This window comes from Aythya fuligula, chromosome 7 (assembly GCF_009819795.1).
Source record: "Aythya fuligula isolate bAytFul2 chromosome 7, bAytFul2.pri, whole genome shotgun sequence".
NCBI lineage: Eukaryota > Metazoa > Chordata > Aves > Anseriformes > Anatidae > Aythya > Aythya fuligula.
In genome coordinates, this window is record NC_045565.1 from 28,824,890 (window position 1) to 28,941,530 (window position 116,641).

The following is a 116,641-nucleotide window of genomic DNA, read 5'->3' on the forward strand; positions in this document are numbered from 1 at the left end:
AGTGTCTTTTGCTGTACTGATTCCTTACTGGGCTAAAATGTGTGGTATAGTCTCTTTGCACTCAGAAATTTTACAAAGATGTTTATGTCTTTGCTTAGAAAAAGCTGCCCTTGATTAGCAGCCAGGTATTCATTCACCAGTCATCCCTTCACTGGAAGAATGTGCCATGCAGGCTGCAGAGGAAAGTAATTAGGCTTAAGAGAAACTACCCCTAGCTTAAAGCCACCAGGGAAAATAATTCAACTGAACAGAGACCATGGCATCTATATGAAGATGCAAGGTATCTGTCCCTCAGGCAGTAATGAAGGACAGGGTAGATGGTTACACACTGTTAAGGAATGAGACTTTGCTCACAAGCCTGGCATAGAATACTAGAAACAAATTTTGTAGCAATTTTTCCCAATTTGAGGTAGAAGCAGAGAATTTTGCCCAGATGTGTCTTTCAGGAGCACTGCTACTCAGAGAGGTGTCACTGAAGGGTACCACTCGATATAGCTGGCTTCAGTTCAATGTGACACTGAGATCTAATTACAAAATAGGAGTATGAGCTCTGTATTTGTTCCTGACTGCCAATTTTGGGCATTCACTGAAGGGTAACCTCCCTTCCTCTTGCAGTTCCAGAAGCTGCTCAGCAGTTATTTTATCATACTTTTTCTCATTGTTCTGATGATAAATTTTCCTATAAATTTCCAGATAAAGGTGAAACCGTGACCATTGAGAATTACAGATTATAGAAAGGTCAGCCTGCAAGAACGCTCTCACCTGCATGCCCTGAATCCTATGCATAGTATTTCCTAAGCCTAAAGAGCCAGAAGGATGGTTGGTAAAGACTCACCGTAGTGGAAATTTTGGACATGTACTGAACCACCAGGTGTTAAGAAAGCTTTAGGTTATGGGACTGGGGAAAAACTTAATCTGTGGGGAAATTATTTTGTAGCTGGACAAATCCTTCCTGACCCTTGCTTTGCACCAAGGTGCTAGAAGGGGCAGTGCTGGGGAACTGCAGTGACTGTGCTGTGTGAGGCCCCTGAGAGATGGTTAGAGGAGTCTCTGGCCATGCTAGGGCAGGGCATGGATTGCTGAAGATGGTGTGAATTTGGTTCTTTGCTGGTTTCTGACGGCTTGTGTTTTGGGATGATTCACCTGCAAGAGAACATGGGCTGGGTAAACCTCTTTCTGCTCCCTACCGTTAAGTTCAAACTAGTTCTCCTGTCTTCCTTCCTGTGCTGCTAATTGGGATGGAGGTTAGATGACCTGGAATCCTTTATTAATGACAGAAGCCCTATAACATATGTGCGTTTGTTCCATGTTTGTGGGCTTAATTTAGCTTTGGCAAAATGTGTCAGAGAAGCAGCCCCAAAGACCAAAACCCTCCATTTACCTTCCCAGAAGTGGGCTGTGTTGCTCAAGCTGCAGATTCCCTGTCCTACAGACTTGCCTCCTGCCTCCCCTTCAGTGGCACTGGGTGTTTCAGCAGTTAGCTGGTGCTCTGTCCTTGCTGAGAACTGCACGAAGTGCTGGTCCTTTGACAGACACTACAGGCTCATTTACATCCTCCTAACTATAAATTTGGTTGGCAGAACCCAGTGCATCTCTGGGGAACCATAGGGAATTGTGCTTTGGTGGCTCACATCACCTCCCTTCTCGCTGCCCAGCTGTAGCTCATGGGCAGAGGGCTTGCTGCTGGCTTCAGTGCCAAATGAAAAGGTTGTATAAAAAGCAGTTAGCCATCCTGCTTGTAGTAGGAACTGTCCCCCTGTTTAATTGCGAAACTTAACTCCATCAGCCTATTCCTATTTATCCCACTTGAGCTATTATGCAACTTCTCAGAAAGAAACCACATTCATCACTGGGGAATAATAAGTCTTATTTATAGAGTAGCCCATGCATGAAATCCTCTGGGCAACTAACATAATACAGTCTGACTTTAAAAAAAAATAAAAGTCTGAAAAAACATCTCCATGTAGTCCAATAAATGCCAAGAGGGGTGAAATAATTTCTTATTGTTTTTAGACCAAACGTGGTCAGCAGTAAAAGACTGTCAAAGAGATTTTTAACAGACATTTTCTGGAGTTAGATTGCTGTCCTCCAAATGGTTGGTTGATGTGTGGGATGACCAGGAAAAAAAAGAGAGAATATTCTTGAGGAGGTGAATTGTTTTGACCCTCAGCTCACCAGATCATCCCTTCAGTCTCCTAGCAGCTTTCATTTAAAACTACTGAAAAAAAACTAATATGGAGATGACTTTGCTCAACGCCACGTGGCATTAATTTTACCCATTGGTGTGGCAATTTGGGAGAAAAGGCCTTCTCTTGAAAATATTTTTATTATGAAGCCCCGGTTCCCATCCTGAGGGAGGAAATTTGGCTTGTCCCAGGTGAGGGGACAGTGTTCCCACTCTGGAGGGGCTGAAGCCACGAGAGGACATGAGGGCTGTGTGTGGCTGTGCCACCCTTGGCGATGTGCGGGTCTCCCATCCCAGGGGGTGGATGTCACTGGGTGTTAACCAGACACAGCACCTTCCACGTGCCCCATGTCACATTGACCACATAAATTTTTGTCCCCCTCAGCATGCTCATCAACAGGGCAGGGCACTCTATGGGATCATAAGCAGGGTCAGTCTCGATGCCTAGACTGTCATCCATGGTTACTTTTTAAGGAGAATAAGAGCAAAATTAGGATGCTGTTGAAAACCAGAAGATAATTTATGCAGGTACAATATATCTCTTAATATCTTCCTTCCAACTACATTTCCTGTATGTTGCAGCTTTTATTTTAATTATTGCATTCCAAATGACTTGCCTTTCAGTCAGCAAGACTGAAAGATCTTGAAAGACCCCAGAAGTAATTTATGAGCAATTATCTGATTTTCATTTTTAGCAAGTCTGTACTGTTCCGATTTCTGTCACCTTGGAATATTCTTCGCCACAGTCTAGATAATTTAACTAATAGGAGGGACACCCGTTTTAAAAGGGGGCTTTCTAATGACAGGCCCTGCTGAGCCTACTGACACTGGCGCGGGTCGTTAGAATTATTATGGTGATTCTCAGCATTTTCATTAATCTCTTCTGCATTCTCTGGGGTTTCTGAGCTGAAACTTGCCAGGCAAGGTCTTAGCAAAGTAACATTTTTTTCTTCTCTTTCCTTAGGGTCTTTTTTTCCTAATGTAAGAGTGTGTTAAATAAGGTAAAAGTGTTTCACAAAACTACAAATGAAGAAGGTGATAACAGGCCTAAGGCCTGTTTAAGGAGCTTGATGGCTGTCTGCTGGAGTGGTGAATTCCATCTTTCCCATATCCCCTACCTGAAAATCAGGGTCCGGCCGGGAAAGACCAGGTCATTTTTGGGTGCTGAGCATCCTCCCTCAGGAGCATGAATTTACTGAGAGCTGCTCTGCTGCTTCCACAGGGAGGTGATGGCCACCAGCAGGTCCCTGCAAAGAGGCCCCATGGCCACATCTTGGTGTATGGCCTACGACAAGCTCCAACACCAGCTACACCTGCCTCAGAGTCAAGGGAAGGTGAGGCAACATGACAGAGACATGAGTGCGGGTTTCCACAGCCAGGTCAGCGACCATTTCCCCCCCTCTCTCTGTCAAGTGAAGGAAGACAAGAAAATGCCATGATTTGCTTGTACAGCATCTACTGTAAGAGGCCTCATTTTTGTGTGGAGCATTTGGGCACTACCACAAGCCGAATCACGAACGTCAGATTTGTGTTTATCTCCCTTTCCCTTTGATCTTTTCCACACTCTTGTTGCTGATAGATTCAGCAAGCTTAGAAACAAAGATTTATTACAGCTACACTCTTCCATAAATAGCAATTGTATAATTTTAATCAGAACTTCTTTTTTTTTTTTTTTTTAAATAAAAATGTATATTGGAAGCTAAACGGAAGGAGAGTAAAATCATTTAGAAAGGCACAGGATGTAGGCATGTGTATGTGTACCTGTCCTCTGTAGTACAGTGTGCAGAGCTGAACACAAAAATGACTGCTCTTCTTGGTAAACATCAGAGTCTTTAGACATTTAATCATTCAGCATGCAGGGGAAGAAAAGGCATGGCAGCTACCAGTTAGCTGGGAGGTTTTGCTTTATTTCTCTCTCTGCTCCTCATGTTTGCACTTAGAGGAGATGGCTCAGAGGATTCAAACTTCCTTGTGGTAAAAAAAAAAAAAAAAAAAAAAAATATCTAAAAAAAACAATCATCCTTGACTTAGGAACCCAACTTCTCTTCCGGCCAGGAAGTCACAGGTAGAGCAGATCAGTGGGTAAGAGAAACGCTTGCCTTGCCCCCACCCCGACACATCAGAAGTGAAACCTGGGTCAAGTCTTTTCATGTGTTCCTCATAGCTTCTTTAAAATAGTGTTTCCACTGATGCACACCAACGTGATGAACATTTTTCATGTATTATTAATGCGTTTCTTTGTACCATGTTCCAAAAAAGAAAGTTTTGATTTATTCCACACCTTAAACCCAATGTGACAAACTAGTGAGATGGCAGCGGGCTGTCTCTTTCTTTCTCCAAGATTTGAAAACTGAACTTAAAAGTCTGGAATTATACTCAGATGCATTCCACTCTTGTAATATTAACATTTTTTTTATTACCTGAACTATTTTCCCTGTCTCCCTTGACTCCCACAGCAGGGACTCTCACATTATTTCCTGCAGTGTTCCACCCCCACTTTCAGAGACCTGGATTTGAGGAGCTGCCCTACCGTTTATCAAAGCTTTTCCCTTGGTCATCAGAGAGAGTCTTGTCTGGTTTGGGCTCTATGAAATTGTCTGCTTCTACTTTTTTCCTTGCTTTTTCTTCCTCGTCTTTGTATCGAGTTATCTGTTCACAGCTGAGTAATCTCAGTAGAACTGCGGGGATGGAGATCTTCTTGCCTTGCGTCAAAGATACAGAACCTTTTTCAGCTGAGCCAGGGATTGGCGATATGGACAGGTATTTATAAGTGCACACACAAAGTAGGTATGAGGTGTCCGCTGTGGCAATTCCTGTGCAATATTGTATTGATCATATATACCTCTGACCTCTTTTTCTGCCCTCTAACCATAATGCTCGCCTCCACCAAGACTAACTACTTCCAGCCTTCTTTACTGCTCAGTGCCTCTCAAGCAGCAGCCTTCTTTCTGGGAAAACAAAATAAAACAAAGCAGAACCAACCAAAACCCCCACACCACTCAGATAAGGAAAGCCTTTGTTTCATTTCTCCAAGCTGTAGGATTTTCTCCCAAACCAGAGCTGTACAATTCATAATACCCTTTCTTAGATGAATTAACATGTTAAAAGCTAAATATATTGTAAAAGAAGTTAAATCATCACCATATTTATCCCATAGAATTTGGGGAAATATTTGTCTCAGAAAAGAGAAAAAACTTGATTTTAAACCCAAGCTAGACTATGAGATAATAGAATTTAAATTGTCAGTGTTATGCACAGAAAAAGTCACAGCTATTTCCCAGTGAAACCATTGATACCAAATTTGTAGACTGACTTCATCATCAGCAGGTATTTTAAGTATATAATGTTAATATAGGTGATCCAAACACAGAATGGGATGACACAACTCTAAACAGATGTTTTAATTAGACTTGCTTGGGGGTTAAATTTTTTGTGTTTGTTCATGCCTTTTCTCTCACAATGTAGAGCTTCTGTACTGCCTGCACTTTACTTCTTAAGCTCTTTAAAAATACTTCTCTGTGCAATCTTTTTTGTAGTGTAGTGACTTCACATACGTAGAAATTGTTGGTTGTTCATAATCATGTCCATTTGCATGATGGTGCTGTGAGCAGAAGCTTCTCAGAATAGAAATGAGTCTTGCCTTCCTGGGAGTTTGGAAATCATCTAGCCCAAATCAGCATCTATGATAAAGTTGCTGACACCAGTGATACAGATGGTTATTATTTATTTATGTTCCCATGACTGGGTAATAGAGTTCTCTCACCTGATGATAATAGAAATATTTTTTACAGCAACACTATATATATGAGTACAGATGATGGGAACATTTTAAACTTCACAAATCATTTCTATTAATATTTGTTTGAGAGATCTAAGTCTGCTTTCTCTGTATTTGTCTTTCTGTTATTTGCTTTTTTTTTCCAGCTTTTTTTTTATTTTTTTGTTTTTGCCAAACACTATTGTCACATAAAAAAAAAAAAAATCTGCTGCATTTTTATGTTGAGGCCTTTTCTGAGTGCATGCATTTGTGGGGAACCTAATCACTTTCTGTGGCTTCTTCCACTGATGACTGTAATCACAAAACCAATGATGTTTGCATGAAATCCTCAGCTTTTTACAAAAATAAAATAAAATAAAATAAAATAAAATAAAATAAAATAAAATAAAATAAAATAAAATCTTTGAATGCTAAAGTCAATGTAATGAAACAAAATCAAGAGAAAACTAGACAATCTGCTAATCAGGCAGAGAAAAGGAAAGCCATACAAGCTATACACCAAACCAAGATTTACCAACCCATCTCAAACCACCCTTACCAGCGGGTTGTTTTGAGACTGTTTTGATAATGGTTACAGAACACTAAAGCTGTAAGGTGTTAATGTACATTTTGTAAACAGAAAAAGTAGGCAAATCCATAGAATAAATTAAACATATTTTTTCCCCACTTCTTTTGCCTGCCAGCATAACTATGCCCATACTGTGCTGAAAAAAAGGTTTTTCACAGATTTGTGATCTTAACTGTTGAATCTATATTTATGAGTTTCCATGATGTTTCAGTAATAATAAGATTATTAATGTCTCTTTTTCTTAGTATGAGGCACTAAAGCAATCAATGCATAAAACTCAACCGCCTGTAACAGTAACTGGTTCATTAGCAGGGACTGCTGTACAGACTGTGGTGAGCATTAAGGAATATGCATTTATTTTTAGCTGGCCCTCAATATCGTGTGCAAATTCAGCATGGGAAAAGGGAATGGAACTTATAAACTCCTCATAAATAATCAACAATCCCAGAATGGTGTCATTTAAACATATCACACCTTTTTTTCTAGTCTTGCACCCTAAGGTGCTGATAAAAAAATAACAACATCAATACCACCAGTCCTAAGGCAGACCCAAAGGTGGACAGTATTTTGTCTAGTTCCCATTTCCACAGTTTTTTCATGAGAATATTATGTTGTGCTCCTTTGGAACAGTCATCTTCAGACACATCTTCTTCAAGTTGAATTCTGCTTTCTCTTGAGTGTCTCTTTTTCATTCAGGTGAGAGCAGGATAAATGAAGGCCCAAGTCTGGTGACACCCAGATCCTTTCAAGGGGACTTGGTGATCATTGGTGGCCTCACCAAGGTCAGGCAGGCTGAATTCATTGCTCCCATCAGACCTCATCACCATGAGGGACAGTGATGACATGGTGCTGAATGTGTCACTTTGACTAGGGCAGGGTGTGAACATATTCAGTTTTTTAACTTTATTTAATCAAACTGGAAAAGTCCTTGCTCAACTGAAGAGCTTGCAACAGCATGTGAAAGTGACAGCTAGGGAAAACGCCATCATTAGGAATGTTTCCGTAGTGTCTATGGGTCTCCATCAGCGGGCAGACTTGCTGAAGCAATGCACGTAGTATTTTCAGATTAATACAAAGTGTGTATGAGTGGCCTTTGTAAGTTTGCTGTGTGTTCAGGGAAAGCTCAAACTGAGGATCTGACCTGAATTTGGAATTGAGTGGTCCTCCCAGTTAAGTAAAAGCTCTTTTTCATGACATGAATCCATTTATTAGGCGAACCAAAAACCCCATAAGCAGACAGTTTTAGGATTTCAAAGTGCCTTCATACAGGTTCTGGGAAACAACTTGCAAAACATGCAGGAATTTATACAGAGATGTTTAATAAATCAAAGCGACACTTACAACAATGAACATCACTCAGTTTAGGTGATTAGTTCTTTACAGTCATTAGGATTGGAGACCAGAGTGTGTGGACTAGTCTCTTTTTATAGATGATTGATGGGATGAGAGAGATCAGAAACAATATTGTAGACAACAGATGAACAGAGAATATTAAAAAAGCAATGGGGGGAGGATTGAAGCCCTGCTGAAAGATTAAAGAATAGAAAGAAGTACAAATGAGCAAATCAATTATTGTGTGAAGATTTCTAGGATGTTGTTTAATTCATATTGGCCTGTTCTATATTTAGTTTCCTCACAGTTTCTTTTTTTATTGATGTTTCTTTTAGTTCCCTCTCTGGAATCTGATTCTAAGATGCATCATTGAATGATCCTTTGAGGGGAAATGTTACAAAATGAGACCCAATCTAGCAAACATCTTCTGACATGAGCCATCTTCCCTTAACTAAGCAAAATTCAATGATGCTGTTTCCGAGTATGGTAATCACTCAAAGAAGCAGAAAGTTTGCAAGTGTGGGCCACGGAGCATGCATCTGCCTAGGGAGGCAAGGGCCAGGGCAGACAGGGAAGAGCTAGCTTCAGACATACTTTTTCCTCTCACCAAAACTGATGTTCCCTGTGGGGTATTTTAGGACTGGGTTGAAGGATGGTCACAGAGACAGGCAGAGCAAAGTGGGCTGTGAGCCGAGTGTGAGGATTAAGCTGGGAATATGTCTGGGGATGGGTGTTGGTGTGGAGGAACCTTTGTGATTAGGGGAAGCACCATGGGAGAGGAAAGAAAAAAAAAAAAGAAAAAGGAAATAAATACCCCTTTAAAAATTAGTGCACTGTAAGCACAGACCACGAACTCTAAAATAATGTAACCATGCTCCTGCACTTACTTTGAGATGTCATTACAGATCCAAGTCCAGACTGCACAGGAATCCTACCTTGGAGCACATTTGAATTGACTTTAATGATAAAGTGTTCAGTTTTGCAACGCTTAGCTTAGGGATGGTTATAACGTCACTGTAACTACCTTTAAGGTAAACACTGATACATGCTGACACCTATACCTGCACCTCAACGTTCAACATTTGCAGTGAAAATTTAGGAGCCTGTCTAAAAATACTGTATGCAAAGTGCTGCTTCCCACATAAAATGTTAACTTCTTCACAAAAAAAGTTCTTTTTAACAACAAAAAGGATTCATGAATAGCCTGCTTGCGAGGTATCTCATAGATATGTGGTGGTGACTCCTAGTTCAGCTCTTCAGGAGACCACAAGACACCACAAGAGAAGTGCCAATCAGGAGCTCCATGTTACCACCAATGTAACATTAGGAGAGGAAGAACTTTGCTGCTGCCATGAACCACTGTGATGGCTGGCTCATACCAAAGCTTTCCAACCTTAAAAATGTTTAGTTTTGTTTAGACTCTGAAGCAGAAAAACCACATAGCCTTTCCAGCGACCAGAGCATCTCACTCCTGTAGCTTTCACTGGTCTGTCTCAGGGACAGGAAATCCCTTAGGACTTGCTTACAATTCCAGTGACTAATTTATAACCTATTTGTCCCACAGTTATCAGTCTGGAACTAACATTTAGCATTGCTTCTCAAGAGACAGCTTTCTTATCCTTGACAGTCTTATAAAAACCATGATCAATTTTATTTCCAGTTGCCATTGCTACACGGAGAAAAATGCAAACAGTGCTGTGCTGCTTCTTTTATAAGCTTGGGAGACTTAAAAAAAAAAAAAAAAAAAAAAAAAAAAAAAAAAAAAAAAAGAAAGCCTTGGTTAACTTCAACCATGTAAAAAATGATCTTGACTTGTGGATCGGTGTCCATAGAAAAATTGTTTCTCAGAAAGAAAATCCAGGGATAAAGTAGATCTGGGATGATGGATCAAAAAGAGAAATTGCAGCCTGGGGAATCTGGGATTGAAAAGAAATCAAGATCCAACCAAATTGGCCCTGCTCATCATGCTAGGCCAGCCAAGTTAAACATGAAGCCAAGATAAACATGACATAAGTATTAGAGCTGCTAGGTATTTCATCACCACCTACATGAGGTATGAGGACCAAGGAGGTAAGGCAGGGGCTCCAACTGTGCGCTGCTTCAGCTGTGCATCCGCTCAGATGGCTAACTCTTTCTTATGTGTAGTATTGAGCATTCGTAATTAAATTAAAACTAGGAGGGGAAAAAAAAAAAAAAAAAAAAAAAAAAAGATATTCTTATTCAGAGTTCTGCACAAGGAAATGTAAACACCTAAGAATAATAATGTAGATGGATGGCTCTTACTCAAGCAAGATTTGTTGATTCTCTCAGAACTGCAAAGCAGTGCTCATAACAGCTGTGCACAGTTGCACCTGAAATGATTTGTCTCTGTTATTTTATCTATCATTTAGACAATTAATAACATAGTATGCTAAATTATTCTGCCAAAGAGTTCCCAAATATTTAGGATGTATATTATTCCATGACCTCCTGTTGGATTCCCAACAGGAAACAGATGATATCCCACTGTCCCATTGAACATGCCTGACTCCTGTTTAAAGCAGCAGCACTGCAGTGAATAAAGAAGAAAAAAATATGTCAAAAAAGTTAAAGTAATTATTTTAAGGCATGTCTTTTGGAGGCTTTTTTATTTTATTTTATTTTTTTTTTACCAGGTGTTGCTTAGTTTGTGCTTGCCTCTAAATGCATGAAAAATAGTATGGAGGTCAGCTCTCATTAGGTTTTCGCTTCTTCAGCAAGAAAAAAGTATTTGCCATAACGTTCATTATATTTATCTTGTTGTTGTGGGATTGTAGAAATAAATTAGTACTGTGGCTGGTGTCATCATGAGATGACATGAGAGGAGAAAAGATGTGGTTGCTGGCTGAAGTGGCACCAAGATGTAAGCTTGCTGCTCCGCGGGGCCCGATGGCTTTACAACCTTGGGTGCCTGGGCAGATCAGTGCCTTTCTCAGTACAGACAGGACATGAAGAGTCCTTGGAGGTCCATGCACCTCTGCTTACTTTGTTTCTTGCCCTTTCCATGCAGGCTGTGGCCAAGGACCACCTCAGCTGTTGTGCCCTGCCCACAGCAGCTGGTGTGTGCCACAGGACCCCCGTGTGAGGAGGTGGCAGAGGTTCCTACCTTCGGTTGATTTGTTTGCTGGTATCTGAGGTGTTTTGGGGGCAGTTGGCTCAAAAACCCAAAGGCTTCACCTTTCAGAAAACCTCTCCTTCCCCCCCAGAACACCAGGGTGACGTTGTCGGCTCATGCCAGCTCTCCCCAGCTCCCACAGCATGGACCAGGCCTGACACTGCATCCATCTCCCTGTCAGAGATCCCCTTACTGGGGCATGGCTTGTCCAAATTCCCTCGGACTGGCGTCCCCTGAAGGACCCGTGGAGCCTGTGAAGGCAGCATTTGTAACCAGAGCACAGTAACTATATTAGCTCTACCTTTCCAGAGTGAAAATAATCTGTTTTAGGGTGGTTGAACAGAATTTGGCCCTTGGGATTCATAGCCTAGGCAGGTTAAAGTGAGAGCTGCGCACATTAAATGCAGACTTTGAGGTAGGCCATCGCATCTTTCCTAAAATGATGTTACCCTACGGTCACATTTTGTTTGTTTTTAATACTCCATAAATTTATGGCAGGAGCTTTGATGCATGTTTTTCAGCTTGAAAGCAAAACTGCCTTTCTTCGTCCACCGCTTTACAGTTTTAATGCTTTTAGCAGGCAGCTTCAAGACACAAAAATAGGCTCACAGAGCTGTGCAGCTAACAAGAATATCCGGAGCTGTTACAGGAAAGATTTAAAAGAACACCCAACAGGCAGAAAGGGACAGAAAACCTCACGGCCAGGGCATACCCAGTCTTAGGCTGGGGGCAGGAATAAAGTTCCTGTGTGGCAGGTTGTTCTTCAAGGTCTTAGTGCCACATCAGTGTCAGAGAAGTTGTGGGGCACGGTGTGCACCTCTGGAGCCAGATTGCCTCTCCTCCTAACTAGCCAAGCCCTGCCTTGCTCTGTGTTTGAGTTTGTGTAAAGCCTTTGAAGTATTACGGGTGGGTTATAGCAGCAGGGACAAGGGAAGTGTCTTCTTTCACGTCCAACAGAACTTTCTGCTGCCTGCACTTATTCTGGTTTTTGTTTGTTTGCTTGTCTTTAAATTTTTACTCTGCTTTTGATCTTAGCCCAAGAATTGAAACCATCACTGGGAATTTGCTGCTAGAGAGAATTATGAAACAAAATGCAACCGCAACACTTTAAATGTTGATTTAAGTGGTGTCTAGACCTCATGCTGGCTTTCTGCACCAAGATGAGTTTCACAAAGAGAATACCCCTCCTCCCCTTCCCAGAGTTGATATTAAAAGTCAGTTCCCGATACTCTTGCTCAGCTCTGGTTCTTCTGTATAAAGAGGAATAATAGGGCTCCTGCTTTCTTGTTTTCATTTGCAGTTTGAAAAAGGCTTTTGTTTAAGGGAAGTGGAGGGAACACTAAAAAGGTAGCATGAACATATATACAGATTTTTAGTTATTAGGTTAATTAAAGAAAGCCACAAAATGGTAGCAGTGGAAAAGGCCAAAGCCAAAGCATTGATCTTTGCATACTCCACAGCATTGCTGCTGGGTCTAAAGAAAGTCCTTCTTAGCTGACCCTCCTAGAGACTTGGTCATGCTCCTGTGGGCACTGTGTTGGTGCCTGATGCAGGCAAGTATTTCTAGAACCACTGTTTGTATTGAAGTTGATTATTAAATGTTTTTATTTTTCCTTTACCTTAGGAATTTTCACTCTCCAGTGACAACTGCAGTGATTTGTTCCTTCAAGTGTTAATAGCTGTATTTGCAGTAACCATACCTAATACCATAATAATCCGCACACACATGCATATCCAGCACAGCATGTTGTTCATTCATTCTCTTCTGCTTTATGTTGGAAGATGAAGAGCTATCAGCCAGGAAGGGTTGGAAATGCTTTCCAAAATCAGAATTTGATGGCTATGCATGGTGGCAAAAAAATGTCCAGGTAAATATCTCTACACTGGAAATTCTTATTTTAGTGAGGGGGGAAAAAAAAAAAAAAAAAAAGATTGACAAAGTCCTGTTTCTGGTATTTATTTTGGCAACAGAATTACCCAACCATTATAGAGCATACTACTCAGTAGTAATTCCAAATAAATCACTGAGAGTATAGTCCTCTAGGTTACTCTTTTCTTACTTTTATACTAGACACCACAGCCAAGAAAAGGCACCTCTTTGTGCCTGGAGCTGTTCATTAACATAGGAAAAAAATACTAAACCAGAAGAGTTTGTTGTCTAAACAGGTAACTCATAGGGAAAAGAGAAGGTGTTGCCACCCACACTCTTCAGGTGGGAAGCAAAGGAATACTGAGAGTAAATGATTTGTTTGAGGTAGTATAGAGGACTGCAGAAGCCCTCCAGTCCACCACAGTTCTCTTCCAGCATTTTAAGCAGTTTTCACCCATTCATTTTCAATTTTAAAGGATTGGTCAGTTCCTCTCTACATTTTTCTCCATATCTTTAGTTCGAAGCCACCTAAACTGTCACAGAGAAGCACTTCATGTCTGATGAGCAAGAGAGCATCACTCAAATGGGTTTGGGGATGTGGGAAAGGGTCTACTCCAAGACAAAGAACTGGACCCAAACCCTTCACTGCCTTTGAAGCCTCCTACTGTGCAGAGCAACATACTTTATGTACCTGCCATGCCCTGAAAAGATTGGCCATATCCTTGCGGACAAGGAAAGCAAGGGAGTATAAGCAGGTTAACAACTTTAAGAATCAAAATGTCTCCAAAGCTGCTTTTAAGTTTCTTAAAGCTTCCTAGTGAGAAGACATTACCACATGTAGGAAAAAGAAAGGAGTTTCACTCATTTAAACTTTAATCCATCTTCTGAAATTGGTAGATGTTATAAGCCTTTGCATGGGGTCTGGCATGAGGACCCTTTTTCCAACAGTGACAGAATGAAAAGGATAGGTAGGATTTCTGCACTGGGCAAAAATCTCCCAGGAACAAAGAGCCAGTGGCATCTCTGTCACTTGTGTCTTACTCTGGAGGTTTATGTGGCACAAAAGGATATAAGCAAGCATTGTGCTAACCCTCTGCACATGGACAGGTTTCACTCAGCAGCTTGAGAAGGTCAATTAAGTGTTAAAAAACACCCAGGATAACAGGTTTAGATTACTAGGTGCATGTAATGTTTTTTACATATCATGAGCTGTGCACTAGGGCATATCTAAATAAAATGCATAGGAAATAGCATCACGCAAATATGATCTACATTTTTTCTTGATCAAAGAGGCTGAGGGAAAAAATAATTAAAAAGTAAAAGCCTTATGCAATGAGATTTAAAAGAAAACTTTGGAGGCTGACAAGACGCATCTGGCACAACTTCAAAGTCCATCAAAGTACATATAATCAATGTTTGTCAATAGCAGTTTTGCATCCTTTAATTTATCTTTCATGGATATAAAGCATGATGTTATTAGGATCCAGTCCATACCTTAATTCTGTTTGAGATTTGATGAATCAGGGCTCTATTAAAATTCAGTGCAAATCAGCTTACTCAAGGACACATTACATAAAGTTGTGCATTATCTAACTCCTTTCATCTTGCTGTCTTTCTAACTAGTTAAAGAATCTGGAATCCCTCAAATCTGAATGTGTGGCCACCAACATATTAAATCTCAAACACGTTTTGCTTGTAGGCACCTGCTTAAATTATGCACGTGTGGCATAATTATCATACTTAAATTCTTTGTTTATTTCCTGATGTATGAAAACCACCTCATGATGCTCAGGCTCCAAAGTGAGCAAACATCAGAAAGAGGGTTCCCTGGCATCCAAATTTCAGCACTTGCCACAGAGTCTGTAATCGAGTGCTCACATCTTACCTTTTTTCACCAGGAAAAATATCGTTCAGGGTGGGAAAGATTGAGTCCCTTGTGATTTCACTGTTTTCTTCCTCATATTCAACGTGTGGATGCCCTCTCCTTGCTGGTTTTATTTATTGTACACTATTCAAGTTCTCCCAACAGGCAACCATATTCTTTTCCTCCTGGTGGTGTGGAATGTGCTCAGCTTTATAAACACGGAGAAAACAGGGACTGTGAATGTGGGCTGTGATCTTGAAGCACTCTATTTCTACTGGATTTCATCCTCATCCTTCTTCCTACTTGGCCTCTAAAGTATTTGGGAGAAGAGTCTAGCTTTTCACTTGCTCTCTTAGTACATAGCACAAACAAGATCCAATCAGTTAAAAAAAAAAAAAAGGTTGGCATTTCTGTAATAGGGGTTGTTTGTTCTTGTATTGTGATTTCCTCCGTTGCCATCATTGTAAATGTTTCAGCTTCTAGACACTGGGAGTTACTCAAGAATTTCAGTTTTTATCAAAAAATGGATCTCAAGTTCTCACATCTGTGGAAAAAAATGCTTGAGAGCATGAGCCTTGATGTTTGAAACCTAGAAAATAATAACAAGCATGTTTTCATGTTTCTAAAAATCTTATAATTTTAACTGGATCTCACTATTTTTTCAGGTGGAGGGGAGAGAAATAACTCTGACTCCTACCTATTTAAAATCACAGTAACAAAATAAAAATATTTCTAATACAAGCAAAATACTTTCTTTTGCCATTAGTTTATACTGTTTCCAGGTTTGATAGTTACTGGTTTGGAACATTTACCAGCAGCCAATGCGGTGATTATCTGGACAGGATGCACTTATTTGATCAGGGCAATCTGTTGAACATTAAACAATATTTGAAGCACAGTTAATTATTTGTGCTGAATTAGCTCATCCTCAAATGATTGTGCCTCATCTGAAAAAACATAGGCAACAAGAAAAAACTAATTCCAGGACAAATAGAGCAGCGCAAGGATGGTTAACGGCATTTTGTCCCTTCAGGTTCTCCCACTGATCCTTCTTCTAGGGAACACACATTTGTGCGTGAGTATGTTTTTATTTCTTGCTGCATGCCAGCCCTGTAGCTTGCTGAACCCTTTCTGGGCAGCTGGAGAGGGTAAGGAGCAGGGACTGCCCACCCACCTTGTCTCCAGGTAGGGCATGGGGATGGTTCTGGGCTGAGCACAGGTGCTCATGGTGCGGTGCCTCATGTGCTAATGCAGCCACCACGGCTGCCATGAGGATGGGCTCACAGGTTGAAAAGCTCAGGCTTAAACTGTGCTCAGGCTGGGAGGTTTTGCAAGCTCTTTGGTTGAAGGTAAAATTTATCCCAACCATACATTTCAGATGGCTGAGTGGTCATTGCTCTTAACTCTGGAGGTGTGTTAAAAACAAAACATCTGGCAAAGCAAGGCAGAGCCCTGCATGGGCAGAGCTGGAGGTATTACCCCCAGTCTCTTCAGCTTATTTTTAGAAGAGAACGAAAGGATGGATTGTACCAAAGAAAAGTTGCAAGCTACTTTAAAAAAAAAAAACAAAACACATTTCTTTTGTTTCTCCAAGCACTGCAATCAAGTAGATTTCCTCATGAAAGACTTCCAGGTACCCTCGAACTCCCACTTTATAATGCCAATTCCTATGTACAATGATTTCGTATTTACTAAAACTAATTTCAAAATTTTAGATGTTGACTTGTTTAAATTGAGTCCTTTGGGAAAAATATGTAGCGAGGAGCTTTAATAGGTGATGAATCCTTTTGAAGAGCTTGGTGAGTTTATAAGCCGTTATTTTTGCAACACGCTAGGGTTTTTATTAATTAGTGTATCATCAGGACTATCCATCCACTGGCAGCCGTGGATGTGGCATACTTGATCCACTAACACATGACAGCTTATGGGAGGATCACTTCTAGAGCAGCTCAGTGTCAGTCCTCAGGTATTGTGGGAACCCAGTCTGATATAAACTAGCCCACAATGAATTGGTTTGTTAATTCACACTCAGCAAGGCAGGTGTAGGTGCAGTCTTCGACAACGTGAAGCCTTGCATGGATTTTCCTGACTAGCTCTAAGTGTTAGATTAATTCATTTGCTTTGACAAGCCTTTTCTGACTCTGGTCTACATATTGCTGTGGAAAATGCAGTGCATGTCTCCCCCAGTCCTGAAAATTCATTAACATTGCTAAAATGCAAAAGCAATTCTGCTGTCACTGAAAAGCAGCACGACAGAATATTCAGCAGGCTAGTTTTTAATAAAACATGTTTTTTCTTCATAATTAATATAACAAGGTTTTCTGGCTTAGCACTTGGCATGAATCCCAGAAAAAAAAAAAAAAAAAGAAAAAAAAAAGAGGGGAATGAGTCTCTGTGACGTGACCATTGCATGACAAACATGTTTTGAGAGGACATTTTGCCTTAATGATTTGTTCCAAAGAAGAATTTACACTAAAATACTTTGAATGAAAAAGTAAAAGAGTTTGCACATTGATCGAATTGTGCACCCCCCTCCCATTCCTGTTTCTGTCCTTCTTTCCCATATTATCTCTTTTCACCATTCTCATTTTTATTCAAATATAGTTTTAGGAGTTTTTATAAGTAACACTCCTATTAATAAATGTTATTGGTGTAGTACAGAAGTCTAATACAGATTTAGACAGTAGCTCATATGAAGTTGGTTAAAATAGGACAGAAAAGAGCTGGGATATTTATGGATCCAGAGGGTTTGGAGGAGGGATGTAAGGCGACAATGTCCATTTGGTCTTTCATATTCTGAAGAGAAACTGATTTCATCTCCATGAATCCAAAGTATTTCCATGACGCATGAAAATGCATCACGAATGCAAGCAAAAGCAAAACTTGCTCCTTTACTTTAACATTTATGATGCAACTGTATAAAATATTGCCTTGAGATGTGACAGGTCTTCCCAGTTTTTGTTGGGAAGGGCAGGACTTGGAGCGACAGAAGTGGTCATTCACTGAATATTTTGGAACTTTGGAAAATTGATGCCTGCTTAGTAGTGATGGAGGTTTTGAAGTCACCAGCCATGTCCAGGTCAATAACTGAGTGCACATAGTAACAGAATGGGAAAGATTAAAGTTAAGATTAAGATTAATTCTAATATATTAATAACTGCAAAGAAAATTTTCATCACTGCCTATCTTTTAGCTGGCCCACAACTCATGTGAAGCTGTTATCAGCAGCACAGTTCTTTCTATGTCTCCAGTGCTTGGAAAACCATATTTTAGGGTGAAAAGACCCCAAGTGTCTCTCTGACATCTTCTTATGGTGCTGTTTCTACCCACTCATGGATCCATCCCTGTAGCAAACTCCCATTTCTACTCCCCTCACCCTCTCCCCATCGCTGCACCTCTCCTCTGAGGGCCTTATGCTCCCTTGCACCATGACCAAACCACTGCAGAGAGGAGTGAGAGCTGACAATCCCCTCTCCATTTGCACCTCATCAGGTGCAATGCCCTTCTGCAGCGCTCGCCTAAATTTTCCTTATGCAGCAAAAAGCGAGGAAGCCCTGGGAGCGCCCCCAGCTAATTGTGCACTGCACGCTCCGGGAGGGACGCACGCCTCCCTGGCCCCCCAAGGCAATCAGCTTATGCCCTGAAGCATGCAGGTTGATATCCCCTGGAACTAAAGGGACTTAATGACTTTGCATAAGCTTTAAGTCTAGCAGCATAACCTGCGATCCTGGCACCGGCTGCCAAAGCGTTTGATAACACGACGCATGCGTCAGTGCGACATTTCTGGCTCATGCAGCCCCCTTGGAACAGCTCTTGGAGCTTCCCCTTGCTCTGGCATCCGATGCTGGCTCTGTTTTCCACCGGGGAGCCCACGCACACCTCGTCCACGAATGAGCAACTTTAAAACCAGCCAGCTGCTAGCAAGCCCTCTCCCTCAGTGCAAAGATTAACTTGGAAACTTTGATCTCTTGGAAAGCAGGAGCAGGTCGCGCCTGTGCGGAGAAGTGGGCCGGTTGCTGCAGCACCTGCGAGGGCCATGCAGCTGCTCTTGTGCTGGGTCCCAATGGTTACTGTGTCAGGTGCTGCCCCAGGAAAGGTTCGCAACCGAATAATCAGGGAAATAAAGACATTGCATGTGAACTTCCCTGGGTGTCCCAGGACAGGTCAATAAGGAGCGTGACACCTACTCTGAGGCAAACGCTGCAGTTCAGCAGGAGGCAGGAGAAGGCTTGCTAGTAGAGAGGTGAAGAGCTCAGAGGTTTTGGTGGAATCCTTTAAGGGAACGGTTTCCCAGGCTAAAAATACAACATGTGCTGCATGTGTGCTCCAGATGATAATGTGTCCTGCTTTCATTATGCTTCAGCCATCGCCTTGGCTGAGAAATATAATGTCATTGCTGGAAAAGCCACTTTCCCTTGAAGTTCAAAGACTGTCACTATCCAAGATGGTTGCAGGCAAAAATCTGGCCGATTGTAAGAGCATCAGAACCGTTGATTCCCTCCTCCTTTGGCGAGCAGCCCAGACAAAGGTTCCCACTGAGAGCTGTCAGCAGGATCAAGGGGTTCACGTGGAAAAGGCAGTAGTTGTGCCTGCCCTCGTGGCTCCTTCGTGCCGGATGTCAGTTGTGGATGGAAGTTGATCAAATAGCCGTCCTTGTCCTCCTGTGCAGCCCCGTGCCACCGCCTCCTCGGCTGCAGAGCCGTGCCGGCACAGGGGAGAGGGGCAACGTTTGTGCTGCTGCTGTGGAGGCCGCTCCGTGGCAAGTTGCAGGAGAATTGCCACGAAGCGGTGCAATTAAGCATGCAGGCCAATTCATAGCAAGGTAGCTGAATTTTCGAACTCCTGTAGAGCTTTTGTTGGGAATTATGTGCATGTACACGGGCAGGTTTTGTCCCTCTGCTAGTCTGCCACACCAGCTCAAATAAGTACATTATTTGCTCTGGAATTACTTCTGGTTTGCACACATGCAAATCCACAGCCTAACCCTGGGTTGTCGCCTTTGTGCTGCCTGTTTCTCCACCTGCATTTGTGTTTTAATTATTCATTTTGATTGTAATAAGGGGTAGCAAATGTACCCGAGACACAATCAACAGTTCACTGCAGAATGCCCTTGGCAGCTGTAAATAATTTCCCTTGAATTTAGGGTCAAATCTTCCCAGCTTTATTCGGAAAGAATTGCCAGAGATTAACTGGACATTTTTGTCAGAGTTGGAGCTGCAGGATTCTGTCCTCAGACCAAGAAAGCTCCTGGTTCTGGCACTGCTGTTTGAAATCTATTATATTTCAATAGTCTTCCTTTCTTGAGGGATTGAAATAGAAAAATGGAGAGTATCCTATGTCTGCAGTGTTTAACCTTTGCGCAAAGCCTAATTAGCAAAGTTTGGTGGTTCTGTGGAGAAATGAAGCTTTAGTGAAGTCCTAACTATGACAATGATAATGACAACAAAAGTCAGGTGAAATTAAATTTTGAATTTCAGCCATTTTTCCACCTTTTTTTTTTGTTTTTTTAGGAGCCCTATAAATGTAATCGGCTCCACACTCAGCAACGAGCCAGTACCCACATAAAATGTCTCTCCTGGATTTTGTTTTTGCAGGGTTTCTTTTTTTTTTTTTTCTTTTTTTTTTACGAGCCTAAAGTCATAAAATTTAAAATTGCTCTCCGCCAGTTCTTCCAGCTTCGTCCCCCGTCCCTGCGGACCCGCCGCGAGCAGGATCCAGCGATTTTATTCCCTCTTGAGAGAACGCACAAAGTATCAGTGTCGGGCTGCAGAAAGGAGACTGTTTGGTGAAACAAGCCCCACAGTCTCGTTTCTTTTCTCTCCCCCCCCCCCCTCCTTCTCCTCCTTTTGTTTGCATCCTGCTCCCGGCTGGGCGCAGTATTGCACCTCGTCGGAAGGACAAGATCCTCCTCTGCTGGCCGTGAGCAATACGGCACAGCGGGCGAAGGGCCCGGCCACATCGCCGTGCTGCCCTGCCTGCCTGCAGCCCCTCCTGGGCCCCCTTCCTGCAGCATCCCACATCCCACATCCCCTTATCACACCCCACATCCCCTATCGCATCTCCCACATCCCATCTCCCGCACCCCACCTCCCTCATCCCACGTCCCCCATCCCACGTCCCACATGCCAGTGGGACAAGTTTCCATGCCCAGGAAGGGGCAAGCCCACACAGGAGGGATGGAGATGGGTGCTTCTCCAGCTTCTGCCATGTAACGCCATGGAAAGCTTCATGCAGGGAGCCAAAAGATTGAATTTGGCCCTGTGCTGGCTAGCGGAGGTGGAAATGAGTCTGAAGCAGTATTGTCTGGTGGACCTCGGAAGGCCAGGTCTGCCTGGGGCTATGTCCCCTGCAAATCTATATCAGGCACATGAAGGGCAAAGAGATAATATGGCACACCAGGTTTGTGATAAAGATCAGGTTGATGTCCTAGACTTGTAAGGTGGCACGCTCTGTGTTGGGTGCTCCAGGAACATTTGTTCTGAACAGCATTTGTGTTGTGGCAGCGGACAGTGGCCTTCATCCAAAGCTGGGAACCCAAATCTAGGGCTCAGCCACCCTAGAGCACAGGGCACTGTCTGCACTGAGGGAAACCTGGACATTTTCCAGGGCACCAGGTCATTGCAAGAGGTTTAGGGAGCCTGCTCTCTTACGAGTAGCTCTGCCCATGGGGGAAGGGTTGGAAGGGTAGCCAGGACAACTGGTATAGTGACATGCTCAGGATCCCTTATTTCTTCTGTTCTTGCTATTTGAGTCTTTCCCTTGTACACTGGGAGACTCCCAACTGTGCTCTGCAGCTGGGGGAAACTGAGGCACAGAAGAGCACAATGCCATCACCTCCACACCTCACACAGCTCGGGCTGGCACTCTTTGCCCTTCCCATGCAGGGCAAATGGCTGCCCTGCGTGCACGGAAATTTTAGCAACCTCCTTGAAGACAAAAGCTGCTGCCCTGAAACTCTCTCCAAGACCATTAAGCTCAGGGCAGGAAGGGGCAGTGCTGAGGAGGGCACTGAGGTGCAGGCACCCAGGGAGCAGCTCCCTGCCTCCAGCTGTAGGGGGACACTCAGGTGTGAGCTCCAGGTGGCAGCCACAGGTGGGGGCTGTTCTGGGTTATTGGGGGCAGGTTCTTATTCACGGCTGCTTATTCATTCCTAGCCACAGTCTGGTGTTAGCTGAGAGTGCCTCTCTTCTGTACAGAATACTTAATATAATGCCCAAGTAAGAAGTGTGTTTTTATAATTGATTACATCTGTAGCAATACATAGGTGTGTGTAATAACTGTGTGTCTATACAGTCTTCAGTATACATGTTAAATTGTCTGGAAATGTGTTTTCTTCTGACAAATCACGTGCGGGATGAAGCAGTGCAGCTCCAGATCTCCTCCTTCACACCCGCTGTTAGTATGTGCTCTCGTCGCAGCCAGGTAGCCCGTCTGCAGCTGTGACTTACAGCAAGAGGGGACGAGTCCTGATGTGGCAGCAGTACATTTCCTTTCTGCCTCACTCAGTCTTCAAAGGCTGAGTGTTGTTTTCCTCCTCCTTCTGCTCCCTTTTGTTGTTTGCCCTTGATCACAAGCCAAATAGGAAAGGCTGGAGCCCTATGTCAGAGGGTGAACGCATGGTATTTCCTTGCAGGAAGCACCAGAAATGTTCTCCTCTGTCCAAAGGCTGCTGATCACCTTCCAGCTTGGAGGGCTGGCTCCCCACATCTGGGTTGCTCTCTGCTCTATCCTGCCCAGCATCTCACAGCCCTTTACTCTGGCACCTGGCTGTGGTGCCATTAGGTAAATGCTCAGTGTGTGGCCACTTAATAAATAAAGGCAATTAACTTGTTTGGGACAAGTTTTTCATAAGCATGCTGCAAATTGTGCTAGATGGTCAGAAAAGCTGGAGCTCCCCCCAGGTTGTTGGGAGAAGCATAGGTTTTTGGGCCATTTTGATGATCTGTGAAAAGAGACCTTAAAAATGCAGCCTGGGTGACCCTGAAGTGGGTAATGAGCTTATCTGGATGTCCAGAACTGGGGCAAAGAGAAATCTGCCACAAGTTGTGCTGTAACTGTGCTCCAAACTGGTTTTGGTTTTCAGAAACTGACTCTGTTCTTCTTTATACCCTGCAGACCTCTTGGTTCTTCCTGGCTGACTTTCTGAATGGTAAGTGGATTTGATTTCTTCCACTGAAGCTCTGCATGCAGGCCTCACTGTTGGCAACCTGGTCTATCAAGATCCTTGGCTGGTGCCTAGCACTGAGTTTTGTTAACTTCACGCGTGGCTTTGTAATGGTTAAAATAAGGCTGGAGATCCTGAGAAGGTCTGTTGGGCTCTGGACAAGTAACACAGTCAGCACTTCCAGGCCTTCCCACGTGCTCTGTTGGTGCAGAAAACATCTCTGCAGTGGGTCCTGGTACAATGGGGCACAAAGCGTGGCTGCAGCAATGGTAATGGGGGATACCAAGAGGGCACCAGCAGCTTGCTGTGCTGTTCAAAGCCAGGAGTTCTCTGCTGCTCCATGGGCCTCATGTGCTTGATGCAGGTTTGGGGACCTGCTGATGAGCTGGGTCTAGCACGTGGGCCACAGAGCAGAGGTTGTGGTGCTGGGCTGCAGAGCACACAGGAGGGTAAGGGAAGAATCTGGTGCAGCTCAGTGCCAGCTGTGCATGAAAACTGAAGGTCAGATAAAGGATGGATAGCTTTCCCTTGCTGCACGCAACTAACTGTGGGACTTATTCTGGAACTTATGCAAGCAGGTTCAGAAAGTATTCAATAGCTCCTGTGAGTAAAAAAATCATTGAAAGTGATGTAATGTTATGATATGGGTAAGAGAAATGCTGTGATGAATCTTAGAGGGGTGGGGGCTGTAGATAACTTGTGAGGACTTGTACCTGCTTTTGCAGCCTGTTTAATCTATGAGAGGATTGTGGTTTTATTGCTAAGTTTAGTAATCTTGTGGGCAAGTCCCATTCATTTTTTTTCTTGAATTTAGTGGCTCTTGTATCTGATCTTATAAATTATTAAACTAATTATGAGTAAATTAATTTACTAGTAAACTATTAAATTATTTTTCCCACCAAAAAAAAAAAAAAAAAAAAAAAAAAGTGTGCCTCTCGCTATGCACTCCTTGTGCAACTACATGCCTCTTCATTCTGCTGGCATTTTGGTCCAGTCTGCAAGTCCAGCTGCCCTGTACCCATGCAGCACTGGTTCCTTCCCCAGACCAGTGTTGCTCTCCTCATAGGAGACGTGTGGCAAACACCTTCCCAGATCAGTGCTTAGCTTCTGCAAGTACTCGTACTCCTTCAGCAGCCATCAGCAGACAATGCCCTCCAAAGGGTAAGTGCTGCAAAACTGCTCTTGTGTAACAGCCCCAAATTGTTTGGAAGGAGTGAGGGCTTGGCTGTTAGCTGCTCCTATCCCTTCTGCAATTTCTTTCTGAAGCTGCAGATGCTCCCAGCCAAAACCCATGTGGAAGGGAGGAAATACCAAGAGGTCTGTGCAGGAGTAAATGGGAGACTTATTGTTTTTTGAAATACCATCAGGATTTCAGCCTCATAAAAATAACTTTACATTATTCACAGACCTGCAGACAAAAAGTATTTAGAGATGTGGCAGGAAAACTCATCCTCCTTAAATTAGGGCAGATTTCAGTCTATCCCTGGAGGTTCAGAGAGCTTGAATAAATGCCGGGCGCTTTCTGTGTTGGCAATAGGCTTTAACTTTGCACATCACTCATCTCGACAACTGCAGTCCAACAAAGTTACCTTGCCATTCAGGTCACTCGATGGCATCCTAATGCATCACTTTCCGCTCGGAACATTAGTCATGACTTGATCCAGGCAAGGTTTTGAAAACAGTGTGACTGCCGGCATTGGGATATCTGTTCTCCCCGCAAGAGAGAGTCCGTGTAAGCTAATGAACAAGAGGATATTGATCAGAAATCCATTACTTGATTGACAGCTCTTGGCGACGTGAAAAAGTGCAGATGAAAGCTTGAGCAGTTTAAAAGATCACCCAGACCTCAAAGCTGATTTGAAGCTTTAAAAGTCAATCTCTGCCTATCAATTATGGGGGGATTTTTTTTGTACTACACAGAGGAAAGTTATTCTTTGAAAATTTGCATGCAGGATGTCTAATTTAATTTCATGTAATAGTCACATTTCAGTGACAAATGTCAGATCACTGCTTTTTTAAGCATGTTAAGGTTTTCCAGCACTTATAAAGAATGAGCACTCTGATTTAATAATATGTTTAAATCAACCAGAGTATCAGGCTGCATTAATTATGTGCTCAGATTTTAAAAAAATAATAATAATAGTGTTATTTTTGCTTTACTAAACCTATGGCTTGTTATGAATAATTTAAAAAATGGAATGGAAACACTTCTTAAGTAAGCGACATGGAAGCCAAATAGTTATTTAGTGTTGAAGCAATGATAAACAGGAAGACATCTTTCAGTTTGATGTACCCAAGTCAGGGGTTTCTGTTCTTTCTTTTCTGATGCTTAATAAATGATTGATCCACCACTAAGGACTGACACTAATGTAACAAAATGAAGTGACACTATCATCATTTCTTGACACCATCCTTACACTGAGTAGTCAGTAGATGTTTCTAAAATAGCTTCACTATTTGTGCTTGTCGGGAGCACTTGTTTTTTCAGCTACTAGCTCAGCAAAGTCCTCTCTCGCCCCTGTAAAGCATGCTGGGCATGTCTGCAGCATGCTCTGAGCAGCTGTAACTCCCCTGTTCATCCTTCACAACTTTTACCAGGTATGTCTTTTATAGAAAAAAGGCTACCCTGTCTCTCTGAATAGTTCCTTAAAGCACCTGTGGAACAAAAAGCCAACACTCCCTGCTAAGATTTTGAAAATAAACAGGGAAACAAAATCAGGCTCCTTCACAATATTCCCTCCAACTCAAGTCCGCCTGCAAAATCTCCCCTCAGACAAAGTGAGCTCGCAGGCTGCATTTCAGGCAAAACCCTCTTTTTGTTTTCCTTTCTTAACTACATCACATTAAATTTAATTTTGTTCACCGTAGACAATGTCCTTATCTTCCAGCGAGATCCTTCTGTTCCTCAGCACGGCACACACTTCTGCAACACTTGCACACTGTCGAGACTTAGCTCCTGTGGAAATAATGAGCTGAGGAAAAGGAGTCTTGACTTGACATAGCAATAAATGAGGTGAAACTTTCCTCTCTTTTTTTTTTTTTTTTTTTTTTTTGGTGAGAAATGAGAGTTGGCATGTAGGAAGGAAAAAAAAAAAAAGACAAAAAAAAGACGGTTCTATTTTAATATGAAATATAAAACACCCATTGTACAAAAGTGGATTTTTTTTTTTCAGAAGCAAAGAAAGAATAAAGATAAAGGCTGCAAGAGAATGAATGAGGAGAGAAAACTAAGATAATGTAGTCGATAATCAGTTCAAGGCAGAACATTATCCGTGGGGCCATCAGTCCGGCCCTAGGGGAGAGCTTTTTAAAATCTCTGCTCGCAGTTTAGCAGTGCTCATTACCATAGCTCGTCTCCGACACGCCAGCGGGGCTTCTGCATGCCCACGCAATTCAGCCACCCCGAACACGGGCTGGCGAAGCGCCGGGGGATGCTCTGTGCCACATGTCCCATGGCATCGCGGGGACATTGTATCCTCAGAGGGGCTCTGTGGGCTCAGAGACTCGCTGCTCTCCCCCTGCCAGCAGCTGAGGTGCTGGGGATCAAAGCAGTGAGACAAAGGAAACCTCTTCTGCTCGCACGGCCTCAACCACTGCGGGTGGCAGCCACCCGTGCCTCATATCTGTGCCTGCAGGGCCCCCCGCCACCAAAGGGCAAAGCTCCTGTGTCCCCACACCCTGAGCATCCTGGCAGGAGCCAGCACCTCCAGCAGCGGTGGCAAGGCCATGGCTGGGGATAGCCACACACAGAGGTGGCCTTGTAGCAGCTGTAACTCCTCCATGCGTCCATTCCCTTCTCCTCCCCACAGACGAGGCTGCTGATGACTACGAGTACTACGACGACAACACGCAGGCCGAGGAGGACCTCTTCCAGCAGACGCAGACCTCGGAGGACCCCGACTGGTTCGAGGAGTTCTTTGGCTACAGCGAACCCCAGCAAGGTGCTCCGGGGTGGGCAGGGGGGCAAGGATGGGTGAAATCCCAGTCCTGCGCTCACAGAGTGCAGCAGGCCTTGGCTGCCAGCCTGCTGGTGAAACGCTTGCATCAAAGGGATGAGTTAGGAGGATTGTTTGCTGTGTTCTCCTTTGTGTTTCTCTTGTAAGGAGCCTGTGTTTTATCTCTGGGTTTCACAGAATGGATTCTGATCAGGCAGAACATTTCTGATTGCTACTACAAAAAAACACAGGCTTATTTGTCTATAGACACTGCAAGACGTAATTGCTGTTTTCATGGGATATATGTTCTGTATTTATGCTGGGAACCAAATGTAGAGCAGGTTTCCTTTTATTATTTTTTTCCTATTTCTATTTTGCCAAACTTCAGGAGAGAAGGAAAGGGTCCTGTGGACTGCTCAGGGAACACAAGAGGGGAGGCAGAAGGCTGCCTGCAATGTCCCTTCTCATCCCCTGGTACAAGGGAAGCAGAGCTGGCACGAGGCTGGCCCTGCTCACCCCAACACTGGCTGCTCCAGCACAGTGGTATTTATACCCTGGGAGTATTACATAGCATAACAGCAATGGACAGCTTTTCCAGGGGAGTTCAAGTGCCATGCTGCAGCCAGGGCGATGCCAGATCCAGACACCACTGCACTAAGCACACAGAGGCAGATGCCCGGGGCCAGCTCTGGTCCTGAACACATCTACTGCTCTCACTGCTGCAGAGGCAAATCTGCTCCACCACAGGCTTGTAAAGGGAGCTTGGGAGCTCCAGACCCAAAGCCATGAGCTCTTAGAGCTTACAGTAAGCTCTGCAGCAATTTGTAGCTGCTTCTGTGGCTGCTGAACCCGATGCATAAGCGTGGTGTGTGTTACACTGGATGCTGTGCCCAGCCTGTCCATTTTAATGTGTTCATTAAAAAAGAGGGGGGCAGGGGGAGAACAAACAGGTGAGGAGGTAGAGAAGCTGAAAGGCAAACTAAAACCCCTGCGTTCTTACCCTAGCCGACCCGTGCTCCTCTGATCCCTGCAAGAACAACGGGCAATGTGAGAAGAGAGGAAGCAGCTTCAGCTGCATCTGCCCCAAGCCATACACTGGGACTACCTGCGAGAAAGGTAATCACTCTTTGCTGGCTGACGCTCCTTGTTCTCACAGCTGATGTTACTGCCATGGCTCTGCCAAGAGAAGCAAGCACCAGAGCTTTATAAACCCACTGTTCACTGAGGTGAGGGTTTTAGCAGCCCGCTGCAGTCACATCAATATGTCTTGCACTTAGCTCATGGTCCAAACCCAAGTCTGTCTAAAGCAGTTATCAGTAACAATCTTCTGGTGTGCAGAAAGTGCACCTCTGTCCCCTCCCACCCAACGTGGACACTGGTGAGCTGCTCATTGGTCTTGCAGCTTTTTTTGCTGTAGGTGCTTGAACAAGAAGGAAAATCCCAATCCACGCTGCTATGTAGTATGGTGTGACAGCCGGGTGACCAGCTCCTGGGGTGTCAGGAGAAAGCACGGCTTTCCACCACCCTGCAGGGCACAGCTCTTTGTGCACAAATGTGTTGAAGCAAAGTGTTTATCTGTTTCACGCAGTGAAGGACATGTGTGTGGAGAACAGCTGCGTCAGAGGAGACTGCCTTGTTACGCTAACCCCACCTTACTCTCAATGCAGCTGCAGTCATCCCTACAAGTTACCGGACTGCCACCGCGGTGAGCACAGCCCCAGCAGAAGGGGCTCCCACTTTGTGGGGTGCTGTGTGGATGGTGGTGGGACTGGGAGGCGTTTCAGAGCTGCCCAGGCTGAGATGGCTGCAGGGAGATGGGATGGTTCTCACCATGTATACAGCATGGTGGTTCAGTCACTAGCAAAATGCCCCATGGTGATAGGCATTTTGCAAGAGCTGATAAGAACTTCGATTTGAGGCTAAACAGGGGCTTTCCTGGATTTTCATGGGGGTGTGTGAGTGCCTGTGGAGCATCCGGAAGAGTCACAAGGCATTCTCTGTTTTCCACCTTGACAGCATCTTCACAATGCAGGCCAAACCCATGCAAGAATGGAGGGACCTGCATACGGCACAGAATCAGATCAAAGTTCACCTGCGAGTGCCCTGAGCCATTCAGAGGGAGGTTCTGTGAGATCGGTACGTCACGGTCCCTGGGGAGGCTGGGGCTAACCCTCCACGGGCCACCTTCACCCTGCAGCCAAGTTGACCAAGGCCTTCCTCACCAAGAGCCTGACCACCAGCCTCCTTGAGGAAGGTGTCAGGGGAACAGGCTGAGCTCTGCGGCCTCCATCAGCCAAGGGGATCAAAGCTATTCCCATACTGATGTTTTCTGAGCTGTGCTTCAGCAGGCTCTCACTGGTAGAGCATGAGTGAGCACGTGCTCTCCAAGGCTTCTATGTGACCCGTGGGGAAGGAACATCGGGTTTTCCTTAAACACCAGAAAGATGAGGTATGGAAGGTTCACAGTCGGTTGTCTGTGCCTCCCCAGGCTGAGGACAGCCACTGATACATGGTTGGGTGGTCCTTGCCATGCAACAAGGTTTCAGGTGTTTGAAGTCAGTCAAGCCTGGACAGATGCTGGGATATAACTCTTGTTTCTGGCCTGTCTAGGACAAGAGGTATCGCTATGTGACTCAGTGGGTCCTTCTAATCCCCCATCAAGTTAACGTAAAGCAAGGAAGGGAAGAAAGAAGAGCCACTTCAGGCAAGGAACAACTTTTTATAAAGACTTTTTCATATCAACGTTGTCTTCTTACAGGATTGGATGACTGTTATGAAGAGGACTCCCTTGGGTACAGAGGAAGAGTGAACCAAGCCGAGAATGGCAAGACCTGCCTGCACTGGAATTCCCATTTGCTCTTGGACTACCCTATTAATGCATTTATGGAGGATGCTGACTCTTACGGCATTGGAGAACATAACTTCTGCAGGTAATATTTTGAAGAAGCAGCTGTAGAGGCCAGTATCAAAGGGTTCCCTGAGTACAAACTGCTCCCAGGAATTTGGCAAACTGAGGATGTTAAAATCTCATATATTTCTAGACAGTGCCTGTTTATAAAACACGAGGATGTTAGGGCTGCCTTCCCTAAGTCACTGCACTGAAGTGAGGCTTCCAGAAGCAGCTCTCAATTTCCCTTGTTTTTTACAGGAATAAGATAGATAAGGGGACAGTAAAATGGCAGAAGCGGCACTCTCTTTTCTTAAGTATCTTCTTTGTCAAATCTTATGAAAGAGTAGCTCTCAAAGCCTGGCTCTCTTACGGGAGCATGAGGCCACTCCCTTAAGCATCCTTAGCTCCTTTGCACAGTTTTGTGGAGATTTCCCCACTCTGGCTGATGCTCAGCTGTTCCCTTCAGGAATCCTGATGAGGATCAAAAACCCTGGTGCTACATCACAAAAAATGGCAAAGTGGAGTGGGACTTCTGTGACATTTCACCCTGCTCAGGAACAGGTAGAGTAACGAATTAGAAGTGAGCTGTTTGGCAGTGTGTAGGTGTCTGGATGAGCAGGTCACCACCTGTTGCTTAACTCCCCTGTGTGATATTATCTCTGGATTACCCATCTTCTGCCTCTTCCAACACAGCTCAGGAGAGCCAATGGACCACAGACAGCCTAGAAGACCCAAGCGAAACAAATTCAGGATTCAAAACATGTGGACAACCAGAAGGTCAGAGGGCACTCAAGAGGATCTATGCTGGAGTTAAGACTACAGCTGGCAAACATCCCTGGATGGTGTCTCTGCAGAGAAAGACTACAAGAGGCAGCAGACATATCTGTGGTGGAGTGCTAATTAAATCATGCTGGGTTCTTACTGCTGGACACTGCCTTATGTAGGTGCTTGTCCTATGCCTAGGGTAGATAAACAAAAAGAAAAAAAAAATAGGATGGCAGTTATAGCTTGGAATTCTAATGATTTACAATCCAAATTATTTCTGGGAATCAAGCTGAAAGGAAAACATACAAAAAGAAAGAACATGCACATGAAATATATATAAATATATATGAAAAAATGGTGTTTACTGGAATTACAAATTAAACTTACACCTCACTCATCTAAAATGAGCCAAAATAAGTGTACGAGAGGAAAACAGGAGGATTATGAAAAGGTTTTACAATATTTGAAAGAAGGGATCCATGAAAACCTCAGGGAATATTGGGATACCATGATCAACATCACAAATGGCATCATAGTTAAGATCTCCAGAAGAACACAAACGTGCTTTGTCCTTCCAATTGTTTATGTGTCAGCTAGCTCAGAAAATGACATTTCCTTGAGCATTTTTTTTAAGAGGTTGGAAGCCACTAGCCTTGGAAACTGGTAAATTACACTCCAGAGATCATTCCAGCACAGATGATTTTAAGTATGCTTAGACAATGGCAAAGGATTGTAATCCTGTGGCTCTGAGGTACTACTCAACATCACAGCCATGGAAATAGACTATTTGTACACTGCTAGTCTGCCCCAAAATAGCAAGAAGAAAAATATTAAATTAAAAAACAATAATAAAAAATTAAAAAGTATGTTCATGCAGCTTTAGCTCATTTTATTTAATGACTGCAACAAGTTAAGAGCACACGTATTGTCCAACGCTAGAATTTTCTTGACGAAGTCCCATTATAACAATCTTAATCTTCTGGTCATGCTCTACGACAGGAAGCAATGTCTTGACTTCCAGATACTACAGCTTCAGGTTTTCACCACTGATATACAAGGTCTGTAACGTCTGCACCACCACAATAGCTAATGTTATTTACTTTACTCTTTTTTTGCAGAGAGCTAGCAGAAAAACACCAAGTGGTCCTTGGAAAGCAAGACCTCAGGAAGAGGGAACATCAAGAGCAAATATTTGATGTGGAGAAGATCATCGTACATCACAAATACAGAGAGAAGGGCGATGTCCCATACAACGATATTGGTAAGATCCTTTTATTAAATATGTCTCATCTCTAAAATCAGTTACCTGAAGTGCCTCTCTACAACTGAAGTCAGTATAAAATTCCACTCCTAGAATGTATTTTGTAAATTATTAGGTCAAATTATGGATTATACCCATGTGAAACTTTGGGATGTGAATTGTGTTGGGCAGGGAGAAATCCCTGTGTGTGGGGACTAAAAAAAATAAGGACAGATCCAGCATGTAGTGTGAACTGTATGTCAGCACAAGCCCCTGTGCCATGGGGTTGTGGCACAGACTGATAATGATAGCTAAGGATTAAAATCAAAATACAAGTTACAAATACTTTTATCTTGTCTCCAGCATTACTGAAGTTGAAGCCAGTTGATGGTCACTGTGCCGTGGAATCAAAGTATGTGAAAACAGTGTGTCTGCCTAACTTCTACTTTCCCGTTGGGACTGACTGCTTCATTTCAGGATGGGGCGCAACGGAGACAGGTACGTGAGCCCGTGAGGGCTGGCTGCGTTTTTTCAGAGAGTTCTGAAAAAAATCGCCCCCGCCCCTTTATTTTTGTTTGGCTTGGTTTGTTATTTTGCTTGCCACCTGAGACACCATAGCATGGTTTCATCTGGAGCCAGCTATAGAAGTACGAAGGTATTGAGAAAGACTATTGTATACTTTGTGAGTTTCAAGACAAGACTAAGACAGGCTGGAACTTTCACATGGTTTTCCAGCCCATTGGGTCAGATAAAGCTTTTTAGAAGCAGCATCTGGATCTTCAGATGTGCTGGAAAATAATATAAAAAAAAAAACACACTAAGGCTTTTCAAGTTGAACCAGCTCTATCCAAAACCTTTCTTGCCCATAGTAAATCCTGAGGGGAGAAATTACTATGCTTAAATAAAATATAATGCCAATTTTCTGAAAAATGCATTTTCTCATGTTCTGATTGATGTGTTGCTGTAAAGCAGCAGAAGGAAGATGTGTCACTGAGGCTGCAGTAGGTGTCCTAGTGCTTTGTGACTGATACAGCCTGATATGATACACAGGACCAAATTCTCCCTTCTGATGTAACTCTCATTGAAGTGCACAAGAGACAAGCATGTACATTTGATCAGAATGCACCAACAGAATTTAATGGACATTTTTTAAAAGTTCCAAATAAAAAGTCTCTCTTAAAAAGTGAAGGGGAAATTTTATTATTATTTTTTCCCTAAAAAGAATATCAAGTATCCTGTATGTGCTCAAACTAGATGGCTCCTTCTTTGAGCAGAGCTATTATTAGCATTTCAGGAAATCACTGCAGAAATAGAATATTTCCTGAATCTCAGGCAGAACCAAACTTATAAACCACCTTTAATTATCTACAGATGTAGTGCTTTGAAACTTTGGCTATTGCCTTTAGATGTCAAGTTATGTCTTTAGATTCCCTGTAATTAATCATTGCCTTTAAATATTGCATGACTTTCAGTTTTCATCTGTTTCATTAGCCTATGTGTTACAACATCTAATGGCACTAGTCTGAGAAGTGCTGAGCAGCTCTAAGTCCCGCTGGGACCAGTGGGAGCTGCAGACCACCAGCACCTTTGAAAAGCAGGATACCTCTGACAGGTGTAGAGCTGATCTGAGCCAAATGCTGAATACCTGACTTTGCTTTTGTTCAGGCAACAGCTCAGTGTCCTGAGTGAAGCCTCCAGGCTCAAACTCTAACCCTTATCAATGCAGACATGCTTCTTTTCTTCCCAGGCTAGACTATGCACCCTTCCCTGTTCTTACCCTTTCCCATAGAAATGGCAAGCAAGCTCGTATTTTGAACAAAGTCAACATGTAACAGGACTGGGAGGAAGGTGACTCTTTTTTTTTTGGTGTACATCCTGCAGATGATATATCCCATCAGCTGCTAGATGCCAATGTCAAGCTGATTTCACAGAAGCAATGCAATGCGCCTAGCGCATATGATCAGCTACTGGATGAAAGCATGTTTTGTGCAGGAAATCTTCGGAGACCCAGAGCTGATTCTTGTCAGGTCTGTTGCTTTTTCTGTATTTGAACACTAATTTTTCGTGTAAATAGTCAGGCTGTGCAGAGTAATAGCTTTGGCAGGGTACTGAATATGTATCTGTTTCTCCCATCAGTGTATTATTTCAACAGCCATCATCTTTCTTCAGTACAGTCTGAGACATATGCCCCTAGAGCTAATGTCTTCACTGTCAGCCACAGGCAGATCTATGGGATCTAGAGACTAGCCTGGGAAGTTTGGCTTCTGAGGCATTTTGTCTTAATAACTTGAAAATTTGCCTTTTTTTTCCTCTCAATTCTATTACAGCCACTACCATGAGGAACAGTTCTAATCTGATCTTCACTATCAGAGCTAATACTTACTGGGCAAGTCAGCTAGGGCAAACATGAAGTCAGTTCATATTTATACTGTTGTAAATCTGGGGAGGAGATTGAACAATGGTTCCTGAGGTGAAAACTAGCACCGCAAGGATACTTAGCCATAGAAATCACTGAAAACAAAAACTGAAAACTGCCAACCAGCTCAGAATAATTATTTTTGTTATTGTTATCTGAGGGGATCAGTGGTAAAGGGATGATGGTGTGGGGAAGATCGTGTGTTCAAGATCAAGTGTGTTCTTTTATGCTAAGTATCGCATCTTTGTCTTTCTGGGTTCAAATTCTGAATGCCCGGTACTTTCATGCCTGGGAAATTTCATTTGACTTTGTCAGATATATGTCACAGACTTAAACAGAAATTTACGTCCAAAAAAGTCTAGTGTTGTATTACCTGGATCCAGAACTGCAAGCCTACTCAGGAACTGAGCAGCACCTGCTGATACATCATTCCAGTTTCAAGGTCTTTTGATGAGAGAAGGGAATTCTTATATTGGTCAATGTTTTGCTTCACATTTTGAACTAATTTTGTATGCTTTTTCTTATTAGGGAGACTCTGGAGGCCCTCTAACTTGTGTAGAAAACGGCTCCTACTATGTGTATGGCATTGTGAGCTGGGGTGATCAGTGTGGATTAAAAAACAAGCCAGGAGTTTATACTCAAGTGCCAACATTTCTCAGTTGGATTAAATCCAAAATTCGGTCAGAGTCAAGATCATTTCAGTAGGAATGGCAAAAGGTATTAAATCCTGTTGAAAAAAATGTATCTAAAGCTATTGGATAATTATTGATTTTTTTGCAAGTTTTACAAGTAGAATTATACATTTTTTGTCCAATGATTCTGTAACCATATATAGAAATTTGGAAAATGGGATTGGTATTAAATCGGGATATAAAAAGTAGAGATCTGCAAGCAAAGATTCAATTCCTTTAAATGGTAATCTCTCTCATCTGAATTCCAGGGTTTACAACCTTCTCTAAGCAGCTACCTAATCTATCTATAGCAACCTCTCCTAGTTTCTAATGAGCTAATCTTGATATTTTGTTTTGAAAGATTTGAAATAGATTGAATAACTGAAGTGATCTGAATACATCCTGTTGCTCAAGAACAAATTCTCTGTTTGCTAAATGACAGGCCATTGGTTAGTCAATAACTTTGCTTCCACTGGCCCTTGTCTTGTTCATCTGTTAAGCCACCAAAATCATGCTTTTGTATTCTCTTAGGTCAATGGTGCCAATAATCCAGTAATGTGAAAAACTCCAAAGGTTAGAAGTATGAATAAGTCTGACAAATCTGGTTCCAATAAAAATGATTTTATATTCTACCAATCCGGTTCATTCATCTGTAGTACAAAGCTGAGCCTGCCAGTCATCTAGTATTAATTTCATTTACAGCTTTAAATAAATACCAGCCTCTGTAATTCATACAATGATAAATCACAAAGTATCCATGCAAAAATTAGAAAGATCAATTATAAATTGCAATGTCTAGCTTGCTTTTTAAAACAACAACAAAAAAATCTTAGATGCCATCTATTGTGCTTTCCAGAAAAAATGGAAAAGCTACAAGATTTGCAGGATAAGATGAAAATCTATTTGTATCGTGTCATGTTTCTGTTTACTTGTACAGTTGCATTTTCCTTCTCTTGACTTGCAGAATTTCTGAAGCATCAGGATTGACTGTGACCTGCTGAGATCCTTCTGCCCCCAGTTGGTCCTGTAATAAGATCAGACAACTAAATTGTGAGAACAGCCAATAGACAGGAGAAAGCTTTAACTATTATTCTGTAAATATATTTACAAATTAAAAATTACCAGAAACAACTGGACAAAATCTGAATTACTGCTCTGAACTGAGGACATCTCTGCCATGGAAAAGCGCATACCTGACCCATTCATGTAAGTTAAATGACACATATATCCAAGGACAGAATGTGCTCAAGGCCTAACTTCTAAATTGAGCCTTAAATAGCGAGCAATCTAGCAAGTTCCAAGTGAATTGCACACCTGTAGATTTCCCTGGGACCATCAGATCATTACCACTCATAGGGCTTAAGATGACACTGCCTGCAGTCCCCACTGCCTGCATTGCTCAACCATAGTTATAATTTATTTCCTGAGTAGCTTCTCAGATGGGGATGTAAGTCATGGGTATGTCCTGTTTCTTTTGTGTTGGCTTATTGTTTGACTTGTTGCCAAAGTTGAAACTTAAATGAAACAAGTATTTAAAGTGCAGAGCTTCTCTTTTACTGTAACCTAATGCTTCCTAACTGCAGGGGTTACAAGATCCCTGTATGGACTTTTGTTCTATTATGCTGGGAAATTGCAGGCTGGGAGCCATGCTATGGAGGTGAGGGAGAAGGAAAACCTGGGGAAGAAACAAGTTTGTAATTTCTTGCAGCTTGGGACGGACAGAGGTGGAGGAAGCTGGAGCAAAAAGCTTCCCACAGTACGCTTTATGTTCTTAGGAATCTACAATGAGCTTGTCAATACAGCTGTCAGTGGAGATTACAGGGTAACAAGGATGTGTCTTGCCAAAACTAGGAAAAGAGAAAGGGAGTTGCACAGGGAGTTCTTTCCAACTGCAATTTTGCTCTCTGTGGATATAGCAGGACACTTTGAGATCTGCCAACATCCAAAGTTAAGGGAAACGCATCCTGTAATGTAAGTAAAAATCCTGTCCTGTGGCATTTCCTGATCCCTAAAGGAATTACTCAACCCTGACATAGCTGAATTCCCTTGAGAGGTTGCTTCAAGCTGAGGTGTACACAAAGCTTGATGATGGAAGTATATATATTCTGTTTAAATAATTGGGAGAACTGCAATGTCCAGGGAGCAACCAAAAGCATTAAACAGGACGTGTGCCTGCCTGCCTTCTACAGAGCAGAGCTCTTGCAATTTGTGAGAATGATTTACTTACAGCTTGAGGTCGATACTGAGCAGAAGCAGCTTGCATTGCCATGTCCCGAAGGTATGCCAGCTCAGCAGCCCTTCTTGCCATTTCGACTTTGTAAGAACCTGGGGGAGTCCAGCCAATGCCTCTGAGCCAGTTCAAGTCAGACTTGTATTTTACCTAAGAGAATGAAACATACACTAGTGTGTATTTAATTTGGTTAACATTAATCAAACCACATGCCCTGGGTTTTCAAGAGAGAGCATAAAAAGAGCAACAGGGTCAATAATAAACAAAGTGTTTGCTCTCCACAAACAAACCATAGTTCTTTTAAGAATTATTTTCTTGATAGACAAGCTCTGTGAAGCACATTGCCACAGCAAGCACCTAGCACCTGACACGACAGTGCCACTCAGCTGTACTTACATCGCTCTGCAGCTTATAGGCCTGCTTTGCATGCTTCACGTTTAGCTGCTCAGGATCACAAGTATATTCATGCAAGGGCTGCTTGTAGTTAACATTGCTGGCGAGCTGCTGGCTTCTCTTAGCATGCAGGAACCCCGGCTGGTTAAGGTGGCTGTGGAACTGCGCCCTGTTTTGGGCATATCCACTCCTGTATTGGTTGTCACTCTGGAGTTTCCCCACTCTGAGGACATGTCTGATTTTGGGATCATCATTTGCACTGAGGAATCCAATCTGCTGGCCTCTGCCTCTCAAGAAGGTTTCTCTGTATTTGTACTGCAGGAGATGTAAAGGAAAATTCTCACTTTCGTATTTATATCACCTTCAAATTCTGTTATGAAGCAACTTATCCTCCCCAGCTATCCATAATGCTTCTTGTAGTGCACGGTGACCAAGGGTTTGTTTGATATCAAGCTGTAGCTGCTAATTTAACATGACACTCTAGGAGAATGACCTTTGTGCTAATTTTTTTAAGGGAGTGGAATGGCTTAGGGAGCCCAAAGTAATCCTCTCAAAAGCAACCAAAGGTCTTCTTATTGTGAACCCAATAAGCAATAAAGCTCTTCCATCTTCAGCTTTCTTGATGATGTCTTCTCTGCTCAAAGGTGACACACTTTATTCTAGCCCAGGGTTGGCTATCCCTAGCCTGATAACTAGCTTATTTACCTATAATATAATACACTTCCTCCCCAAGTACAGCTCCTTGAAATGAAGAGCAGCTTGGTATTGGACATTTTTATGGGAGCCTTTAGCTGGAAACCTTTGCACTTAACTGGCATTTATTTTTGCTGGTCACCCATTTTTGCAAAACAGAATAATGTTCTCTTATGTCAGAATTCACCATTTTTACAGGGTGGGGGTGGCATGGGAATAGGGTTGGGAAGCGTTTGAAACAGAACAAAACAGAACAATTCTTACATCACTCGCAATCTCTCTTGAAGCCTTCGCTGTCTGGAACGGAATGGCGTCAATCCTAAAATCATAGCCAGATGCCCTTGTCTGTTCCCAAGATGTTTTATACACTTTCTGTGTTGAGAAGAAAAGAACAAAACAGTCGTTTCCCCCCGCAGTGTCTTAAACGTAGTCCCATAACTGCAATAATAAATGTTTTATCCTACTGGGCTTATTTGTATCAAGAGTCATCAGTACCATCTCCAAGGTTTTGATCCAGTTCTATAGCACTTCAACTTCTTTTCTATTCCCCATAATGATAAAATGTCTCATCTGAAAAATGCCACCAGGGTTTCCTTTTGTACTTGAATGTGGTTGTTTTTGATTTGATTTAATTTCTATTAGAAACTGTGATGCATCAGTCACATCAATATTGCATTGATATTGCCCTTATTCTCTCTTTTGATGCATCCACTTGCAGTGTCTTGGGTTTCGTGGCATCATAATTTCAATGCCAGTTATTTCAAGCTTTTCTAATGATCCCTGTCTCTATTCCACAGCCACATGTGGCTTCATTAACTCATCTGGAATAACAGCCAGTTCTAACATATTTAATGTGACTTTGTGGATGTGAAATACATTTACATCCTGAAGAGAAAAATTTCTCTAGATTTGGTTCTTCCTCCCTTAGAAACATCCTTACACCAGCCTCCAGTCTGTGCATCCTGCTGCCCAGCTGCTGTACCTTAGCAGACACTTCTGGCTGTCCCTTTCTGATTTTATTGATTTTCTTTCTGTAAGACTTTGATTCATCTTTTCTGGGGTTTGTGACTATATGAAAACCAGCACAAAATCCACTTCATATTTCAAAAGATATTTTTATGTTTCACTGATGGATTTAGTGCTAGGTGGTGCTTAGTCCAAAGGTAAACTGAGATGCCAGCAGTCCTGCAAGAACCAGAAGGCAGCCTGGGTAGAACCGATACAAACTTTACTGTGTGCTTTGTTAATAGGTCTAGGGTTGACCTTTTGTTTGTGTGCAATCATCTCTTTGCCATGTTTATTTTTTTCTCTGTCACTTCAAAGAATGTAAATCCTATTTCTTTCTTTTACCTATAGAGGACCTACCACTAACCAAGGAACTCAAAGCCTTTTTCAAACTAAGGTGAATCTGACCCTGCAGCTAATGATGGCAACGGTTTAATTACAGACTGGTATATTAGGGATAAATTGAGTGCCTCTGCCTGGGGTAAGCTGTCCACAAGCTATGGCTTTTTGAGTTCGTGTCAGGCTCAAAGAACCCGGCTTCTACATATTCATGAAAGTTTTTCATTCCCAAGCAAATTTGTTTTCTTTAATGACCATTACCAAGTCAATTCCTCAAAGTAAAAGCCTCTATTACTTACATCACTGATGTGAAGTGCATTCTGGCGGGCTCGGATAAAGTCTGGATGATCAGGAGGCAGGGTATACTTGTGCATGGCTTCAGAGTCTCCAGCCTTGTACAGCCTCTGAAGAGTCAAAAGTCATTGAATTTAACTGATACTGGAATTGAGGTCAACTCTATAATACATTATAGCACAATGGAAGTTATGATCATTTATAGTAAAATGAAACTTACATCACTGCACTGGAGGTAGCTATTTTTAGCATGAATCAAATCTGGAGAGTCAACTACAGAAGTGAACTTCAGACTTTCTGGCTTCTGACGGTACTTTGTCTGGGGGAGGCAACAAAACCAAACAACAACAAAAAAAAACAACACAGGATGTTTCTGTTAGACACTGATATATCATGATTCTGGGTGTGTGATAACTAGGGCAAATATGATACAAATATCACCTTCCTGAAGCCATAGTAATAAAAACATATATCCATCTGCTTTAGTCTCAGTTGCTCTTTCAGCTTATTATAAAGGATGCCACTGTCTCATTGCTCTAATGTGCAGGCACCAAACTTTGTTGTTGTTGTTTTGTAAGAAGGACTTTGCACTGGATATTCACATGCAAAATCTTTTGAACACTACACTTTTGACAGCTCATAATTCTTCTCCATTAATACATAATACTGAGCAGGCTAGTGCCCCCTCAGCATGACTGTCAATGCTGTACCTTTCTATAACATTTCCATAAGCACCTGCTTAGAATTTCATAATAGAATTTACTGCATTTATTTATTGCTACATGTTTTGTTTATACTCTTGTGTTTCATTCAGAATGGAAAATATTCAGCAGGTGTCACACAGTGGACTTGCATCTCCCGTACTGCTTCTTGGTAACTTACACCTTGTATAAACAGGCTCCCACATCAAAAGGAAATGATAAGCTACATTCGTAAGTGTCATGTAACGAGGAGCCTTGATGGTAAACAATTCCTACAGACGTGCTATCCCATGAAAGATTTATCAGTTACCTCACTGATGAGCTCTCCAGCCTTCTTTACACTTTCTATCTGCGGAGATCTCAGAGCCATCCAACCAACTCCTTTCATGAAGTTCAAGTCTGATTTATAGCGATGCTGTTAAAAATGAAAATCGTTAGCTATCAGTTTTGTATCCACAGCTATTAAGGTTTTTTAAAAAGACTCCCTGATTCATATTAACATTTTGAGGTTTTTCATTTGCCAGGCACATATCAGATCGTAAAGCCAAACTGTTTGCATTTGTTCATTCCACCAGGAATTAAATAATGTATCATATGCAAGTTACAAGGGAAGGCCCCACAAGTGAATTAGTATGACTCAAAGCAGTAAGTAATAACCTGTTTGTACTGGGCGTAAAAGAAACCCTTTTGAAATAATTTTCTGAGGTGAGTTCAAGTCAGGAATACTAATTATTTTATCTGGTGCAGGCTTCCTCATTAACCCCATTTCTAAGAGGAGACTTAAGATTCTTTACTCACATTAAAGGCTTTCTCTACCTCCTGATCCAGAAAGGAAAATGAGACAGACCCAATAAAAAGTCAGAACCAGTAAAGTACTCTCAGTCCCAACAATTCTGACTTCTGCTTCAGTATGATAGTGGCCCCTTCAGTGGCATGATAGTCACTGCTTTACTCAAATCCAATCATCCATTTTTTCAGTATTTTTTTCTCCTATACACAAAAGGAGACTGCAACCAGCTAGCTCAAATGGGTGCTGTACATTATCTGTACTAGGCAGTGAGGGGACCGGACAAAAACACCTTGGTCATTTCTCTGAGGTGTCTATAGGCAAAGAGCTAAGTCCTGAGGTCCTTATTCATCTCCTGTCTTGACCCTTGTTAGGCAAGCTCTAAACTACATGCTGTTAGGACTAAGTCCTTGGAAATTACAGTTTCCTATAATATAAAGCACCATCACAGATCAGTAAACAGCAAAATATCCTGCCTACCAGGATCTAACTAACCTCAATGTCATCAGTTACCCTTTACAGCAGAAGGCAGGAATGGCATTTGGAAAGGCAAAGAATTCCATCTAGCAACAGCTTCCACACCATCCTGAGACTATCTATCTCCAAAAAGTTGCTTAGTGAATGTAGTTGCTTAGTCACTGCTCCCTGAGACAGCTAGCATACTTTGACAGCTAAGAGCTTTGTCTACTACCAGCAGTGTAGCTGTGAGGTCTAGTTATCAGCCAGGAGGCAGCAACTGGTGGGCTCTACTGAGTAGTAAACCAGGGTCTCTAGCGTCTGTTGTGCTGATATGAAGCTACAGCCAAAATTCTCTCACTCATTCCTAATCCTTATTTTTGCAGCCCTCCATTGGGATACCTCTGTTTCCCAGGGTAACACTTTATTTTTATCTAGACAAATGAAAAAAGACAATTGTATATCATAATAATAAAATCTAACCGGGATCCTTCAATTGGATCATTTGCTCCCATTTGAAGAGAGAAGTTAAGGAGGGTTCTTTGAAGATGTCTTTTTCTGGCAACAAAGTATATTTATATACTCTATACGTATAGTATTATATCTAGTATATCTGGAATACTAGATAGCAAGTACACTGAGTAAGAAAGAAGGTTACAAGCTCTACAATGCTTTGACTTTCATGGCTGGACTATCTGTAAATATCTGACCTTCATATCTGACATCCCATCACTTTGTCTCTCAATAAAATGCTGAGTTCAGTAAGTGATCAGCTCTCTGAAAACCTATAAAGAGTTAGAACAACTTCCTGAACAACCTTTTGCACTTCCTTGCTGGATCATTCAGTCTTTTCTAACACAACAAAAACGCACCCAAATACAGCTTTCTGGTACGAAGCACCTAAGGAAAGGTGACTCCAGAACCAAAATCATTAAAATACAGCTACCTGCATCCATGCAGCCTTATACATGAACTCAATATTTACTTGTGTTTGAAAGAAACCAATAGCCTGTCCCTGAACAAAGGTAAACATGCTATGACAAAGTGACATGGGATGTTGCCCACCCTGAGATTCCATCATTTCTGTCAAAGTTTGTCTGAACTTACAATTGTGAGAGCAATTTCTGCGAATGCATCTGGGGAACTGTTTGTTTGATATTCCCAGCCCTGTCTGCAAAGTGACCTTCTAACACCATATCTCAAAGCAACCTCTGAGCATTTAATTTCCTGCACAAAGAATTCTGCACGTAGGGCAATGGCTGTCGAACCTCTGTCTGGCTGTGATCCAAAATGTCAAGAGATCTGTTTTACATCCCTCAGGTAAGTGACCACAATGATTTTCTGTCAGGTTCAAAACATGAGAACCCCTGATTCACGTATAGTCCATATGTGCAGAGCAATCAGATATCTTGCTGCTACACGTACGCAAGCTTACAATCTGTCTAAAACCACTGCCCAATGTCAGCTTACAATTTGTTCCAGTCACTCAAAGCTTAGTTATTGTTAACTTCAGTTTACTATTAAGAGAAGGAAAGTCTTTACCTCACTCTGTAGCATGTGGGCTTTTTTGGCCCATTTCATCTTCATATCTTCTGGGAGCGCTGTGAATTCATGGAGTCTCTTTCTGTAGTCTTGATCACTTGCTAAGGCCTGGGCTTTCCTTGCGTGGACAAGATTCACCATGTCCATGGGCAGATGGTACTGAGACCACACTCCTTGGGATCCTTTCTTATATTCCTGTTCACTCTGTAATTTGGCAGCATGCAAGCAGTGCAGCAACCTGGTATCATCCAGAACACTTCTGGCACCAATGTGCTTTCCTCTCTCCATCACAAAGTTGTATTTATACTGGTACTAAAAATAAGAAAGGGTAAAAGTGAAAATGTGCCAAATTTAAGCTGCCTGCTCTGGCTAAATAACTCAGGATAAAACACAGAAATATCTATGCTGACTGTAAAAACACCCAGACTATGCAGCACTATGAAGTAATTTTTGCATCTCTTGTTGCTTTCAAATTTAAATATCACAGTAGTTGCAACATTTAAGTTAAGCACAATTCAGTACACGCTTTGAATATCCTCTAAGCATTTGTCATGTTTAACCTCAGATCGTGGACTTTCATTATCTCTCATAGTTATGATCCCATCATTAGGAATGAGAATGTAAGAGAAACAAACAAAAGAAGAAAAAAATCTATACAGAGAAACATATGCACTTTGTAGCCTTCAGATTTGCAAATGCCACCCAGCTATTTTAAAGAGTAAATTCAGTCTTCCTGGATCAATAACTATGTTGAGAAACCTAAGATGGTGGCCTGAACACAAGAATAAGCACCAGCAACCCCTCATTCTCATCTTAGCTGGGACTATAACTCTCCCTATGATCTTGCATTTATCCTCTCTGTGAAATAGTGATGATGATGATAATGATTATTTATACAGCATCAACAGGGTGCTTGGAACTTTAAAGGGAAGGCCTGGGCCCTGAAGAGTTCATAATGTAGTTGAAATGGGATAATAACACTTATCTACCACACAAGAGAGTTGTGGGGATTAAATTACAGTAGCTAATGTTTATAAAGTGCTTCAAAGATGAAGGGCCAAATTCAGATCTGTTGTAAGTGGATATAATTCTATTATGGATTTGTACCCTTTAGAGCAGATCTGAAGCTGTAACCAAAAGCACTCTGCAAAATATAGTTAAGTATACATTACAGCTAGATATAGTTGCTTCGTAAAACAAATGCACATGAAATAGATTCATATTTTATCATATTAGAGATAAAATATGCAAGTAAATACTACACAAACGAAATACTTTCTTTACTTAATTTTAGCTTAATTGTCAGTTTTTTCTTGTTAAATTTCCTGAGATGAACTTGGGCTTTCTGAGAAATGGATACCATCATGTCTGAGTGTTTTCCAAACAACAACCTAAATAAGAGTATATTTTTAGAGGTAAGAAAATTTTTTCCCCTATTTCAGAGGCTAAGAAAACACGTATACAGGAGAGTTCACTAATTTTCACTTCATAACCAGACAGTCAGCTCCTGATTTACAGAGATTCAAAGAATACTTCTGACTTCATTTCAATTCAGGAGCCCCAAGCACTTCCAAAAGTCAGTTCAAAGCAGGGTGGACAGAATTAGTGGGCACTTTATAATATGAGAAGCTAAAAGCCTGGAGAGGAGCAGAATCTCTCTGATTTATCTGTCTGCAAATACTTTAATTCACCAGCTATTTCCCACTGGAAGATGTTTAACTGAGCTTGGTTCTCGATTAGCAGTGATTCTTCCTCTTTTTTTTCTCTCCTTTTTTTTTTTTTTTTTTTTTTTTTTTAAATTCACACAAAGAATCTCATTCATAAGTAATATATTCTGTCTCACACTTGTCTCACATGGTTACGGAGTTGCTTTAATTCAGTAAAATCTGCTTTAGACATTGTTTTACATGAAGTTAACAGAAATTAGGCAAGATGGAAGGTTGAATCATTCAACTCACATCACTGGCAATTTCTCTGGAGGCCCTCGCAGTCTGGAAAGGGAGTGCTTCCGTTGTCAGCTTGTAGCCTTGAGCACGTAGATTATGCCAAGATTCCCTGTATTTTGCCTAAAGTAGGAAAGGCACATGTAGATTGCGCTTTCACTTTTAAATGCACAAAGGAACAAACAAAGGAACCCTCTTTCATTTGTTATTCTGAGTTACAGTCTCATTCCTCATAATCAAAGGATTTTTTTTTTTAATTATCTTGAGGAAATCCTACAAACTTAGACAAAACAAGTCTTATTCTTTATGTAGATTTAATTTACAACTGTATGTATGCTAATGGAGATAAATATAATCAAATCAGGGAATCATAAATAGAACAGATCTAAAGAGTCCTCTGTTTATCCATCTTTCTTGACATTGCACAACTCATCTGCCAACCCATATAAGAAATATAAAAACTTCTTACATCACTGAGATTGGCTGCATTTATTCTTGCCCGTGTAAACTCAGGCAGACCCAGCGTTGGTGTGTAGTGATGCTGACTGTCCTCTCCTGCTGCTTTATAAAGACGCTAGAAAAGAGATCAAAAAAGACGATTGCAATTATTTTTCCAAATGTTTCAATAATGTAATAGCAGTGCTTAAGTTGTTTATGATTATGACAATTGTAATCAGCCACTGCAAAAAAACACTGAGAATATAACAATGTTATTGCATGTTTTTGTGTTTGTTTTTTTTTTTCTGGGCATAAAAAAAAGCAACTTTAAAATCAATTTTTATGCATATATCATGAAGCCTACCCACTGTGCTGTTAGCTTTGCATTTGTATGTTCCCAGAAGGCCAAAAGTTGATCCGAGAACATTAAGGACACCTTAAAAGTGGGTTATTTAAAAGGCCTGGCATTTCTGTAAGACTAGTCGTATTTTTTTAGCTTGGATTTTTTTATTACAGACAATTTTGGTAATTTACCTGTGGGTTTTCTCTTGTTTTTTGAAAATTAGAAAAAGGATTCTTTTTCTGGAGGCCTCAAAAGTGAACCATGTTATGCAAATGAGCTCCCTCAAGAACACCCCCCAGAAATGATCTTTTGAGGCTTTGTTTCATGTAAAAACACCTGATAACAGGACATATGGATGTATGGGCACTATTCAAGCTTTTAAAAAAGAGACTGAATTGAAGAATGGGATTAAATGTTTGTCTGGAAATAATAAAAACTGTGTAAAAGCAGAATTCAGTGATGCTTGCTTTCTTTTTGATACATTTTCTTTCAGAACAGGGTTGTCTCTTTCCCACTCCTCCATCCCTCTCTCTCTGCATTTTGAAAAGCATATTTTCTGATTCACGTTAGGAGAGCCTACCTCATTAGCAATCATATTGCTGAATTTTGCATGAAGGAGACCAGGAGAGTCTGTCACCGATGTGTACTTGAAGGAATGTGGCTGCTGACGATATTTACTCTGAGTTCATACACAAAGAAAAATGAACAGAATAACTAAATTGTCTTGTCAGATAAGGTACATTTTCCAACACTTGTACTTAAAACACACTAGAAGTGTGTTTAAAACCCTACCTTGCAAAGGATATGTTATCTATTAACCATTACACTAATTTACCTTTGCTTCTCTGAATCTGATGAACTGAAGTCTCACAGGGGAAAAGTAAGGAATAAGGTGTAAAACAAAAAACAAGCAAACAAGGTGCTGCTATGTTGAATATAATAATGAGGTTGTTTCACCCCTTGGTGTCATTAACCCTGACTAGTGGAATTACAGTAAAAGTAAATCCAATCCTACGAAAAGGTGCTGCATAAGCCAAATGATCTGTTTTTTGGTGGGAAAGATAAGGTTCCATCCAACCTGTGGTGTTATGTCAGAATTGTGAACAAAATAACTGTAAGATCACTGCAAGAAGGGATCCACTCACTAGAATGCCACTATGAAAAAAAATATATATTTTTTTCTTAATTTCACATATATATGAATATGGGCAAAAAATCCACGATTTGAAACTAGTAGAGACTGTAAGAAGACAACAAAACAAAGGAGATAAAAATTCAGTCAAAGCAGTGTTTAAAAAATAGCACATGAAGGCAGCAAGTGAAAAAACAATCTAAGACTGCAAAGCAGAAGTCAAGCTGAGGACAGTGTAATGTACTGGGCACTCTGCAGTATAATTTTGGAGAAACAGTACAAGGTACTTAAGAGAGATAGTCACAACCTTATTTTTAGTTGAAAAACAGAAAGGAAAAAAACACAACATTTTAAAACTAAAGTAAATCACATAAACTAACAACCTCCTAGGTCTGAAACACGGGAGAAAAGACTTGCGAAAACAGTTAGCAAAGCCTGCAAAACCTTGAATTCCATCAGGTTCACCCATCTGCAGTTAGAACATGATTGGAGTGATCAAACACAAGGGGAGGGAGCCTAGCATTATCCAGTGAGTCACTTTGCCAGCCCAGTTTAATGGAAAGACATCTGGCAAACTCTTGTTTGTAGGGGAGAAATCAAAAACCTCTTTTGTTACCTCACTGATGAGTTCAGAAGCTTTCTTCTTTCCTTCAATCTCTAGGGCCCCTGGAGTAATACATCCAACTCCTCGCATAAAGTTCATGTCAGACCGGTATAAATTCTAAGGAAAACCAAGCAGAAGTAATTACAAGTTTTCATTTGAGATGCCCTATATTTATTCATCCAGAAATACACAATAAGGTTATTCAAATAAATCCACTAAAATTAGTACTTACTACAGAAAGTTAAAGTACTTTACCCTAGGCTCTTGTGTTTCTGTGCATACAGCACTGATAGATCTACTGTACAGATGCAAGATTCTAAAGAGTACTAAGTCCCATGAACACTGAATGGTATTTGGGCTCCTCACTTCCTTTTGAAACCTTGAAAATACTTTTGCCAGATATATAAATTTAATTTGCATATAATATATAAATCAAATCTACAGAGTATTTATTTATAAATTTACATAAAATAAAAGCAATTTAGAAAAATGCATGAAATATTAAAAAAGAAAAAAAAAAGGTAGTAACTTCTTAAAAACTAGGCTAGCAGACAAAATACGGTTACTTTCAAACAATTTTGCATGGTCATAACATAGAGAACACTACAGAAAAATACCACTGAGACAGCCTGCAGATTTTGTTAAAATATTTTCTAGACCACCAAACACAGCAGAGACTCATTGTAAACATTACTTTTTCAAATGTGACCACTAGATTACAAGTAGATACTTTACAATAAATCTTATTTCATCTGATGATGAGATGAGTGATGATGAGAAGGATGGTTGTCTTATTTTCTGCTTCAAAAGAATTAGGATGGACTTGTTTTTAAGATACAGTCCTTCCTGAGGACTCCTGAGGCAACCTAATTTCTTGAAAGCCCTTTACTTAGATCTTAGTGCTAACTGACTCTGCCTACCCTTGAATTTGTAAGGCGTTATCTAGGTAATGCTACTCAAGATCATGTAGTGAGATAAACTCATCCTTATGAGAATTGCAGAGGTTATATCTTGGGCCACAGTGTACAGCTCTCTTACAAATCAGATCTTTAACAACAGGCATTTTTCTTGTGGAAGTGCACATTACTCCCACCCAGGTGCAAATCAACTCAAAATACATATGGGTGAAGAGTTTTCATGGTTAGTAAGGCCTTAAAAAGAGTAATTCACCATCAGGGTACTCATCCCCACTTGCAAACACTTCTCTGCCCCATCATCAAAGACTACCTTACTTTATCTCTTACCATGGTGTGCTCACACACATTGTACAAATGCCCAACAAGATAAATGTCTCATTCCTGAATGTAATCAAGGGAAAACAGTAATTGTTTATCCTTCAGTTGCTGTGCAAATATATACCATCAGCTGCCATGATTTGGAACAGAACTATCTTGCACCAGACCCAACAGGGAAATATTGCAGGGATGTTTTGCAATTACCTCACTCTGTAGTTTATATGCATTCTTGGCGCACTGCAATCTCAGATCATCAGTCAAAGAAGTGTACTGGTGTAGCAGCTGTCTGTATTCTTGTTCACTGACCAGAGACTGGGCTTTCCTGGCATGTACCAAGTTTATCATGTCTAGTGGCAGATGGAAGTGAGCCTTTGTATCCTCAAAACCTTGCTTATACTTCACCTATCAAATTAAAAACAGAACACATTTATAATCACAGCATGGTAATCAGAATTCAAATTTTGATCAGAAGACACTTTATCCATATTTCTTCAATTTTCCAGCATAAATTATTATTTTTAAAAAATGTTTTTCTTAATCTGTTTAACTATACCATGAATAATCATTATGTGCAATTATAATATGTGGCAGTCTACTCTGCATCAAAATAGTAGCCATCTATATTATATTTAATTAAGCTGAGATATTATTTATTTTCATTTTTGTTAAAGAACTGGACACATTAAAGCTACAAATTATCAATCTGATAAAAGAATTCTTAATTTACTGCATTTCTAGAATGCACAACAGAAAGTTGAAGCTACTGCCTGGACATAAAACACAAATGGCCACATACGTATTAGAATTAGTAAAAATCCCTTCTCAAAATATTTGTAATTGTATACTGATTTGGCCAGCTTAATTTCAAAAGATTTAATATTACTTGGTGGGGAAAGAGGGGGAGGTGTTTCTGATTTTTTTTTTTTTCACTTCTTGTTCCAGGAAAAGAAAGCTGGAGAATTAGATTTAAAAGATTTAGAGAAAGAAAGAAAGATTTAAAGAATTTCCTAATCAGATTATGCAAAAATTGAGAAACATCCAGATCTATTGATGGTCATCAAATTGACATAAAATAACCTCACAAATGACTGATTTATTCAGACAGTTGTTTTACCTATCTCAATCTACACATATCATTACATAAGAAAAGAATCCTAGTGTAAGCCCACTGAAATCAAACAGTATGATAAGAAACTAGTCCAAAGCTAAATATGCTGTCCATGAGGAACTAGGCACTGTTAAGAAATCAATTCCAAAATGTCCACATCTTCTTTCTTGTACTTACATCACTTTGCAGCGATGATGCATGAACCGAGTGAGCAATGTGAATATCACCATCCAGTCCACATGAACCAACCATCTGTCCTTTCATTTTCTCAAATGCCTCCTTATACTTATGCTGAAAAAGAAATAGGAAAAAAACAAACATTTGAATAGGACTGAAGAGAAGTATTAGAACTGTTAAAATCTGAATAAAAGGGTTTTCTTATTACAGAAGAAGAGCTGCTATGGACAATAATTTCTGGCTATATTTAATACAATATCAAATTTGAATAAATCTTCTGTGGGTGCTTGGGAGACTTCATCTGCAGAAACATTTAAATATTTTATCCTATTTAGGGAAAGTCATACACACACAAAAATATATAAATAAGCCAAAAACAATGAACACTTAAAGTAGTTTGAGTCAGTTACCTGCTATTACACAGGTGGTGGAAGACAAGAACCTGGTGCAAGTGATCAGAATAAACCTGAGGAACCTTTCTCCATTAGCTCTCTAGCAAATTCAGAAAAACTAGTCTCCTATGCTTTAAATTAAACTATATATCTCTACAACCTGCAAAGGACACCCAAGACAAACACTGAAGGGTAGAACTTCCTGACTAAGGTCTCTTCTCCAAAGGTTGGCTAGCTGACAGGGGCTGATACCTCCTGAACAATCCCTGTCACTGTTAGTGACTGTAGCCAAGTCAATACATTAAGGAGGTTGGTCAGCTTTGCCTTAGGTAAGCTTCCTTTGATGGTTAACTTGATTGTGTCCACACCTCCAAAAGCACAATAACTAACTAGACTGAGGCCGGATGTCTCCCAGCTGCAGAGTTCACTGGACATGCTGTTTCCATCAAGAGTCACTCAGCAGAGCAGAAACACTCTGGAGTGACTGACATCTCCTACTGGACTGTATCAGCAGTAAGTTCACCTACGTCGCTTATGATTTCACCCGAAGCCTTTGCGGCCTGGAAAGGAATGGCATCTAGTTTCATTTGATATCCACCGTCTTTCATCTTTCCCCAGGACTCCTTATAGCGAATCTAGGAAATATGGAACAGGAGAGAAGCAGAGAGGCTGTTCAGAGGGTTGACACTGCAGCATTGCTGTTATCCTAGCAATGTTACCAAAGTTGTTTCATTCTATTCGAACACAAACTGCTAACGTAAATGAAAATATCAATACACAACATGAATAATCAGATCACGTGTTCGTTCTTATCTTTCTAACTTAAGAGAAGTTTGTTTAGAAGTTTGGTAAGAAATTTGATTTCTGATTTTACTTCAGAAACACCTAGACCATAGATCAAACACTGGTGAAAGGAACAATATTAGTATGATTTCTGGTGTGGGATAAACTGGAAAGCACTATCAACTTTTTCCATTTTCCTTTAAAGTATTAAAGGTAAGATTTGTACCTCACTGATATTCATGGAATTTAACTTGGCCAGAAGGAGTTCAGGAAAATCTGTTATTGGTGTATACTGATGCTTTACACTCTCTCCATGTTCCTTGTACAGTCTCTGCAAACAGAAATGAGTTTCAGTAGCAAGTATTGACTACCCATTCATCACCTAATTCAGACAAAAAGTATTTTCAAATAGGTTTATGGAATGCAAGGACTATGGAAAAATTACAACAGCATTAAACACAGGCAACTGTATCAGTCAAAAAGTACTCAAACTTAGTGTTTGACGCAACCATCAGCTAGAGTAAGTGAGAAGTTATGAGCATATAAATCAATTACTGTGAAAGTTCATTTATCTGAATATTAATTTGATAAGACTTCCAACATTGTTTCCAAACAAAAAACTCAGAAGGTGACTGATCCCATCTTAAATTGTCTACATGGGCTACTCGTATCAGTCTTTGGAGGAAGAATATAGGATTGGCTCAGGACTTTGGGATGTCTACAGATAGATAAGAGGTATTCTATGAGGTTAACCAGAACTTCACCTACCATGGCTAATCAGATCACCTCCTTGAAATTATTTTTCTTTCCTCTCTTAGTTTATTCTCAAATTAACACAGTAGTTTTCAGCCCAGTACAGATAGCCACTTTTTTGTGGCCTTTGGCCCATGTCTTGACAACCCAGCTTGCCTTTCCCAGGCATGATGGGTTTGAGACCCTCTAGATTAGAATGAACGTCTCACTGTTTCACCCTGCTGCCACTTTCTTTAGCAACTAGACCCACTTGTAATGCAGCTCCATGAGAGGAAAATTAATGAGAACTCCACGTGTGAAGAAGTAGAGCAGCAGACTGATTTTGACTGTGGCTCAGTGGAACAAAATGACTTTTATTTATCCTGCCTGAGATGTAAGCCTTTTGAATCTTATTAATTAAACCAAAGGCATAGACACTATAAGTATTACAATAGCATGTGTTTTACACAAAGTCTTTCATCTTCTTTTTCACTTTAAAAATATCTATTTTCACAATGAAACATCCTCTCATGTTTGAAACTTGTCTTTTTTGAGTGACTTTTGCTTATTATTTACTTCAGTATTATCCCAGTTAAGTCTACAATGGTTTTAAATCGCTCTTCTATTAAAAATAAACATGTTTAAACACTAAACAGCCTCAATTCTTCCCTTTAAGGTTTCCCCTTCTGGATTTCTCTCTCAGGAGGATGACAGCTTGAAATAATTTATTTTTTCTTCCTTGTCATGCTGCCTCACATTTTCTTTCCAAAGAATATGCAGAAATTGAAATTTGAAAGATCTGTTTGAAAAGGAGAAAGAACCCCATATGTGTTCTTCCTCAATGAATCTCAAAAGGCCAACAGCCTCTAAAGGTCAAAGGTCAGTGTTAGTCTTGAATTTTACTTCTGTAAAAAAAAAAAAAAAAAAAAAAACAAGAAAAAAAGAAAAAAAAAGGACTGAAAGCCCTTTTTACGCTAAATTCCCATTCACTTCAGTGGGATTGCTATGACTTCCCATTCCAAGTTAGAAACATGCTCTTTGTGAGATGCACCACACCAAAAAACAGAAGTTTCATGGTTCCCAAGGATAATCTCAGAGAAAGAAAGAGAGAGAAAGCCAGTGCTTCAATCAGGTCGTTCAAAGAGGATACCACTCTTATAATCATAATGTATATACATTATAACTTACATCCACAGCCTGGTTATAACTAATTCTAGCCTGGATCATCTCAGGAGTGTCTTTAATACTGGTAAACTTCAAAGCATATGGATGCTGACGGTATTTCTTCTGTTGAGCAGAAAAAAGATCAAAGCTGTGAATTTTGTGCTGCTCTTTCATGCTATTTGAAAGAGAAAAATCATAGGTTGCTGGAGATTAGAGTGAATTTGTGAACATAATTATTATTCCTCTTTCCTCATCTTTATGTCCTAGGTACTTTCAGATTAATATTTGTTTCGATTTAACAATAACCTTTTCCCAATTAATATTAAAGTATTTCTCTGTAAATATAAAGAAAATATTTCAAAATCAGGTTCTGCCTACTAAAATACTCCAGGACTCAGGATTTTAAAATCTTTTTCAGATGGCTTCAAATACAGTATGACTGATTGCATTTTTTATTTATAGTTCCTTTAAGCAAGAAATGATATACAATTGTGGTATGTTAATAATGGCAGCAGTTAACCTTACTGTTTCAAGGCTTAGCTTTCCTCCTAACTTACAAATAGCAAATATGTGCAGTCATTAACTTTGTGCCTATTTGTTACGTATGTGATTCAGCTTGTTTGAAAGGATCCATAGAAGCTTATCAGAAAACTTGTTATATATATACATACATAATTAAAATGAAGACTGTTTGATGGGAAACTAGAAACAGGACCATATGGAAAAAGTGTCAAAATCTTCCCTTCCTGCATGAGTTGTCCTATACCCATCATAACTCTTATCTCTTGTCCAAATAGCACGTACTAAATTTTTCTGATGCCTGTGATGAACTCTCAAGTCAATAAACATATTCATGGCTCTTTTGGAAACTTTATATCTCAGTGTTCAAGTTTAAAGGCATATCATCCTCCTTTAGTTTGAGCTATGATCTGCAGAAGCTTCAGACAACATTTTGATTCTCTGGAGACTCTAAACAACTATGTAAGACACATTAAGTCTTTTAAGATATCACAAGCTTATAAGCAATGTTTTGGTTTCAGAGAGAAAACCCTCAACAATGAGCAATCTTACTGAGTTTAAATGAGGACAAGAGTAGGGACTCTTTGTTCTGTTCAGATGTAAAGACAAATATGAGTTGACCAGAACATCTCTACAAAAAATCTGAGAATAATACTGCTTTTTAGCAGTAATAGAAGTAATTCATGGTTTGTATGTAAAAAGGGAGGAGGCTCATAGCCATCTAAAATTTAGTACTCGCAAAAAAAGACTGACATAAACAACCTATCAGGTCAAATTTCTACATGGCTAACTTGCCACTACTGTACATCAAAATGGTATACCTATATAGGCTTACAGTTATTATCCCAGCTGGCATTGCCATACTACCTTTTATGAAGCTACCCTGCTTTATACCACCAGCTGAGGATCTTGTTTGTTGTGTCTAAGAAAAAAAAACATCCTTCTTCATTGCAGATAAACTATAACTATACAGGAAAAAAAAAGTAGTGTTAGGAATCAGGCAGATATGAAAGAATAACCACAACGCTACACCAGTGGTTATACTGTTATTCTCATTGAGCAAATGGACAGATGATTCCTATATCACCAGTGGTTATCTAAAATAAAATCACGAAAACCAGTCTCCTAGTGCAGCAGATTTAGCCAATAGGACTCCTTCTGAAATAACAGAGACAGAATATGATGAACCTTTTAACCATTTCCACCAGTGCCTCCTTTGAAGGCCTCATGGGACTGGCACAAATGTTTCTAGAGTTTGCCTCTCCTGTAAGTAGCACTGGCTACAGGGAGAAATAAGGATGAAAACTACTCAGACATATATATGTAGCTGCATACAGAGATATTTATGTGAATTTCAATAGCTAACGTGAGTATATCCGAGAAAGGAGCAAGAAGGAATGTGTATCTGTTACAAAAGAAGGTTCTTGGTCCAATGACTGCATCTTTTCATCATCTCTCCTGTTTTGCTTCATTAAAAAGGTAGGCTAGTGGGTAGCAATTGAGCACTGTTTGATTGCCATTATTATTCATAATATCATTTGTCACCTACTTTGTTTTTGCAAAGGCTATATGGACTCCTACTGGTGTGTGTTTGGTATCTGGTTTCCCTCTAATTACCAGTTCTATCCCTGGTTTTGAGGGCTTTCATGTGGTATGCCTTTTTCTTTCCCCTTTGAGTGGAAATTATTTTAATTTTATACAGACATTTTGCACACATTATGCAGCAAATTCTGTTGCATGCTGTCATGAAATCTCACCTCACTAATGAGTTCTCCTGCCTTCTTAGCCTGCTCCACATTTAATGACCCAGTGGCTATCCATCCAGCTCCTTTCATCCAGTTCAAATCTGCTCTGTATCGGTTCTGACAAAGAAAAAAAAATCATCCTATTGTTGGTGTTCATACACTTAAAATGGCATTAAAGGATTCAGAAATCTCAGGAACAACAGCCAAGTCAAATTAGTTCCCGCTTGTGTTTTATTTGCTATTGAGCAGTTGCAAGGAAAGCAAAATAAATTACGGAATGAGATAGCAGTATCAGGACTCACCAGTCATTGTGCAATGTACTTTTCAAGGCAATTTGTAGAAGTGGCCTATACCTTACTGTCACTTGTAATTTTTACTGTAATTTAGCAAAAACATTCAGTCTCACTGTAGATAGCATCTGATGTGCACTGTTTAGAAGATTATTAATGATTTGCAATGATATGAAAATGGCAACTAGCATTTCCTAACCCCCAACATTTTGCTGTACTGGAGGGAAAGCATTTTGTTGTTTGTTTGTTTGTTTTCCATGTGTCTTTAAAGAGCAAGGGTACAGATGTGCTTCTGTTTCCTCACAAAATCTCTCCTGCCAACAGCCTACTAAATTGCAAAAGCTTATACAAGCTCAACAGCTGGGTTTCTCAAAGCAGCCAGAAGCATTTCAGCACCTGCACCTCAACAAGACCTGTACATATATCCATCTTAGTTTCCTTTAGAAGTTCTGAGTTAAAACCTCCGGATGGCAGACTGACTTAGATTAACATGCACTGTCAGACAGTGTATCTGATGGTTACAGCTGAGCACATGGGCTCCACATGGACTTTTATCAGCATTTTATATAAGTTATTTAACCTTCCTATACATTAGGTAAAATAAATAAATGTACATCATATGTGATTAATAAGGTTTTATTAATGTAGGCTTTGAAGAAGCTATGATCATAAATAGGATCATAACTCCTCTCAAAAACACTGAACACCTTAAATATGTCTCTTGAGCAAAGGAGTGGTTGTTAATTGCTCCTAATATTAGCCATTTAATGGTTGAAAAATTAAGTGCATAAATATGTCATGCCATTAAAAAGCATAAACATCCAAAGAAACTCAGCCCTAAGTATCTGAAGTGGTTGCATGAAAGTGTTGAAATACAAGAAGTTCTGGACTTACATCACTTTGCAATCCATAGGCCCACTTGGCCCACGCCACTTTCATGTCAGTAGGCAATGCAGTGTAGTGATGGAGGGCTGTCTTATATCCTTTGTCTGTAGCCAAATTCTGAGCCTTTTTGGCATGGACAAGGTTAACCATATCCATAGAGACGTGGAACTTATTCTTTGTGTCCTCAAATGCCCTCTTGTACTCCAGATCACTCTGCAACTTTGACATTTGAAGGGAATGAGCCATTTTTGAATCTTCCTCTGCAGCTTTTACTCCAATCAGCTTACCCTTCATCTTCTCATAATCTTCCTTATATTTAATCTGTGAAGAAGAAAACAGACCATGAGTAAATGATCTAGGTTGCGAAACTGACACCTTTGCTAGTAGTAAAACAATGGTGTATCAGTGTTGTGGCATCCTGGGTCCCCAATACAAGGAGTCCATTTGCAAAAATAGAACTGGAACACCTTAGAAATTTGTAATTGTCTACCAAGAATAAACCCTATCTCAATAGTTATATGCTCTCAAAAAGCTCTAAGAAATCTTTTCTTTTTGGTTATCTTTGGAAAAAAAAAAAACAAACAAACAACCACCAATATTCTTTAAACATTGATGTCCAAAGGATCTTTCAGGAATTTTCTGGCCACCCATAGATGCATTAAGTTACTATGTTGCATATGAGAACCCCACTTTGAGTTCTAAAATTCACCCTCTAGTCAAAATGAAAATAGGAAAATATAGTCAGCGTGTAGGGAATAATTTTGAATTGCTCAGAGCAAGCTTTCTGAATTATTATGGAATATCATTCACCCAGACGACCCCTCCATTGCTCTTTAGCATGAATCAAGGAGGGTGGCTCAGGGCACTGAGACAGATGTGACACATCCCTAACACTCTGGTAGCAGCCGGGACTGTCAGCTGTCCTATGGATAAAGAACCCTGATGGAGTCCATACTCACATCACTTGCCAGATCCCTCTTTGCTTTAGCTGTCAAGAATGACAAAGCATCCAGACGAAGCACAAATCCTTTTTTCTTCTGCTTCTCCCAGCTACTTCTGTACAGTTTCTGAAGAGATGACAATAACACCATGTTTTTATTGCTATCAATCTATTCTATTTGGTTTATAGTCAGAGTGGAAGTTGCAAAGTAATATCAGACTATCATATGCTCCATGATGATTAACTATATGTGTCAGGATCTGATCTTGATCATACCTCACTGATATTGGCAGCATTTGCTTTGGCGAGGATGAAGAAAGGATCATCTTTTGTAATGGTGTACTGATGAAGAAACTGCTCTTTTCCTGACCTGTAGGCAACCTGTCCACAGAAAGCAAGTGTGATTAACAACGGCCTGTGTTTAATTTTGAAGAAATACTGATTGAAACACTCCAAATATTCAAGGATTTGTTAGGGTTAATGTATTTGGTTAGTCTTCAACTTCATGACTTTTTTTTTTTTTTTTTTTTTTTTTTTTTTTGTCAAATCTGAATTTAAAAGCTAACCCACAGAGCCAAGTTGACCTAATTACTTATGGTTAAGTTTCAGGGAAGCAGCGGAACAACATGCATATCAGTATACTTCAATTCTTCTTCCTAAAGTTAGTTACTTAACTGGCATAAAGCCGACATTAATTCACAGCCCATACAAAATGTCTGCAAGAATATATTTCATCCAGTATTAAACTGCAGCTACTTCTTAGGTGGAATGAAAGAGTTTAATAGGACATAAAAATAGTGAATTTTAGATACAAAATGATGAACACTAAGCAGTTCAATCTGCAGAGAAAAAGTGTGACCTAAATATAATTGCTGACATAATACTCCAGCATTTAAATGAAAATATAAAGGTCTTTTTATGATCCAAGTAGCAAACATCTCTATTTTATATCCCAGAGCAACTTCAACAGAGAAGTTGGCTACTCTGTTTCAGAACCCCATAAAGCTGTTGGCAGAGCTATTGAAAAGCTATGAAAAGATGTACCATTTCAGGAAGTGTTATATTTCTTATATCTCACAGGAAAAAAAAAATTAAAAAAAAAAAATAAGGTTGTCCTAGTATAAAGCCCTAAATTCAGCATTACTATTTCACCTTCAACACATATTCAGAAAGGTAGCATTATCCAGTACATAGAAGATAAATAATAGCAGTCAGGAGACCAGCACTCTCCTCTGATTCACACTGGTGATATCTTTGAGACACACAGCCCTTATCCAAGTAAGTACCGGGTTTTTCTTGATGCAAAGGAACAAAAAAAGGAAACAAGGTTGTTGCCAGAGAAAAAAAAAAAAATACATCATGAGGCAATAATGCAATAATGCTTTGTTCATGTAACACCTGTATTTTCAGTTCTGACTGTAGATGGAGCCGACTGTATCTTCAGTTCAAGGAAGAGCACATTAAAATGCAACAGAACGTGGGATGGATGTACCTCAGTCTCTGTGCTGATGTCTACTTAGTTTTGAAGCACTGCCTAAGGATCAGCTGGGAATACTTCTGCCTTTTACTTCCTCATGGATAGCCAATTTCTGTGCAGATGACATTAATGACCCAGGAATATTCAGGCGACCACTCATGAACACATTTCAGCCATACTTGAATCCTGCCTGCACCACCCACAAGTTTGTTGCCAAAGCTGTCTTGTAGAAGTATCCCCTCTCTTCCTCTGGCCACTGACAAAATTTATGAGAAGCCTGACTTGCAAATTTCTGTTCCTGTTGTTTTTTGGGGGACTATTGTTGTTCTAGTTCAGAGAATTTAGTGAGAGAATTCATTAAATCAACAAATAAAACACTTAGAAATAAATCTCGAGAACTTTCACAGATTGAAAGCTTTCATGACAAGGTCTTCTTCCTCTCCTCTCCCCACCCTCAGTGTATATATCTCAGTGTATATATATATAGGAATGACCACATTAGAAGAAACTACTTGCAAAGAAAAGATTTCAGTCAAGGACTTACATCACTTTGCAGTTCCTGGCTTTTCTTGGCATGTTTGATCTGAGAACTGTCCGCCACACTGGTGAACTTCAGTGCATCAACCTTCTGTCTGTATTTTTTCTAGATCAAATTAAAGCAGGTTACACAAAAGTTGCTGTAACATTTACCTTCCCACAAAATTCAGTGTTTTCAAAAAGCATATGACCGAGAGAACCAGAAGTCTGCTATCAATTCCCAAGGCATTTTTAGCATAAGTATCATCAAAAAAAGCTTCCAAAAATATATTCTTTTAGCATCTCCTGCTAAGAAGACCACAGTGGCAAGGAGGTTAGTGTGAGAGCATGCCAAATGCACTGCTGCTGACACTACGAGCATAGATAATCTTTGGTGGCAGAGATATTCGCCACATATCTTACAAGATCTTGGCTGCAATCAGACTAAAAAGTGCTCTTCACAAACTGGCTGTCTGAAGTCAGGGCCCATGAGAGCCTGTGAGCTACGCAGTCAATATTATTATCTTATTTTCTTACATGAGACTTCTCAAACATAGGCATGTGGTGTTCAAATCACAGAACATATGAGCTATTTTGCAGTTATCAAGACATTTGTAATTTATTATTTAAATTAGAATGGGAAATTTCAGTGTCTTGAAATTAATTGTAATTCAAAATCTTCCCCACCATCAGCTGAGAGCCCACCATGATAGCCCACCACAAGGCTCTGGTCTTGCATATGGAAAGAAACATCCTGCTCCATTCATCCTCTGGTAGCAGAACTTAAATTAAATCTACTTGTATAGACAAATTTGCCTACAGACTAATATTTCTAGCTTGTTAAATAAGACTTCCCTTACTTCTATCCCATTTTATTTTATTTTATATCTGAAACACACTAAAGAAAGAGGAAAACCTCCGTTAACTTCATCAGACCTTGGATCGGGCCTGTTTTTATCCATGCCTCTGCTCAAGTCTTCTGCATCACTCATTTCAGAGCAAGCTAAGCACTTCTATCCATCTTCAAGACAGTGCATGGAAATTCAGCATGTCATTTCAAGACCACAGAATAAGAGGGGAGACCAGGCAAACACTTTGGCATACTTTAGTCAAATTCCTATACTAACAATTCCACAACGAGGTGGGGCTTCCACCTAGGGGAGGTTTAATTGCATTTTTTCGTTATCTGGCGTTTCAGGAGAGAAATCCTTCTGTTTGAACTGATGGGTGAACAGATCAGTTTATACTGTGACTTTTCTAGGGGAACACAAAACAGAAGTTAAAAAAGCATGCAGAACTTCAAAGAGGTGTTCATCACTTTGTTTTAGGAACCTGGAAGGGAGGGAGGCAGATTAAAACTAGCATGTTTTGTCACGTATCATGGAACACAATGTAGTGACATTCTGCAAAGAAATGACAAAATGCCAGGTAAGAGATCTCTAAAAAATATCCACCAGTCTCCAGTTTAAATGACTGCCAGCCATCTCTTGGCCTTACACAGCACTGAAATGAAAAAGCAGATCATTATGGATTAAGTATTTGTGGAAGTGATTATTACTACAGCACACCACAGCAGCAGATGTCAGTCTATCTCTAGCAAGACACTGGATCTGAGAGTTGCTGCTCTTCTTTTGTTTCTAAGATGTATTTTTTTTTACCTTTACAGTAGCAGTGAGAGGATGTCAGAGACCCAAGGTATCAGAGAGTGTGATCTCCAGTAACTAACTGGCTTCCGTTCCTACCTCCAGCACTAAGTGGGATTTTAACCTTCTTGTCAAACTTCCCCTAATTTATTCGTCCTTCTATCCTCTAGTTTCCCCAGCACTAGTGAAACAACTCAACCATAGCTAAGCAGCTGAGGAAGTGAACTTCCATAAGGTTAATGGCAGGGTAGAACCATGAATTAGTCAAGGGAAAGTGATGAAAAGTAGCAAAAGTTGAAACTGCCGGCAAAATCACAGCCCCTATTTGCTGAAGAGCAAGAAAATTTTCAAACACAGCTGTCAAATATCTAATTTTTCAGCACTGTTCCTTAGAATTCTACATACTACATGTAGCACATCATGTAGGAAATTGTGATTCCCTTCCATGCTGCTCTGCAAAATGGGTACACGAATGAAAATAGATGAAAGCACAATTATGGAGACTTTTGTTTCACAATCTTGACAGAAATCAATAATCATATAATGGGAAAATTGTTTTTTAACCTTGATTCCAGGATCTCCTAAACTGTAGAATATCTAAATTATCTTCTTTTGAAATAGGAGTTCCTTATCTATTCCACATGATGCAGTGGAATAAGCATACATAGGCCTCTAAACAAACAACAGACAAGGCTGAGCATTCTGCTTACCTCACTGACCAAATCTCCTACATTTTTGGCATGTTGTATATTAAGACTTCCTCCTGTGATACACCCAACTCCTTTCATCCACATCAAGTCTGACCTATATTGAAGCTGTTGAGAGAAAAGGACATTTATTAGCATGGGGGACACAGGTACAATGTTTGCATGTGAACATGTGCACACTTGCCAGTTTCAAAAAATATTTTGAAGACATTTTAAAAAGTCATAGTGCAAATCAAGGAGTGTCCACGTGAAATAAGAATGTCAAATTCTGAAAAAAAGTTTATAAACATCCATATTGCTTGTAATACATAAGCAGAGTACGTATCAACTTACATCACTCTGGAGTCCATAGGCCTTCTTGGCCCAATTTGTTTTCATATCTTCTGGAACCACTGTGTATTCATGGAGTCTCTTCCTGTAATCCAAGTCACTAGCAAGTGCCTGGGCCTTTTTAGCATGCCTCAGGTTTACCATATCCGTAGGCAGATGGAAATGGGTCTTACTCTCCTCAAAATCTTTTTTGTAGGCAATCTAGAAACAGAAGGAATGAAAATAAGTTTTCTGTATCACTGCATTGAAAACCCAAGCCTATCTTAAATGCCCAGTCTTGTTTGCTTTCAGATTAGGGGGAAAAAAAGTTAAAATCAGGTCCTATGAGGAATCCATAAAACAGCTGGCAGAATTAATTTTGCAGTCTCTAGAGACACACTCTCTATTACAGTACATCTTACTTTACGCTATATTTTTATCAGCTTGAAAGTTCTGTGTAGAAGTGGTTATACTGAGGTTTTAATAGGATGATGTTATTTTCCTGCTCTGAAATTAGGACATCATCAACGCAAAACTCCCGAGGGGAACAAAAATATTGTGCAATCATTGTAGATTAACAGACTGAGGAATAAAAACAGTTTCTGTCAAAGGCTTCCATTTCTTATAGTTAAACATCAGTAGCAGTGGTAGGTCAGGTATTGGTTGATGAAAGATTCATAATTAAGAAAAACACCTTTTGAGTAAGGGAAATAAATAATTTACCTCACTACTCATCTTGGCCACCTGCAGAGAGTGCAAAAGTCTTGAATCTTTGGTTCCAATTGCTTTTCCTTTTGTCTTTTCATATTCTTCTTTATACTTAATCTGTGAAAAAAAAAATAGTTTAAGTCAAAGAACATTTTTCACTTACCCCAGAGATCAGCAATATGTTTTTCACTGACAATTTGGGTGGTCAAAATTTAGAAGAGTTTAGTCTGATTTGCATCTTGTCACTTCACATTTCCCAGACTTTCTCAGAAATTCCCAAAAGCACAAGATTGGTATTACTTATGTTGTCTTTAACCTTATTCTTTAAGGCTTACTCCTCTGAGATATATATGCTTACAGACTAAGTCTTCTGAATAGCTAAATTATCTGGTTCTTCAACCAAATTGTAAAATAAATAAATCAATCAATCAATCAATCATATAAAAATCAAGCAAGAAATCCAAGACTTGATTTTCTTAATGAGGTGGGAGAGCAGCTGAGTGAGAAAAAAAACTCTTGTATTCTATCCCATTCTTAAGAGATTTCTGAATCATCTTCATTGCTGAACACTTTCCAACTACAGGCAAAGTTTCTTCTTTTTCTACCTCTCCAGAGGTTAAGAATTGTGAGATAAGTCGTTTAAAAACAGTTAGTTTGGATATATGTATTTTTACTATGCATGTGTTTGCGTTAAAGAAACTGACTAAAGAAACATGCAGTCCCTTTGCAGTGGGCAATTACAGCAATTTTGAAGCTAAAAATAATTCAAAACACTGAATTTTACTATGGGAGGATTGAGCCATTGTCTTTCTGCAAACCTTGCTTCCATCCACACACGTATTAAAAAAAAATAATAATTTCAGAGTGATTTTTCATAGCAGTCTGAGAAAGTTTCCAGCTGTTCATCTGCCTTTAAGAAAGATGAATGCATGACAGATGAATGCAGGGCTTAAACATCCAGATGAAGTGAGCTAAGCTTTATTTCCCTGTGCTACAGCAACTTATGTAAAGAATAATTCCTAGGTAATTAAATGTAACCTACATCACTGGCAAGATCCCTTGAAGCTTTTGCAGCAAGTAAAGGCAGAGAATCAAGTTTCATTTCAAAGCCCTGGCCCTTACTCTTCTCCCAGCCTTCTTTGTACTTAACCTGAGAAAGGAAAGACAGCAACATGTTACTAACACACAAACACACAAGATCTTCAAACAAGCATGAGAATGATTAAGAGCAAAACACAAGTATAAATACTCTCTGCCCACAAACTAGAACATTATTAAATCACCGTTTGTTATCATTTTCTGTTAATTAATTGGCTAGGATTGAATCAAGAGCTTTATTCTAGCAGTTTAGAGTCATTTTAAATCCCATAACTTGCACCAGGTTTGCATGTATAGCTCTTTTTTTCTTGGCATGGAGGAGGGAAAGGTTTCCAAAAGTGTCTGTGGTTTTGTCTAAATATGCAAATACTGTAGATTAATAGCAGCTGATCTCTAGGGAAGAACAGCTGGTGCTGTTCACACTACAGGTTTCAGACATCACACTACACGTTTCAGGATTTTTCTTCCCCCATCATACTGCCAAACTAGAGCTAGTGATGTGAAAATCATGTTCAACTTCTGAAAATTAATGGAACCTAAAGCACTAGTTGTTTAAAATCTTTTTCAAGGTTCCACTTTAAATTCCATTAGATCAGGACCAAGTATGCTTGCATGCATACACCTACATCCATGAACCCCCGATTTCTGGATGTAGCTGTTTGTTTGGTTGTTGGTTTCTTTTTTTGTTTGTTTGTTTTTCACATTTTAGATCATATCTAATGCTGAGCATCCATCCCAACACATTATAGACACAAAGAGTGTTTCTCCACAGCAAAAATGCAACTCAAATATAACTTAGGCGTAGAATAAAATATACGAATATGGCATGAAAAACTTGCAGCAATGCCAACTCAAAACACAAAAAATTATTAAGCTGGCTCAAAGTCACAGCAGTAATATATTTGGAAGTTTTTGTTGTTGTTGTTTTATTTTTTTTCTTTCTGTTTTTGTATTTGGTCATCTATTGGGCTTTTTCCCCCACAAAATTATCTACAATGCAGGTCTGATAATTACTTAACAATTTAAATAGAGGTTAAGACCTTCCTGTAAACTTTTTATTTTAACATCCAGGTAACTAAGTAAATCTCTATATATTGTAGTGAATTAAGAATGGTAGCAACAGTGGGCTTGACTGAAGTTCAATGAAGTCACCGTGACTCATTGCACGGACTTCATTTCCATTGTAAAAACTTCCTTTGAGTTATTAGAACTGAAATAAATATAGTTTTTTTTCATATGAATACCACCACAGAAGCAGCTAATTTTGTGAAGTGATCACTGATTTATTAAACAAATTCAAATCATTGGAAAAAAAAAAAGTCTGTCAGTTTCAATGTACTTGAAGTTGCATCCCTCTCTCTTCTGGTTCCTATATCTCATGCTGTTTAGTAAAGATAGACTGTAAATGCTAAATGTTTCCAGAAACAGTGTCATCATCTTTACATTCGTTTCTCCCTTTTAATGACATCATGAATACAAGTATTTCCACATCGTTTGACTTACCTCACTGTATAACTCAGCATTGGCTTTCGCCTTGACTAGCTGAGGTACATCCTGAGGTAGAGTGTAATTTGTTTTTGTCTTCTCATACTGGGCTCGGTAGTTCAACTGTCATAAATTGAAAAAATCAAAACCAAACTCAGTTATTTTCAACTTACTAAATGATATACCTGTTACTCTGACTGACTACTGTTGAATTTTAGGTTATTGGTGCCATAGGATAGCGAAAGTTATGGCTGACAAATATATTGGGGATGAAAAGCAAATTATGACTTTCATCTGGGTACTAGGAATTAGAATAGTTATTCTATAAATAGAATCATTATTGATTGTTTATAAGCAGCAAATATCTGATTTAAAAAATGCACATAAGATAAATCCCTAACAAAGCACACTAATACAATTGTTAAAAATGGAAGACAATACTGTATTTACTGGTATTGTTTGCTACATTTTTTGAAGTAATTTCATTCATTTTGTATTCTTGTTTTATTTGTAAATCTGCTGGTTGTCTGTCAAAAATAAAACACTTAAGTGCTACAAACACTGTGAAATAAAGTTATCTTATAATTCTAATAAAAAACTTGGCCAACGTTGACAGAACTTACATCACTGAGCTGCTGCGCATTTATTTTGGCTTGAGCAGTTTGCGGAGTACTGGCAACAGAGCTGTACTTCAGCTTGTCTATGCTTTGCCTGTAGTTTACCTAAATTAAAATAAATAAATAAAATTAATAAAGGAAGAAGTGTTCAGACTGGAAAATGAGAGATTAAGTAGACAAAATTTTGTTAGCTAGTTTTCATAACTTTAAGTTTTAAGTTTTAAGTTTTCATAACTTTAAGTTTTCATAACTGTTAGCTACTTTTCATAATAAGTTGAGACGGGGACAAATGTCAGGATCTCTTGGATGAGATCTGTACTTCAGGATCTGAAAACTTCACAATTTTTATTCCACTTTGAAAATGAACTTAACTTATAAGCCCTTTCCCTCAAAACCACAAATTCATAAAAAAGGTGCAGTTTCAGCTGGTTTCTCAAAGCATTTCTATAAAACTGACATCTCTAACCCTCATTCAGACTATTTTTATCTTTATCAGACTATCCTAATTGACAGTTATAATTTTCCTTTATAAAGAGGTCTGTCCAGTGCAACTCTGTACAGAGCAAATGAACTCTCTTATGCATTGTATTTAATTATTAGATTAAAACTCAGTAATCACAGAAGTTCCATATGTGGTAAGAGTTTTGTAGATTGGAGCCCACAAAATTCCTAACACATTAACATGGTAGCAGCAATAATAGGCTATAAAAAGAAACATATTGAAGCCCCAAATTATGGAAGATAACACATCATGGAGAAGCTTTCTTTCAAACCTGTTGCTGCTTAAGGCTTTAGTGCTTCACGAAACCATTCTATAGAATCATGGAATCATAAAATCATTGAATGGTTTGGGTTGGAAGGGACCTTAAAGAACATCCAATTCCAGCCCCCTGCCATGTGCACCTCCCACCTGACCAGGCTGCTCAAAGCCCCATCAGCCTGGCCTTGTACATTTCCAGGGATGGGGTGTCCAAAACTTCTCTGGGCAAATTTGAAACAGTTCCAGGGCTTCTCTGCTTATTGACAACTAACATGCTTACTTTGAAGTCTTTAAGAATACAACTCTCTCACACACTAAGTAATCAAACTATGAACTCTAACTTTTTAAAACATTTTCAAAGAGAAAGCTGGAATTATTGCTCAAGAGGCAATTTCACATCTTATATTTGAAGTTTATCAAATACTTCCTCAAATATGTCTGGGCTCTTAATTCTATGTCTTCGTGCTATCATCCTTTTCTTGGAAGAAATATTGAGGCCCAGATACATCTCATATAATGTTGATGGCATCTGTAAGGCATCTTGCCCTTGGTTTCTTGTGTTTTCAATGGTTATTTATGCCTTAACCAGTCTGAAATGCCCTGTAGAGGTGTTGCTCTCTTCCTGACAATTTTCATGAGTAATGCCTGGTGACTGTGGTCTTAAGACACAGGTTAGGTTCCTAATGCTATATAAAATAAATCAAGACTTTACTGCTTGTGGGGTGAAAGTATGGTATCCTCTAAAGTCTGATCTCCTCCACTTATCTGCAGAGCCACAGAAGTACACAAATTTCTTGACATTGTTCCACCAGAATCTCAAACCCAAGCACAGTGTGTACCTCTCTCAGAGGCATAATGAAGGTTATGTGGCCAGTTAGTTCCCCTTCAGAGACAAACACCTGTCTTGGGGAAATTCACAAAAAGGGGAGAAGTCTAGTTAAGTCTCCCCGCCCTTTCAGTGTTTGATGCTGCTGTTGACGCTGTCCAGGATGGTGAGAAGTTAACAGACTAGGGATGGGGAGCACTAATTCATTTTACCCTACTGTGCTCAACTGATTCCAATGGCAGGAGGTGGCAGCACTTTCTATTCCTCCAAGTCCTATTAACCCCTTGCACTTTTTGCTTTAACTTTTTTTTTTTTTTTTTTAGCACTGGCTGTTTACTTCCATGATTAAATCATCATTTGACACATGCAATCCATCACAATCTCTCCTACAGAGAGATGATGAGCCATGCAAGGCATGGAAAAAGAAAAACATAAAATTATTTACATCTTTCAAAGGGACCAACTTCCTTGTTGTCTGATATGAAGGAGTGAGAGTAGCTGGGTAATTGTAGTCAACGCCGTCATGTTTGTAATCAGATTTATAGGCTATCTGAAACACAGGAAGAACAAAAAAAAAATCATTCTTTTTTTTTTTTAGGCTGTCATTTGTTTGAATAATTATCAGTCAAGAGGAAAGGAGAAACAATAATATTAATATTAAATGCAGGAAACAAAGTAATTTCAATGTCGTGAGTGACAAAGAAAATGAAATTATTTGCATAGTTTAACCACTAATTGATTCTTTTTCAGCTCCTCAATTAATCCAGTGCCAACAGTGGGAGCATTAACTTAACTTCCACCTATGACACATCTCTTTTATCTTTCTACTTAGTTCTCAAGCTTCTTACAGATTTGTAAATAATGTACTTGAAGGAATAGTATGTAATGAAATAGCTTCTTGACTAACCCAGTAAATTAAATTGGAATCCAGAAATCTTCATTAAAGACTGCTTTTTTTTCCACCAAAGGTCTGACCCTGAGGGAGGGTAGCAAGCAACCTTCAGCATCCTACTGATGTCAAAGAAAACTGAAGGAGCTCAGTATGTTGCCAGATCACTGAATTTGCTTATTTTAGCCTCTCCCACACAGTGAGGTACAAATCAGTGTAAAAGGGTTTCCAGAATTTCCTCTCTTCCCAACATATCTAGGCTTCAGATCCTCAGTACAATATGATCTAAAGTTTCCTGTCAGTTTAATTATGGAAAAAATACTAATAAAGTAACAACTCTACAAGTATGATTAAAAAAGACTTACGTTGCTTGCCAAGTTGCCAACTTTCATGGCATGTAACATTCGCTTGTCCATACCAATACCTATATAATGACCTTTCACTTGGTTCTGGTAGGTTTCTCTGTATTTAAGCTGTACACACACACACACACACACACACAAAAAAAAAAAAAAAAAAAGCATAAATACTCAAAAATAAATTATTACAGCTGTAGTATACTAGTGTTGAACTACTACAAAAACCCACAAGTTCACAAACAACATCAGTACTTTAAAAAAATAAAGCTTATAACACTGTGAATTTCCTAATTTAAAAGATGTTATTCATATATTCTTCAGACCACCTTGATGACACATAAAGAGGATATTTTAACACTCCATTGCTGCATGTTATTTCATCAGAAATAGAATAAAGTTGCAAGGAAGCATGACTTGCACATTAACAAACGAATCATCTACCAAAAGTGGTCTGTTTGGGTGCAGCTTTCACCAAGTCCAAAGCTGGGAATTCAACAACATAAATTAACTACCTTACCATCTCATCTGTATGACATAAGATTTACTTCCCCAGGATTTCAGACAATAGGAGCAAGCAGTTTATAGCAAAGTTATATTTCAGTATAATGAGATACAAGCAGTATCACTATTGATATTGATTACTTTCACACATGAAACGTGTTCCTCTCTGACGTTAACTCTGGTAAAATAACTCCTGCCTACCTTTCCTGTCAAGAAATGGAAAACGAAAAACTCAACATGAGCCAGCAATGTGTGCTTGGAGCCTGGAAAATATCCTGGGCTGCATTAAAAGGACGCCTGGCCAGCAGACTGAGGGGGTGATTCTCCCCCTCTACTCTGCTCTTGTGAGCATGGAGTGCTGCATTCACCTCTGGGGCTCCCAGTGCAAGCAGGACATGGATCTGTTAGATCAGGTCCAGGGGAGAGCCATGAAGATGATCAGAGGGAACACCTCCCCATTGAAGAGAGGCTGAGGAAGCTGGGGTTATTTAGCCTAAGAGACAAATCAGCTATAATCATTCCTAGAGCACACTTTTCTGAAACACGTACATAGATGACTTACAATTCTAGCAGCTACCAGGGTAAGCTTTAAACAGACCACAGGAGGCACTGAAAACTTACATCACTGGTGTATTTTGAGATCTTGCTCACGTTCTTGAATTGGGGAGTATCACAGTAGTTAATGCTGTAGCCACTGTTGTTTCCAAGACCCTTCTTATACTCCACCTTGGTGACAAAAACACACAACTTAACATGTTAACTTGCTCTATCAAGTTCCTCCACACCCTTTATTAGCCAGGCCCACTGTTCAGACATTTTGATACGTCTCTTATCAGATGACATACAATGAAAATTATTCTGAAGATGAATTTCATATAACTCAGCTCTCATTCTATAGGCAAACACTTTTATTCACTTGAACCTCAGCAAAGAGTATGAGACTGTGCCATGTGGAAAAACATCAGCAAAAACAGGTATCAGATGGGATTTTAAGGTGGGTGTGAACCAAATGAAAGCAAAAAAAAGTGTTTGTTTTTCAATAGGAAGGACTGAACAGGAGGAAATTTATTAGAATAATTCTTCAGTGATTTTAAAGATAACTGGATTAATATTTTCATTAAGTTCCTTTGCTCCAAAGTAGGAATGTTCAGCAGCATATTAAAAGGACTTAAAAACGGGAGCAATAGAAATGGGACTAAATTCAGCAGTGCAGTGGTTAACATACATATGGACTAGCCACAGAAAAAAAAAATCAACTATAAGAACTCATCACCTGGAAAGGCTGAGAATGAGAAAACTGTTCATATGTAGGCTGATCACAGGAAAATGGCAAGATGTCAAAGTAATTCAGCCATTAAAAAGCCCAAGGCAGGAGCAAGGAGAGATTTTTCAGCAGGCACTGGGAAGTGCGTGTGCTATGTACCATGTTCCAGCAAGACCTCATCAGGAACTTACGTACTCTTACAGTCATTCCTGTTTAAGGAACGTGCACTCAGCCTGTAACAGCTGCAGTGAAAGACTATGAGAGAAGAATTTGTTGTGCTTAGTCTGGGAAGAGGAAGGCAGAAAGAAAATATCTGTCTGTAAACATCTCAGCAAGGTAATCATGCAGGGGGACGAACTTTTTGAACTAAAGGGCAATGTTGGCACAAAACACAACAGTAATAAAACGGACAGGAATAGAAAGGCAGGCTAGAAATTAAAAGAAGAGGATTATACAATACTGTGCCAAAACAGCAGAAGTCAGGAATCACTGGCCCAGGAGGCCCCTTCCAGTTCTACTTCCAGGGGTTTTTCATTATTGAAGGTTTTATTCTTTGACATCTCAAGAGTATAAGTTTTTAAACTGCCATGGGGAAGCTCTAGAAACTCACATTTATTAATAGCTTTATAAGTGATATGACAATATAAATAAATTAACAATTCAGGATCTACTGAGAGTTCCCTAGCAATCTTCCTTTGCCAAGTAGAAGAAGAATGTATTATGAGTAAGTCAGTCTTTTACATCATGGAAGAAAACAGAAATCTGCATTAACAGAAGGGTACAAATTTTGGCTCTGTTGGTATTATTTTTTAATTATCATTAGAACCTTCTTTGAAACACTGTAATATATACTGCCAAGTCATCCTTAAGCATTTATGTCTATAACCTCACAGCACATTAAGAGCACTGTCCAGAGTTTTCTTAGATTTCTATTCTCCACATGACCAGAATTAGAAGTGATCTCCTGGTATAATTCACCATCATGGGCAGGGCCAGATAATAGCACTTGGAGATCTGTTCTTGCACCTTATTCTGCAGCTACTGTGCTAAACACAGACCATTTTTGTTAAATAAGAGGCAATAAAACCAGCAGCTTTTTACACTTGTAGTCCTTATCCATCAGACACAACTGTTTGTATGCTGTGAGCTATGTCTCACACCAGTTCATAGATCAATTCAACTCCTTACCTCACTGACAAGCTTGTTAGCACTTTGGGCTTGTTTAAGGACTAGGTTGTCTTCAGCTGTTAGAGAGTGGAAGTGTGCTGCACCTTTCATCTTGGAAAGATCTTTCTTGTATTTTATCTGAAAAAAGTAAGAAAAATTATAAAATAGATGTCTACATTTTCACCATTGCTATTTAGACAGACTTTATTAGCTGGGATAACACTTGTCTTATTTCTACTCTGATAATAAAATAGAATTTATGAAGTTACGAAAATTAACACAGCTTATCTGGGTATCTTCATAGGGGATCTGGTCACAGAAGGTATCAGGGTTTTTATATTCTCTCAATCATAAACTCAAGTAACATTCATTCACTTTAGTTTACTGCTAGTGTCTGGTCCACCCCAGTGCAAGCTGAAAGACTCAACTGCCAGTTAACTCCTCAAAAAACAGATTGAGCCCATCAGCTCAGATAGACCCAGAGGGGACAGGTGTCCACACTACAAAGTTTGTCACTAACAGGAACTTTACACATCAGCCACAGGGTAGTGACCTCATTTTTGTCACTGCTACAAATAGCCTCCTTAAGCAGGACTGAAGCTCTTTAATCAATGGGCTGCATGGCAAGAATCACACATCACCACCTTTTTTGCCAACTCTTCAGCTTACCACTACCCAAAACTAAAAATCACCAGCCTAGAAATCAGCTCAGTCTTATGAGGTGACAATGTCACACTCTACAGTTTCTTTCCCTCCGTATGACTTGCTTTGCGCTAGAGGCATGATACACATCAAAATATCAAAACCAGTTCAGCTCATTCATCCCCCATTTATTCACTACTGGGAATACCACAGTAGTCCAGAGGATGATTAAGGCAGTTGAAGGTTTCATTAATAATACAGGTGCAGATTTGCCAGGAGGGTTAACCTAACAGTAGGGATCCCCATTAGTTGCTACATCCACCTCCTCCCTCATGCAAGCTGGAGCTGTGTCCCCTTCTATTAATGGATATTATTAATCCCCTGAGCCACCCAGTTCCCAGCAATGCAGTGAAATGTCATTGTTGTTTACTTCTCAAGTGTAATTTTAGCATTTTCCTTCTAGGCACTGCTCTAACAAACTGATGTTTTTAATTGTTTATGAATTGTATTGATTCAGGTTTCACACTTACATCACTTGCCAATTCATTTGCTTTCTTGGCATTTTGATAAGCTGGAGTGATCATAGCAGGAAAGCTTCCTTTCCCTCTGCGTTCTTCATATTCATCCATATAATCCTGAAGAAAATTCAAGGTGTTTACTCATCATGCATGAGCAGGTGGGGTCATGAGTTATTTGACAAAACATGATAGTCCTTGTTAGCAGAAAAGTTCATTACTTTTTTTGTTCTTTTAAACAAAAAAGAGAATAAAATGACCAACTTTAAGAATAAAATCACCTTTTAAATCAACTGTGCCTGTAAAATTAACTGTGGTGCACTAAAAAAAAAAAAAGTAGCAATTACCTAAGGTTCAATATGACATTCAAGTGTACAATGACACACATTCTTCTAATTTTACCCTAACTCTTATAGAGATGATATCTGCTAGCCCCTGTCTTTGTAAATATATGCTTGCCTAAAAAACTAAAAGAATATCAAATGGCAAAAGAAGCCAGAAGATTTGCTTAACCTTTTCAAATTTAGGGTGGGGATCTGATAGATGTCTCTTGACCACATCATGGCCATTCCTCACATCATAACTGACCAAAACATAATGTATTTCTAATGTAGTAATATATTTTTATTATTAATAAAAATATATTTTGGGATTCATTAATGAAGCACAAACGCCTTGATATTAATAGTGGTAAACTCCTTAGGAAACAAGCTACTAACAAAATTCAAACTGTTTGAGTTAAAATATGTATATTCTGGACTGAATACTATTAAAACTATAAATAAGTTTGCCCATTTGAAAAGACTTTTGAAGATTTAATAACAAAATACTGGAACTTTTTTAGTATGGTAATACACAATAACGACCCCAAAGTTTTCCAGATCTGGAAAGAATATGGCAAATATACAGGTAAGGTATAATGCACTGTATCTTCTCTGTAATTTTTTGCAATTCTTTTGTAGCAATAGCCACCTTAAGTGAAAAATACAGTGTGATACGTCAAAAATGTCATAGAGAGTACAGCATAGATAGAAATTACTATAAGTATTTAGGGATCTCTCTTGTGATTTCCCAATACAAAATAATACAAAATATATACAGTTAAAAACGTACATATATACATATATATATATATATATATATATATATATATATATATATAAAACATATGATGTACTCTCATGATCTTGAAAGCTAGAATTCTAATCCCTGTACCCATATTAAATCACACTTCATTCAGAAAGATCCATTAATTTCAGTGGCTCTCTTTTATTTGAATAAAAATATCAGAATCCAACCTATGAAGATTAAAACTCAAATTAAATTTGAAGTCTGTGACTGAAGTTTCAAAGATACTTTCAAAGAAAAAAGACTTAAATTAATTCTAAAGATAGAAGCATTCCAATGCTTGAAGATGCAATTAGCACTTTTTCAAACTCATTTTATTTGTTTATTCTTGCTAAAACTTGTAGTAGCTCAAAAGATAGAAACTAATTGAAGGCTCGATTGCTACATATCCTAAACTCGTATTCTTTAAGTATGGTTTGCTTTTCACACAAGATGTAGGTTCGGATAGAGGCAGTGAATAAACTCCCAAATGTCTTAGAACAATGCATTTCTTGTTCCTTAATTTCTCCAAAGGATATGGGTTTCATGAGGAATTAGGGTGACAAACCTAAACTAACCACATTGTTTTGTTTATACAAAAACACTATTCAATTCTTTTCAAATCCCTTTTCCTATTCAGTTCTATTTTAGCTATACTATTTTCCTGGAACAAGCCTAACTTAACTGCGATAGAACTTTGGATGATTTTTGGGAGACCACAAAAATAATTATATTCCCTTAAAAAATGAAACAAAACCAAGAAGAATGCCACAGACCAAAACAGAAATTAAGCCTATTTGATTCCACATATATAGAACTACAATTTGTCAGGCTTACAGTACCACTTTTGTAGAAGAGCCAAAAACTAAGCACTTGTACGACCTTTGGTGCCACTTGCGCATATTCAGAACTGCAAAGCTTATCTCAAAGATTTCTCAAAATATTGGCAGGGAAAACATGCTTAACTACCTCCTAATCTTCTATCACTTCATGACACTTTCACATTTTCTCCTAGCTGATTTTACATTTTCTTTCATTTACTTTCTAACAGTATGGGAATGTTTCCACATGTAAACATATTTCAGTGTGATACATAAAAACATCATGATAGAAATGTCCAGTGCATACATGGACACAGATAAAATTTGCCACAGCAAGTCTTGCCTTACCCTACCGTAACCCCAATACCTTACATACCATGCACCTTGCAGTCCCATATTTTAAGTCAATGCCAAATATATTGCACATTCATAGCATGATGTTACTGCAATCATCTTTTCCTTTGAGACCTTGCTTTCTTATACAGGAGAGCAAAGGGAAAATGGGTCCCACTGCCATTTCTAAAGTCTTGAGCAATCGGCCATAGTAATGATCAACAACAGCATGGAATCTCCTGGATGATGCATACCTGGCCATATTGATCTACGTTTTCTCTTGCAAAATTAACATCTGTTCCAGCTGTATGGCTTGCTTTTCCCTTGATCTCATTTTCATATTGTTGATGATACTTCACCTAAAAAGAAAATGAAAAGAATCATCTGGATGAGTTTAGTCTGGTACACAGATGCTGATAACAACAACAAAAAAAAATGCAGATTAAAAAAAAACAACAGTAAATGCAGGCAACAACAACAAGCCAAAAAAAAAACAGCAGAAATGGCACACACATGTTGATAAAATATTGTTAAAAGTCCCATTGCCACCAATCTACAGAAGTCAAATATGCTATTTGAAGATATAAAAACAAAAATAGTGGTGTACTTTTTAATATGCTAGCAAAGTGGAAATTGCCATTTTAACCCATACCATTAGTTCAGTGTATTCAGTAACCTCTGATTGTCAGTGGCTAATCCCTGATGTTGCAGCAGGTTAAAAAAAAAAAAAAAAAAAAAAAAGAAATCATCGTAATATAAATTCATGGTTACCACAGAGCACTTCTTCCTACCTAATCTGCCACAAGGTCACATGCATGCCAATAATAAAGTTACATGTTTCTGACATATAGTGATCTCACCAGTGATCAAGGAAATTGTACGAAATCAACCTGAAAATTTGGACCAAGAGTTGCAGCACTATTGCTGAAGTACTACCTATAATCTGATATCATATTTTAATCAATGTATGTCTTTGCTGAAAAAAAAAAGGGGGTCTTGCACAGATCAAAAGCAAACAAAAGCATTTAAATATTTTAAAATAAGTTCCTAAGTAAATTGCTTTTGCCTTCAAAATTATAGATCTCTTCTGATGCTCCTTGGTGACTCTTAATAATGTTTTAAATTCACTTCCACTGAGTTATCACAATATGTTATTTTCTCCAGTTAAAAGAGCTTTACTTTCACTCTCCAGTGAGAAAACACAATTAATTTTAGTCACAAAAATCCACAGTGTTTATTCACAAATAAAATGCCAAGTTATCTCTTTCTGCCTAAAAATCAACTTTCTTCCTTCAATGGAAAATCACTTGAAAATCTGTTTATAACATGTACTGCTGCTGTAAGTCCACCGGGATAATGAAAATTCTGCCAGTAAACATTCTAATCCAAAATTTGTGAGAGAATTTATTTTCTTCTTTCCAAAAAGAGACTTTGCTTTGGACACTTACATCACTGGCTAATTCATTTGCTCTCTTGGCAATTTGATAAGCTGGAGTGATCATAGCAGGAAAGCTGCCTTTCCCTCTCCGTTCTTCAAAGTCTTCAGTGTATTTCAGCTGTAAAAAGAACAAGAAAAGAAACAAGACAGCGCAGAAGCAATTAGATCAGACAAATGTATCTTGATTACACACATAATCAATCCTTAAAGTTGCAAAGTCAGGCATTCAATGTCTGTCAACTGCCAAAAGGAAGATGAACCACACAGTCTGGATCTAACCCCTTTGTGTGCATGTTTTACAAGGTAGTCTTTAACTATGTGATCATATATCTTCTGCAGAACCTCTGTGTCTCATTCAGTGTGTAGGACTGATCACAGTTGTTTCAGGAAAACACTAAAATTGTCTGTGAGATGCCTACTCTAATTATATTAGTCAGACAGTTTCCTTCTTCAACTTGCATGGCACCCAGTTGCTGGATATAGAGCAGACTGGTTCTCTGCCGTCAGCTCTGACAGCCAGCTAGTCCTGTAACAGCCTAGAAATGAGCATGGTCTTTACATCTTCTATATCTTCACTAAACACTTAATGGTGAAATGTATCGAGAGTATTTTAAGATAAGTATATTTTTAGTACTAAATTTTGCTTATGTTTATATTTGCCAGTGATGTATAAGTGTCCAAAATTTCACTTTCACAGACAAAAAAAGGGTCAACCTATTTTCTGTTGTTTCACTTACATCACTTGAAAGCTGTCCTGCAACTTTTGCATGAAGTATATCTGGAGTATCTACAACAGAGGTGAACTTTGAAACTCTCTCTTCATGTCCCCGCTTATATTCTACCTGGGGGAGAAAATATATGTAAAATACATATTACAAACAATAAGTAGCAAATATCTGTTTTCTCTAAGAAAGCTTCAAGAGAAAATGAGCAACAGCAGACATGACATTCCCCACTGTTGGCTGAAGCTATTGCCATACTTAAGTCTCAATTTCCTTAAAGTGAATGCAGGATATTTATGTGAGCCATGCATTTGATTAAAATATTCCAACAGCCCAAAGTACTAAGATCATACTGCAGCAACAATGCAGACAGTGTTGTAGAAAAAAAATGTGATACTTTAAAGCCATTTGTACAGGATTAATTTTTACTTGATCTTGTTCAGTTGAACTGTTATTTTTACAGAGAGACAATTTTGTGTGCATATATGGTTTAAAGTAGCTTGTAAATTAATTAAGTTTAATGTTACTGCTATTTAATTTCATATAATCAAGAGAGTGGGAGAGATCAGAAGATGTAAAAAATAATATATATATATATATATATATATACACATATAAATTAAAAAAAGACTAATTAAGCCATCAAATGAAAATTAAAGTAATGAAGTAAACATTATAGAGAGATTCATGATCTTATTCAGGTTGTAATATTGTTGTTTCATCTTTCAGAAAATGACTATTGTCATTTATCCTATATGATTGTGTTTCAAAACAAGTAGTTTGCTAATTGTGCTTCTTGCATCATGTTCCAGTTTTCTCACTTTGGAGGTTCAACATAGAACCTACTGTCTAAAGGAAATTGCCTAAACCCAGAATTCTCCACCTTCAGGATGTCTAATATACAATTTTTTAAAAATAACACTTACATTACTGCTTAGTTGAGTAGCTCTCTTAGCAACCTGGTAACCTGGAGTGATCATAGCAGGAAAGCTGCCTTTGCCTCTCCGTGGCTCATATTCTTCTGTATATTGGAACTGGAAAATTAACATTTCTGGGTTTTGTTGTTACAAAAGAACCCACTGTAGTTTAATGTGATTCCTCTGTTTCCCAAATATATGCATAACTTTTTTTAAAAGTAGACGAATTAAAGAGCTTATACCACGTAAGTATGTTAGGTAGAAATATTTCCTACATACAAAAGAAAATATTCCCCATTGATATTTATTATTCAGTGTTAATTTGCTATGTTGATTAGGTCACTAACTTATTGTATGGACAGAGACAGTCATAATTCAGAATTGATTTTCACCAGTAAGGGAAAGACAGTCAATGAAAGGTCTAGACTGTGGAAAATAAGACATGTTTTCATCATGAGTTCTGCATTACTGAGGGAAACAGCACTGCATACTAGATAAGGACATAATCAAGGTCAGCTCAGATACCGTTGGTCAATAGCTGAAGTGCATCTCAATTACATTCGCACAGAAATGTAGGATTTCCAGGGTAGGCAATAACTTTGTTATGTGACTAACTGCACACATGGCTAAACAGTGTTAATGATGGAAGTAGATATATCAGTATCTGCTTTGGTAACATTTTACTAAAGATTTGGGTTTGATGCACTCTTAAGTCTTCGGATTATGATATCCCATGAAAATAAAGGTATTTCAAACATGCACTTACATCATTCAGCGTCTTCTGTGCTTGAGTTACCCTCACCATCTGAGGATCTGGGATGCTTCCTGAGTACCATGAAGTTCCCCCCTCATAGGCAGCATAGTAAGCATTCTACAAAACAAAAATGAAATAACTACCAATCTGTATCCTTGTTTCAAAAAGCAAACAGCTGGTCTGACACAAAGAAATGGAAACACACACAGTGTCGTGGAAGAATAAATTTACCCTCTGATGACATACAGCACAAGGCCTACACTCCACATACTTTCAGAATGCCAGGGCTGAGCTTGTATTCCAAGAACTGACATAAAGACGTCAGGATCTGGGATCCTGGAGTAAGACTCAAATAATTCTCCCTGGGAATCAGACCACTTGTTGTGAAGCTTCAGTGTCAGCAGAGAGGAGACATGTTGAGTATGTCTGTACATGCAGCAGTCTAAATTGCTAGCTGTATAGGTACGCTATTCCTTTCCCATCTTCTGATTCTGGTGCCCTAAGCTACAATCAAGCTACATTGCCATAAATAGTTTAGCCAAATGAGAAGTAATGTCTTTGTTATCATTGGAATCCTGTGAACCCTAACAAACACAACAGCCAAGTCCTTGCTCTCCTGCAGGCTAAAGGCTTGGAGATTTCAGGGATATTTCTTACCTGGCTGGCCAGTTGTTGGGCTTTATATGCAGCTTCGATGTCTGTAGACCTCATATCCCATTGAAAGGCAGACCTGAACTGTTCGCCCTGTTCTCGATATTTTATCTACAAAAAGAAATAAAAAAATGGCTTGGTATTAGTAGCTTGTTGGCACAAACTAAAGCACACCACTCTCAGGAGGAAAGCAAGAAGGAAGACAAACAAGGTGAACAGAGTCCACAGCGATATGGAGTCTGCATGAACTGTAGCAACCAAAGAAGAAGAAGAAGAATGTAAATTACAACAAAAACAGTGCAATTCCCACCATAACAAATCCACTTCAGAGCCTACTAGTTTGGGCTGCACCTTACACCAGTCTAAAGGAAGGCTAAAATCACCCTTGGCCATACTGGTCAACCTTTTTTGTGCTCTCTTACACATTGACACCATCAGACAGATATCCATCAGGCCAAACTGGATGAGGGAACTTGTCTGCAGGTTTTTGCTGTTTTAGTTTTCAACTATGCCAGTTTCTTCACCTGTCTCACTGTAAGAATCATCAGTGCCAACACAAGAGAGGCAGAGGAACAGTGTGACTGCACAGAACAAATTCTCTGGGTGACAGCATCAACCTGACTCAGTTTAAGACAATTTACTCTGGTCACTGTTTATCTGTGTCTCCAAATGCTACAAACCTGCCTAGTTTTCAGTGCCAACTCACAATTTCACCCTGAAGACCCATCTCTATATGATACGAATGCAGAAACATACGGGACTAGGACAAGAAAACTTGATCCACCGAATCTCTGCAGTCCACAAGAAAATACAGTCTGCAAAACTGACAGTCTGCAAAACTCTCCATCTTTTCCTCCTTCTCATGCTTTTGACCAACACCATTTATAGCCAGCTTAAGTCCAAAAAAGCCACATGGCCTGCAGCTCTATGCCATGCAAAGACTACATAACTACTTCCTCCTTGCCACCCATTCTTGGCAAAGGAATCTCTGTGGAAGAGAAGATTGGGTTTAGCCTTAAGGTCAAAGCTCTACTCTCTAATCCATACAGCCAGCTTCTATTCACTGGCTCTATTTCTAGAGCTGCACAAGGAACGGCATATTAGACCTGAAATCTAACATGAAGTTCTGCAGGAATACGTTGGTCTTTAGATAATACTATTTGGGGAAATATCTATGAAGACTGAAATCCTGAAGAAATATTAAGCAGAACATTCCAATGCAGAATTAGATGAAAGAACTAATACCTGCTGGGCAATATTCTGCTCTCCTATTTCCCTACACAGTGTCCATAAAGTTTCATGACTGTGTAAGTGCAAGAGGGTACTATATTTAGTTCTGAATCATTGTTTTCCTCCTGCTGCCTTTAGCATGACAGCATACCAGAAATTAAACTGAAATCATACCTCTACTCTATAACATATTCTACAGATGCAAAAACAAACAAACAAAAAAAACAGTCACTGTACTGAAGAGTGCAAAATCTAAACTGGTCAAAAAGTCACCGAGCACGATTACCGTTACCCTCATTGTATAATTTAAGTACAGAGGTACACAGAGATGAATGATTTGTCCACACAGAAATTCTGTGTAGATGAGGGAGTTGAATTTTATTTCTGCATTCTACTTGGTGTCTCAACATAAAACTTATGTGAGAACATTACGTTAGGCTTGAAGAAACGTTTTCTGCTCAGGAAATATTATTAACTAAAAAAAAAGAACAAATTACAGTAGCAATTGGAACAAGTTAGCACCACTTTATACATCTACCAATGAAAGAGTTTTCCTACACCCAAAATTTCTATAGAAGTACTCCCTTTAAGTAAGTACTGCAGAATCAGCTTCTTTAGTACCCTTAGCAATTTTCTCTCTGGAGCAGAACCTCATTATGTGATTGAAAAGGACAGAAGGTGCTTGAGGTGAAGAAAAAAAAAAAAAGAAAAAGAAAAAAGAAAAAAAGAAAAAAAAACACAAGGGAAAGTGATCTTTGAGCTATAATTTGTCTGGCGTGTATATTCATATGCACTGGAAGTATCGGTGTCATATCACAGCCTAAACCCAGAAATAGAACCTGCAGTAATCCCAAACTCATTCCTGACCACTTCTGTCAGACATAGCTTAAAGTAAGTGTGATGGTCACTGCTGAAATAGTTACTGCCTCTGATATTGCAAGACCTGATGCATAGTAGTAACATACGAGAATTATAAATATTCCGTACCTGATAAGGGTTATTAAATGTACATCAACTTTGTACAGCTAATATAGAAGAAAAAAAGAAAAAAAGACTGATGCAGTATGCTACAGTCTAAGTAATACAATTCACTTTTTAAAATTTTAATAATGTCTACTCGTGTTTAAACACACTCGTTTGTTTACTAAATATAGCTATGCAATGAACGGTGCTATTTTAGAGCACAGAAAGACAGGACACTCAAGAAAGCAGCGCTACACATAGAAGTGAGCTCGCAGTCAGCTATGGGCTGGTTTTGTGTTTCTCATTGTCTGAAAGTTCACAGACATGAAAGTTTGAAACAAATGTATCTGGAGGAAAACAATGCAAGGCAGAACAGAATGGCATTCGGCAAGAAAGAAGACTTTTAGCACCCCTAGAGGTGTAGCGGTGCACAGCAGCCTTTTGGAGTGCGGATGCAATTCAATGGCCATAGGAAGCTGCCCCATCCCTAACGTCCCAGCAAAACATTTTCAGCAGCACCATGCGAAGTTCCCTGGACTTTGTGCTTTCTCACAGAAGGGAAATACCGGCTCAGGTTTTTCAGAAACGCTTGACAAAGCGTTTATGTGAACTTTTGCCTAGGTCTTACTAGATCTAATAAAAAGATAATTTTGTTTGTTTCATAGCATTTAGTATCAGTTTCAGATGAGATCATAAAGCAAGGAGGTCATTCCTCTTTCAAAAGGCTATGTAACCCCACCTGATTTAGTTACTAATTTTCCATAGCTCTGGGCAGTATCTCCTGCAGTTTACCTGAACAATTCTTCCATGTTGATTGCCAGATAAAAATCTGCTAGCCATTTCTCTTTTTGAAAGTGCGAACAATTTCAGATCTAACCTTCCTGTTTGGTGTCTTAGGAAACAATTTTAAAAATTATGACTCAAACCTGGGCTGAGATTTTACTGCTCTAAAAGTATGCACAAGTGTAAATAAAGAAAAGGTATTTATATTTTTAAAACAAGACCCCAATATTGTATAAAAATTTAGATCAGAGACAAACATATTTGGCCGTCAAACTTCTTACCTCGCTTACTACTTCCGATAGTTTTTTTGCATTTGTGTTTATTGGTGTCTCAAATACGCTTGTGAATGCATTGTTTTTGGGATTATGCCTAAAAAAGGAAGCATAAAAGGATATTAGGAATGTGCCAGACAGCCCACAAGAAAGGTTCTCTTTGAGCCCTCAAAAACACAAGATCAGCCTCCACCTCTTTCTACGTAACTTTCCCCCCCACCCAGACGCAGGTCTCAGATTACATTCCCGTTATAATTGCATGGAGTAGGGTGCCTAGAGCAAAATTAATTTTAATGATCATCATATCAATGCTGTGTTTCTAATAACAAAAGAGAATAATAGAATAAAAAACAACTGTCATCTCTCCTTTTACTGCTGACAAATTTGACAGGAACTGATCATTATAGAATAAAAACTTCCTAGAAGAAACCAACTCCAAAATCTGCATTTTATGTATTTTCCTGATGATTAACTCAATCTTGTTAACTCTTAACTGCTGATTTTGAAAGCACTGAATTTTATGGTTGGGTTTATTGTCTTCCCAAAATACTGAAATGGAAGTTAATTTGGTAACTTTTAACATACCAGACAAACGAGGAAGCTTTATCTATGGTAGTAAGAGTTTCCCATCATTGTTGATTCACGTATGTGCAAAGCTATGCACTCAGGCACTAACAATACATAATGTCATCACACAGGACCAGACTGAGTCCAAATTGTGATCTTTTGTTCTATTAGGATTACTTGATGTTTTAAACAGTATTTAAAAAGAAAAAGAAAAAAGGAAACAGACTTACACTTGACAGTAAGGCTTTTTCTCGTGGCTAACAAAGTTGTTTACTGTTAACATCATCTTGCACACTTCACAGTGAAAACAGGCTTTATGCCATGTCTGGAAACACCACAAAAGAGAAACCAAGCACGCATTATTTGTATTGCATTATTATCGAGTTTTAAAATTCAGCATTGACCCCTTCCATCCATTTCACAAATCTGAAGAATTCTTCAAATGCGTGCCTATTATTAACTCATTTCAGTTCTGATCCCAGTTCTGAGCAAAGAACTTCTGGAACCAAGAGATTTGCACTGTGTTAAAAGTGCAAATCTATACATTTATTATAGTCCAAAATAATAAAGAAAGAGAACTGACCTGATCTATACAGTTAATCTTCTCAGCAGGGTAAACCCCATAGCCACATCTAGCACACGGCTGCACATTCATCTTGAAATCCACAGAGTGAAAAATATATAGGTTTATACAAAGGGTTCAAAGAGTGTGAAAGTGACTTTTTGGCCTGTGCAAAGCACACTCTAGACGCTCCAGTCAGGGCCTTTTGCTGTGGTCAATGGCTCCCATTAAAGCTCTGAATTGAAGTCTGTTGCTCCGTTTCCTGACCTTCTGTTTCAAAGTCAGCTGCAGGCTGGCTTTTAAAGCTGCCAGTTAGTAAGAGGGTTATTTTGGCAACTGTGTCAGCGCGTAAGGGAGGGTAGCAATATCCTTCTCGAAATAGAAGAATGAACTCACAGAAACAAATCATGTCCATGTGAACATCAGAATCTGGTCATTTAGTATTTCAGTTTTGCTGTAAAGCCAGCTCTCAGTAGCCCAGGATGAAGATCAAAGCATACACAGCAGCAACGCATCTGTTGTTCCTCACCTGATACACAGCAAATGGCTCCACGTAGGACTGCTCTGTGTTTAGGAACAGCATTGGATGAGGAGGTACCACCATAGGAGCAGGCCAGGGATGGGTTTGGAGCATCCTGGCCCTTTGCTACACCCAGCAGAGATGCACCCATTCCTCAATTCTCCATCTCATCAACCTACCACTCCGTGTCCAGCCGTAGGACACGCAGTGACACGGGCATCTCAAAGAGCTCTAAATTTGGGGGGTGAAAATCCAAACATCTATTCCCCATGGAAAAGTCATCAGAAATTAACTTCTTTTTTGTTTTAAAGAATGAACAAAGCAGCTATTCAAGAGTGTTTGCAAGGAGTAGGCTGGCATGGATCAGAATATGAAAGTTCCTTAGCCAAATAACACTATTCGAGAATCATTCTTCTTGATGTTAGGGCTCAACCAAGTTATTACAGTTGTCAAGTCTGCTCCAAACAAAAGAAGTTATTGAATTTTACTCACTACAAATGGTCAGGATTTGAGATTTACATCTCACCTAATCATAACACCTCCAGCTACAGGGCTCAACAAACCTGGGACATAGCTAACAGTGCTCCCTACCTAAATAAAAGTTTACTCAGTTGTCCATGCATCCACACCACTTCCCGTATCCGCAGCATATTGCTAAGGACCTTCCTTCTGCATAGACCACAAACAATTATCACAATCACTTCTACCCAAAGCTTCTCAGTGTGTTTAGAGAGCCTCCTATTCAAGAGATGGAGAGACTCAGTTCTGCTTCCCTTCTAACTCCTTTTACTGAATGCTGACAATGTACTGGCACAACGCACCATCAGCAACTGGTGTGCTGAAAATAGCGTCTCTAATCTGAAGAGCATTGGGTTCAGCACAAAATCCTGCAAATGTTTACAGCAATTTAAAATAGGTGATTAATAGGAATATACAAACAGTTGTACTTTCTTTAAAAAATACAGTAACAGAACACAAATTCTTGTATTAAAATTACTGTAGAGTTACCTCATGCTGTTCCTTTCGGGATCTGGAGCAAGTTTATGTTGACTAAGTTACATCACAATGATATTTATCATGCTTACACCTGTGAACCAAAATAATTTGGTGTTCTTCCAGTTCCCTTCTCACATAGCTTTTCATGTTGTCCCAAACAGCCATTATGTTTATACAAGTGACCCATGGTCAGGGTTGCCAGGCTGTCCTCTCCTTACTTAGCGTTGGGCATACTACCAGCTGCAGCCTCTTTGTGTTCATCTACTGCAAGTGTCAACATATCATTTATTTTCTAAGTAGTCCAAGTTGTCTTGATCCTTTCTGCATCCATGTTACACCCCTCTTCTAACACTGTGGCAAGAAAAAAGGCTTTTGTCCCAGCATGGAAAATACATTGCTTAAGGCACTCCTGAAACAAGTACTGGGAGGTACTGAAAATAATAGATCCCTCAACAGGCAGACTTGATAACCATGAAACAAATCATTGATCCAGGAGCCCCTTGAAGGCTGAAGATCTGGACAGGACTCCAGGATGCGCGGTGCACCATGTGTTCCTCCCAAGAGCCTTGTCAGACAACTAAAAGTTCTTTATTGCACAGAGAGAACCTATTCAAGATACACAGAGCATGTTTGTTTCTTTTCACAGAAACACAGATTACCATCTTGGCTGAAAGTCAGCAAAGATTTTCCAAGTTCTCCTGCTTCTCCGAGGTTACAGCATGTTCCAAAAAAACAAGCACGGTAAGCAATAACGTCCCATACAGTTACTTTCTTTCCGAGCCTTGCTATTTCCCTCACATCCATTGTGCACCGGTTCTGCTGGAGTCTATTGAAGGTTTTTCCCATTTCTGAGCACCTCAAAACTGTCTTGTTGCATGGTCTGTTCTTCACCACTCTGGAATAAAATCAGAGTTGCTAACAGAATAAAAGAGTTTATTGAAAAAACAAGCATTGTCTGGTGTCATTACAAAGCATACACTCCATTTTGATCATGCAAGGAATTAAATCACAAAACCAGTGCAAGTTTGTTATCTTGACAAATCTTAGCAAGACATGTTCTCTTCAGTTAAAAGCTCATTGTGGCTTTTTTCCTCCTTTAGTAAGGCCCCATAAAGGCTTTTTGATATCAATGAAAATCTTAAAAGGCTTTACTTAACAGTAGAACCTTAATCAATGCAGTTTAAAAGTACTGCAGTTATGTATAAAGTACAAGGAGACAGTACCTTGAAAGTGCAAATTAGTAGGAAGAAACATTGTTACCCCTCCAACCACCTTACACTCATTGAATTAACTGCATAGAAAACTTAGAGCATGTCTGAATCATGAATCTGAATCTAAAAGCACACTCCAGTTACACAAAGTAACCTCTTAACAGACATTCAAGTCAGGGCCGCCTTCTCTGTCATGCCTGAACAGCAGCTGTGCCCTTCCAGCCACATGAATAGCAGGAAGCCAGGCACCACAATTCATGAATTCATGGCAACCATAAACATATATTTTATTTTATTTTATTTTATTTTTTAAAAAAAAGGATGTGTTTCACCACACAAACTGGCGGTGGTGTTATCCTGTTAAAAAGCTGCCTGAAGAAGTTCAAACACCAGCCCAACCCCATCGTAACCTTCTCTGAACCATGCAGCTAATTAGGTACGTGGGCTCATACAGTCTGTTCATGCTAATCAAATTTAGCATAGTAGCAAACCCAGCTTGCAAAAACATCATAAGAAAGTTGGCAAATATTTATCAGCGCCAGGACCTCCCAAGACTTGAAGAAAAACCACTATGGGGCTGCCTTCCAAATCTGTACAGTAGCTTCTTACATTTTTGCTGTTTTGGAAACCAACCAGCAACTGTTTACATTTCACGACTTGTGCTTACACGTTCCCTTTGTTGACAGTGTCTGGAAAACTTGAGAGTGAGGGGATTTTGCAAACACCTCCATTGTCCAAATATTCCCATTTATCATGTATCATAACCTAAAAATGCCACACATTTAAAACTAGTAAAACATGGTAAGTGCAACAGCTCACCCCTGCCTAATTCCAGATAAATCCCACCCAAACACATATGCCAAGATGACTGAAATGCATTACTCTACTGAGTTTCATAAAGCTTTTGTGTATCATACATCATTGGGGGTGTATCATATCATACACCTCCAATATTCCCAACAGTGTACCAAACCATCCACCTTTTCTTGCAAAATATATAAAATCCTAACAACCATAATTTAGGAGGGAATATCTTGAGAGTCATTCAAGCTCTCCGTCCTAGAAGTATCCCCACCTCTGCCTCCCAGGTCACAGCAATGACTCACCCTTGTTTTCACAGCTGTTGTGCAGAACACAGCACAAAGTTATTATTCCTGACAGGTACTACTTAGTTGCCTCAAGTCTTCTAGTATGTACCCGTCATCTACCTTTCTATTTCCCAAAGGTATGCTCCTTTGTCATCCTACAACTGCTTACATGGTAGTTAAACACTTCTTTTCTACAATGCAAATATCCACTCAAAGGCTTCATTATTAATGTTTTTAGAGACTGCAGTGAGTCTCTGAGGATAAGAAAAGGAATGCTGATGCATCCCATTGCTGGCTCTTCCCTCTGCCCAATAACACACGTGGCCAGCTGTGCAATATTATATGTGAGAAAAATTTTCCTTCCTGACCCTTCCCCAGGTAGCAATCACTCTATGCCCTGAAGCAAGGTATTTCCTTCTACTTCTGTATTTTCTAATTTCTCCCTTACTCAGCACTGGAAACCAGTAAGATTTTCTGAAAAATCTAGCACTTTACTCTGCATTAAAATCAGTTAATCCAACAGGTAGTTAAGAAAGGCATCGCAGCACACTGAGGAATCAACCCTTCACTTTGTGAATGTCAGCAACTAACATGAAAATGACAAAGAGAGGTTTCATCAACAGTTTCAGTCGTAAATTTCCCACATAGAAATCTATTAGTGATCTCTTCAAAACTGAGAAGTGTTATCAAATACCATACTACTTTTGCAATAGCATTACAATGACTTTGGGAACAGAGACATTTCTAGATCTACTGATTTGGCTGTGAGGGCTGGGTGGCAATGGACAAACTTAGCTGTCAAGACATAGAAAGACAGTCAGCATACAGCTTCTGGATTTCCTGGATAACCTCCACACATCGTCAGGAAAGCATATGTGGATGTTCTAAAGCTCAGGAGCCAGTGTCACTCATAGCTGGTTATGGCATAGTCCACCACCACCTCTCCTCTGCACACGTTTACTCAAAGACCTACACATTCCCAGTTTCTCGGTTGCCCGTAATGCTCTACCACAGATTTAGAAATGGCGTTGGCTTCTTGAAAAGCAGCAGCTAACAGATGGCAAGCAGGGAGCCATGGGATTATGTCAGAGTCTGATTCTCAGGTGCAAACTTTGGCTACACGTCCAACCAGGAGCTACAGGCGTCATCCCACAAAGCCGAGGCCAGGCCCGGCAGCAGCACACGGAGGCACGGCAAGAGCCACGGTGCAGTTCAGAGGCTGCTCGCTCACATCGAAGCGGTGACCTGTCGGGAAGCAAAAGGCTGTTTGTTACGGCGCCTGTGTTTTGTGCCAATTATGAAGCAGTTACAGTGAAAGATGTCGCTTTGATGTAAATCTCTTCAGGTAGTGAATGTTAAACACCACGCACCGCTGGGTAGGTGTATGATTTTGCAGGATTGGAGCCCGCATCCAGGAGTAATTAGTAAGACTGTGCCAATCTCCAGCCCGTGTACTGGACTGCTGGGCCTGATGCAGAGGCTACACAGTGGGACATCGTAATTAGCAGAGATGCAACACTGTGAATAATTCGAAAGATACGGAAATGCCACAGAAGTTTATAAACGGGAAAAAAATTTCCTTAGATCTAGACAACCTCGTATCACCATGAAACTTAAGGCTCTCCTTTTGAGGGGGGTGTGAGGGAGCGCCGCTATTAAACCCGGCAATTTCCTAATTTTCTCTTGGCTGCGACCAGCCTGTGGCTACGGGGCAGCCGGGGCGGGGGGGGACGAGCCGGGGGCACCCCTGGGACACCGGGCGGAGCTGGGCCGGGCCGGGGCCGTCCCTCCCCGCTGCCTGGCGCTTTCGTTTTCGTTTTGACTTCTGCCTCGCCGGAGCCCAGCGCCAAGGCAAGCCCCGGATCTGCTTCGCTGCCCCCCGGCCGCCCTCCCCGCTCCTCCCAAGGCTGACGCTCCGCGCCCCCCCACCCTTTCCCCAGCCCCGCCGCCGTCCCGCTGCCCGCTCCCCCCTGGCCCCGCTTCTCCTCCCCCGGCTCCGCTTCTCCTCCCCCGGCCCCCCCAGTCCCCTCCCTGCCGGTCCTTTCCTTCTCGCCGGCCTTTCCCCCTGTGGAGGGGCCGTCCCGCCGGGTGGCCGCACGGCCATTTCCTGGAGGCGAGCTGGCGATTCCGGGCATGGCCGCTGGTGCTTGCCCCACCTTTGTGGGGCAGCTGCCCTGGGGCGGCTTCTTCTCGGCCTCCTCCGACTGCTCGCTTTTTCCTTTCTTGCCTGTTATAAGCGTGGCTAACAAATAGTTTATTTGTCGAATGGGGGCTGCTGTTGCTCTCGGGGAGCTTAAAAGCCTGCTGGATGGTGTTGGGGGGTCACGCAGCCAGCCTGGTCCTGCTGCGGGCTGCCCGAGCTTGATACAGAGCTGTATGCTTCTGAGTAAACTCGTTGCAAAAGCAACTTTAATCTGCCTACACATGGGGATGGGACAGGAAAAGCTGCTGGATTTTCCTCCTGAAAATCTGAGGCCAGAGCTGGACGAACGGCTCAGCAAATCCCACTGGTAGCAAAGGTGTGGGGTCCCGCTTTTGCTTCACTGCTCTTCTCGTCCCGCGCTGCACTGATGCAGGGTGCAGCACTATCAGAAAATGACTCCTTACAGTTTTCTGCTAGTTTAACAATCTAAGTAAACTTAGTGAGTGGTCAGCTCAGTACACAGAAGAAAGACCTTTTTTTTTTTTTCATTTAAAAAAAAAAAGAAAAGCCACTAGACCAACTCAGCCTTATGGTACCTACTGTCCCTTTTGAGATGGCTGAAGATGTTCCAAGCTTACAGCAAAGTACCAAAAAATTGGCTGAAATACAGCAATTTGCATAAGAGGCTTGTTTATGTCATGAAAAGTCTTTTAATTTCCAAGAAACACTCATGTTTTTTCCTAACAACTGTACACATGTATTAATTAATCATTAAAAGAATATAAAATTGGTATTAACGGTTGATACAGAGAAATGAAAAATTAAGATTCCATCCATGGAAAATAACACTGAGTTTTCTCTTATGCTCATTTGCTTATGTAAATGAAAACACAGGAGATTTCTGGGTGTTTTTGTACCAGGTGGGACTGCAGTTTTAGTTAATTGTCTTTGCTTTGTTCTAAACACACCTCTTCCCAAATCATGAACATTTTCAGGGAATTAGTCGTAAGATCTTAGATCATAGAATGATCTTAGATCATAGAATGATTTCTATTTCTGTCCTTATCTGCAGTTCTGAGTGCTGTTAGACAACTCACTTGCTGGTAACAACCACAAGACAGTAAGTACAGAGGTGGCTGAGCATGTGCAGGGTCACGTGAATGCGGTGTCAAAAATCTATAGCCACTCTTCCTTGATTAAGTATCATATGAGACCAGCAATCCCACATGTATCTGGTTTAATGTTTCGGTTTGTATAAGAATTTCTGAAATAATAGTGTTCATTGAGGGACACTTACGTTCTTGTACTTCTATTTGTAGATGTCAGGAGCTCACCACGTTGATAGTTCTACTGAAGAGAGAAGTGAGGAAGGTCAAGAGGATGTAGTTGACGCAAAGCCAGACAGAAGTAGTAGACTGTCAATTTTTTCAAGGTAAGTTGCTACTTTTATTTCTATTATTTTTCTATCAGCTATGATACTACTCTTCTAATGGGATTCTAGTATTCAGTTTGCTGTTCCCACAGTGTCAAAGAGGATCTGATAGAGAGAAGCTGTATCTTGTGTAAGGTTTAGTGTATCTAATCAGTACCCTAAAGCTGAACAGCCCTCAAGCTGCTCTGATTTACACAGACCTATAGTATCTCTCATCAGCTTATTTGGTAGTCAAGAGACCACTAAGTTCGTTTAGCATCAATTGTAGCCCCTCATCTTAAACATTGCCCTTTCGTAGAGCTGGGAATTAAATATGCCATTAATTATCTATTTTACTGCATTCAGCTCAGCTAATCTCCTACATCACTGGAATCCCCTGCTGACTATTTAAGTTAGTTTGAAGCCTGGATGTGCCATCTAGGCTGTAGCACAAAGAAGCCTCACTGAGTCTAGAGATGTAACCCATTACAGAGGAAATTAAAAGCATTTCATTTTAAAGCCTAGTAGTCTCACTGAAGCATAATCTCACTTTCATTAAATGTACAGGCTGCAAGAACTATGTACTGCTGTCTGTACTCCTGAAAACACTAGATAGATGTGATTGAAAATGAAAAAGACAAAAAATGAACATGTAAAATTTACAAATACCGTTAAGTGTCAGAAAAAGACTACTTCACATTGTGAACTTCTTGTATTTTATTACAGGTGTTTATTACTGAAACTGTTGCATTTACAGAGAGGTTTTGATTTATTTTTTTTATTGGACATGCACATTCAAGTGAAGAGTATAATTCAGAGAAAGTATATGTACCAGTTAATTTTATTTTTGCAGCTTATTATGAGAGGCTAACGGGTATAGCAAATCTGTGAGAGAACTGAAGCTGCCTTAGTCTTAGAAGACTTTTGATGTGCTGTTAAGCAAATCACTCTACTTTTGCTGTCTCTCATTTTCTCATTCCTTAAGTGTGTTATATGATGTGTATGCATATTATTAATTTTCACAAACTCACATAATACAAAATAGACAATGTAACATTTATTTCTAAATCTTGCAAAATACTTTTCAAAGGTTTCTTTTAAAATTTATTAAATGTGTCTTTTAATATACGATTGGTCTTCTTTATAAGAGGTGATATGCTAATATTGTTATTAAATTACGCAACTCAAAGTTAATCATTCCTGAAGGAAAGGCAAGAATCAGCATTTCTATCACTTTTCTTTTTTTATAAGAAATTTTTCAAGTAATTTGGCTATTCATCAGTTTGAGGCATTCGTCTTTTGGCAACTCCTTGAAGATACAATTTGAAACGTTTTTCTTTAGAAATAAAAAATCATTCAGATAAAATAAATACAGAAAAAAAAAATAAGAGGTACTTGAGAAGATTCAACGTAGATTTTATAGAAAAAAAAATAAAGCCCAAGAAATCTGTCAAAGCTCCTTGAAGAAGCTGATGATAGTTTAAAGAGTGATGAGCTGCTCTTCTACCAAGAAGGTCTTAAAAATCCAAGTACACTGATAAAGTCTTTGTCTTATAGAAACTACAACTCTTTGGCCTGGAGGAAGATAGGAAGATAGGAAAAGGATGTGAGCGCATAAAGAAAGATGGGGTATGATCTAAAATAGTGACTGTGATGTAGGAGAAAGTGAATAGAGAGTGACTGGTCATGGTGCCTCACAAAACAACTAGGGGGCATCCAATGAAAAGTTTATACAGTCAGTTTAAAAGAATCAGATGTATTTGCAACATAGCTCGTAGTGCGGTTGTACAATGAAGTTGTAAAATGTCACAGGGTATGCAGATTTCAATATTTTACTTGAGTTCAGAAGAAAATAGATGAATATATGGAAGAAAAGGCTGGTGGGAATATTGATGTTAAAATCTTTGGTACAAGATGTCCCTAAATGAGTTTTCTCTGAGAATATTCCATTATTCTCTTAACTCTCATTACTGGTCAGTACCAGATACTAGTTATATGTACTGTTAGGTAGAACCGAAGTAGTTCTTGATTGCCAAGACTCCACTTTGGCAACATAAAGTTAATACCTGGAAAAAAAAAAGGTGTCTAGAAAGCTTTAGATTGACTGCAATTATATGGTCTGTTGTTTTGTTTTAGCAACCAAATTTTTACCAGCTGTGCAGTACTTTCAAGGAAATTCAGCATTCTGTTTCAATTATTAGTGCTTAATATACGTAATCTCAGTAGGAAAACGACTAACTTGGTAGATCCGCATGTTAATTCTAATGTGGAAGAGAACAGAACAGTGAGAAATTATATTCAAAGCCATGCAGAAAGACCAACTTATTCCAGTAGCTTCACAGCTTCAATTTGCCTTCTTTTGGCTGTGACTGGAGATTTATGTAGCAAGAGCAGTAAATAGGTGAAAATCTTAGATATGGCACATTTATCTCCACGAAGTCTGTGACCCTGGTTTACCAAGGAGGTAACAAAGCTCAGAACAAGGCACAGAGTGGCTTGTGTGTGCCACAATTTAGGGGAATTCTCTACTACATATTTGCTTTTCTGGGAAAAAATGCTATTACTTAGATAATTTGGGTGAAGAAAGTGTTTGGGTTTGTTTTAGGAGTGTTGAGTCTTTTTAGCCACTAGATGGCAGACGGGTTTCACTTTTGTTTACTACAAAACCCAACGTAGACAAAAATTACAGACTTGCAGTTGAACAAAAAAGTTGTGTTTCAGAAAGCAGAGACATCAGGGTGCACTCTGGCAAGCCTGAGCCAAACAAAATATTAAAAGACTTTGATAAACAAATATTGAGCTGAGGATTTGAAACACATTTTTAAATTCTTTGTTATAATTAAAAACTAATAGAACTTCTCCCTTTTTTTTTTTTGTCTTCTTTCTTGCATGTATGCATGTTATGCTTTTTGAGACTTTAAAAATAGTCTCTACGTCTCCAAAGGATGATTTAATATCTTCATTTGGAGTCTTTTATTAGGGAACTGTGTTAGGGAGATTGAGAAACAGAGTAGTAAAACCTAGATTAGCATCCAGGTAACATTTTTTTCAAGAAATAGAGTAGACTTTGTGTTCCATTGTATTATATGGAGATAGGATTTCTCGTACTCCTAATATATTATTATATTTTTTAAAGTTACATCTGAAAATGCCCAAGATTTAATAGACTAGCACTAACTCTGTTAATAATCATGACAGTTGGCTTCAGTGAAGAAGCATCATGCAGAAGAGGGTAGTTGTTAGTAGTATCTAGATACCAGGTTTATACTAATTTAATTACATAGAAACCTTTGTCTGCTAGTTACTTTTATCCACTGCAGCTCTGCTGTCTGGAAACAGAAGACATCATTTGAATATATATGTAAAAATTACAAATACTGAGTTACCATTGAAACTCTATGATACTGTAGTATCATTAATGCAAAAAACTTTGAATCATAGAATGGTTTAGGGTTGGAAGCGACCTTAAAGACCATCCAATTCCAACTTCCCTGCCATGGCAGGGACACCTCCCACCAGATCAGGTTACCCAAAGCCCCATCCAACCTGGCCTTGAACACCTCCAGGGATGGGGCATCCACAGCTTCTCTGGGCAGCCTGTGCCAGTGCCTCACCACCCTCTGAGTGAAGAATTTCTTCCTAACATCTAATCTAAACTTACCCTCTTTTAGCTTAAAACCATCACTCTTTGTCCTATCACTACATTCCCTGTTAAAGAGTCCCTCCCCAATTTTTCTGTAGCTCCTTTTAGGTATTGGAAGGCTAAATACCTCAAATGTATTTTAACAAAATACCCATAAGGAGATTGAGAGTCTTGTAGGGTACATTGACATAGACTCACCAAGAGTACTTCAGCTGTTTAACAGTGTAAAACAACAAAATATTTGTATGTTATTTATTTCTACCAAGTCAGGCTACTGTAAAGTTTGAGACTCTTTATTTTAATTAATTTGAAAGTTTGCAAGAAACATCAGTGCATATCTTACTTCTGTAGTTCAAGAGTTATGATATCCACCAATTAAATATCCAAGGTTCACAGATATATAGGGGTGTTTTTCATTTCATCTGTATGGTGTTTATTTGGGCTACATGGCATCAAAGTGAGGAACCATGGATGTTACTAAAGCTGTTTTAACTTCACGCCCCATATATTAGCATAGTCACATTTCTCAAAATAAATAATCCTATCTTTTGAAGAATACTCATTTTTGAGATTCAACCACAGCCTTGGAGCTGCAATGAGAATAGAAAATTGTCTTTGTTTTGGCCTTGCTCTTTTATTGCTCTTCTAGCTTTTCAGGAGATATTTTCCATTCGCTTTTGGTTACCAACAGTTTCTTTTTGTTTGGTTTATAAGATGTTTTGCAGGTAGCACTTGGTGAAGAATAGTTACACATTGTGTATTTCTTTATTCCTTCTCACATCCACATGTTTTCCGGAGTTGCCCATTTTGGTTTTTGGGGGGCCAGAACTGGGGAGACACTGGGGAACACTGTGCTTGATCTAATTCATTAATTACTTTATTTACTGAAAAACTGCTGCTGGTATCATTGTATGGTTGTGAAGCAACTGTATTGGCCTCCAGATCAGCTGTTTCTGTGTTGAAATTAATGTGTTCAAATCCAAATGATGCTTTGAATGATACCTCGTCTTTTTTTACCATAACTTTCACAGTTTTAAGGTAAAAAATTAAGTTCTGTTACAGGTTTTCCAGCCACAGAATATTACAGACCTTTCAAACCCAAATATTGCTAAGTGCCTCTTTTATCCTTAAATTAGGTGTAATAAAAATAGCAAGTTACCTTAAAAGAAATAAGAGCCAATGAATCATTATTTGAATTTATGCTCTGGGCTGGAATGAAGAGATCTGAACTGAACACTTGGTTCAGCCTCAGGTTTCCTCTATGTCTCCAAGCAAATCACCGTGTGCCTTAGTTTTTCCTGTAAACGGGTGATGATCTTTCCTTTCAGCATCCTGTAAAGGCTGTCATTTTAATTTGTTTGATGTTTGTGGGTTCTGCTTTCACAGGCTAAATACCAGAGTATGTCCCCCAAAGCACTGAACATATAATTTCAGAAGTAATAGCTTTTGGCATCTCTAGCCTGCTAATATTAATTCCTACATAGACAATAAGAGATTCTAACATAGTGCAACAGAGGTGTTCCTTTTTCATTGCTCTCCCTTAAGCTGGAGGTTGTTTTTTATTTTTTGTTACTGCACTTTTTGTTAGATCTAGAATTCAACTTCTAGAGTACACGGCAGGAACATCTAACAATGAGTTACAATTGTGGACAATGCTTTCCCTTGGACACTTAATAAACGTGCCATATAGGAAATACCTAAGTGTCTTGAAATAGCATCTATCCTAAAGTATAAGAAGTCATTAATTCATAGTCAATATTTGCTCCCAGTCTCCTTGGAGACTTTCTCATGTGCAGCACAGCAAATGTGGGGTTATTCTTGAATTATATCTGTAGCAATCACAACAGTGAGCTAAGTAGCCTAATTCCTTTTTATGGTAGTAATTTATTTCCTTCCTTACAATAAATTCTGCTTGTCAGCAGTTAACATTTGGAGGAAAGCTGTTGTATATTTTCATTTTTAACCTTGTAAAGCAACCAACGATGATCCAAATTTAAAATAAACAAAAACTGTGTAAGAGTAAACGTGGGAAATAGTTCAGTGAATTAGAATACAAAAGAGGTTTTGTAAACTGTGTGTGTTGTTTTGCATTATTTTCTTAGGAGCATTCACTGTGGAAATATTGTAGTGATGGCGAATCAGCTTCTTAGAGAAGGAAGGAAGATGTGTTAAAAAGCAAAGCTTGCTGTCCCACCTGCATCTCAAGATCTGCTCTGTTTTCCTACACTCTTGCATAGGAGCAGTGATAGAATCAGAGTGATGGGAGCGTGTTTTCCGCTTGTCAGCAAAGGTAGGTCAGGCCTGCATGACCTCAGCTCGCAGGGCGATAGTTGTGAGGGTTTGAATAGCCCCATGGAAAAGTCCAGCGTGACCCACTGCTGACACAGGCGAATCTTTGGGCCTGAGCACAGAACACAACCTGTTTCACTCTCCAATGTAGCCCTGAGCATGGTGGGCTCCTAGCATTAGCAAAGAAGATTAGACTTGCTCTTGAGCACAAGCTGAAGCTATTTTCAGATGCAGTGTGGAGTGCCATTTGATGATGAGCCAAGGTACTGTAGAAAGTTATTTATCTCCTTCTTTCTCCGCCACCTGTTTGGAAATCTCATGGATGTGCACCCTGAAAGAGTTTAGTTGTGGTGCTTATATCAAGCTAATAATAATTTTACTGGTGTTTTCCAATAGGTAATCCTAGCTAGAATGTGTTTTTTTAGAAGTAGTATTTTGGGGCTTTGCTTTATTTTGAGTCATTTTCCAAGCAGCCTCTATAAACTTCTTAGTAGTCCTAGTTCCTATGACAGATAAAAGAGACTGTATCTTTTTATTGCATAATTGGGAGTTGCCTATATACTTTATAATACTTGGGATATTATGTGCAAGATTTCAATTTTCAGAACCCCCGTGGAAGGTGTATACGCTCAGGTTTTCCAGAAATGAGTAGAAAGCCTTTCAGCAAGCAGTATGGTAAAGAAATTTGGTAAAATTTTACCTTTTGAATATTATGTTGCATATAATATTGTGAGACCTGCACAGCAGATACCACGCAGGAAGTTAATTAGGAAGCTGAAGGTGAATTACAAATTGATGGTTGAGAGTTTAGAATTTGCTCTATTTTGGTCAACTGCAGGTGTTACACCTACAAATTTTCATGTAGGCTGTAAAATACCCATACAATATTAGGTGCCCAAAGACTAGGATACTGCTACCTGCTGTTTGTTTTTATTTTTATCTTATTTTATCCTGTCTTTTTTTTTAACTGTCATGAAATGTGGGCAATATAAGACATAAGACTGTTGAAACTTTTTTTTTTTTTTTTTACTAAGTGGGACTTGCTTAGAACCAGTGTACTCCATCTGCTTCATTTGTATTTAACGAATAAAAATGTAGCCATGGTTTTGATTTTGAGTTATGTTAAAGCCATCACTAACACAAAATTAGGAGAGTTAGATACTTGGCACTGAGGGTCATGTTTTACTGATGGGACTTGGTAGGTCAGCTTGACGGGATCCTTTAGGATCTACCTTGGTTGGTCTTTGCCAACCCAGGTGATTCTGTGATTTTATGATAGATTTAGGTACAACAACTAGCACTCCAGAAATAGCTGGATTGTACAAAGTATGTTAAATGTTGTAGTCTGAGGTTTGTTCTTTGAAATAACTCCTTTCATTACACAGTGAGTTTCCAGTTGTCCTTAACTAGGTTTCTATGTTTTCCAAGTTTATTAGAAAACTTAGAAAACTTAGTTTCTTAGAAAACTTTCCCTCCTGATTGGAGAGGGGTCTGAAGCTAAAATGGCACTACAAAAGCTACAAGGGTAGTTCAGGTTTTGAAAAAAATGTCATACAATGAGGGATTTAAAATGTATTCTGTTTAGTTTCTCTAAAGTTGAAAGATAATTTGTTTATACTTTATACGTATATGTGGGATATAGTATTAGGAGATAGGAGGCACTTTTTGCAAAAAAGCAATTCAGAAGTAGATCCAACAGAGGGAAAACATACACAAGATAAATTCAGCCAAGCAGATATTTAATAGTGAGGGCATTTAAACACTGGATTTTTATTTAGGCACAGCAAATCTTTGAAAAAGTTTGGGTATGAATCTGAAAAACATGCTTCAGATAAAACAAGCTGCAGGTTTGTAGAAACTACTGAATGAGGTTGTGTGGTTTGTTTTGCAAGAGATCAAAGGAAAAGCATGCTCATGCTCACACACAGGAGAGTCAGCTACTGCAGTGAGCATGCTGCAGGTCACTGGTGGATTTTGCTCGCCTCTGCGACTGTTGCACTTGTGAAGTTTTTTGGTAGGCGAGGCTGTACTGGGGCTGAAGCTAATACACTTCAGATTGTGGCTTCAAAGGATGTTGAACATGCGCACAACCACTGCTGCAGGTGTGCTGAGTAGCTGCAACCCAATAAACCATGGCAGATTGGCCATTAAGGTGCCGGGGGCCTTTAGGGGAATGCCATATTCTGTGCAGTGCAACCGTTTGTGTATTTTGCAGTTAACGTAAAACTGTTAATGCCTACACATGATTATTTACTATTCAGGGAAGCTAATGAGCAGTAACCAAAGCTAGGGAGTGGTTTCTGGACTAAAATCCCCTGTAGACCTCCACAGTGCAGCAGTTTTTTCCACCAGGCACGTGCCAGTAAGCTACCTCACCTACTCTGGACCTAAAGATTGTGCAAATGTGTGTTTGCTAAGGGCAAAACAGGGGATTTTAAATTCGTTCTCTGGGTTACTGCACATTGATACCATCCTGTACAGAAGCCATGAGATCTGTAATTGCTTCATGAGATTGTAATTGCTTGAAATAGGTTTGTTCAGGCTACATTCGTAATGAAAAAAAATGAAGGCCCAGTGATGTGGAATTAGTTCCTCACAGTTATTCAACAGCAGAAGCAAAATTTGAACTTAGTTCTTCATCCTGAGCACAGCTATATGGCTCTCAGTGTGGGTAATGGCATGTATCTTCCCCCTGGAACTGGTCAAGCATTTTGGGTTTGTTTAATACTTTTCATCAAGTTAACTCAGCAAAGCATAGCTAGCATGTTATCTTAATAAATACTTTTATGGCTTGTGTTTTACTGTTGGAGGTGGTACAGAATGCTACAAGAAACTTAGGCAAATGCCAAGATTTCTTTAAAAAATTGAAGCACTTTATTTTGCAGATTTTCTGCAATACCTGTAACAATACTGCTACATGTTTCATAGCAATACCAAAAGTCAGATTTTAATATGAAACTGTTTTACTGGCCTGGAAACCGGTCTTGCCTTGGGCAAAGAAATTGTTAATGAAAGCTCAGGTCTTTCCCAGCCCTACTGATATCTTCACAAGTTCAAGGAAGTAATTGCACTGTTCACTTAACTCCTTTCTTTCAGGACTGATACAAGAATATTTCCCTTTCAAAATGAATCCTGAGATTAGTGTGTTTATAGTTAGAAGAAGGACTCAGGACATGTTTTTTCCTAAGAAACAAGGGACGCTCTTCATCAGCTTCCTCGTATCAGGTCCGTTCAAGGAAAAGCCTTTTCCTCTGGTGATTTTAAGTGATCTTTGTTCGGTCAGCTGACAATCCTGTTCCAAAGAAGTCATGAACGTCAGTTTAAAAGGCGGCTGAAGACTAAATATTTACTATGGCCCTGATCTTGTGAACAGTTAGAAGCAGACTTTATTTTATGGCCTGTCTGGTCCTCTTACTTTTAGTAGGTCTGTGGGATGTGCTCATTAGGGGGTGTGGTGTTTGAGTAAACACACTTGCCACTTCCTGGCATTCTACCACTTCCTAAAAATGACTTTTGTGGTTTAGGCACTTCAGCAGAGTGGTATATGAAGAGGAAAGCACTGGCCAAACTTTTTATGTCATTGATAAATACGAACCTTACACTCCAGAGTTATCAAATTGATCTGCTTCACCACCATTTAAAATTTCTTTAGCATAGAAAACAAGGCTATTGCATTAGAGGGAACAGAAGTATAGGACTGTTTGTTTGTTTGTTTTCTGTTTAAATGCTTCTTTGTATTGTGCTTTTTATGTTTGCTATTGTTTTCTAAATTGACTCTGTCAGTTTTCATGCCTTTTGTCCAGTCTCCTTGCCACAGAAGTATAGGTGCAATTATGTGTAGATGCTTTTAGGGGAACTTCTATGTTCAGTTTTGTAGGACCCCTTTTCTCTTCTAAATGAAGAGTTTCTATTTTGTTGAAAAGATTCTGACTTCAATATTAGAAATCTCTTTAACTGCTTGTTTTATTGCAGCTGGTTCATCAAAGTCAGCAGTCATTTGTTAATAGCTTTCTGTAAGGAAAGTAAGCAATATTTACTTGAACTTCTTCCTATGTTATTAAATATTCCTCCTTTTTCCTCAGGAGATAGTTCAACTATTAAGCCGTTTTTCAGTTTACCAACTGGCACATAATTTGGAAGCTTGGGAAACCTTTAAAGTAATAGATTGTAAAGCATATTATTTTTTTTCTTTCTTGGTTTACAATTATATTTAAGCTCTTTCAGGAGAGTCGTTGGCAAGGCATTACCTGTCTGAAAAAGAGAGAAGTGGAAATCTCATCTGCTGCTGGGGTATATTCAGGAGAAAAGGTTTGAGAGCCAATTGTGTGTCACAGACAGATTGCAAACAGAAAGGAGATCTCCCAAAAGCCAATCTCTTATGCAGTGGCTCCAATTAGTATTTAAAGTAGATTGTATTTCATATTCCAGCATGCAGCCTTGCTAGTGTGTGACCCAGAATCATATAATCAAATGCAGTGTAAGACAGATGTAGTATTTGGACTAGCCTTTCTGGGTTTTGCTTAGTTAATCTCATATGATGTATGCTTGCTGGTTATTAACAGTAAAAGAATATTCATTTTATAAAGGAAGCTTCAAATAGTGACACATTCATCTTGTCCAGAAATGTTGCTGCTTTGCCAACCTGATGCAATATTAATGGGAAAAGGCAACAGGATAATCTATTATTTGCATGCAGCTCTAAATCTGCATGACATTTTACCAAATTGGATCTGACAAAGAACAAAGAGTCTGCCTTAAAGTACTTAAGATCTAAAAAGCTCTAGTCAGGTTTAACAAGTGTCTTGTGCTTGTTATTACCAATAGGTTCCAAGAGAAAAAAAAAAAAATCAAAGAGGGAAAAGTGTACAGCAATTAAAGATGTACTAAATATGGTGAAATTAGACTGGATAAAAATATTGAAACAGGCTAAAAGTATTAAAGCTGGCAGTTTGGTTGTATAGGAATAAGACATATCCATTCATGATCAGAAAGCAACAGACATGAAGAGACCACTAACTGAGAGAAGAGACTGGAGTAGAATCGGGAAACCAAATTTTGAACCTTGATTTGTCTAATCTATGAATTTTGTTTCCTGGTCACTTCTTCAAAAGAATAACTGAATTGGTCTCCACCACACTCAGCTTTACTACACAGAATTTGATGATGTCTTGTGAATTCAGACAAAATCGTCCTTGCATTTTCAGCATTTCCCATCTGTCCTTTAACTGCTTACTAAAAAGAAAAATGAAAATCCACTGCGGGAGGTTTTCCCCAGGAGCGCAAACATAGCACTTGTGATAAGTAGTTGCAAACACCCTGTTTTTTGTGCAAACACCATGCATGCAATAGTGGAAGAAGTGGGGGTTTTAAGAGATAAAGCAGCATAGAACCACACAAAGTGCATATAAGGAAAATCAGCAGTATAGGTTACAAAAGTTTCTGTAGAAGTCTTAAAAGTAAAATATTGTCCTTCATGCTTACCCACTCCATTCAGTGGGGAATTTATTGAAATGCAGTATTTTAAGATATCAAAAAATAGAGAAGTAATGCGAGAGACACCCTAGTGGTTAGTAATAGAATAAATAAAGAGCACTGCAGTTTTAAGATGCCTTCCATCACACAACATTAAGTGCATCAAGGTTCTGTTGGATGTTGATGGATTAACAGAGATTTGTACTGTGGACTTTGTCACTGTACCACTACTGTCATCTTTTTGTCTGGACTCAACAGAAAGGCTGGCAACCTGAAACAACAGTAAATGTATTCTCCAATGGCAAAAGGTATAGGGACTCCAGAAGCAACCCTGAGATGAAGTATTGTGTAAAATAAGCATGCTTTTTTTAGACAAACAATTTTTCTTTTTAATAGAAACCTGTTACCAGTCATTCAAAATTGATATATGGCTGCACATCAGATTAAAGAAACATGCCAGACTAAAAAAAAAAAAAAAAGCTATCACAATATTCTGAGACAGTCCTAATCAAATAAAACTTAAATTTACTGAACTTCATAGAACAAAAGACAGAGTTCTCTCTTTTGTGTGTATGTGTACTTAGGATAGAAATACATGGAATCAATTTAACCTTTTCCACTCTCCTATGAATGGAAACTTCCTTAAATTGAATAATATCTTAATTGTTGGTTTGGTGTTTTTTTTTTTGTTTTTTGTTTTTTTTTTTAAATCTACTTACATCTTTTAGTATAGCACCAAAAGTCCCTGACTTTCTGTGGAGTAAAAAGGAATACTGCTGTTTTCAAAGCCCAGGTATGCCCTGTAATATCATTGTTAGAATTAATTTTTAATTAACACCATAATTCCTCTTAGAAAAGAAAAAAATGTAAAAATAAACAAATGCGATTCACATTCTGTGAAACAGGGATCCCCTCCCATCCTCTGAGTAGGAAGTGATGATCACAGAATCACAGCATGGTTTGGGTTGGAAGGGGCCATAAAGATGACCCAGCTCCCACCCCCCTCCCACCAGACCAGGTTACCCAAAGCTCCAACCAGCCTGGCCTTGAGCACTTCCAGGGATGGGACATTTTTTCCTAATTTCTTAGGAATTTCTCCCAAATATCTAATCTAAATCTACCCCCTTTCAGTAGAGGGTACCAACTGAAGAGTACCCAACACACCTTGTCCTATCACTATGCCCCCTCCCCAGCTTTTCTGCTGGCCACATTGTTTTTGGTGCAGCCCAGGGTATGGTTGGCTTTTTGGGCTGCAAGTGCACATCGCTGGCTCATGTTGAGCTTCTCGTCAACCACCACCCCCAGGTTTTTCTCCTCAGGGCTGCTCTCAATCCATTGCCCACTGTATTCATGCTTGGGATTGCCCTGACCTAGGTGCAGGACCTGCAATTTGTTTTTATTCTTCTAAATAATTTTAGATTCTGCTTTGTCATACCAGCATACTGGTAGCAAAGATAGTGCAGGAGTGACGCTAGTAGAAAAAAAGCCAAAGTAAAGGCAATTGTGACTGCTAAGAGACACTGCTTTCAGTATAACTGACAAGATTTTATTTTTTTATTGAAAATAATCTTTAAGTATATTTAAACATTAACAGTGGTATTTTTATCCTTAAATCCTGATATCTTTACATAGTGACACCATAGTTTACCCAAAGTGTAACAGAAAGGAAAGTTTGTTGTGATAATTAGCATTCCTTTGTACGGTCAAGATCAAAGTTACTACTGGTGCAAATGAATTTATCTCCGTTGACTTTGACAGAATTTTGGCCGCTAATAGGGATGGGAAGTTTGTCCTTTGCTATTTAAAACTCAAGAAAGAGAATGATAAGTGGTATGGGAGACTTTAATTTTATATTTGAAATGTAAGAAGTTGACAATAATGATTTTTCCACTGTTGACACCAATTGAGTATAGACTTGATGAAGTCCCATTCCCAGACAGACCATTGTCAAGCCTAAGCCCTCGATTTAGAGACACGGTAAGGATGAAAACATGCAAGCTCTATGAGGGTGCTATAGTGGAGTTTCGATCTTCCTGAACTCTTGACCAAAAGGAGAGAACATGAAATATGTGAGAGCACTGATTGAAGGACTATTTCTGTCCAAGGGAAAGATCACATTGACCACTAGTGGAGTGAGGAATTAAGGCATGGCTGTAATTAAAGGCTAAAGAAAGAGGAAAGAGTCATAAAATTCAAGCTTCTATTTAGTCTGGGCAAGTTTGAATTCAAAAAAAGGGATGACACTGGATGTCAGAGAAGCAGAAGGAAATAAAGCTGACGGCAGATAGATGAAAACAGTTTATAACAGCACATAATTAACCCGTGGAAACCCTTTCAGAATCTGCTGTGATTAGGATGCCTAGAGAACAAGTCAACATTTTTATTAACATGTGTCCAGTTCAACGCTTATAAAATAAAAAAATTCTCTGGAAAGCTTTATCCTTTTAGTCATAAGCCAGCTTCTCACTAACAAGGAATTTCCCTTAAGGGCTAATAAGTACATATTTATTACATTATTAATCATTATTGCAATTATTTAGCTTGTTTAAACTGAAGAGTGGGATTTTATACTATCAGCTTAGGTCACTCAGGCAATTCCCATATTGCACTGTTTTGGCACGGCCAAAAATAAAAAAAAAGAGTTCTCACTGGACTGCAGAGCAGGGATAAGTATATAGCACAACCTTATTCATTCAGCTTGGACAGATACCAAAAGATTTCTGGAACTGTTTTGTTGTTCTGCCAGTAAAGAAATGATAGGCGGAACCCTGCAAGATACGCCGTGGTTGCTTATTATCTGATTATCCTGTTCAGGATGGAAAGAATGGTTAGAACAAAGCCATACTATCTTTTGTAAAGGAATGGGGAAATTAAATAAAGGGTTCATGCGGACTGCCATGCTGGCAAGGCTCGTCTGTGACATTCTGACATTGAACAGCCTAGAGCTTCTGGCTTGCTTTTGGGAATGCCAGCAGTAGCTGCATCCCATACAGACCCGATGCTTTCTGCATGAATGAGTGCAAACTCCTGAACTCGGAAGTGAAGAAGTTGTTGTTCAGAGCAGAAGTTGTGGGGCTACATTCCGGGGCCAATTCACCCAGCTGCTGTTCTCAGAGAGCTTCTCTGTGGGGTTACGTGACTGCCTGACTTCTGGTCTACAGTTAGATCACTTCCAGCATTTTAGGAGAGCAGTCAGTGCAAGCACAACGCTGCACCACTTCTGTAGATCTGTCCTAAGTTTTCATGGGCTACATAAAAAAGGAATTTGTGTACAACACCCTTGTAAACATCCTATTATTTGTAACAGCCACTGCTAGTCATACAGCATTGTCAGGAAGCTGGTGAAGCCAGGGAAATCTGTACTACTTGAATCCAGCGTGGACTGAGGAAATTAGCCTCTTCATTGATCTGGGTGCTTGTTTGTTTTGCAACTTTTTTTTCTCTCTTTTTTTTTTTTTTTTCCTAGAGAGTAGTCTAGTGATACGGAATAGGGGGGAATTTTAGGCTAAAATAAGAATGCAAGATCTCTTTGAATCTCAAATGTGATACTAACACCATAGAACTGTGATTAATTCTTTAAAATGGTTAAAATCTTTTTTTTTTTTTCTTTTTCTTTGAGGCAAAGCATATTTAATTATTGCTCCCAGGGCCCTCAAGAAGTAGTATGTAGTGAGAATACCAATACTTGTGATTTGCCAGAAAAAAAAACACTGTACTTTCAGAGTATCAAATACAGTCCTCAAGTAGGCACAATTCAAAACCTTGTTTCGTGGTCTCTAAAAGAACTCTAAGAGAGGAGATGACATTACAAGGGTTATGTGTAAAAACAATACAACACTGGCTAGGTGCAGCTATTTGATTTGGTCCTTTATAACAACACTCAAAGATAAGAAGAAACAGTTTTAAAATCGAATTGCAGTAGTATATAAACATGATGAATCATCCAGAGATGGTTTGTTACGGTTTCCAGTTAGGCCCGTCCTTTAGTCATAAAAAAGAGGACACTTGGAGCCAAAACAATTGTTAGATCAGGTAGGTAAGAAAGCACGTTTCCTAAACAACATTTAATCAATTTGCAGCAATCTCATGTCTACAGGCTGTTATTGAAGCAAATAGCTTGGTAATTCTCTAGAAAGATGTCAGAATGAGGAGCTTAAATTATGGGAAAAATCTCATGGGGTTAAAACAAACTGTAAAGTGCAGTTAATTGTGCTAAGAAAACAGGTTATGTTTTCCTCCGTACTTCAGCAGTAAGTACTATTGGAAGCAGGATGCCGGACTAAATCAGTAAGAGATTTGTTGATACGTTCTTCTGCCCTTTTTTGAGCGTTGTTTCTAACTGTGCCATTTCAGAGCTTGGTTTTGTTTCTGAGGCATCATCAGACGCTTTAAAGGTTCTCACTGGCTTCAGTTCTGCTTGTGGAGATCTCAAAAAAAGGCACCTGGCTGGACCAAAAAGTCCACCTCTAAAATCAAGTACTGCTGAATCCCTCGTGACTGTACTCCAGTTTGTTCTATAATTCTTCATTTAGAGTAAATTGGTGGGTAAGGTCCGTGCTATCTCTCAGCAGCTCTTTGTCATTCACTCTATGGCTCTCTCACAAAGCAGAAAGGTCAGTGAACAGCTGTATGAATGGAGAATATAGGGGATTTTTTTTTTTAATGTGAGGTTCAGATTCTGATGAGATTACACTTAAAATTTACTTACATTTTGCTTAGGTTCAAACCATTGATTGACAGACCAAGTTAACACATGACCTGTTCATATCTATAACCTTTCTCAGTAGAAACTATCAATCTTCATAAAATCTGGGGATGGTAATGATTCAATAAACAAATCCTATCATGCCATGGGGTATACTGTGTATCTTCTTGTCATGTGTGGAATAGTTAGTAAGGAAGATCCATAAATTAATGTAGTTCCATTAATTAATTATAGTAAAAGTAAAACAGTACTTATGTCCTGAACCATAGTTTGCAAAAGCCCAACTTGTTTTGTTTTATCCGTGCTATTTGGGTCAGGGTCTGCTTGTACCACAGCTCAGTCAAGTGTGACTTTACCATCATCAAAATCCAATAGTGTACAGTAATCGTTGCATGGAAACGACAAGACTTAAGCAATGAATTAATATCTCTACATCTCTGTCTGAAATACGAAGGAAGAAAACAGATACAAGAGAAATAAAAACACGAGTTCGGGCTGCTGCAATAGTCTGAGTCAAGATAAATAGGCACGTTGCATGTGACTGGCCACTAACAGTATTTTCGTTTGGTTCACATAGAAAAAAGAAGAATGGAGAAGAAGAGCAGCCAAAGTCCTCCCTCAGTAATCAGTACCGAATTGTTACGCCCACATTCCAGTATAATATGGACTACAAGAAAGTTGGCAAATGCATTATTATAAACAACAAAAATTTTGAAGACAAAACAGGTAATGTTCTCTGCGTGCTTGAGAGGGAAGGTTGGACCACATGACCTCCAGAGGTCCTTTCCAACCTAAACTGTTCTGTGATTCCTTTGATGACATTCATTACAGATTTCAGATTTTTTACTCTTTCATTTATCAATAAACCTATTATTTTCAGAGTATTGAATTTAATTACTATACTTACCTTATTTGAGAAATAGTTGTTCCTACAGTTTTTTTCTGGTATCTAATACTTACATTGGAGCACCTCTTTACAGTTCCTTTGCAGTAGATATTTCAAAAAGCACATCACCTTGCTCTGCCAACTTCAAACGAAACCTTTGTCCCAGACTTTAAGGGTGTGTTGTTAAAATTTGAACTTTGGTATCTGCAGCCTGTATTATAACTTTCCCATCCCTGAACAATAACTTAATAGCTGTAGCCATGCTACAAAAGCTAGTATCTGTAGCTATGCTCTGCTCACTTCTCTGTGGTAGATGCATTTAACTTTCTAGACTGTGTACAGTTTTGAAGCAGATGATATTTGTGTTATAGTCAACTTCATAGTTGTGGTTTTTTTTCCCTACAAACTAGGCAAACACGTTGAATGAAGAGCTTATTCCAAAGAATTTACATCAGTGTCTTTTATGTGGATATCATAGGGACTCTTTTTCAACAATAATTCCTTGGGGTGCTTTATGCATGTGTTAGTCTGCATAACCAAAAGGAGATAGAATGCTCCACAGAGGTTCCGTGTTCCAAGATTCTGGAGTTAGCCACCATTTTTCAGGATAAGATACATGTTAACATTGAACTTTGCATTATTTTACATTAAAAAGAACCTCACAACTGTTCTAAATGCTGAAAATGCTAGAGGATTGTTTTAAATTTGTCACCTTTCAATATGTAAATTATTCTGAATTGTCTAACGTGCAATCAACTGTATTGTTTCTTTTCTGACAGGAATGGGTACACGCAATGGCACTGATAAAGATGCTGGAGATCTAACTAAGAGTTTTAGAAACTTAGGTTTTGAGGTTCACATACACAATGACCGAAGCTGTGATGATATGAAAAAACTACTGAAGCAAGGTAAAAATTTACAATCATAGAATAATTGTGGAAAGGACCTCTGGAGGTCACCCAAGTTATGCACAGCACAGAGCAGGTCAGATTAGAGCAGATTGCTTAGGCCCCTCTAAATGAAGTTTTCTGTGTAGGAGGACTGGGTTTCTGAACAGATTAGCTTTAATTCCCCACCTCTTCCTTCAAAGTCAATTCAGAAATACAGTTTTATTGTCATAGTAAATGAAGACTGTTGTCATTTAGTGAAGAGTTTGGCCTGCTTACTCTAGTGGACTAGACCCTGCATTCATTTATTCAAGGTACATTGTTAAAAAGTGGGTTGTGTCATCTTTATCCACTTCTTATGCCTTCCAACAGAGGCCCACTGTACATTTAGTCTCAGGAAATTTTCATTTAAAGTTTTACTTCCTTTTGGTTAAAAAGTATTTGACTTGTAGCTGCTGAAGAGAATCACAGTGATGCTGCTTGCTTTGCCTGTATCCTTCTAAGCCATGGGGAGGAAGGCCTCATCTATGGCACCGATGGACCTATGGCTATCAAACATCTGACTGCACTCTTCAGAGGAGACAAATGTAAAAGCCTTATAGGGAAACCCAAATTATTTTTCATTCAGGTAATAGCTCTAAGGTAAATATAATACCCTACTGCAGCAGCAGAGAAGACGTGTTTTGTCATGTGTCTGGTCTTGTCATCTTCACGGCTATTTCAGGCATGCCGAGGCTCTGAATTTGATGAAGGTATACAAACTGACTCTGGACCTGCAAATGACACTCTGGAAACAGATGCCAATCCTAGATACAAAATTCCAGTCGAAGCAGATTTTCTGTTTGCATATTCCACAGTGCCAGGTAAAAAAAAAAAAAAAAAGTGTGGGAGGAAAGAAGCCTGACAACTTATCGCTCATATGAATTAATTACGCACTATTTGTAAATTAGATATGCATTTTTACATTTAAATTTCAGTAACCGGGTATGTGTAAGTGAATAAAAAAGAAACAGTTGTATTCCGTTAGATTTTTTTTTTTAATTCTGTTTTCTGTCTTCAGAATTTTAATTTTGTTTTTTTGTCTTCAGCAACTGTAACATTTTTATTTTCAGAAGTGCAAATAGATGTGCTGTATATGTTGACTTTCACTAACATTCAGAATTTTAATTTACTATGGTTAACAACCTTTTTTTTTTAACAAGAAGCTAGATTTTAAAGGACATACTCCTACTGTAGTGCTATGGAGAGAAAAGTATAGCATGCATGTCACAGTAGCACTGACTTTGTAGGAGGTACATAATTAAAACAGAGAGTGTGAATCTGATTATGAGGCTATAATCATGCAGAACAGAAATAAGTTATATTAAATATGTTTTTAAAATTGCTTGATAAAGACACGTGATCTGAACTCCTTTATTACAGCACAGACAAAGTTTGTAGGCAGGGAATTAATCTTTGATTCGAATTGCTAATATAGCCGGAAGAAGTTGGAAGTCCTATCTTCAGTTCTCCATAGTGTAGTAGTTACTCTGATAAAACATGTATTTCTACAGAACTTGTGTCTGTGCCCCTAATGCATCCATCACAGCTGCTGCAGTACTAGCCCTAGCATTGTAGATCCTCATTGATAAGCTGGTGTACACTGATGGGCAAAAAGCTAAGACCCAGCGTATGTTGGGCCAATTTATTGTATCTGCACCTTTTATGCTAGCTACCGCTAAGACAGAAGAAAGCCCAGATTTGGCAGGTAAGAAGGCACAGACATTACAGATGGCAAAGGACGGGGATACTGCCTGTTTTAGTGACTATGTTGAATTTGAGTTGAATGCAGAAAGAGGATAGTTTATGGCATGAAGCTAATACAAAAATAAGGTTCTATGGGAAAATACAGAATGGTACTGTAAATATAGAATGGTATCGTACGGATTGGGGAGCTGATGTTAATTCTCCACATTAATAAAGCAGGATAGGTGATACAACTAGTAAGAATTTAACTTTGTGTGTGCAGTTACTGTAAATACAGAATCTTTCATATAAATTAGTAAATCTCTGATATTCCGTTCTTCACTGAAAGACAATAAGACAAAAGGAAAAATAATGTATTTTTTTTATTTGTCTTTCCTGCAAGGTTATTATTCATGGAGGAATCCTGGAAGAGGCTCCTGGTTTGTGCAGTCTCTGTGCTCTGTGCTAAATGAACATGGAAAACAACTTGAGATCATGCAGATCCTCACACGGGTCAACTATGTGGTTGCCACAAATTTTGAATCACAATCTGATGATCCACGCTTCAGTGAGAAGAAGCAGATTCCTTGCGTAGTGTCTATGCTCACTAAGGAACTTTACTTCTGAAAGCAGATTTTAATGCAACCAATGATGTGAGATCAGGATATGTTTTTGGGTGGAGATTGGGTTATAAATTGAAATAACACTATTTTATATAATTCAATTACACTAGATTTATAAATCGCATAAGCTGGAGTATCTGATGGATGGACAATATACAAGATTTAAAAAAAAATAAATGCTCTGGACCAACCCTACAGCTAATACAAATTATTTTGATTTTCCTTAGTGGGGCTGTCTTGATTTATGGATATTGAAGATGTTCTGAGAGTTACCTACCTGATCCATAAAGGTTTATTCCAGAAAACAGATTGTAAAATTTATTTTAAAAAGCATCAATGAGACTCCATCTTTTCTCTCACTACTAGCTCAAAGAACTGTAAATTCCTTGGAAATTTCTGAAGACTGTCATACTGTGGGAATGCCCAGAGATAAAACTAATCTTGTAGCTCTTTAAAAGGGTGGTTCATAGTCTAATTTATTCATTTCCTTTTTTATGAGCATTATTAATGATGATTAATGGTTGCTCTGTGCTTAATATGGAAGTCAATTTACTTAGTTATCGTTCTAGCAAAAGGTGGTTTTATTTGTAGGTGATTCAGTTGAATAGTATGGAAATGTGACAAACATTTTAATTTTATTTTATTCTAAAATTGGGCAAATTGTAATTGGATGATGCCTTATTAAATTGCCACTTTGGAGACTTTTGCTTTGCAAATGACAATTAACTGTTAGAACGACCTGAAACAGTGGTATTGCAATTTGTTTGCCTGCAGAAATAAAAATATCTGATTGTTGATTCAGAAGTTTTGAATCCACAGAAAGTTAATGTCTAGGCTTTGTTATAAAAAATAAAAAAAGGTTTAATGTTGAAATGATAGAATTATGTGAATGTTTACAAGTGGATGTTTAGATTTTACTTATGTCTGTGAGGAATTTTGCCAAGACTGGAAATACTTACTTGAATCAGAAACCAGAAGTGCCTTTTTAGTTACTGTATTGTCTTGATCTTGTATTTTGGAGATATGTCAATGATGATCATATTCCTACTTTTTATATTCTGTTTAAATTTGGTAGCTAGTTCAGAAAAGTAAGTTTTATGATTTAGTTAGACTGCTAAATGATAAGTTATTCACCCTTTTCCCAGCAAATGCATTCTATACTTTTTTATTTTATTTTATTTTATAAATCTTCTAAGAAAATAGTTACATGTTACTAGGGCCAAATTACCAAATTATTAAGTTAATTTTCTTACAAGAATTGTGGCATAATGAGGCATATTTTTTCATAAGTCAAATTTACAATTGTTTGAATAAAATGAATTACTGTTTTGTGGAAGTCTTGAGCGTGACATCAATAAAGACCTGTTTTGTTTTTTAATTTCTTACGAATATCTGCCTATTTGTCATTTAATCTGGCAAAGTGAAAACCCACCAAAATACTTCCCAAAAGTTATCTCAGCCACGAATGCAGATGGTTCAGTCAGTGACTGGTGAGGTTCCCTGTGACTGGTAAGGAAACAGAGGAGTTAATATTTATGAGTTTATTCCAAGAGTAGGAAAAGCTTCTTACCTTATTTGACATGATGTCCTAAAGAACAAACAAGTGGACAGAGGGGGTCTTTACTAGACTTCGTGGTACTTTTATTTTAATGGATACTAAATAAGGACCGCTTGGGAATTTCCAACTAATAGCTGAAATGGTTGCTGTCTGTCTAAGAAAAAAGGCAAAATAGTAGTGTTATTTGAAGCTCTTCAGTTCTCTAATTTGCAAGAGATCTCTCCTGGTAGACCAAAGTTTTCCTGGAAAACGCACAAAGGAGCACAGCAATTCTATGTGCTGACTTACAATGAAAGGAAGAAATTAAGGCTGAATCTTAAACAACCTTCAGGCTTGTCCGGTATGTGAAGTATACAAAGATCAAGCATCAAATATCTGAAGACGCTGCCAGAGAGGAAAGCAACTTGGAAAGACAACACTGAAAGAAAGAGATAAAAATATAGTTCATTGTGCAGGGGCCAGTGTCTCTGCTAGATGGAGCATTGCTTTAGATCACATCCAAAAAGCATTAATATTATGCAGTCTGCAGGAATCCGTTCAGAGTAAGAAAGCCTGACCCTTTGGCTCAAGCAAGGCCAGATAGCTGAGCAGTGACTTATAAGCTGTAGGACATTTTAGCCTATTTTCCATTCAAATTTAAAACTGTTTTCTGTCTAAAAGCACTTCCATTGCCTTTTGCAGGATTAGCCAAATGGTTTACTGCATAAAATCAGTGTCATTAATTATGCTGGATGTCTCTGGAGAGAACCCAGATAGTAGCCTATAACCAAGATGGACATTGACCCAAGAATGAAAGTGCACTCTCATTACGTAGGTAGCGTAAGAGAGCCTGCTCCACCTCGTGTGTTAGTCAGTACAGCTCTTTAAATCAAAACTCGGTTACATTTTATGGCACTTTATGGTCTTTTATGGTTGTTAATGTTGCTTTATCTTCCAGTAGTGGGTGGATACGATCTCTCAGACACAGTTCTGGGGGAAAAAAAGGGACTGGTTAATAAGCTGAAGCTAAAAAAGAGTTGTGGGTTTTGTTGTTTGTTTGTGTGTTTTCCTGCATGGGAGACATTTATGGCTGCCTCAAATGTGTGTATTTTTTATTTGTTTGTATGTGAATATTAATCTGGGTTTCCCCTTTCAGAAAAGTCTTTAATTTACTTCCCCAGGCAGAAACGGGAATTTCCTCGTGGGTCATATTTCACCTGCATTTATACCCTGGCTATAAGAAGGCAGTGACAAGGCAGGGTGCGGACACCATGCTTGGCTGCAGAAAGCAATACAAGGAATCTTGAAATACTTCAAGGTGTATTTCTTGAAGACTTTCTACGCTATAAAGACATCTGCCTGTAAGTACTAACACCATTTGTTTTCCTTATCTTGGTATTATATTTGTGAAGGTTTGTAATAGCCAACATCTCGGTCATTTGCAGCATTTAATTTACATTTTGACTGAAGTGCCTTGTTGCATTTCCACAGGTTGAAATCAATCAAATCTCTTAATGTCAGGTATAAAAAAATCTGAAGGGTATAATCCTGGAGTCGGCACTGTTTATTCTGAATTAGACATAATGCATTTAAAAGCTTGCTTTCCATTGAAGTGAAAAAAAATAAGTACAACACTTAAAAACTTTTTTTTTTTTTTTCAAAATGCAGAGTGAGATAGCACAAATGGTGAAAAGCCTACTGTAATCTCATGGGTTTTCATCTTTCTACCTGCAAACCTTGACTTTTATTGAAACTTGGAGGAGGCTTCTATCATGTTATAGGTTCTTGGAATGCTGCTTTGAGATGCATGGCTTGCCCGTCGTGGTGCCTTTGTCAATCACACTGAGAGGAATATTACACTGCACTTCATTGCAACCCCAGACTTGTTCCCCCACTGCTGACATTAAGAGTTTGACTGTGTGCAGTCACTTTTAGTTCTGGAAATAGCTTTTTTGTCCTTTTTTTGGTAGGCAATAGATGAGAAGACTAGGCAGTAAATTTTATAATAGTCTATCACAGCATTCATACAACCAATCTTTCTCCCCAAAAGGCAAAATTGTAATGGTTTCCCTAAAAAAAAAAAAAAAAAAAAAAAAAAAAAAAAGTACAAGCAGAAATGCTCTACAGAGTTGTCCAGCAAACCTGAGTTTGCAGTGGTTTGTTCTCATCTACAGCTTTGCCTGGAACTGGGTATGGAAGCTCACAGCTTGATTTGTAAAACTGTGGAGGTAAAACTGTGTATGTAACCTCCTCTGTGTCAGGTGACGGCCAGTGCTCACCACTCCTGGCTGTTCCATGTTTACTTCTAGCACCAGGATATAAATCAGTGAAGAAATAAACACAAAGGAACCACCTTAAATCTCTCAGTGCAGCTAGGGAGTGCAGCAAAAAAACTTGAGGATAGCACTTGCAGTCACCATATTTTCCTAACGAGGCTCTGCAGGTTCGTGTGGCATGCACATTGGGGACTGTGTCACCTTGTAGCTGACAGGGAAATTACTGAAAGGCAAATGAGCTGAAAATGCCTGTGGAAGTCAGTAACCAGAGCCACCTTTTACCATCTAAATGGTCCAAGTCCCACAGGTTGTTGCTCGTATGTTTCGTTGTGGGGTAATTTAACAAAATGCTGGCGAAATCCATGGCAATGCATCAGTGCCTTCTGCCTCCCTCCTAGCCCCTGCTTCCATCTCTGCCTCAGCCTGGCTGTGCCATGAGCAGGTAATGCAACTTCTCAGGCTCACAGGAAGATTACTGTTTCCTGGTTAATATTGGAGGAGACACTGTGAAAACCAGTTGACATAAACAAAAACAGATACTGTGAAAAACCATGATACTAATCCACATCCGTCGCTGTTTATAAATTGTTGGGAGAGCACTGTATTAAAATTAGTACAGACTAGATTATTATCCATAGCACTCTGAACAGGTTTTCAAAATACCTTCAGATGTTAAACTCTGCAGGGCATGTGATGCCTCCTGAACGCGGGGCTGACCACACTGCCAAGGCAGTGCCAGGAACAGGTGGGATGCAGCATTCCTCAGTTACAGTTTTGTATCTCCTGCAAAGGAAGGGGCAAAACATGCTTCTGTTGGCAGCTCTCCTCACATCCAAAGCAAATCATTCCTTTGACTTATAGAAATTTAGACATTTTATTAAGCATCATTTCAAATTTACAATATAAGAATAAATACAGTCCTATAGGATATATGTAACTTATAAT

The 116,641-nt window shown here is 39.3% G+C and overlaps 3 protein-coding genes across 3 annotated transcripts; 2 read left to right on the top strand and 1 right to left on the bottom strand.

The window, feature by feature from the left end:
* The first annotated feature begins 19,174 nt into the window (after positions 1-19,174).
* On the top strand, positions 19,175-34,845 carry HABP2 (hyaluronan binding protein 2). Its single transcript, XM_032191228.1, has 12 exons — positions 19,175-19,202; positions 26,704-26,835; positions 27,835-27,945; positions 28,418-28,534; positions 28,846-28,965; positions 29,588-29,759; positions 30,186-30,280; positions 30,437-30,659; positions 31,603-31,745; positions 32,088-32,222; positions 33,606-33,751; positions 34,669-34,845. The coding sequence occupies exons 1-12, from the start codon at positions 19,175-19,177 to the stop codon at positions 34,843-34,845; spliced, it is 1,599 nt and encodes a 532-aa protein (XP_032047119.1).
* Positions 34,846-35,698: 853 nt separating this feature from the next.
* NRAP (nebulin related anchoring protein) lies at positions 35,699-84,377 on the bottom strand. The gene is made up of 42 exons (XM_032191447.1): positions 84,306-84,377; positions 83,953-84,047; positions 83,165-83,252; positions 79,914-80,018; positions 79,269-79,373; positions 78,512-78,619; positions 77,601-77,705; positions 76,874-76,981; positions 75,680-75,784; positions 73,180-73,284; positions 72,029-72,145; positions 70,198-70,302; positions 69,082-69,189; positions 68,273-68,377; positions 66,248-66,346; positions 65,643-65,747; positions 64,084-64,191; positions 63,057-63,158; positions 62,358-62,555; positions 62,028-62,132; positions 59,703-59,801; positions 57,958-58,062; positions 57,701-57,808; positions 56,751-57,062; positions 55,579-55,683; positions 53,327-53,425; positions 51,633-51,737; positions 51,151-51,258; positions 50,232-50,345; positions 49,151-49,348; positions 47,724-47,828; positions 46,556-46,654; positions 45,664-45,768; positions 45,210-45,317; positions 43,252-43,563; positions 40,777-40,881; positions 39,986-40,084; positions 39,771-39,875; positions 38,392-38,499; positions 37,438-37,749; positions 37,039-37,191; positions 35,699-35,835 (listed from the first exon to the last, which is right to left on the bottom strand). The coding sequence occupies exons 1-42, from the start codon at positions 84,375-84,377 to the stop codon at positions 35,737-35,739; spliced, it is 5,211 nt and encodes a 1,736-aa protein (XP_032047338.1). The 3' UTR covers positions 35,699-35,736.
* A 5,539-nt stretch (positions 84,378-89,916) lies between these two features.
* Positions 89,917-113,261, top strand: CASP7 (caspase 7). The gene is made up of 7 exons (XM_032191317.1): positions 89,917-89,950; positions 91,562-91,674; positions 108,340-108,488; positions 109,428-109,556; positions 109,988-110,163; positions 110,260-110,398; positions 111,664-113,261. The coding sequence occupies exons 2-7, from the start codon at positions 91,562-91,564 to the stop codon at positions 111,885-111,887; spliced, it is 930 nt and encodes a 309-aa protein (XP_032047208.1). The 5' UTR covers positions 89,917-89,950; the 3' UTR covers positions 111,888-113,261.
* Positions 113,262-116,641: the final 3,380 nt, after the last annotated feature.

What these genes read in the sequence shown, in the direction of transcription:
- HABP2 (XM_032191228.1), top strand. Translation starts at nt 19,175, where the DNA reads ATGGTTGCAGGCAAAAATCTGGCCGATT. An exon ending in AGGGAGGTTCTGTGAGATCG is followed by an intron (nt 28,966 to 29,587) that starts GTACGTCACGGT and finishes GTCTTCTTACAG; the next exon opens with GATTGGATGACTGTTATGAA. An exon ending in TTCACCCTGCTCAGGAACAG is followed by an intron (nt 30,281 to 30,436) that starts GTAGAGTAACGA and finishes AATGGACCACAG; the next exon opens with ACAGCCTAGAAGACCCAAGC.
- NRAP (XM_032191447.1), bottom strand. Translation starts at nt 84,377, where the DNA reads ATGAATGTGCAGCCGTGTGCTAGATGTGGCTATGGGGTTTACCCTGCT. An exon ending in CGGGTGAAATCATAAGCGAC is followed by an intron (nt 50,346 to 51,150) that starts GTAGGTGAACTT and finishes TTTCTTTTTCAG; the next exon opens with CATAAGTATAAGGAGGCATT. An exon ending in GCAATATGATTGCTAATGAG is followed by an intron (nt 45,769 to 46,555) that starts GTAGGCTCTCCT and finishes TCTCTTTTCTAG; the next exon opens with CGTCTTTATAAAGCAGCAGG.
- CASP7 (XM_032191317.1), top strand. Translation starts at nt 91,562, where the DNA reads ATGTCAGGAGCTCACCACGTTGATAGTTCTACTGAAGAGAGAAGTGAG. An exon ending in AAATTTTGAAGACAAAACAG is followed by an intron (nt 108,489 to 109,427) that starts GTAATGTTCTCT and finishes CTTTTCTGACAG; the next exon opens with GAATGGGTACACGCAATGGC. An exon ending in CCAAATTATTTTTCATTCAG is followed by an intron (nt 110,164 to 110,259) that starts GTAATAGCTCTA and finishes CGGCTATTTCAG; the next exon opens with GCATGCCGAGGCTCTGAATT.